This window comes from Dama dama, chromosome 32 (genome assembly GCF_033118175.1).
Source record: "Dama dama isolate Ldn47 chromosome 32, ASM3311817v1, whole genome shotgun sequence".
NCBI classification, from domain to species: domain Eukaryota; kingdom Metazoa; phylum Chordata; class Mammalia; order Artiodactyla; family Cervidae; genus Dama; species Dama dama.
Window position 1 is genome coordinate 30,430,269 of NC_083712.1, and position 144,179 is coordinate 30,574,447.

Here is a 144,179-nt window from a genome sequence, read left to right on the forward strand (position 1 = left end):
AACAAAAAGCCAAATAACTCTGAAAAGGTTAAAGGAGTGACCCAAGAAGAAAATGAAAACCCTCTTTTAGGGACATCTCATGGAGGCCTGTGTAAAATTTACTAACATTGAACCCTCCACTCCAGAAGGTCAATCTCTGCTGTAACAACATGTCACCAGATAATCTGCCCCTGATAATGAGGCAGAAACTCCAAAAGTTACAATTAGGCCCACAAACCCTGATGTCCCAACTGCTAGAGGTGGCCTTTGGGATATTTAATAATCAAGATCAAGCTGAGGAGGAAGAGAGATCCTGACATGAAACAGGCGGGTCAGGGCTCAAGCTATGACCACAGCTATCAGCAATGCCCTGCAACCTAAGGACAACCCAAGTGGGCCAAGGAAGCTTAACCATCACCTGGAGGTAAAACCAGAAAGGGGGAATGCTTCAGATGTAAGTCAACCAGCCCAAAAGTGTGAAAAAGAACCCTCACGTCCATGCCTAGCCTGCAAATGAACAGGTCACTGGAGATGGGATTGTCCCCAGTCCTGAAGACAGGTGGGTTCCTGCTTACAAGGTGGCCATGCTGGACAACTGAGGCAGCCCAGGGATTCTGGTGGCTCCCTGCATGAGATATCCAACTCCATCAAAAGGCCCAAGTGGTCTTTGACATGGCAAGTAAGAATATCAATTTTCAAATTGATAAAGGAGACAATCTGTCCCATCTCTCACCCTGGGCCTCTTTCCTGCAAAAGCTGTACTGTGACTGGTGTCGACGGAAAGCCTCACACTGGTTTCTTCCCTGGGCCTCTCACTTGCCAATCTGAACAGCGTTTGACCATACACGCCTTTTATTGTGCCTGAGTGTCCTACCCAACCACTGGGGAGAGACCGTGTGGTCTCCTTTGGGGCCATATTAAAGTTTGGACCCCCTGAGCTGTGCCTTTTCTTGACTCTAAGACAAATCAGCTGGAAGACCAAGGGCCTGTTCCCAGCCATATTCTTCACACAGTAAACCCTGAAGTTTGGGACAATGGAACCCCTGGGAAGACTATAAACACCCAACATGTAAAAATTAGCCTTAAGCCAGAAGTCACTTACCCTAACAAGAGACAGTACCCCATAAAGTTGGAAGCAAAAACAGGTTTGCAACCCCTCATAGACAAATTCTTAAAACATGGCCTCTTAATGCCCTGTTAGTCTCCACGTAATACCACTATTCTGCCAGTTGCTAAGCCAAATGGGGATACTGAATTGTACATGACCCTAGAGCAGTAAATGATGCAGTGGTCTCTATACATTCCCCTCTTGGCCAAGCCTTATAATATTGGATGGGAGATGCCAAATGGTTTACTGTGCTTGACGTCAAGGACGCTTTCTTTCGCATCTCAGTTCATCCCTCTTTTGAGTGGACTAGCCCCCACTGGGCCAAATGTAATACTACACCTGGACAGCACTGCCTCAGGGGTTTCAGGATAGCCCACATTTGGTCACCCAAGTCCTTGGAAAGGAACTAAGAGAAATACACCTAAAAGAAGGTGGATTCTACAATATGTAGATGACATATTAAAATGCACCCTACCACGGAGGTCTCAGATCAAACTACCATTTAAGTCTTTAATTTCCATGGGGCCCGGGGTAAAATGATCTCCCAGGAAAAAAGCACAGATATCAGAGCAACAAGGTAAATATCTGAGATATAATTCCTGAAAGTACACAGTAATCTCTAAATAAAAAGCATGCTATATTAGGTGTAAGCACCCCAGAGATATTAAAAAAAAAAAAAAAAGTTTGTATTTTCTTAGGCATGACAGGATTTTGCAGAATTTGGATTCCAGGGTTCAGACTAATGTTTAAGCTTCTATCTGAGGCCACCAAAGGCCCAGAACCAGTACTTTGTACTGGAGAACAAGAAAAGGCTTTTAATAATATCTACCAGTCCCTCGCCAGAGGGGTGTAAATTTGGGTGTCCTCAGTTAAAAAAAAAAAAAAATTTACCTTGTAACTGAAAAACAGGAGACAGCTGTCAGGGTTCCTATTCAAAAGCTAGGAGAAGTTCCTCAGCCTTCTAGCTATTTTTCCAGACAACTAGATTTCCAGGCCTGATGTGGTTCTGGCTGTTTCTGGGCCGTAGCTGCCACCGCTTCCTTGGTGGAAGAAGCTAACAAGCTAAGCTTTGGACAGCCACTGGATGTCCAGACCCCTCATCAAGTACAAGGGATTCTGGGGATTAAAGGCCACCACTGGCTAGCTGGAGCCCACCTTACTAAGTACCAGGCTTTGCTCCATCTCCCCAGAGGGAACCTCAACACCCTCAACCTGGCTATACCAATGCTCCTGAAATTTCAGAACAAACACGTTCCTGCCTTGAACCCACTGACCAAGTTTATACCTGGAGGCCTGATCCAACAGACCAGGCCATAGAAAACCCTGAGGAAGAATGGCTTACTGACGGCAGTAGTTTTTAAAGATGGAATCAGGAGGGCATAGGGTTACTACTGTCAGCCTTCATAGTATCACAGAAGCAAAACCTTTGCCACCCAGATGGCTGAGCTAAAAGAAATGGAGCCCCAACATTAGCAGATGGCATCACCGACTTGATGGACATGAGTTTGAGCAAGCTCTGGAAGTTGGTGATGGGCAGGGAAGCCTGGCGTGCTGTAGCCCATGCGGTCACGAAGAGTTGGACACGACTGAGTGACTGAACTGAACTTCAAAGGAAGGAAAAGTTATATATACACATACAGACTCAAAATATGCCTTTCTTGCTTTACATGCCTACGCAGGTATCTGAAAAGAAAAAGGACTTGCCTGGTGGTCCAGTGGATGAGAATCCGCTTGCAATGCAGGACACACGGGTTTGATCCCTGCTCCGAGAATATCCCACATGCCCTGGCCACAACTACTGAGTCTGTGCACTAGAGCCTGTGCTTTGCAACAAGAGAAGCCACCACGATAAGAAGCTGGAACACTGCAACTAGAGAGTAGCCCGCACTTGCTACAACTAGAGAAAGCCTGCAGGCAGCAGCTAAGACCCAGCACCGCCAAAAAAAATAAAATAAATTTTTTAAAACACAAAAAATTCTCCTATAAAATATGGGGCTGAGATATTACACCTCATAGTGGCTCAAAACCCAAAGCTAGTAGCAGTCATTCACTGCTGCAGGCACCAAAAGGAAAATTCTCAAATTACCCCAGGAAACAACAGGGCAAATGGAGAGGCAAAAAAAAAAAAAAAAAAAAAAAAACAGACAAAACAGCCCTGATGCCCAGGTAGAAACCAAAATTAAGAAAATTCAACAAATCACCTGACTTCAGAAGACAGTTAACCACCAATCCTCACTATACAGTACAGGCGGGCAAATTAAAAATTGGTTCTCTAGTTGATTCTCTTGGATCAACTAGGTATACAAAACTCTCTGGCAGGAAGTTTCTATTTTCTCATAACCCTCAGTTCTTCTCAATGATACTGATTTATGCTGTATTTCATCTTGTACTCTGTTGTCTTCCCTATTGTAAATCTCTGACCCATAATTTTTAGCCCAAGAAAGATCTGGGAATCAACAGATCCAGACCTTCTATTCAAAAAACACAGAAACATGTTAAACTTTAATCCTGAGATTAACAAAAACATACACACAAGCAGAATGCCTTCTTATAGCCAAGACATTGCCTCCTCTGTCTGGTCCACTGTTAAGGAAGCTCCCCTCCCACCTCACCTGCCAAAGTTCACCTGGTTCCTTCCCTTTTCAGGCCTTTATCATGGCTTCTTGCTGTTGTTCCTTTTGGCCCTGGTTTAACATTCTGGTTAAGTTCACATCTTCCAGGCCCCAGTAGTTTGAAGTGAGGTTCATGATGGCTCAAGGAATTCAGCCCACCCCAATGGAGACTGGCCCAGGTCCCTACAGGTCCTTGGGACAGTCAGCGAGGGACTGACTTCTACAACTTGAGGATAGGCTAGGGTCCTCAGTGCCTGTCCAGCAGGAACAAGTTTCAGAAGAAGAGACCTTTGGACCATTAGCCCTTAAGAATAAGGGAATAGGGACTGCCCTGATAGTCCAATGGCTAAGACTCTACACTCCCAATGCACAGGGCCTAAGTTCAATCCCTGATCAGGGAACTAGATCCCATATGCTGCAACGAAGATCCTGTGTTCTACAACTATCAGTAAGGCCTAGTGCAGCCAAATAAATAAATGGCAAAACAAAAAAAAAAAAAAAAAAAAGAAGAAGGGTGTAGAGTCTCTCAGGGAGGAATGAGACAAGCTGAGACCTGGGACCCTTCCCTGCAGTGCTGCAATGCTTGTACCTGGACATATCTCTCCTGTCCTCAAGCAAGAAAATACAAAGAATCTGGATGGGACTAAAAATAATCATGTGTATGTACAGTTGGGGCAAATTCTGGACAAAAGTTATAAAAAGACCAGAAGAGCCCAACTGCTACTTCTGAAGTGAAAGTGTAGGTCACTCAGTTGTGTCCAACTCTTTGCAACCCCATGGGCTGTAGTCCACGGAATTCTCTAGGCCAGAGTACTAGAGTGGGTAGCCTTCCCCTTCTCCAGAGGATCTTCCCAACCCAGGGATCAAACCCAGTTCTCCTGCATTGCAGGTGGATTCTTTACGAGCTGAGCCACAAGGGAAGCCACTTCTGAAGAGCCAGAAGCAAAAACTGGGTGTTGGGAGCAAAAGCAAGATACTGCGCATGCCCCCTGCAGGCAGCACCAGCACAGGGATGGGCAAACCACCTAAGCCACCCCTCCAGACCCACCCCGGGCACATCCTACCTCCACCCTCCTACAAGGAACAAGGGTGCTCCCAGCTCAGGGAGCAAGCAAGCAGGGGAACCTATTACTTGTTCTCACTACCCCATGTTGCAGCAGGGACTCCATAAAGCCTTGCCTGAAAAAAAAAAACAAGAAAACAAAGACCCAAGATTCAGTTCTGGGATGTACAAATTGTTCATTTTCCCACAGAAAAATATTCTCGTCTCTTGCCTACTTCTCCTTAGTAGCAGAAGGAGACTATGAAGTCAAAACTGGGGGGGGGGGGGGCGGTGAAAAACTGGTATTAAGACACCCCAGCATTTTATGATGCCCTCCACTCAAGCCAGAGGTCCAGTTGCCCATTTTTTCTCAAACCCTAACCCACTACCCAATGGAAGAAGGATTCATACTGAAGAAGAAATGGACAGAACAGACATGGATGCAATGCACTGGGTATATGGTTGAAAAATATTTCTACAATGACAGGATAGGATGGCTAAGCTTTAAAACCTTAGGCCAGTTAGTCTATTGTGCTGACAAGGATATGACAGGTAGATAAACCACTCTGGGATACTAACTGCCTATACAATCATTCCATACACACACAGTGTATGCTGGGAACTTTGATTTCACCTTTCTCAATCCACTCCTGAAATGAATCCAAGTACTGGGCTAGTTCATTAAAACTCTTCACTGGATTGACTTGGGACTTACCTAGAAATATCCCAGATGGAGATGCCTGTTTCTTTGAGTATGCACTGTTACCATGATGGAGAGTAGCTACCCACCAATGTGTCCTTTGAAACTTGCCTTGCACACTCACCATAGCCAGTGAGACTGCTAAATCCCTTACTAATTTACAGAAATCTCTAGATTCCCTGGCCAAGGTGGTACTTGACAACCAACTGGCCCTGGATTATCTACTGGCAGAACAAGGAGGAATTTGTGCAGTTGCCAATAGTTCTTGTCGCATCTATGTTAACCCCTCTTCCCAGGTAGAAACCAACACTGAAAAAATTCAACAACAAATCACCTTCTCCAGCAGACAATTAACCATCAATCCTTGTTATTCAATATGGACAGAGAAACTGCAAACTGGTTCTCTAGTTTGTTCTCTTGATCCAAGAGAATAAGGTTTCCATTTTCCCATAACCCTCTTGTCTTTTCAATCATATTGATTTATGTTTTACTTCACCTAGTACTTTGTTGTCTTCCATACTATTGTAAATCTGTAACTAAGACCTTTATGCTCAAGAAGGAGGCCTGAGACCAACAGGTTTAGGACCTTCCACTTTAGAAATAAAGAAACACTCTAAATTTTAACCCTCAGTCATGTCTGACTCTTTGCCACCCAATGGACTGCAGCCCACCAGGCTCCTCTCTCCATGGGGATTCTCTAGGCAAGAATACTGGAGTAGGTTGCCATGCCCTCCTCCAGGGGATCTTCCCAACCTAGGGATCGAACACAGGTCTTCCCATTGCAGGCAGGTTCTTTACCGACTGAGCCACCAGAGAAGCCCAAGAAATAGAGAAATATGCTAAGTTTTAATCCTGAAATTAACAAAAATATGCTGACCATGTATACCAGATTCTTATCCCTGCTTGAGTCTCTGATTATAATAGTCTTTTACTAGTCTTTAGCTCATGTTTCTCTAATCTACTTATTTAGTTTGTTTCCTTTAGGGCACAACAGGATAATGGTGCAGCAGGGATTCCAGCCACTCCTCGAAACGGACTCTGGAGTAACAGCAGAAGTCACCCTGGGGCCCCTCAACAAGATAGGGTGAGAGTTCCATGGCTCCAACTAGGTAGGGTCTGCAAGCTCCATGCTAACCTAAAGAAGCTACAGAAGACAGACTTTTACCCTTCATCATCCCAATAAAGATTTCTTGAGGTCCACATTGCTCAACGGGGATTTGAGACAGGAAATAGATGGGCCCCAGGCTGGGCAGCTGGAATCTGTCCCCTGTGAACAGATAGTCCAGGATAAAGATAATGGAAGGAGCAAGGAGGAGCTGCTTGGAGAGAAGATAAAGAGACCACATATTTCTCATTCTTGAGGTCAAGGAGACCTCCCCAAACTACACAAAGACTTCTGCGCAAAAAGACTTCTCAGAGGTCAAAGAACACAGGGAGCACCAGGCCATAATATGTCCTTCCCAGAAACCCTTGCACTGGAATCCATCTTGGCTAAAAGATGTGCATGCACAAGGAGACCCTGAGGTAGACCAAATATGGACTCAGGGCCAGGCAAGCAAGAAGACTGACCAAAGAACTGCCCCATTTAAGTGATGTCAACTATGCCGAGGGCGCAACCCCTTCTCTGAGCCCACCTATATGTGTCCATCCACACATCCTCTTTTTCCCTCTTAACAAACACTTTGCTTCACTACCTCTGTCTCTTTGTCAAAATTCCTTCCTCCAAAGGAGATGACCCAGAGACCTGTAACTACACTTTGGCCCTCCTGGTCTAGGGGTAAGGATTTGCTACTCTCATTTCCACAGTCTGGCTTCAATCTCTGGTTGGGGAATTGAGATCTTGCTTGAAGCCACTGCAGGTCAAAACCACCTGAGATCATCGCCACTTTTGTTCAGCATAGTTTTGGAAGTCCTCACCACTAGGACTTTGGAAGTCCTAGTCAATCAGACAAGAAAAAGAAATAAAAGGAATTTGAGTAGGAAAAGAAGTAAAATTGTCACTGTTTGCAGATCACATGATATTATACATAGAACATCTTAAAGATGCTACCAGAAAACTAGAGCTCAATGAATTCAGCTAAGTTTCAGGATACAAAATTAACACACAAATCTCTTGCAATCCTATACACTAACAATGAAATATCAGAAGGAGAAATTAAGGAAACAATCCTACTGATCATCACATCAAAAAGAATAAAATACTTATGAATAAACCTACTTAAGGAGGCAAAAGACCAGTACTCAGAAAACTATAAGATGTTGATGAAAGAAATCAAAGCTGACACAAACAGATGGAAAGATATACCATGTTCTTGGATTATAAGAATCAATACTGTCAAGATGTCTATACTACCCAAGGCAATCTATAAATTCAGTGCAATCGCTATAAAATTACCAATGGCATTTTTCATAGAACCAGAAGAAAAATCTTTAAATTTGTATGGAGATACAAAAGACCCTGAATAGCCAAAGCAATCCAGAGAAAGAAACATGGAGCTGGAGGAAGCAGACTTCCTATTTCAGACTATACTAACAAAGCTACAGTAATCAAAATAGTATAGTACCTGGAGCCAGATATCCTGGAGTGTGAAGTCAAGTCAGCCTTAGGAAGCATTACTATGAATAAAGCTAGTGGAGGTGATGGAATTCCAGCTGAGTTATTTCAAATCCTAGAAGACAATACTGTTAAAAGTGCTGCACTCAATATGCAGGAAATTTGGAAAACTCAGCAGTGGCCACAGGACAGGAAAAGGTCAGTTTTTCATTTCAATCCCAAAGAAAGGCAATGCCAAAGAAGGTTCAAACTATGACGCAATTGCATTCATTTCACATGCCAGCAAAGTATTGCTCAAAATCCTTCAAGGTAAGCTTTAACAGTACATGGATCAAGAACTTCCTGATGTACAGTAGGCTGGATATAGAAAGGGCAGAGGAAACAGATCAAATTGCCAACATCCACTGGATCATAGAAAAAGTGAGGGAATTCCAGAAAAACATCTACTTCTGCTTTATTGATTACACTAAAGCCTTTAGTTGTGTGGATCACAACAAACTGTGGAAAATTCTTATAGAGATGGGAATACCAGCCCACCTTACCTGTCTCCTGAGAAACCTGTATGCAGGTCAAGAAACAACAGTTAGGACCAGACATGGAACAACAGACTGGTTCATAATTAGGAAAGGAGTATGTCAAGGCTGTATATTATCACTTTGCTTATTTAACTTCTATACAGAGTACATCATGCAAAATGCCAGGCTGGATGAATCATAAGCTGGAATCAAGATTGCCAGGAGAAATATCAACAACCTCAGATATGTAGATGACACCACTTTAATGGCAGAAAGTGAAGAGGAACTAAAAAAAACCTCTTGATGCAAGTGAAAGAGCAGAGTGAAAAAGCTGGCTTAAAACTCAACATTCAGAAAACTAAGATCATGACATCCGGTCCCATCACTTCATGGCAAATAGATGGAGAAACAATGGAAACAATGACAGAACTTATTTTCTTGGGCTCCAAAAATCACTGAAGATGGTGACTGTACCCATAAAATGAAGATGCTTGCTCCTTACAAGAAAAGCTGTGACAAACATAGACAGCAGATTACAAAGGAGAGACATCACTTTACCAACAAAGGTTCATATAGTCAAAGCTATGGTTTTTCCAGTAGTCACATATGGATGTGTGAGATGGACCATAAAGAAGGCTGAATGCTGAAAAATTGATGCTTTTGATCTGTGGTGCTGGAGAAGGCTCTTGAGAGTCCTTTGGACTGCAAGGAGATCCAACCAGTCAATTGTAAAGGAAATCAACCCTGAATATTCATTGGAAGGACTGATATTGAAGCTGAAACTCCAATATTTTGGCCACCTGATGTGAAGAGCTGACTCATTGAAAAAGATCCTGATGCTGGGAAAGATGGAGGGCAGGAAGAGAAGGGGACGACAGAGGATGAAATGGTTGGATGGCATCACCGACTCAATGGACATGAGTTTGAGCAAATTCTGGGAGACAGTGAAGGACAGGAAAGCCTAGCGTGCTGCAGTCCATGGAGTCACAGAGTTGGACATGACTGAGTGACTGAAAACAAAAACTGGCACAAAAATAGAAGTACAGATCAATGGAATAGGATACGAAACCTAGACATAAACCCCACATGCATACATGTCTAAGTTGCTAAGTCGTGTCTGACTCTTCATGACCCTATGGATGGTAGCCCACCAGGCTCCTCTGTCCATGGAATTTCCCAGGCAAGAATACTGGAGCCGGTTGCCTTTCCTTCTCTAGGAGATCTTCCTGACCCAGGGATCAAACTCGCGTTCCTGCATTGGCAGGCGGAATATTTACCACTGAGCCACCTGGGAAGCTGAATAAACCCCACAACCACGGTCAATTAATCTATGACAAAGGAGTCAAGAATAGACAACGGGAAAAAAGACAGTCTCTTCAATAAATGCTGCTGAAAACTCTGAACAGTGTAAAAGAATGAAGTTAGAAAATTCTCTAACATTCTACACAAAAATAAACTCAAAATGGGTTAAAGACCTAAATGTAAGGCCAGATACTATAATCCTTGGAGGGAAGTGTAGACAGAACACTTTCTGACTTGAATCACAGAAAGATATTTTTGGATTCATCCCCTAGAGTAATAAAAATAGACAAAAATAAACAAATGGGACCTAATTAAGCTCAAACGTTTTTGCACAGCAAAGGAAACCATAAATAAAATGAAAAAGACAAACCAAAGAATGGGAGAAAATATTTACAAATGAAGCAACTTTGGACAAGGGATTAACTTTCCAAATAAACAGCTCATGAGGCTTAATACCATCAAAAACAAACTATCCAATCAAAAAATGAGCAAAAGACCTAAATAGACATTTCTCCAAAGAAGACATACAGATGGCCAAGAGGCACATGAAAAGATGTTCAACATCACGAATTATTAGAGAAATGCAAAGCAAAACTACAATGAGATATCACCTCATACCAGTCAAAATCGCCATCAGCAAAAAATCCACAAACAATAAATGCTAGAGAGGGTGTGGAGGACAGGGAACACTCCTTCACTATCAGTAGGAATGTAAATTGGTACAGCCACTGTGAAGAACAGCAAGGAGGTTCCTTAAAAAACTAAAAATAGAGCTATCATATGACCCTGCAATCCCACTCCTGGGCATATATCCAGAGAAAAACAGTCCAAAAGGATACATGCACCCCAGTGTTCATTGTAGCACTATTTACAATAGGCAAGACATGGAAGCAACGTAAATGTCCATCAACAGAGGAATGAATACAGAAAATGTTGTACATGTACACAACAGAACATTATTCTGCCATTAAAAAGAATGAAATAATGCCCCTTACAGCAAGCAACATGAATGGACCTAGAAATTGTTATCTGAGTGAAGTCAGTCAGAGAAAGAGCAATATCATATGACATCCCTTATATACAGAATCTAAAAAGAAATGATACAAATGAACTTATTTACAAAACAAAAACAGACTCACAGACTTACGGAAAAAACAGCTTGTGGTTATAGGGTGAAGAGGGGAAGGAATAGTTAGGGAGTTTGAGATCAACGGGCTTCCCTTGTGGTTCAGAGGGTAAAGTGTCTGCCTGCAATACAGGAGACCTGGGTTCCATCCCTGGGTGGGGAAGATGCCATGGAGAAGGAAATGGCAACCCACTCTGGTACTCTTGCCTGGAAAATCCTATGGAAGGAGAAGCCTGGTAGGCTACAGTCCAGAGTCACAAAGAGTCAGATACGACTGAGCAACTTCACTTCCCTTCACTTTGAGATCAACATGTGCACACTGCTATATTTAAAATGGATAACCAACAAGGACCTACTGTATAGCACAGGGAACTCTGCTCAATGTTATGTGGCAGCCTGGATGGGAAGGGCTTTGGGGCAGCATGGATACATATGTATGTATGGCTGAGTCCCTACATACTACACCTGAAACTATCACAACATTGTTAATTGGCTATGTTCTAATATAAAATAAAAAGCTTACCAAAAAGAAATCCTCTCTAATGCTGTACATAAAAATAAAATGGATTAAAGAACTAAATATAAGACCAGATACTATATAACTTTCACAGGAAAACATAAGCAGAACACCCTTTGACATAAATCACGGCAATATCTTTTTGACTTCTCTTGCTAGAGTAAATAAAGACAAAATAAATACATGAGACCTAGTTAAACTTAAAAGCTTTTGCACAATAAAGAAAACCATAACACAATGAAAAGTCAACCCACAGATCGGGGAAAAAATATTTTTAAACAAAGCCACCAATAAGGAATTAACCTCCAAAATATAAAAACAGGTTTTACAGGCTCAATATTAAAAAAAAAAACAAAAAAAAACAAACAAGCCAATCAAAAATGAACAGAAGATCAAAATAGATTCTTCTCCAAAGTGCACATAAAGGGAGTGTTTCCAGCCGGTCATACCCCCAGGCAGTCAGCACTTGGAGGTCAGGTTTTGTGCTGAGGTCGCCACTAGGATGAAGCTCATGGGATGTTTGATGAAACTGAGTTATGAGAGTGTAACCACCGAATTAAAGAATGGAACACAGGTCCATGGAACAATCACAGATGTAGATGTCAGCATGAAAACACATCTTAAAGCAGTGGAAACGACCCTGAAGAACAGAGAACCTGTACAACTGGAAACACTGAGTGTTTGAGGAAATAACATTTGATATTGTATTCTGCCAATTTACCTCTGGATACACTACTTGTAGATGTGGCACCAAAGATGAAATCTAAGAAAATGGAAGTTGTTGCAGGAAGACCGAGGCAGAGGAAGAGGGAGTCCTAGGTGATAATGTCTCTCAAGACTACTGATTCAAAGTACTAGGGGAAGATGACTGAATATGTGACGGAGGAAGAATATGAGACCAGGCAGAAGAATGTGGAGCTCTAAGCGATAATGTCTCTGGAGGTTACTGTTTCAGAGTGGTAGATGTTCAAGTTGTATTACAGGCTTTGATTGCAGCAGTTTTTATTAAACATAAGCGCATCACAAAGCTCTCTACTGACTATATCATATTGCTTTAATAGTTCATATATATATTCATGGTATCAATATAATAAGAGCTAAGCATTACTACTAAGCAATCCCACAGTAATTTCAATCTTAGATTAGGCTTTCTAAAGAAATTTTTTGAACTAAAATATTTCTTTTATGAATGTATATAGAATATACACCTTTTTATTTCACATGCGCTGACGCGTTTTATTGTTTTAACTTGATTCCATTCTATGGAATCTTACTACAAGTGAAATAAGTTCTTTTTGATATTTTAGAAACTGAAGTCCTATGGAACAAGGTCTGAAATGGATTCTCCTGAGTTTTGCTCATGGAAACTTACTTTCTAAGTATATCATAACTAGACTTATTACAGTGATCATTTTATAGTGTATAAAAATATCAAGAAACTGAAGTCCTATGGAACAAGGTCTGAAATGGGTTCTCCTGAGTTTTGCTCATGGAAACTTACTTTCTAAGTATATCATAACTAGACTTATTACAGTGATCATTTTATAGTGTATAAAAATATCTAATCACTGTTATACACCTGAAACTAATACACTATTATTAAGCCAATTATTCTTCAATCAAAAATTTTAAAATGTTACAAATGAAACAAACAGAATCAGAATCACAAACTTAGAAAATAAACTTATGGTAACCAAAGGGGAAAGGTCAGTGGGGGGTGTATAAATTGGGAGTTTGGCATTGACATATACACATTATTATATTTAAAATGGATGACCAACAGGGACCTACTGTATAGCAGAGGAAACTACTCCATATTCTGTAATAACCTAAATGGGAAAAGAATTTGAAGAAGAATAGATATATGTATAACCAAATCACTTTGCTGTACATCTGAAATTATCACAACATTGTAAATGAACTATACTCCAAAATAAAATAGTTTAAAAATAAAAAATTTAAAAAGTATTTGCTTTTCAGTAAAACAATGACTTTTTAAAAAATTTGAAAATGATCACACATAAAAGTGGTCTGTGTATGCGATATGTCCTATAGTTGATGACACACTTGAACTCTTACCTCTTTGAGAAGATGGACTTAGATCTCGTGGGCTCAGTCGGTCACCTTATAGACACTTCTATGGGTGTCCAGCCAACTGTCGGTGAGGAACTGTCTTTGATCCCCAGAGATCGGTGTTTTTACTATAAGACACTGTCCCAAGGCCCAGGTGTCCCATTCTCCTTTGAGTTCCATTAGAAACCAGTGTATCCTTACAATAAGTTACTAAGCCTACTTACCTTAGCTTCATTTGGACTCTATGACTCATAATCAAATGAGCCTTAATTCGTCCAGCAAGGTGAAATAATAAATTATTTTAACAGCACTAGAATTTCCCTAAGGGATGGAATTTTTTTTTATGAACAACATTATTGTGAAATTACTCATAAAGGTAACCAATAGAAACAACCAAAACATTCATCAACAGGGGACCAGTTGAATAAACTGTGATATATCCACACAAAAGTATACTATGCAATAAACACAACCAAATAGATTCCTACATATGAATACGACACCTACAAGGTGCATTAAGTGGAGAAAGCAAAGTAGAGTATGTCTATTATACTTCCTCTTATGTGAGTGTATTTATATACTTTATTTATAAAGGTATATAAAATCAAACAAAAATTTTAAATTAAAATATGGTTACCCATTGTGATAGAGAAACAGAAAAGAGGGGCTAGGAATGGAAGCAGGATTTTTCTGAATACACCTCATAAAAGCTTTTATTTTTGGTAATGTAATTGTTTTACTATGTTCATAAGATTAATCACTAAGAATTAAAAAAAGCTAAAATAAATGAATGTAACCATATATCACTCTGGTGACATAACTAAGAGAGAAAATAACACATTTCAAATGACTTTCCAATACAATATTTTGATTTTAAATTCTTATGTGGATTACATTTTAAGGGGAAAAAGAGCAAAAAACAAATGATTCAATAGTCTTAATACCAGTAGAAATATCTGTACTACCACTTTGAGATTATTTCACATATACTGTAGGATATAGCAAATGGTTATATAGAATTTGATGGGAAACATGGGTAAAAGTTGCAGTTTTACAAGATGAAAACTTTTCTAGAGATGGATGATGGTGATGGTAGCATTTGTGAATGTATTTGATACCAATGAACTCTACAGTTAAAAATGTGCCAAAACCAAAAAAAAAAAAAAAAATGGGGAAAAAGGTTAAAAAAAAATGGATGGGAAACAATTTTCAGGAAAAGAGAGATTCAAGTATAAAATAAAATATATTGAATAAATTTCTTATAATTTTACAATTTAACTGGTAATATCTACATAAAAAGTAATATTTTCCTCATAAATCTTTTCTAGCTTTTTCTCCTGAAAAGTCTTAGGAGCATGACAAAGGATAGAACTTCTTTTGCCAAAGAAAAACACCTTGACAAATAGCTTAGAATTTATGGTGAAATTCCCAAGGCAGAAGTTGCTGTAGAGAACTGTAGATCCATAAAGAATGAGCAGGAATTTGAAGGTGGAGAGCAGTGCATTGTGTGTTGCTGCAGCTAAGGATAAGAGTAGGTGGGGACATGAAGTACAGATACCCACAAGCTCAACAATTCAACAAAAGTGGAGGGTGCTCCAGAGGGGACCCCAAAACGCTGTAAACCAGGCTCCTCTGGGCAAATCTGGTGGGAACTGTAGGGACACTGAGCTCCCACTGCACAAGAAGTAGATTTAAACCAGTTTTCCTTTGACTGCAAAGGTTAGGCTACTTCCGACACTGGAATTACATTATCAAGACAACCCAGAACTCCCAACATTTTAGAATACCCCCTAAGAGGGTGAAACCAAGAGAACTGTCAAGGAGGCTTGTAGCAATAAGGCCCAGGTGTGGGTGAGCGCACGATCCATAGCACAACACAGCTGGGAGGCTGCTTACCGCACTGCCCGTCCGCCCCACCCGGGCACTCCCGCTCTCCGTTGCAGAGCCAGGCCACAGGAATGCACCTCCCACCACATGCAGCTTGCCTCGTCATGTGACACCGTATTTCATCTGCCTTGGATGACCAAGAAGCAAAGCCATCAGAGTTCCCAGCTCCCTTGGGTCCAGGAGACCTTTTAGTGATAAGCTGCAGTCAAACACTCCTTGAAAGACCTTCCTTCAACTACTACTGAGGGGAAAGCTAGGGGGTTCAGTACCCTAAAAACCCATGAAGGTTCACCACTGATACTGGAGTTTTTGCCTTGGGGACCATTCTTTCTGATGCTGTGGAGTTGCTATTGGAGGTCTGTCATTTACCTCCCCCTTGTCCTGTTAGAGTGGCTCAGACTTGCACTTGTGCTTAAAAAGATACGACTACCCTTCCTCCAGGTCTGATTCGGTCTTAAAGACTCAGAGTATGAAGAGTTGCAAGTCTAGAGGTCTGGGCTCAAAGCACTTGACTTCAGTTTACTTTTAGACATGTGTAGATAGAGCTTCAAGTGAAGTTAGGGTTTGGGGTCCTACATGCCATCTTTATAAGAAAGCCTCTAGCAGCCTGGTTACACATATTTAAGTTTTCAGTTCTTTGCAGGACATTGATTTATATTATCAATTTTATTCAAATCATGAACTTGTGTTTATCAACCCTGAATGATCAATGGTCAAAAATAAGCCTGTTATGGGTGTGGTACTCAGAGGGAAACACCAGGAAGGCTTGACTGTATTTAGTTTACTATTTCATTCCTAACTTTCAAAAAGAAAAAGTCAATCCTTGGTTTTGAGAAAACATAAACTGCCTGGCTTATTTAGTAGAAGTCTCTACAAGATGCAGTGAAGACCCAGCAGTCTTAACCTAGGGACAATGTGTGCACGTGGGATGGAAAGGCACGTGATGGGAATTGACAATGGAAGCCCACCTCGTAGACTACACCTTCTTTGGTAAGGACCAGACCTTACCTGCATAGTGCTTTTAGAAAGTTACTCAATAATTCATTTTAAAATTCTGGCTTATAAATTGCATTATAAATGAAAGACTCAGGAGGTACTGGTTATTAATGAACAGGGAACAACTTTGCCAGTGACCCACGTACCATCCAGGTGATCCCATTTAACTTGATTAAAACCATTCAATTGAAAGCAGCTGAGGTCAACAATCCCAGGCTCAGCTGTAAGGCTACTAGGTTGCAGTTTTGGTTAGACCACATACTAACACATCACCCCGGAGACTTATTGCCTCAGTTCTTGTCTATAAAGTGAGGTTAGTGAATAAGTGGTTCAGGCCAGAATACCGGAGTCAGTAGCCTTTCCCTTCTCCAGGGGATCTTCCCAACCCAGGGATCGAACCCAGGTCTCCCTCATTGCAGGCAGATTCTTTACCAGCTGAGCCACCAGAGAAGCCCGAGAATACTGGAGTGGGTAGCCCTATCCCTTCTCCAGTAGATCTTCCCAACCCAGAAGTCAAACCAGGATCTCCTGCATTGCAGGCAGATTCTATACCAGCTGAGCTACCAGGGAAGCTCCAGTGAATAAGTGTTTCTAAAAGGAACAATTCAAGGATTTAGCGAGTCCAGAGTCACTTGGCATAAACACATCAAATAAATGCTCCTGGACTCTTTTGCCATCTTCTATCAGATTCTTCCACAAGGAGCCCAGTGAGGCCTGCAGTCAACCCTCAGAGACTCACACAGCTAGCCGAGTCCCATCTGGAACACTATTCTACCCTGGGGATTCTCAGTCTGGAGACCCAGTGTGCACATGTATTCTACACACCATCTGTAGATGAGTCTCAAACATTAGTTTTCAGATTCAGGTACATGCTTGCTGTGACTAAATTAAAAATTTACTAACATATCTGGTGACTCAGGCAGTAAAGGATCTGCCTGCAATTCGGGAGACACAGGAGACATGGGTTCGATCCCTGGGTTGGGAAGATACCCTGGAGAAAGGAATGGCAACCCACTCCAGTATTCTTGCCTGGGAAATCCCATGGACAGAGGAGCCTGGTGGGCTACAGTCCATGGGGTCGAAAAAAATCAGACACAACTGAGCAACTAACACTTTAATTTTACATATTAAGTTTACAGTAGCTTTCTCATAGTCTGTCAATATACAAAGCATATTGTGTACAATATACAAAGTAGATCACCCGCTGTTCTACAGCAGACATCATAAAGATGTCTTCCCATCAGAAGGCTTTGGGAAACACTGCTTAGTGAAAAAGACAAGTAACTTTAAATCCCACTTCAGGAGTGGGGCTGTCAGACCACACACAGGTAAGGGCTTCCTGCCAAGCAGAGCAGGTTAGGCAAAAACCCTGAGTGTTAGAATCCCTACTGGAGGACAAACAATTCAGAGATGAAGGGCCATCTCCTCCAAACGAGTTCACAGTACCTTGACCAAGAAAGTGTCTGCGTACTTGAACATATGATTTCAAGCCTGCCTCCATCCTTCAGGGCCAATCAGGAGCACCTGTCAGGAGAGACTCACTCCGGCAGGCCAGGTGGTCTGACAAACGCTGGGCAGCTCCTGCACCAGCTAAGTCACCAGCCACCGACCCTACGGGAGCTGAGGGTGTCTCAGTCACCCTGGGACCCGGCGCAGCTCTCTCTGCCTTGGGGTCCGCCTGCACCTGAGTGGTATTAACAAGTGCTGCTGCAAGTTGCTAGCTAACCGCACTCGGGAACAAACTCCAGGGCTGTTTTGGAGGGAAGCACCCCTTTCCAAGGTCCCAAGCCTCAGGAGAGGCCTGGTTAAACCTGGGCGGCCCATCAGAGACAAAGGCTAGAAAGCCAATCCCACTCCCCTGGACGGTGGGGAATCTAGGAAGAAGCTTGTCGAGGGACGTTCCATTCCCATAGAGGGCCAAAAAGCAAAAGACACACAGTTTGTCCACTGAGCCCACCCACCAGGCAGATTTGCTAAGGAGTTAAGGGCTGAAAAGCCCGGGCCCCTCCAGATGGTCCAGCCTCGCCCTCCCGGATAAAAGGTCACCGCAGGACGGGGGACACGCCGCGCACACCTAGCGAGGACGCCCCAAGCTCTCCCTCCGCCCCGGCCCCGCAGTCTGCTGATGGGGATGCGCGCCCGCTAAGGGCCCCCACTCACCGGTCGGGGAGCCCTCCGAGACCGCCCAGCTCGGCCAGCACGGGCGCCTGGAGCAGGAGCGCCGGGCGTCGCATGGGCGCGAAAAAACACGGTCGCGAGGCGCGTGGACGCAGCCGGCGGGCAGAGTGCACTGGGCGGGCGGCTTTAACGCCTGTTCCCGCCCCGCACGGGAAACGCCGGCGCAGGTGGGCGCGGTGGGCCGCGTGCTCTGGGGTCGGCGCCAAATGATCCCGGGAAGGAGATGGGCTGTTTAAACAATAACAACAACAACAACAACAAAACAATTGGTTTACAATGTTGTGCCGATGTCTGCTGAAAAGCAAAATGATTCAGTTACACACACACATATGCAATCTTTTTAAAATGCTCTTTTCCATTATGGTTTATCCCAGGAGACTGGGTTTAGTTCCCTGTGCTGTAGAGTAGGACCTTGTTGTTTAACCATTCTAAATGTAATAGCTTGCATCTCTCTCCCTCTGCGTGTGTGCTCAGTCACGTCCCACTCTTTGCAACTCCATGGGCTGTAACCTGCCAGGATCCTCTGTCCATGGGATTTTCCAGGCAAGAATACTGGAGGGGGTTATCATTTCCTCCTCCAGAGGATCTTCCCAACCCAGAGACGGAACCCAGGTCCCTTGTGTCTTCTGCATTGGCAGGCAGATATTTTACCACTGCACCACCTGGGAAGCCCACCCCAAACTCCTGCTCAACCTCTTCCCCTCCACTCCTCCGTCCTGAACCATGAGCCTGTTCACCAAGTCTGAGTCTATTTCTGATTTATAGACAGGTTCATTTGTGCCATATTTTAGATTCCACATATAAGTGATATCATATAGTATTTGTCTCTTTCTGACTTACTTCATTTAGTATGATAATCTCTAGTTGCATCCACAGCCCTGCAAATGGCATTATTTTCTTCTTTTTATGGCTGAGTAGTATTTCATTATAAATATGTACCACATCTTCTTTATTCATTCATCTGTTGAAAGGCATTTAGGTTGTTTCCGTGTCTTGGCTATTGTGAACTGTGCTGCCATATTTCTTTTTGAATTGTAGTTTTGTCTGGATATATACTGTTTTTAGCTTTTTGAGGAAAGTCCATACTGTTTTCCATAGTGGCTGTACCAACTTATATTCCCACCATTTTAACAATATTAACTCTTTCAATCTAACAGCATGGGATATATTTCAATTTCTTTGAGTAATCTTCAGTTTCTTTTATCAAAGTTTTGACAGTTCTCAGCCTATAAGTCCTTCACCTCCTTGGTCAGGTTTATTCCTAAGTATTTTATTGGGGGTGTGTGTGATTTTAAAAGGTACCTGTTTTTTGTTTTGTTTTTTTTTACATTCCATTTCTGATATTTCATTGGTGTAAAGAAATGCTACTGATTTCTGTAGGCTAACCTTGTATCCTGCTACCTTGCTGAATTCATTTTCAGTTCTAGTAGTTTTTGTGTGGAGTTTTTAGGATTCTATATATAGTATTATGTCATCTGCGTATAATGACAATTTTACCTCTTCCTTTCTATGGACAGAGATTTGTGACATTGTACAGGAGGCAGTGATCAAAACCATCCCCAAGAAAAAGAAATGCAAAAAGGCAGAATGGTTGTCTAAGGAGACCTTACAAATAGCTGAGAAAAGAAGAGCTGCTAAAGGCAAAGGAGAATAGGAAAGATATAGCTGTTTGAATGCAGAGTTCCCAAGAATAGCAAGGAGAGATTAAAAAAAAAAAAGCCTTCCTCAGTGATCAATGCAAAGAAATAGAGGAAAACAGTAGAATGGGAAAGACTAGAGATCTCTTCAAGAAAGTTAGAGATACTGAGGAAACATTTCATGCAAAGATAGGCACAATAAAGGAAAGAAATGGTATGGACCTAACAAAAGCAGAAGATATTAAGAAGAGATGGCAAGAATACACAGAAGAACTATACAAAAAAGATCTTCATGACCCATATAACCACAATGGTGTGATCACTCACCTAGAGCCAGACATCCTAGAATGTGAAGTCAAGTGGGCCTTAGGAAGAATCACTATGAACAAAGCTAGTGGATGTGATGGAATTCCAGTTGAGCTATTTCAAATCCTAAAAGATGATGCTGTGAAAGTGCTGCACTCAATATGCCAGCAAATTTGGAAAACTCAGCAATGGTCACAGGACTAGAAAAGGTCAGTTTTCATTCCAAGCCTAAAGAAAGGCAATCCCAAAGAATGCTCACATTACGACACAATTGCACTCATCTCACATGCTAGTAAAGTAATGCTCAAAATTCTCCAAGCCAGGCTTCAGCAATATGTGAACCATGAACTTCCAGATGTTTAACCTGAATTTAGAAAGGCAGAGGAACCAGAGATAAATTGCCAACATCCGTTGGATCATAGAAAAGCAAGAGAATTCCAAAAAAATCTACTTCTGCTTTATTCATTACACCAAAGCCTTTGACTGTACAGATCACAACAAACTGTGGCAAATTCTGAAAGAGATGGTAATACCTGACCACCTTACCTGCCTCCTGAGAAACCTGTATGCAGATCAAGAAGCAACAGTTAGAACCGGACATGGAATGGAACAACAGACTGGTTCCAAATTGGGAAAGGAGTACATCAAGCCTATATATCGTCACCCTGCCTATTTAACTTATATGCAGAGTACATCATGCGAAATGCTGGACTGGATGAAGCACAAGCTGGACTCAAGATTGCCGGAGGAAATATCAATAACCTCAGATACGCAGATGACACTACCCTTATGGCAGAAAGTGATGAGGAACTAAAGAGCCTGTTGATGAAAGTGAAAGAGGACAGTGAAAAAACTGGCTTAAAATTCAACATTCAGAAAACAAAGATCATGGCATCCAGTCGCATCACTCCATGACAAGTAGATGGAGAAACAATGGAAACAGTGACAGACTTTATTTTGGGGGGCTCCAAAATCACTGCAGATGGTGACTGCAGCCATGAAATTAAAAGACACTTACTTCTTGGAATAAAAGCTATGACCAGCCTAGACAGCATATTAAAAAGCAGAGACATTACTTTGCCAACAAAGGTCTGTCTAGTCAAAGCTATGGTTTTTCTAGTAGTCATGTATGGATGTGAGAGCTAGACTATAAAGAAAGCTGAGCACCGAAGAACTGATGCTTTTGAACTATTGTTTTGGAGAAGACTCTTGAGAGTCCCTTGGACTGCAAGGAGATCCAACCAGTCCATCCTAAAGGAAATCAGTCCTGAATATTCACTGGAAGGACTGATGTTGAAGCTGAAACTCCAATACTTTGGCCACCTGATGCGAAGAACTGACTCACTGGAAAAGACCCTGATGCTGGGAAATATTGAAGGCAGGAGAAGAAGGGGACGACAGAGGATGAGATGGTTGGATGGCATCACCGACTCAATGGACATGAGTGTTAGCAAGCTCCGGGAGTAGGTTATGGACAGGGAAACCTGGCATGCTGCAGTCCATGGGGTCACAGAGTTGGACACAACTGAGCGACTGAACTGAACTGAACTTCCACTTTGGATGTCTCTTCCCAGGTGGCACAGTGGCCTCCTGCCAATGCAGGAGGCATAAGAGATGCAGGTTTGATCCCTGAGTTGGGAAGATCCTCTGGAAGAGGAAATGGCAACCCATTCCAGTATTCTTGTCTGGAAAATCCCATGGACAGAGGAGCCTGGCAGGTTACAGTCCCAGGGACTGCAAAAAGGCAGACACAGCTGAGCACACACACACACATATTACGTTTAAGTTTTCAATGTAGACAAGCTTCACCCTTGTGCTTCCACCTCACTTCCCCACCTCCACCCCCAGCAAGCACTTAGGTAGTAAGCAAACACTTAGGTAGTAAGCAAGCACTAAGTTGGTTTCAGTCCAACTCAGGCCTCCTGCTCAAAGGCTGCACTAATGACTGGCATGTTCCTGTGGCTGAATCTCAAAAGCAGCAGGCAACAATTTAATTAGCTCCAAGTCAATAAACCTCCATGAACCCAGCAAGGCAGTAAAGCATAAGCCTCACTACTAATTATCAGCAAAAGATTATTCATGTAGAACTATGATGCTTAATATTTGGCAGTATCTAACATAGAATATTTATAATTTTCTGACAATGACTAACAATGAAGAAAGGCATCAGAATGCATTAGAATTAATTCTGCTACAATCCTTAATTTAGAAAGAAAAAAAAAAAACTCCAACAAAAGGATATGACACAGGAAAACCCCCATTGGTATACAGTCAAAGGATAGACAATTTACAACATAATTTCATGGATGCTTTGTAAAATTTTTCCCAAATAAAGTGCCTACATGAATATTTGATGTAGGAATATGTTAATGTTAGTAGGAATGGGCACCCTGTGTCACTCATGTATGTATTAAATATAACTACTCATCATATAATTCCCTCACTTGAATAATTCCTTATATTAAGCAGCCCTTACAATCTGCCTCCAGATCTCATTTTTGCTAAATCTCATTTTGCTAAACACTTTTGGGGTCAAGACATGATTTGGGGGTTCAATTTGAGAATCTGTGAGCATTGCAATTAAAGCAATCTGATGAGATAAGCCAGATGAGCACGTGGACAGTCACCCAGCTTCATCTCCCTCAAGGTACACAAACCAACACCCCCTCCTTTAATCACAGTACAATTCAAATCTGGCAAGTGTACCCCAGTTCTTTAGGGCCAACCCGCTGTCTCCCTATAGAAAGTAGAACTTAGAAATTCTCCCTACAAAGTCATAAAATAACTTCAGAATTTCAAGAGCGGTAGGCTAGTGGAACGTTCTGTTTCCCTCATTCTCACAGGATTGAGTCTTCTCACTGCTTGATCTTTTTAGAGTTTTCACAGCCTAGTCCTTCTGACCTTGCTAGTCGGTATGGATTAGGTTTTGCTGTGAGTGATGGAAAACTCAAACAGCATTTTCCTAAACAAGACAGAAGACTCCAAGTAGGTGGTAAAGGGCTGTGTGATTGTCCATAATGACTGTTGCTCTGCAGGATCTGACAGATTCAGGGCTCCGGAGAAGAGGATTCTAGATGCTGGGGAGGGTCTGCTAGAGAGCATGGGAAGGATTCAGGGAGAATCACATCAAATGCTTTTTACTGGGCTTGAAGTCTACAAATAATTAATCAATATTAACTTGGTGAGAGGGCAGTGAGGGGAAGCTTCTGCAGTTCTAGAGAAACCAAAATAACCAGGGCATTCAACTCAACTCAGGGGCATTTGCCATATAAATCCACTGTGCTCCTTCCCCAGGAATTCCCCACTCTCTGAGCACAGGCCTGGCCAGTGACAGGGACTCTGGGGATGGGACGGAGGAGGAGCCATGACACCTCGTAAGACCTCTAGAAAACCCTGCAGTGTGCTGAGGATCAACATAAGTCATAAATAGACAGCTGCCCATCCCTAAAAGAGGACATCTCAATGGGAAATGCCTGGGTCTCCTTCAGAATCTTTCAGACTGGAGGAAAAACCAGATGTCCACTTGGGCCTTTAAAGCTGTCAAAGGCCAACACTCCATGGCTTCCTGCCCTCAGCTTCCATGAACTGCAAACATCCTGACCACTCTCCACAGGTCCCTGCGACCCCCAGCCCGCCTCCAACAACCAACCTTTGATCCCAATAAGGGCTCCAGTAGCTTATCCACTGTGACAAGAAGAACCTCCTACCACCTTAGAAATGCAAGCTCCCGGCTTCTCCAGAGCCTTCTACCAGGCAAATCTAGGGAGACCCTGTAGGAGAAAGCCTAGTGGGGGTGGGGAGTTGGTGTTAGTTTGAACAATTTATTTGTTTTCATTTCTTGGCTGAGCCACAAAGCATGTGGGATCCTAGTTTCTTAACCAGGGGTCAAACTGGTGCCCCCAGTAGTGGAAGCACAGAGTCTTAACCACTGGACCACCAGGGAAGTCCCAGTTCTGAACAACTTAAGTGCTTCTCGGTGCAGTCAGCCTGACCTCAAAATGCTGCCTCTTTGGGCACAACCTGATACTCTCATTCAGCTCTTCTCTTTTGTTTTTCTAACCCATTTGGAGCCTTACCTTAGTTTCTACTGGTTACTTGCCCCTGGGGTTGCTGACCTAGTTTCGAATGTTGGTTTTGGCTCTTACTTGCATTCCTTCGGGGACTTGACTTTCCGTGTTTACCTGTCTGTGATTGCATCACAACTTTCAGAGACAGAGAAGCCTCATTCCTCTGCCTCATCCCTACTGGAGGACGCAGTTGAGGTATTTGCCAGCCTCGCCCTGAAGGCAATTAGAGAGGAGGGCTCTGGAAGCTTGAAGTTTCATCTCCACTCCTAACCCTCCAGGGAAGAGAGGGGGGGCCAGAAAAACTGGGTTAATAATCAATTACGTTTTCATGATGAAGCCTCCATAAAAACTCCTGATCTGTCGTGTAGGAGGGGCTTCTCTGGTGGCTCAGATGATAAAGAATCCACCTGCAATGCAGGAGACCTGGGTTTGATCCCTGGGTGGGGAAGATCCCCTGGAGAAGGAAAGGGCAACCCACTCCAGTATTCTTGCCTGGAGAATTCCATGGATAGAGGAGTCTGGTGGGTTACAGTCCATGGGGTCACAAAGAGTCAGACACAACTGAGTGACTCATACACACACACACACACACACACACACACACACACAAGCATACTGTGTGGGAGAGCGTCATACATCCTTGTGCTTCACACACCCCAAATCCACAGGGACAGGAGCTCCTGCACTTGGGACCCTTCTGAATCCCACCCTGTGTATCTCTTCATCTGGCTGTTCATTTGTATCCTTTATCAGATCTTTTGTTAGATAATAAACTGGTAATTGTGAGTGTTTCCATGAGTTCTGTGAGATGTTATAGCAAATTACTGAACCTGAGGAGGGGATCGTTGGAACCCCAAATTTGTAGCCAAGTTGACTAGGAGCACGAGTGACCTGGGGACCCACTACTTAGGACGGAAGTCTGAAGTAGGGTCTGTCTTGGGAGACAGGTCCCTTAACCTGTGGCTCTGATTCTGACTCCAGGCAGATGGTGTCAGACCTGAATTGAATTGTAGGTCACCCAGCTGGCGTCAGAGAATTGGTTGATGTGAGGGGAAAGCCACATGTCTGATGTCAGAAGTGCTGTGAGTAGAGAGAAGAGAAGAATAGATTTTTCTCTTTCATTTAGTCAATTGAAGTCATCAGGGACTTTGCCAGGTGATGTCTGGTTATATATACAAACCACATGTGGATCCTTGAGTCAGAGATGAATATGAAATTTTGTGTGGTTTTGGGGACTCTAAGGATATGGAAATATCTGCAATTAATCATTATCCGAACTTCCCACCAAAACTTTACTGAGAAAACCTATCCAGCCCCTAAAGCCCAGAATAGGTGCCTTTGAAATGATCTGCCAGGTCTAGGTCAGTGTTGTAATAACTCCAGATGTTTTTTATAAATCTGATTAATAAAAGGCTTAAATAATCATATTTAACTTCCTAAAATAGATAAGATCTGTATAACTCTTACAACATAAATGGATGTGCTGGTGCTATGGAAGCCAGCAAAGGAAAAGACTTGCTTTAGGGTTTCATTTGGTGTCCAAATGCAAGGACACTGGAACATAACAGACTTGGAAAATTTCCATGAGCCAATGGACCATTTTCCAGTAATAGCTCAGGACTAGTGATAGTGAAGTTGTGTATGAGGCCAGAGGTTTATGTAATATCAGGTTGGTATTAGAATCAATTTGCAAGTTTGTTTCCATTAGATGAGCTTCAAGCGTGAGAGTAAGCATGTGTTGATGGAGGATGTTTATCTTTCTTCCTAGAGTGATATTACTTTTGTTATCTCAAAAAACAAAACAAAACAAAACTGGATAATTTCTGGAACATTTATCTATTTACCACAGCAAAGCCAGGAAATGTCTCTATTGACATTCAAAATAAGAAATATACTTGTAGTTTAAAAAAAACAGTAGAAAAAATGATTCCCCAAACTGGATACCTTTCAACATTTGTAGATTTTTGTTTAATTTGAACCACTGACAATAGTTAGTCAAACAGCACCATACTTTTTATTTTCCGCTTGAGAAGCATAGACAGAAAGGAGCCAAAAGACTGAGAAATTGAAAACTACTATAAAACTACTTTCATTTTTCCTAATTAAAGAGTAGGGTTGTCTGATTCAGAAAAGAGTCTGAATCAGGGAGCACTTCATAAGAAGTGTAATTTATGACAACCCTTGACAGGGACAGAAGAATCAAATTAAAAGACTTAGAGAATATTTTTTAATTTAGTAAAATAAAGACTAATCATTTGTAACTCATTGGCATCTTCATTTTTTGATGCATTTGCTTTAGGACTTAATAGACTAAACACATACATCCCTTCTTTGATTATCTCTGACAGAGTGATCTGTCTGGAATGACACAAAATTTCAGAATAATAGAGTCTAAATTAATGAACCATCTTGACTTGGCCTTTATAATGTCAGTCAGAGGTAGATCAATTGCTGGTTTGGGGGTCAACAAGTTTTTTAACATTCCCAGAAAAGTTACAAAGTGAAAGTCGCTCAGTTGTGTCTGACTCTTTGCAACCCCATGGAATTCTCCAGGCCAGAATACTGGAGAGGGTAACCTTTCCCGTCTCCAGGGGATCTTCCCAACCCAGGGATCGAACCCAAGTCTCCCTCATTGCAGGCGGATTCTTTACCAGCTGAACCACCAGGGAAACTCAGAAAAATTACAGCTATGTGACACAATGACTGTGCATTTCTACTAACAGCCACCAGAGGTCTACTTACCATTGCAAATCCTCTAAGCCTTGCTACAGAAATTGAACCATAGACAAGCAGGGTGGGCAGCCTCGCTGGTAAGCAATACAGAATCTCCAGCCCTCCTCCAGACCTGCTGAATCAGAGTCTGCACTGTAGGTGATTTGTACATTTGACAACTTCTATGCTGATGCTGGGAGGGATTGGGGGCAGGAGGAGAAGGGGACAACAGAGGATGAGATGGTTGGATGGTATCACTTGAGTTGGTGATGGACAGGGAGGCCTGGCGTGCTGCGGTTCATGGGGTCGCAAGGAGTCAGACACGACTGAGCAACTGACTATACAGTCCATGAAATTCTCTAGGCCAGAATACTGGAGTGGGTAGGCTTTCCCTTCTCTAGGGGATCTTCCCAACCCAGGAATCAAACTGGGGTCTCCTGCATTGCAGGCGGATTCTTTACCAACTGAGCTATCAGGTGCAGCCAAATAAATAGATATTTATTTATTTTTAAAAAATGTTTTGTGGAACTCTAAGATCTGCTCTGTCCTACTTGAGTGTGTCAGAATTCCTAAAGGGACATAAAGGTTTGGACAAGCCTTCCCTGCCATAGGTGCTGGGAGAGCTCAGGATGATGAGAGATCAAGGATGCTTCCTCTCCCTGCCTTAGAGGGGGAGCCTCTACAACAGGATCACAGGAAGGGGATCTGGAAGGCTCTTGGCTCTAAAGGTGTCCAGAGGCCAAAGAGGACACAGAGAAAGAACACTCAGATCTTATGCCCAATTGAAAAGAACTGCTGGAGCAGACAAATGGAATCCTAAAAAATAAAATTGAAAAGAGTACTTAAGAACAAAATTATAGGACAACTGATAAAATAAAAAAGATTTCCCAGAGCTTTAAAAATCATTACCAATTTAAGGGATGAATCGAGAAAGTGATGGTAGCTGATAAGGACTGTATTCATGGCCTGGAAGGTCAAGGACCACCAGCACCACAAACCACAGACCAAAACACGCAAAGAGATGGAAATCACGAGGGAAACAGAGAGAGATTTGGAAAGCAGATGCTGGACATCTATCATTTGAATAATACATATTATTGAAAGAAAAAGAAGGAACATGAGAAGTAGAAGAAATCATTTAAAATAACTTAGAAAATTTTCCTAAGCCAAAGAAAAACTTGAGTTTTTAGGGTCAAAAGGTTCAGAATTCTTGGCTGGATTCAGGAGACACACACACTGAGGCATAATCTGCTAAAACAAGTTTCCAGGATTTTCCTTTTTTGACTTTTTTTGGACTTCTTAACTGCAACACTGCAAATCTAAATTTGTACCTTTAGATTTCGGAAGAAACTCCCAAGAATTCTATATCAGGCATTGCAGTTGTTTACCTGTTAAGGTGAAAGAAAGGTATTGAGGACATTCACTAAGTCAGAGAATAAATCACTGAGTTTTCCATCTCAGGTATATAACAGGAAAAGACCTTTCCAAAGACCAAACGTTACTGATATATATGCCTGGCAATCATCTATCCATCTATTCATTGTTGTTGTTTAGTCTCTGAGTTGTGCCCAACTCTTTGCCACCCCATAGACTATAGCCCACCAGACTCCTCTATTCATGGGATTTCCCAGGCAATTATACTGGAGTGGGTAGCCATTTCTTTATCCAGGGGATCTTCCTGACCCAGGGACTGAACCCGCGTCTCCTGCATTGCTGGCAGACTCTTTTACCGCTGAGCCACTGAGGAAGCCCAAATAGACAGGTACTGAACTCAATAAATATCAGTAGGAAAGTCCCTGTCTACTCATACACATATGCTTATGTAGATAGACATCTAGCATTTTTAGGTAAGTTATACTTAGAGGTTTCTGACAAGGTATCTGAATACCTTGTCTGCCATATTTCCAGAAATGGAACTGGTCTGGTCTCTGTGTTTTGTGTGTGAATGTGTGTCAGCTTGCTCAAGGAAATCCAACCCTTCACAGAGCCTTACCTTATTGCAGGAATGTTTCCAGTGTCTCAGCTGGGCTGCCTCAGTCTCACAGCCTCTCTTCTACCCTACCCCGATGCCCTGAAAGCATTCTAAAACAGATTTTTGCTTTGATTGGATTTTTGTTATATCTGGTAGCAAGAATTCAGAGACCATTTTCCAGTGGAAATCCACATGTTTCAGTGGATTTCTGGGCTACCGAATAATTTAGTACTTTATAGATAACTAATAAAAGTCAAGGCTATGGTTTTTCCAGTGGTCACGTATGGATGTGAGAGTTGGACTGTGAAGAAAGCTGAGCGCTGAAGAATTGATGCTTTTGAACTGTGGTTTTGGAGAAGATTCTTGTGAGTCCCTTGGACTGCAAGGAGATCCAACCAGTCCATCCTAAAGGAGATCAGTCCTGGGTGTTCATTGGAAGGATTGATGCTGAAGCTGAAACTCCAATACTTTGGCTACCTCATGCGAAGAGTTGACTCACTGGAAAAGACCCTGATGCTGGGAGGGATTGGGGGCAGGAGGAGAAGGGGATGACAGAGGATGAGATGGCTGGATGGCATCACCGACTTGATGGACATGAGTTTGAGTAAACTCCGGGAGTTTGTGATGGACAGGGAGGCCTGGTGTGCTGTGATTCATGGGGTCGCAAATAGTCAGACACGACTGAGCAACTGAACTGAACTGAACTGACTGAATAAATGCCTGCCAAATACAGAAATAAAGGCATGGAAAGAAGAAATCCCTAGGTCTTGTTGAACACTGCAGTTCTGATCATTGATGACTAATTGTGATTGGTATTATTAGCTAAAGGCTTTTTTTTTTTAACCTTTTTTGAATTTGTTACAATATTGCTTATGTTTTATGTTTTGGTTATTTGGCCGGGAGGCATGTAGGAATCTTAATCAGGGATCGAACCCACACCCCCTGCTTTGAAAGACAAGTCTTAACCACTGGACCGCCAGGGAAGTCCTCAGTATCAGATAACTTTAAATTTACACTCTAGGTAAGATCATTTGATGTAAACTTGAAATAGTGGAAAGTAGCTCCTATCCAGATTAAGGAAATGTTTATCAATCCCTACAAACTCACAGTCAATGTCAATTCCAGTATAATATCAATAGCTCCATCAGTAAAGCAGTTGTTTGAGTTATACTGAAGCCTTCACTCTCCTTTTCTTTTCTCATTTCCTTACTGTTTGTTCTCAGTGCTCTCCTGTTACTTTCTGTTTGAGGCCACCTTGGAGTCTTCTTTTTATCCAAATTGTGTCTTTGACTTAAAAAAGATCATTCTACATGTACAGCTCGGTCTTAATTTCAAGGCAACGTTCATTACATTTCCCCCACTTCCTTGAATCATGGGTTCTTATAATGTGCTTGTCTTCAGATGATTTTTTCCCCCAGAAGACACTCACTGATGTTCAGTATCTCTCTGCTGATTCATTCGTGTTGTGTCATCTATCACATACCTCCTATAATTAATATTCAAACTGAGGAAATTAAGGAAAGTACTTCCAGGGATTAACTGCCTCAAATCAGATGAAGACATTATTGTGGGTAGGTTTGGTTTTCCTAGCTGACGTACTGGATGTGTGGCAGGGTCATTTGCTGAAACATTTCAATGTGTTTCTTCTTTTGGTTTCCCACAGGTATTCCTAGAAGATGAATGCCGACATTGACCTCAGGCCACGTTGGGCAGAGCAGAAAGCAGGAGCTGGTTGGTGCTCACTGAAGTCAATGTGTTCTGTGTCCCAGAGAGAGAGGAGAGAGACACTTTCTATTATTATTGTTTGCTCCTTCCTCCCTCCTTCCCTCTCTCCTTCTCTCCCTTCATTCCTTCCTTGCTTCCTCCCCTCTGTCCTTTCTTCCCTATCTTCCTATAGATTGATCATCCCAAATGTCCTGGAGATCCACACCTCAGCACCTCTGGGAGAGTCTGTCTCATGTAACTAGTTGTCTCAGGCTTTGTGGCAAAAGAGGAAGGAGGTCTTCTCGGGCTGGGTGTGTGGAGCAGCTCCCTTCTGGGGACCACAGGCTCAGAGGACTATGTGATGGAGCACCAGGAGGTGCTGAGAGGCCCATGTGCATCTTCTCCCTTCCGAGTACCACCCAGGCCTCCTGGGCTCTTAGTGTGTTGGCGAGGGGAGGGAGACACTTGTATGGATAGAAGGGGAACTTTCTGCTGGTCCCCTCTGAATGCAAATCCTAAGTTTGGGGCTTCCCTGCCAGCTCAGTGGTAAAGAATCTGTCTGCAGTGCAGGAGACTTGGTAGAAGCCACAGGTTTGATCCCTGGGTCAGAAAGATCCCCTGGAGAAGGAAATGGCAACCCACTCCAGTATTCTTGCCTGGAGAATCCCATGGACAGAGGAGCCTAGTGGGCTATAGTCCATAGGGTCACAAAGACTCAGACATGACTAGAGACTAAATAGCAACAAGAAAATAATTACATTTCTTGGATGTATACATAGATTAAGGTTTGCAAATGCACATTCTCCACAAATATCTATCACAGGATAGCAGTCCAGTACTGGCCCCACTGCCATGATGAAATTTTGATTCTTGAGACTAAGATACCCAAAGGTCATGTCGATTCTACCCACCTGTGAGAAAAAAAATGTATATGAAAATATGTACAAAGTGAAAGTGCTGGAAGCGATTATAATTATGAAACATGTGTCAGGCATTGCTTAAGGGACTTAGAGTGGGATTCTCTATGAAGCAGTACTTGGAAAATTGTTTTCCAGGTTTACAAAACTGGATTTTAACACAAAATATCATAGTAAGTCTTTAAAATAATTTCAGGGCTGCCTATAACAATGCACTCTGAATCTCAAATTGGGCAATTTTCCTGTACTTAATTTTCTTTGTTTGAGTTTGGTTGAACCTAGGAGATGTTGCCATTTTGTAGAACAAAATGTTTGTAGAACAAAACTGCTGACTGGCAATGATTTCATGTAGTTTATTTACCCAGATAAATGAGGGGGCTCATGGTTTCTGGTCATACATGTGAAGAGCATGAAAGTCCTCACTCCTGTCTTCGCAATAAAAGAAAAGCTGAACAAAGTGAAGGGTCACAACTGTTCTTAGATGCTTCAGAGAACTGAGGTCACAGGCCAGCTGTCACCACTAAAACTGGAAAGACAGACAGGTGGAGATAGTAGGTCACAGCCTCCTGGGAACAGAAGCTAGGGAGCAGATGGCTGCAGCCAACACGGGGAAGAATGCTTGAAGGGGTAACTGACAAGTTTCAGGAGGTTCCGTGTGGGTGCCTTCTAACCCAGTGAGGGTTAGAAACTCCCCGTGTCTTAATCATAGGGAAAACCTCCCCACTTTCATGAATTTTACCTCCAGGAGCTCTGCCAGGTTCTCCTGTGAAGACTGGAGAAAAATCCCCCTGTGTTTGTGGCAGGTAGAGGGACAAATATGCATTCTGAAAGATACCAGGACATTCTGTTCTCTTTAACAAGGACTGCCCTCAAGGGAAATGATTTTACCAACGCCTCAATGACCAGAGCGAAGAGAAGTACCCATCTCCAGCCTCCTCTAGTCCTCAACGTGGGGGACAGGAGACACCGAAGGCAGACTCAGTAAAAGACTGAGGCCTAATTATCGGACTATATATATAAGTGCTTCCCCTCCCCCACCCCCTGTGACCACCAGATAGGGCTCCTGGGTAATAACAGGGGAACACAGATTAAGAACTGCAAACCTCAAGTCCATATTTAAGGAGTCTTTGGGGAAATTCACAGACAGCAGGGAAGACAAAAACAACAGCCCTGGAGGAAATTTTAGCCTTGGACACCGCAGCCATAGGAAGCAGAAAACAGAGCCTAACTCCTAGCGGTGCCTGGCTGTGCTCCGTCACTTCACTCGTGTCTGAGTCTGCAGCCCTAGGGACTGCAGCCCACCAGGCTCCTCTGTCCATGGGACTCTCCAGGCGAGGATACTGGAGTGGGCTGCCGTGCCCTCTTCCAGGGGACCTTCCCCACCCAGGGATCGAACTCTACTCTCCTGTGTCTCCAGCATTGCAGGCAGATTCTTTACCGCTAAGCCACCCAGGAAGCCCAGCTCCTAGCCATATAAATGTAAACTCTCATGCCTGGTTTCTCATCCCCAGCTCCTTCTAAGGGTTAAAGAGAGGCATGGATAGCCAGGAAGCACTCAAGGACTCTCAGAGGTGAGGGTGGGGACATACTGAATCATTTCCACGGGCATTTATATACAAGTTACCCCCAGGCTACAGCAGGCACCCAGTGCAACAGCTAAAGAGTCACAAATAAGCATGATCCATCATGAAGGGCTTACCGATTACCAATGCTGAAAGGATTTGTCTAGGGCCGGTTCACGCCTTATTTCACAGATAAGAAAAAGGAGTGCCAAAAACACAATGAGCACTGCCCTGTACAATGTAAATAATGCAAGAGCCACATCTGGAGCCTGGCTTTCCTCACTGCAGGAATATATGTAAAACCAGAAAATATACTGAACAGGCAGGACTCTTGGGATGTTATCTTAGAGCTGAGTTTATTTTTTGTCCCCCACTGTTCGGGGATATTTGTTCCACAGTGGAAGTTCTTCCCTTACCTCTGAAGGAAAAATACATTTACTTTTTAATCAGCAGGTTCTTGATGTAGTAATTTGCAGGGTCCAGACCTACATAATAAGCAGAGCTTCAATCCACCTTAGAGTAAACATCTCATGCCGTCTTTCCTTCCCCTCGCTCGCACACCCAGGCTGGGCCTGCTGAGGTCAGACCCCTTCAAATGGGAAAGGAGGGCGGAGTCATTTCCTCTCTTTTCTGCTCCTCCCGCAGTGGTGTCTGACCTTGTGATGCTGTGGTTTATAATACTAAATATATATTAGGTCTTCATCCCTGGTTCTCGCACAGAGCTCCTAAAACCCTTGAAATTTCCTAAATGATGAGAGTGACAAGGTATGTTTTTGTAATGTTGATCATGTGACTTTTGGATGCATCTAAGAATGAGGGCTGGTTGCCAGGGAACCAGCCATGTGATCAGAGGATGGGCATTCACATTCCTCCCATCTTACCCGACCCCAAGAAAGGGAGAGGGACTAGAGATTGAATTAATTGTCAAAAGCCAATGCTTTAATCAGCCATGCCTGTGTAGTGAAACTTCCATAGAACCCCAAAAGATAGAGCTTCAGGGCTGGTGAACACATAGATATTTGGGGAGAATGGTGCATCTGGAGAGGTCATGGAGGCTCCAAGTCATTTCCTCATGCCTTGTTCTACACATCTCTCCCACCTGGCTATTCCTGAGTTGTATTCTTTTATGTGTGTGTGTGTTAGTCACTCAGCTGTGTCTGACTCCTTGTGACCCCATGGACCTCACCCCACCAGGCTCCCCCGTCCACGGAATTCTCCAGGCAAGAATACTGGAGTGGGTTGCCATTTCCTCCTCCAGGGATACTCTTTTATAAGAAATAGGTAATCTGGTAAGTAAAATATTCCTCTGAGTTCTGTAAGCTATTCTAGTGAATTAACTGAACCCAAGGAGAGGGTTGTTGGAACTTCAGATCTACAGTCAGTGGATCAGAAGCACAGGGGACAAACTGGACTTGCTGTCGGCGCCTGAGACAGGAGGCGGGGAAGCAGTCTTAGGACTGAACCCTCAGACTATGGGATCTGCGACTGTTTCCGAGTGGATAGAGTCAAGGCTGACCTGACCGGTAGGACACCCAACTGGCGATGGAGAATTGCTTGTGGGTCTGGAATGCTCCCCATCCCCACCCCCCCACCTTGGAACTGATGGTCAGAATCATGTAGACTTGGTTAAGTTGATGCAGGGACAGCAAGAAGTAAAGGGCAGTGGAGAGTTTTCACTTGAATCAAAACATTTTAAGGTGGTTTCAATGCTCTCTGAATTCACTCTTTCCCTCCTGAGGCACTTCTGAGAGTTTCTGGGACTCTTTCCCAGGGTTCAGCAAACATGTTCTGTAAAAGGCCAGGTAGCATTAATAAATATATGAGGCTTTGCAGGCCCTGTGGTCTCTCTTGCAACTACTCTGCATTATAACACATCAAAGAGCGGGAGCACCATGTTCCATAAACATACACAGCGGGCCGCAGGCCAAAGGCCTCAGTTTGCCAGTCCCTCATCTCTCCAGCCTCGGGCTGCTCTTGACCATGCCAAACGGACTTTATTTCGTGGCTGTTCATGCCCCTCTCAGGTCTTTGGAAAGAGCAGAGCCCCTCAACGTGTCCTCTCCTGAAGCCCAGGGCTTTCCCAGAGGCTGCCTGAGCAGGTCCTAAGGAAAGCTTTCATTCCTTCTCTTGGTCTAGGTGCACCGGGTCAGGCCCACGGACACACTCGCAAATCAATCCACACCCCTCACCCCAACTGAGCAGCCAGCCCTCATCCTGGCAATCTCTGTGCACGCTGCCATTAAAACAGCTGGCCAGGCAGTTCTGGACCTTAGATTCTTCAGGCATGAGTCAAATCCAAGCCCGGTCTGTCTAGCTAGATGCGGGGGACAGGTGTTCTGAGTGGTCCTTCAAACACCCTCTTCCCTTCCGCCGCTTGAGGTAAAAGGCATGGGTAGAGCTTGTAACACGCTGATAGCCATCTCCAAACAAATTATCTCTACACATGCCATCCATCTCTAACAAAGCGACCTCTTCGACCTTTAGTAGATGAATCATCTGACATGCTTTCAGATTTCCACAGGAGAATCAGTCTCACAACACACCGGGAACATGGCATCTTACCATTTTCACACCTCAGACAAACCAAGACAGGAGATGCCCATTTCACCTTGTGGGAATAAAGCGCCAGCCCAGGACCATGCTCAGTGGCATCAGCCCCTGTGTTTCTCTTCCTTCCATCTGAGCTCCCCAGCGTGCCTCAAAATGGGGTCATCGAGCTCTCTCACATAAACTTAAATTTTTATTGTGATCAGACTCTAAACGGTGTGATGAACACACACCACAAATGAACAAGTGAGTGCTCACAATCTCCCTTTGTCTTCTACAGCACGTGTGAAACGTCGAGGAGGCGCTGCCGGGAGGAAAGAGGACAGATTCGAGTGGAGGGTGAGGAGGAAGAGTGAGGAAGAGTCATGAGAAAATTGGGTGGAGGGGGCAAGAGTGCAGAGCAAGGGACAGAGAGCCTGCTATAGCGGAGACCCTGGGGTGAAGGATGGGGAAGAAGGATTTTAGGATGCTTGGCTGTGTGTGCGATGCACTCATTTATTTTATTTTATTTTTTTGCAATGCACTCATTTAAAACACTGAATCCTTCTCCCAAGAAAAGCCACAAGAAATATCTCTGTGACTGTTTCATCTTCTGGCCCTTAACTGTTATTTCCAGAAGGGCTCCTACCAGGCCACATGGGAAACTCCGCGTGGTCACTACTCTGTCTCCCCTCTCTACCTCCTCCTCTCGGTCAAAACAAAGCTCCCATCACATTCCTTTGTACACACAGATAATTGGTGAGGGACACGAAGACTTTCACAGAAGTATTCAAAACCCAGCCCCATCCTGTCACATATGGACTTGCTAATAAGTAGAACTGTTTGAAAACAGAATCATGTGCCTGGTTAGGTCATGATTTGCCCATAATACTGGGAATATTCAAAATGTAACTGTATCTGACCATTTCCAGGTTATTATAGGAGTCCCTTCACTGGGTGAGAATTTAGATGTCAAGCTTGCTTGCTGGCTTGCTTGCTTCGCTTCAGACATGTCCAGTGCTTTGCGACCCTATGGACTATAGCCTGCCAGGCTCCTGTGTCCATGGGATTTCCAGGCAAGGGTTGGGTGGGTTGCCATTTCATTCTCCAGGGGATCTTCCTGACCCAGGGGTCGAACCCACATCTCTTATGTCTCCTGCATTGGCAGGTGGGTTCTTTACCACTAGTGCCGCCTGGGAGGCCCAGATGTTAAGACCATCAGGATATCTGCAATTCTGGGTTTGCTATTCTAAGATTGTTGCTTACTGCCCATCTACACACTTAGAGATGTGAAAGGAATTCTTTTTTGGGGGGAACTAATCATGGTACATTGATTAGACCATGTTATTTATAAACTAGAAAAAGAGAGTGGATGAAAGATGTCAAAGCAGGAAATTGCCTTGTGGTCCAGTGGTTAGGACTTGGCACTTTCACTGCTGAGGGCCCAAGTTCAATCCCTGGTAGGGGAACTAAGATCCCACAAGTCGCAGGGAATAAAGATATCTAAAAAAGAGATATCTAAGCAGAGTTACCCTTTTGGCTTACATGATTATTCTTCTCCTCTCTTAAATAATACTTTGGTTTGGGACAAGACATTCATTTTGAACTCTTTATACTCTCGGCTTATCTACTTAGACCTGAATGTCCCCTTTGATATCCACATTTTATAACAGAGCAGAGGCTGTCCCAAGGCTGAGGGAGTGATGAATGGACCCTGTCCTGGCGCTGTGGTGTGTTGGACAAGGTGCCGTGTGTCATCACTCAATGCCCCACTTCCCCTTCAAGGAGATGAGGCTGGCAGCTTTTTTATCACTTCCTGGCTTCCCGTCACATACTATTTAATGGGGCAGGATAATTGACAGGATGTATACCGAGTTATGAGTAATACTCTTCCCCTAACAGCACCTAATCTTTTATTTGGTTGCTGTTACCCTATCATTAGCATTTCTCACCAGGACAAGAGGTCTGCCTTGTGAAAGAGCTGACATATTTGTGAGGAAATAAACTTGCAACCAAGGTAACTAATTTCATTTGCAGAAAATTTAGGACTTAGAAGAAGCAAAAGACAAACAAACAAAAAAACCCAAGACAGTCTAAATAGTTTTTAAAAGCTTAGTTACACTCTCACATTTAAAAATACAATGTTACATAAGCTTTGCATATGCAAACCATATGTGATTTTCAAATCCATTCCCTCCTCTGTAAATGAAGCAGTGTATGTGCTCTCTCTCCACCTAACAATTTGATATGAACCCATGCATTATGAACAAACAATTAATTCTAGAAAATGTAACAGTCAATCACTGGCATTTAAGTATTTATGTATACATATATTTGCATTTTATCCTGCAAAAGCAATAAGTCAAATATTAAAAAGCACATTTCCTGTCATAAGGAAATAAACTGGGAAAGTGACTTTGCCTCTGCTGGTGCAGTGACATGAATACCCTTCCAGCTGAGCCAAGTCTGGTCAACTCGTCTTCTGTTGCCTGATGCTCCTCTGTCTTCCTGAACGTTCCCAATTACACTCTCCCATTTTCCACCTTGTTTCTAAGCCTTCTTCTTCAGTTTGTAACTTCACGGGGACACAGTCTGGAATCTTGCAGCTCCTTATACAGTTTTATTATCTCTTGGGAGAAAAGCGACTCCAAAGAGAGAGATGAAACCATACCCTGTAACTTACAAGGCACATTAGGCAGAAACAAAATGATTAACTGAAACCATCAAACCTGCCTCCAAGAGTACCAAGGAAAGCACAGGAGTGCAAACAACTTGCTAAACACCCTTTCAACCGAGCATGGTGCAGGCGCACTGAGGGACTAGACTAACCCACAGTGAACTTCGGATGTCACAGGCTGAAAATCCATAGCATGGAACACATGGAACACCCTCACCCCCACCCCAAAATCGCAAAGACAGTCACACCTGCACAGACAGCTCTTTTTTCCACCAGTCATTTTTCAGCATGCCCACCCTTCTTGCTCCCTACCACCACAATACCCCACGCAAAAGCTGATCAGGGAGACATCTCTGAGCATTGCTCCCCTATCCTAGCTTGGCTACCTTGCAAAACAGCCTTTTCTCTCTCTGAGAATGGTCTTACCGTTGCCTTGGTGCCTGGTCTTTATGCAACCAGCAATGAGCCCACTTGCTCCACTACAGAGAGACAGAGTTATTCCCCCTCGTTCCCTTTACCTTTATTACCAGGGACCTCTTTCTCTTTCTCTATTTCTCTAACCTTGCTGTCTCTTTAAAACACTTAAAATAATTTTATCAAGTCTAAATATATGAGAAAAATGTATCCTTTGGTTTACTACTTATGCAAAAATATTTAATCATTAGTCAGTGGGTAGGACCGAGACTGATAAATACTATCCTGTATTTTTCCTTCTCTGTCGTGCAAGTTTCTGCTACCATTGGGTGCAACACAGGGTATAGTAAAAAGCACTAGAATGGGTCTTAGAAGACCAAATTTGGGATTCTTGTTGAACTCCTATTAACTCATTTCATTTGTGCTATGCAAATTTAAGATAGATGCAAATAAACCTATGTATGCACACATACATGGATATACACACATAAACTTTTACGTGATCAGGTAATCACTACAAACTTCATTCTTTTTGCTTTATTCAGCATAAATCGATAAAGACTTTTCCTGCCAAAACTTTTACACAATGCAAGTTGATTTTTTGAGGGTAAAGTAATACTGTTTTTCATTTGGCTTTCAAATAATCAATATTAGAAATCAGGGGTGTAGGATATGTATAATGATGTGCTGTCTGCAGGGGATGTCAGACGTATGCTAACCCTCTGCTGTGTAAAGAGATCATCTCTAAATCCCCCTGAGTGACTGTTTAGCTCAAGTTTAGAGTCTCTTAAGCTTATATTTGATGCTAAACCAAATAGGCCCTTAGGGAAGAATTAAGAACAAGCCAGACAGTGTAAAACTCTTATTTTGTTAAAGTTGGATAGTATTTGTTGGTTAGGTGTAACCAGGCTGATTACTCTGTATAATCTCTGCACACATAGTGGCTGAAACAGAGTAAAACAGGTACACAGGTGGACTAAAGAGATTAAATGCTTTTATTTTATTATTTGTCATTCAGAGAGCTGCCCTTTCAGAAACCAGAATGTTATTCAGATTAATAGACAAGGTCATGCCTCTAAGACCACAGGAATCAAAATCGGGGGCTGGGGGGAGAGGTGAGGAGCAAATCTTGACCCAAATGCCATGAACTTCCTTTTTGTACTTTCAAGTTTTGGATTTTATCCACAGAAACACTACTATTATTCAAACAATAAGAAATAGAAGAGAGGCATCAGTAAAATAGCAAAAATTTAAGGAAACCAACATCCCCAAACATTGCTAAGAAACATTGTGTAAACACTAACTCTCTTTTAGGTTGGTGTCATGATGACCTAAAATATGTTTCTTCATTTTAGGGAAGCTTTTATTTGTGAACATTTTTTTTTCTGTTAAAACACAGATTTTGCCTAAATTCTAAGTTGCGTGTGCGTGCTCAGTTGTGTTGGACTCTTTGTGACCCCATAGACTGTAACCTGCCAGGCTCTTCTGTCCACGGAGATTCTCCAGACAAGAATACTGGAGTGGTTTGCTATGCCCTCCTCCAGGGGATCTTGCTGACCCAGGGATTGAAACTGCAATTCTTGTGTCTTCTGCATTTGCAGGCAGATTCTTTACCAACTGCACCACCTGGGAAGCTTTAAGTTAAATTAAATTCTAAGTTAAAGCCATGCAAATACTTCTCCATAAGGCTAATTGATTTTTTTTAATTAGAGGTTACAAATTCAGTAATCACTTATACTTATTGCTTTTGTCACATTTTTTTTTTTTTCAGGGATTCTTTGGAGTTTGTTCTTATAATACTTGGGCTTCCCAGGTGGCACAGTGGTAAAGAATTCACCTGCCAATGCCGGAGCCGCAAGAGACACAGTTTCAATCCCTGGGTCGGGAAGTTCCCCTGGAGGAGCACATGGCAACCCACTCCAGTATTCTTGCCTGGAGAATCCCCATGGACAGAGGAGCCTGGTGGGCCACAGTCCATGGGGTTGCAAAGAGTTGGACACGACTGAGTGACAAGCACTTCACTTCTTCTGTTTGGACACAACTGTGCTGGATGCTTCTGTAACTGCCAGGTCTCACCACTGGTTTCAGCTACCACAGTGGGTTTTGTTTGGTACTAGGGTTCTGGTTGGGACCTGCTGCCTCCCCTGGGTGCCAAGCTGTGTGCACTGGGTACCTGGCCATCCTCCTGCTGAGCACTGCCAAGCTGCTGGGTGCTGTGGTCCCGGCCATGCTCTTGTTCCTTGCCAAGCCATGGGTTCCCACCGTCCGCTTCTACCTCCTCCACAAGACACCCTGTGTCCATGGGTCAAAATACTACAAAAAATTTTTTTTCAAAAATTTCCAAAAAGCAAAACTTGAGTTTGCCTCTCACCTCATGGCAACTATATATTTACATAGCATTTCCATTGTATTGGGTATTATAAGTAATGGAAAGATTATTTAAATAAATGGGAGGAGCTATGCAGGTCATATGCAAATACCACATCATTTTATATAAAGGACTTGCACACCCATGGATTTTGGTATCCAAGGGGTGTTCTGGAACCAGTCTCTTGTGGGTACCAAGGATACCGAGGGATGACTGTACTTTAGGCTTAAGCTGGCAAACGCTCTGTATAATGCAACCTTCCCTAGTGACAGCAGGAAGAGCATGACGGGAGAATTTTCCCAAACATCTTAAGTAAACTTACTCATTGTGAACTTCTGTTATAATATATGCAGACTGTTCATTTTTATCCATTGCATGTATCCATTCTTTACTTCTTCACTTCCTTTACTTTTCTGTGCTTCAGTCTCCCCATCTGTAAAATGGGGATAATAATAGCATTCAATGCATAGGGTTTCTCTGAGGTTTAAATGAGTTAATAACTGTTTCATGCTTAAGAAAGGGCTTATATAGAGTGACTGCTATTTAAGTGTTGGCTGTGATTATCTTCCTAGCTTATTGTAATTCATTTGGTCATATCCTGTATTTCATTAGCTAACTGAATGGTTTTCACAGGTGACCTAAGTTTGTTTTTCCCTTTCTCTTTTTTATTTTTGTCTCCCTACTTCCTATGTGAGGATTTTCCTTTGAAACATCCTTCCTGCTTTTGTTTAGTGTTTTTGCTAGGATTCCTTATGTGGCCCATTTCCCACTCACTTAGAGGCTAATGTCATTCAGCTTTTTCCTTCCCTTCCTAGGCAAAAATGGAAGTGTAGGCAGTGCTTAAGAGTCAAATCAAGGATAAGCTGGATTTGTGACAAGTGAGGCAGGATCCAGAAGACAGGACATATGAATAAATTATCCCAGAGATGGAGAGGAGGAGGAGGGGGGATGAGAGGACCGGTATCCTGTACTCCCCACAGCCTCCTCCCAATTCAGGGACTGTATGAGCCTTTCATGACTTGATGGAGAGTCAGGAAGTGAAGTCCCAGCTCTACTGCTACTCACCGGGTCCCCCATCATTTCAGCCAGCTCAGAGCACCCTCAACTGCTATCACTCTTCAAATGTGACATGCTTCTCAAATCCAGGCCTTTGTGCATCCCTTCCTTCTTCCCCAAATAAGGACCACTTCCCTCTTTGGAAAAACCATCCTCCAGCTCCCAAAACACAGCTCACAGTGTGGTCCTAACCAGTCTCTGAGAAGCCTCCCCTTCCCCTTGTCTCCCTCACTGGGGCCCTGTCTGTCTATCCCCACTCTTCCTTCCTGTTGCCACCAGCACAGAACTTACTAGGGTCTTCTTGATGAACTGGGCTTATTTCTCCAATTCAAATACGAGCCCTTGGAAGCCCTGGGACTTTGTATCCACAGGCCTGATCAAAGGCCTGGCACATGGTAACCAAACCAAACCAATGGTGATTCCATGACAGACTGAAGGACAGCAGACAGAGGAGAGAAAAGTTGATAAGAGGTGAGATTGTCCATGTGTAAAGAGTGAGGGGGTTTCGGAAGCAAAGCTCCTTGTAAACCTAGGACAGTAAAGTGCTGCCACATTGTAAGAAATAAGGGAGAATAGTGGGAGCAAGAAATTGTTAGGAAGGATTCAATGTCCACTTCCTGTGAAGGAGGCACTTGATGGGGCTGCACCCCGAACCCCCGTCTATCTAGCTGGTTCAGCTAGGGCTGCTACACCTCACCCTCATGACTGGACAGACCTGAGGTCAGGTTCACGGCTCCCCGTTCACCCTTCCTGACTATGCAACTGGCCATTCCCAGGAGGGTGAGGGGTGCTGAGAATGGGACAGGCTGTAAGCATATCAAGTGCTGTGGGCAGGAAGAGCCAGTTGACCTCGCCTCATTCTGAGGGCTTCTTTCTCCGTCTCTGGACTCTGTCTTTCACGTGCTGCCTGCTCTCATCAGTGGCTTCAGAGCCTTCAGACCCGGGGGACCCAAAGCTCAGTGCTCCTACCTGTGGAGTGCTCCTACCGAAGCTCAGTGCTCCTGCCTGTGGAGTGCTCCTACCAAAGCTCAGTGCTCCTGCCTGTGGAGTGCTCCTACCGAAGCTCAGTGCTCCTGCCTGTGGAGTGCTCCTACCGAAGCTCAGTGCTCCTGCCTGTGGAGTGCTCCTACCGAAGCTCAGTGCTCCTGCCTGTGGAGTGCTCCTACCGAAGCTCAGTGCTCCTGCCTGTGGAGTGCTCCTACCGAAGCTCAGTGCTCCTGCCTGTGGAGTGCTCCTACCGAAGATCAGTGCTCCTGCCTGTGGAGTGCTCCTACCGAAGCTCAGTGCTCCTGCCTGTGGAGTGCTCCTACCGAAGATCAGTGCTCCTGCCTGTGGAGTGCTCCTACCGAAGCTCAGTGCTCCTGCCTGTGGAGTGCTCCTACCGAAGATCAGTGCTCCTGCCTGTGGAGTGCTCCTACCGAAGCTCAGTGCTCCTGCCTGTGGAGTGCTCCTACCGAAGCTCAGTGCTCCTGCCTGTGGAGTGCTCCTACCGAAGCTCAGTGCTCCTGCCTGTGGAGTGCTCCTACCGAAGCTCAGTGCTCCTGCCTGTGGAGTGCTCCTACCGAAGCTCAGTGCTCCTGCCTGTGGAGTGCTCCTACCAAAGCTCAGTGCAGCCTACCCGCCCCAGCTCCAAGTCTCAAGTCGATGCCGGTCCGCCGGCCTCAGTAGGGCCTGTGGAAGCTACTTGATTTACAGTCACAGACTGTGCTCCACAGGTAGACCTCCTCTGCAGCCCCCTCCCAGCTGCCAGATCCCTTCTTTGGAAGTGCTGAGCCCCTGGGTACCTTTTCCAAGTCAGTGAATTACATGAGCCCTGAGTTCCACATTCACTCTGTGGAGAAAATGGGACCCTGTAAGTGCTGAAGGTGGGGAGACTTCTGGAAAGTGGTGCAAGGGCAGACCTCCTACTTTTCAGCCCGGGGAGGAAGCGTGGATGATGGCCTACTATGTGCTGGGACAAGGCACGGCCCCGCCCTGTCCTCAACAGAAAGGTCTCTTCCTTCCTCACGGAGGTGGCTGGAGGAGGCGAGTGGCTTTCTTCCACTCATTCCCAAGGGCCCCAGAAGGGCAAACCCATCCAAGGAGCAATGCAATATTCCATTTGTTCCAGAAGAGAATGCGTGGGACTTGGTGGATGAAACCTGCGCTCAGGGCCGCGCCCCCGCCTCGGGCCCCCGGGCACCGGGAGCGGGTGGGGGGCTCGCTCCGTTTCCTCCTTCCCTTGGCCCTGGGCAGCAGATTGGCTCACCTCTTCAATCTCAGGGTCGGGATCCCTCTGACTCACCTCCTGCTCTGCCCGGGAGGGTGTTACCAGAGCATTCCACCAGCCTGACCTCAGCGGCCACCCGGGACCCGCCCGCTGCCCGGGCACCAGGCGTGGCTTCCCGAGCCTCTCACCTGCCTCCCCGCCCTTGCTGTGAGGAGGCAGCTTTCCTGGGAGCTGGCCGGTCGCGCCTTCCCGAGGCCTCAGCCGGTCCTCACCGAGGAGGGGAGGAGGCGAGACTTTGTACAGAGCCATGGGACCGAGCTCCGGGGAGCATCTCCCGGGAGCCCGGAAGGGGAGACGGCTGGAGCTGCACCTCTGGGGAGCAGGCTTCTGCTCCACAGCGGGGGATCATTTGTGGAGCAAGAGGACGTCTTCTTGGTCCCAGGGCCGCCGCTGGTGCAGAGAGGCTGCCAAGGGACCCTCCTCTTCGGCCAGGCTGGAAGGACACACACCGGAAGGCCGAGGGCGCCAAGGGGAAGAGGTTGGGGGTGGGGATGGGGTGGGGGTGGGGTGTGGGTGCTGTGAATGTTTCTTCTCCATCTTCAGGGGTCCTTGTGGAAAATTCCAGTTCAGGCGTGAAAGAAAAAAAAAAAAAGCCCTCAGCTGGGGGTCATGGAAGAGTAGATTGGCCCAAAAGACATAATGAGAGCTCCTGATTCAGAAGAAACTTTCAAAGAAAGCGGAAGATTTAGGCCTTTGCTGAGTCCACTGTAACCAGGTGATGTGGTGACTTTGAGGCCCTTCAGCTTTCTTTTTTATTTTAAAATTTTAAAATTACTTTTTAAATTCTTGACTTTGCTGTGCATCATGTGGGATCTTAGTTTCCCTTCCAGGAATTGAACCCTCACCCTCTGTGTTGGAAGTTTGGAGTATTAACCATTGGATTACCCTCCTGTTTTAGAATGGAGTTAATGGTATCTCCTGCCATCACTCATAAGACCATAAAGTAACATAAGCACTTAGATGGTGATAACATTATAGTAAAAAAAAATCACTAGCTCATTTATCCCAAAGCAGGGCCTGGCGTACCTGAGAAAGACCAGGCGTGGGGACCAAGTGGAGAAATTCCTATCTGGGTTTTAACTACTGGGTTAGGGTTTCAGATCTGAGCTCTGCTTGAGAAGGTAGACAGACTCAGAAAGGAATTAAATGGTGTCCCCTGAGGGCTGACCACCTCAACAGTAGGGGTGGATCAGCTGGGAGATTCTTTCAGATGGGGTATCTCTCGGGGCAGTATTTTAACAAGTGGCAATGTCTCCCCACTCATGGAAGGTGGAAATCAAGAGAAAGCCAAAGAGGCTCAGAGAGAAATGTAATGTGAGGAGAGGAACTAAGAAAGACCTGATGTCGAGTGTAGAGGGACTCAGTGTGAGGAGAAAGGGAATGTTAAGAGTCCAGTGAGTGTCTCCCTTCAGCCATCCTGAGAAAGCCTTAGCATCTTGGAAAAATACCTCAGCTAAACATAAAGACTGCAGATAAATATTCCAAGGAATGACAGTGAGAAAGAAAACAGGATAGAGGCTCCGATTTATTGACAATCACTGCCAGTAGTGGCTGTAGAGGATCTTACTCATACATTTTAATAACTTTAATCATAAGTTAAAAGAATGGTTCTATCCGGTCATTAACGGCTTATCATGTACCATCTCGTAGTTCCCAAGACAAGGCCCTCAGAGCACCTACAAGGCACAGATAAAGCCGACTCAAATGTTACCCCAGGATCACGAACTGCAGGGAGGGCTCCAGCCCATAACAGCCAGATTCTAATTTCTCATCAGTGTCCTTCTGAAGCCAGGAAGGCTTATCCTTTGTACAGTCCTCAGCTGAGTTTGGCTGGGATTTAAAGACAGTAGTCATGTCTAGTCCCTTTTTCGGTTGAGTGAGCCAGTTGTCCAAGGAGACAAACCCCAATATACTACTGGACTGTGTAAAGGAAGAATCATGGTTAAAATTTGATAGGAAAAATAAATTGGTGAAGTCCCAGTCTAAATGTTCAGGTACTGTGCTGGGCCTGCACTAATAATAAAGTTCCTAACATCTGTGAAAGGACGGAAGCCTTGACTACTTACCAAACAGACGAGGTCATCATTTGTTTATTTAAGGGGAAATAGCCTCCGTGAACCAGAAAACTGGAAAAGACATCACAGATTATCTTCTAAGGCAACCTCTGGGCTAAATTTTTCCCCAAAAGATTTTAAATGGATTATTAAAAATACATATATTTGTAAGTGATTACTAATAGTGAGGTGGTGCTTGAGAAATAGAGAAAGAAAAATTGTAGTGTAAAAAAAATTTTTTTTGGTGTGGGCCAGTTTTAGTCTTTATTGAATTTGTCACAGTATTTTTTTTTTTTCTGTTCTATGTTTTGGTTTATTTTTGCCACGAGGCATGGGGGATCTTAGCTCCCCTGCCAGGGATCCAACCCGTACACCCTGCATTGGAAGGTGAAGTTTTCATAACTGGACCACCAGGAAAGTCCCCCGAAAGCTGTAGTTTTAACCAGGCTGCAAATATAAAGATAGAAAGTAGATTTGGAGTTATCCAGCTCTGGGTGGAACAGAGGCTTCAGAAGTAATGGCTAACATGGGAATATCTTTGAAAGTGAAAGAGGCTCAGTCATGTCTGACTCTTTGCGATCCCATGGACTACACAGTCCATGGAATTCTCCAGGCCAGAATCCTGGAGTGGGTAACCTTTCCCTTCTCCAGGGGATCTTCCCAACCCAGGGATAGAACCCAGGTCTGCATTGCAGGCGGATTCTTTACCAGCTGAGCTAAGAGGGAAGCCCTATGGGAGTATCTTTATGGAATAATAAAAATGTTGTAAAATTGATTGTGGTGATGGCTACAAAATTATGAATTTACTAAAAGTTACCCAGGTGGTGCTGGTGGTAAAGAACCCACCTACCAATGCAGCAGACATTAGAGACATGGGTTCGGTGCCTGGGTAGAGAAGATCCCCTGGAGGAGGGAATGGCAACCCACTCCAGTATTATTGCCTGGGAAATCCCATGGACAGAGGAGCCTGGCAGGCTACAGTCCATGGGGGTCACAAGGAGTCAGAAATGACTGAAGCAACTTAGCATGCACGCACATTTAACTGTACACTATACATGGGTGAATAGTATGGTATGTGAACTATATTTTAATAAAGTTTTTTAAAAGTGAAACATTTGTATGGTAATTATTTTGCTTCAAGACTGGGGATCTAAAGGGCTAAAAGGAGTGCAGCAGCGCTTCCCAAACTTTAACGTGCAAATACATCATGTGGGAATCTTGTTAAAGTGCAGCATCTGATTCAGTAGGTTCTGGGTGGAGCGTGAAATTCTGCATTTGTAGCAAATTCCCAGGAATGCAGATACTGCTGCCTTGTGAGTCACGTTTTGAAGGATATAAGAAATGTAGTGATGTAGGAGACATGGGCTCCATCCCTGGATCAGGAAGATCCTCTTGGAGGAGGGAATGGCAACCTACTCCAGTATTCTTGCCTGGAGAATCCCATGGACAGAGAAGCCTGGTGGGCTACAGTCCATGGGATTGAAAAGAGTGGGACATGACTGAGCACATACATGTGCACAAAAGATATAGAGGACAAAGTCATTCTCCTTGAAGAATTTGAACAAGAAGTAGCCAGACAAGGTGCCTAGAAAACTACTGATTTAAAAAAGATGTGTTTGAAAGAGGTATGCAAACTTTAAGTGCTATGCAATTTTTTATATACACAATTATCCAAGTTCCAGCCCTTTGAATGCTCTAAGAAAATGACCATAACTTTTTTCAAGCCCTGACTCAGTACAAACTTATTTTGCCATCATTGCCTGATCATCCCTATCCTAAGCTCATAATCCTTTCTTGGCTTCTATCAGTCTCAGGGATAAAAGTCATAGGACACGGTCGCGTCTTTGAACTCTGTTTTTTTTTTTTTTCACCCCAAATGGCTACCCAGTTCCTTATAAGAATGCTGGACAGGTGAGTGGGCTTCTCACCTGGATTTAAAAGTGACTTTGGGGAACTTTCTGAGATTATCATAGATTTTAGTAGCTGAGCAGTGCTATACATTTTTATCAATCAAAAAAGCAATGACTTGAGGACATTACTTAGGCTCAGGGCATCCAACGGGGATGGTGTTACAGCTCAGTGATTGACAGGGAGAAAATGTGACTTCCCACCCAGGATTGTGGCAGATAGATCTCGTGCTTCATCGACTTTTTTTTGGGGGGAGGTCACTTTGCACAATTTGCTGGATCTTAGTTCCCCAGCCAGGGATTGAAGCCGTGTCCCCTGCAGTGGAAGCAAAGAGTCCTAACCACTGAACTGCCAGGGAAGTTCCTCATTGACCTTTTTTTAATGCAGACAAATTTCCTGAGGACATCTATGGATGCAAGAGTGAGTTAAATAGGAGATGGATGTGTTTCTACCTCTTGTGCGTTCTTATATATACATATGTATGTATATATAATTTTATTTATTTATTTATTTATTTTTGGCTGAGCTGGGTCTCCTTTGCTTCATGGGCTTTTCTCTAGTTGCCACAAGTGGGGGCTACCCTTTGTTACAGGATTTGGGCTTCTCATTGCAGTGGCTTCTCTTATTGCAGAGCGTGAACTCAGTGGTTGTGGTTCCCAGGCTCCAGAGCACAGGCTCAATAGTTGTGGCACATGAGTTTAGTTGCTCTGTGGCATCTGGGATCGTCCCAGATCAAGGATTGAACCTGGATGTCCTGCATTGGCAGGTGGATTCTTTACCACTGAGCCACCAGGGAAGCCCCATGTGTTCTTTATAAAAAGAAAAAAAAATCTAATTTTAGCATCCTGCAAGATCCTAGATTTTGCCAAGAGCTGGATATTATCAACTCAGAGGCTTTATGATCTTTAAAATGGCACACCCAGGAGCCTCTGTTCACTTTGGAGATCTTCAGTTCTTGTTAGGTCCTTTGTATTGTCTTAAGTTCCTCTGAACTTTCTGGATGATGGGAGCTGGGGAAAGGCATGGCACCCACAAATTCGCCCAGCTACAGCCAGGAAGTGTTTTGCCCTCAGCCCCTGACTCCGGATGCAGAGAAGATAGTCATTCTCAGCCAAAGCAAACACTTCCCCATCTGGGAGACCCACCAAGTGACAAGCAGTGTCTGATGTAGACATCACTCCCCCATGCCGCCTCCCTGAGAGCCATTTGTCTGGAGGCTTTGGGGGGAGAGGGAAGAAGCCTGTCTGCCAAGATGTCATGCTATCACATTTTCACTTCCTGAAATGCGATCCTCATGGGTTTGGGTAGAAGCGATTACCCTGGCACTTTCAAAGGAAAGTTGCTTCTGAAACCAGATTCTTCCTGCCAGAGCCCTGACATGCCCTTATTAAGACCGATGAAATAATCTGCTGAGAATTGAACTCACAGACCTTTCTGACCAGAAATGAACAGAAGCCCAGGCAGAGATCCGAACTCCACTGAGCTTAGCTGTCAGGGATGCCAGGCGAGGTTTGTGAGCGGGCTAGGTTCATGAAGTTTATGGAGTCTTTTTCCCAGAAAGACTGAGAAATTGTTTTGGAAAACTGAATTCCTGTTCTAAGAACATCACACTGAGAAGCAACTCAAAAGGAAGGCACACTTGGGCCATTGCCAAGAAATAGAGTGTGTCTTAAACCTGGTCCAACTTTGGGGAAACCCAAACAGAACACTACATCATGGAAATTTTTGCTCAAGAGTATTCCTTAAAAAAAAAATCACTGATAAACTTTTTTTTTTTTAATTGGAGTATAGCTGTTCTATGGGGATTCCAAAGTGACTCTAGTGGTAAAGAACCTCCCTGCAATGCAGGAGATGTGGGTTCAATCCCTGGGCCAGGAAGATCCCCTGGAGAAGGAAATGGCAACCCATTCCAGTATTATTGCCTGGAGAATCTCACAGACAGAAGAGCCTGGCAAGCTACAGTCCATATGGTTGCAAAGAGTCGGACACAACTGAAGTGATTTAGCACACATGCATACATATCATAATTGTTTTACAATGTTGTGTTCCTGCTATATAGCAAAGTGAATCAGCTATATGTATACATATATCCCCTCTTCCTTGGACTTCCTTACCATTTAGGTCACCACAGAGCATTGAGTAGAGTTCCCTGTGCAATACAGTAGGTTCTCATTAGCTGGCCCTGGGCTATACAGTAGGTTCTCATTAGCTATTTGTTTTATACATAGTAGTGTATATATGCCAGTCCAATGTCCTAGTCCATCCTACTTCCTTCCCTTGGAATCCATAAATTTATTCAGCCACTCTGGAGAACAGTATGGAAGCTCTTTTAAGAACTAAAAATAGAACTACCACAAACAATTAAATGATTTGCAAACTTATGTACACTTATGAATTCAGATGATTCTCATTAAATTTCCTCCTACATTTTCCCTAAGCATTGAAGAACAATGCACCCCACACGCAAGTCCCGTGAAATTCTTTATCACAAGGAACTCGGTGAACGTATTGCCTGGAGTCCTGCTAAGATGCCATGTGTCCGGCCTCGCAGCCCTGAGCCCACTAGGCTGAGTCCCATTTCAGAGGTTCCGTGCTGGGCATATTGGGACAGCCACGTTAGACACCTTCTGCGCCATCGAGCTGGCATCTCAGCGACATTCAGACTCAGCCTTAAAATCTCCCAGTGCAGGGTGAACAACAAGCAGCTTGAGCAGTATGAAAACTCGGGCTTCCTTTCTGCCCACGGAGCCTGGGTTCGGGGCAGGAGATAGAATTTGGTGTTTGGAGCCATCTGGCTGAGAAACCACACTGCTCTCTCTGACCAGTTGTCCCGCCTGGGGCTGGGTGCCAGGGTGACAAGCCCGAGGGAGGAACACAGCTCAGGAGAGGGACTGTGGAGTCACAGTGGTTTCAATGCGAGTATCTGCCCCACGCAGATATGTTCCCCACTGACCCCCTCTCCCCCTCCCTGCCCCGGCCTCAGGGCAGAGGAGGGGTTACAGCTTGGCAAGCAGTCAGGGCTGAGCAGAGGGCTGAGGAGACAAAACGCTCTTCCTCTGGGGGAGCTGTCATTCTGGGAGTGCACCTAAGGTAATTCAATGGAAACCGGTGCTAACAAAACTCGTGTGCATCTGTTACAGCCCACCACATTCCTACACATTTTAGAGGGACAGATAGTGTTGGCGTGACGTGCCTGAGAAACTGTAAAAGGTTCCTTTGAATTCAACTTTGGATATTAGTGGTGGAGCTCACGATAGGCACTGTTGAAGTGGAAAAACAGAAAGACCCTTAGGTGTGAAGGACAGAGGCCTTGGGGGTCCCTGTGTGAATTAGGGTGTGCTCTTTTTCCGGAACTTGGGTGAGAGAAGGCTGGGTCTGACCACAGAAGACGTGGCTCCAGCCTGGGTGCTGTCACTCACCGGCCATAAGGACTCTCCGGTGGCCACCTAGCCTCTCTACGCTTTCTGTGCGCTCTGACCTTGGAGATGCTGAACCACTGGCGAGCGCTGGCATGCGACGAGGCTTGTGAAGGTGCTTTGCCAGCTGTATGGACTTGGATGATGAGTGGGGCATCGTTTTTCATAAGCAGTGGTCCCAATCATCCACTGTAAACCATGCATCATCCTCAATGCCATCAACGCGTTGGTTAAGCATTGACTGTGTACAATATAAGGAACTGGGGTCGTTTCAGACATGATCAGGGTCCTGAGGGGGCTCAGGGTCTACTTAGCGACAATGAATACACTCCGTCATCATTCTTATTATAGCGAGAGAAAAATAGGACCCGCCTCTCCAAGAGGGAGCCAAGAATGAGTCAAGAATATGGGGTCAAGAGTGACCTCCAGATGGAGGGAGGGCAGAGGTGAGACGGAAGCTAGCTTTCAGGGGTGGGATAAAGGCTTGAGCTGAATGTTGAAGGACAACCAGGGTGCTGATGGGTCCCCAGGAAATTTGTGACCACACAATGATGCTTGGTGGAGATGGAAGTTGTGCAGTCTAGATCCCAGTCCTACTTTACCTTTCACCTTATCAATTCACCTTTCCAGACCTTCAGCTGAGTTCAGTTCAGTTGCTCAGTCATGTCCAACTCTTTGCGACCCCACGGACTGCAGCCACCAGGCTTCCCTGTCCATCACCAACTCCTGGAGATGACTCAAACTCATGTCCATTGAGTTGGTGATGCCATCCAACCATCTCATCCTCTGTCATCCGCTTCTCCTCCCCCCGCCTTCAGTCATTCCCAGCATCAGGGTCTTTTTAAATGAGTCAGTTCTTCACATCAGGTGGCCCAAGTATTGAAGTTTCAGCTTTGGCATCAGTCCTTCCATTGAATATTCAGGACTGATCTCCTTTAGGATGGACTAGTTGGATCTCCTTGCAGTCCAAGAGACTCTCAAGAGTCCTCTCCAACACCACAGTTCAAAAACATCAGTTCTTCGGTGCTCAGCTTTCTTTATAGTCCAACTCTCATTTCCATACATGACTACTGGGAAAACCAAAGCTTTGACTAGATGGACCTTTGTTGGCAAAGTAATGTCTCTGCTTTTTAATATGCTGTCTAGGTTGTCATAGCTTTTCTTCCAAGAAGCAAGCATCTTTTAATTTCATGGCTGAACTCACCATCTGTGGTGATTTTGAAGTCCCCAAAAATAAAGTCTCTCACTGTTTCCATTGTTTCCCCATCTATTTGTAATGAAGTGATGGGACCAGATGGAATGCAGAGTTCCAAAGAATAGCAAGGAGAGATAAGAAAGCCTTCCTCAGTGATCAGTGCAAAGAAATACAGGAAAACAATAGAATGGGAAAGACTAGAGATCTATTACAGACCTTGATTTGCTTTTAATATGTAGATTTCCTGTCTTAATTCCTACATATATCACATGAGTGTTGTACCAAAGTAAAATGATATTTCAAACACCCGGACTTGAAGTCTTTTGGAAGAGTGAAATCAGGTAAACAAAGAGACTATTATTATGTCACTCATACTTTTCCAGTATTTTCATTAGACAGCAAACTAGAGACTTCTGTTTATACAACCCAGGGAGTCCACGAATGAAAAGTTGCCTGGATGAAGGCATTCCTTTCTCAGTGCTCAGACCACAGAGGTGTGTGAGTGAAAGCTGGACAAAGAACCTGGATTTCTTGCGCGGTTTCTGTTCACTAAGCCTCATGGTGTCCACTTACGGACAGGCTGATAGCAAGCAGAGCCCCGCGGTAGCGTTCCCAGGGCTTGTGGTCTGCTCGTCACAGCATCACTCCAGGGGTATTAAGCGTCTCTTTTCTTCAGCCTTTCTTTCCCTTCATGGTAGCGTTGGAGGTACTACAGAAGAGAAATTCCAGACTTTCCAGGGCTTGTCCCCTGGGAGGTGATAATCCCTACTCTCCAGCAAACTGCTCCCGGAGAGGAGCTCCTAGAGAAAGCCCCTTTGTGGGAGCACTTGTGAGCTGGATTTGCTCAGCAATGCTTATCCTACCCAAGGGGCAGCAACCCCACGGCACAATGTCCTTGGTTTTCTTCATTCCAATGCTTTCTCTGATGGTCTGTTGCCTTTTCAGAGTTGAAACAGAGGGGGCGCTGCCCAGCGATCACGGATCAGGCAGGGCCCAGCAGCTGGCTCGGGGCCTTCTGCAGGATGAGGGCTGCAAACAAACATGTGATTCATAGCTGAGGGGAGGCTGCCAGCTCCAGCTGCCAGGGTATGGTTGGCACTGGTTGAGAAGGTGCTCTCTGCTCTGTGCCCTTCTGTGCCTTCTGCGCTGGAAACACAGCTCCCCACGACTGAACAGAACAGCCAGGAAAACCCTTCATTCTGTCCATATTCAATCAGGTACTTGAAACAGCACACGACTCATGCTGACTTCAGTCAACACCAATAGCATCAGGCTCCTTTTGTTGAAGTGTTAACTCTAAGTTTTACAAAGAGTTTCCACTAGTGGAGTTCTTGTTGCTTACATGGCACTGTCTACTGTCAGGGAAAAGCCATGGAAAGGCCAAGCCTCAGAGCAGCACCGTCTTTTCCCTCCTTGAACACTCTTTCTGGAAGATCATCCCGGGAGTGTTCTCCTCTGAGACCTGGCTATAGTCAGGCAAGGGATCAAGGCAGAGCTTATCAAAGAAGTGTTGGGTTCTAAGTGCAAGAACCAGCAGTACCACTCCACAGAGTGAGGGCGAAGGATAAAACTCATGGTTAAACTTAGGGGTCTGCTGCCAATGTTGACTGCAGGCGGTCTGGGGCAAACCTCAGGATTTCTATCTGGGACTGAAAACAGTTCATATCTCACCATAGAAATGAAATCGGTTGAACTGAGGAGCTATAGTCCTAAGAGGTCATTAAAACTTTGGGGGATGAACACTCTTCTAGCTGTGCAAATGATGCTTTTAAATACCTGGGTAGAAGGTGATGAAACCCTGTCAATTCTCTGAATCGAGTGAGAGATCAAGTTGCCTCCCCACTTTAAGAAAGCTTCTGGGGGCTTCCCCGGTGGCTCAAGAGTAAAGAATATGCTTGCCAAGCAGGAGATGCAAGTTTGATCCCTGGGTTGGAAGATCCCCTGGAGAAGGAAATGGCAAACCACTCTAGTATTCTTGCCTGGGAAATCCCATGGACAGAGGAGCCTGGTGAGCTACCATCCATAAGGTCACAAAAGAGTCAGACAGGACTTAGCGACTAAACAACAACAATGAAGCCAAGGACTGGGAATCCTTGAAAGACCCTAAGAAGTTTCTATCAGTCTGGGAACACAAGTATTATCCACAGTGTGATGATATAAACATCTGTTGAATATGTGTCTGTAAATATCATGAATAGTAAAACTTCAAAAATTTTCATAAAACAAAGAAAGCTTCTGTAAACACACTGCTAAGAGAGAAAAGCAAAGTACTTTTATATCGCCACTCTACTAACTTATGTATGAGACAAAAGAAATATATTTGCCTCTGCACATCTGTGTTCATGGCACACAGGAAGGATAAAGAGGAAATCATCGAGTTTGGAGACTGCAACAGATGGGTGGGAGCAGGTTAGAAAGGATGGAGAGATGGTGACAGGGGATGGGGAGGTGATACTTCCCTGAGCATATCTTTTTGAATAGTTTGGGCTTTTAGTGCCATGTTATGTATTACATTCTCCAAATAAATAAAACCAGTAAGACTGAGGGGTAGGGAAGAAGGCAATTTCAGCTACTCCTTCGTGCTTAGCCACCCAGTCGTGTCCGATTCTTTGTGACCCCATGGACAGTAGCCCACCAGGCTCCTCTGTCCATGGGGATTCTCCAGGCAAGAATGCTGGAGTGGGTTGCCATGTCCTCCTCCAGGGGATCTTCCCGACCCAGGGGTCAAACCCAGGTCTCCTGCTTTGCAGGTGGATTCTTTACCGTCTGAGCCACCAGGGAAGCCCCCTAGGAAAGCTGAAAAATCATACTAGTGATGGGAGTAGTCAATAAAGAAAGGTCATACATAAAGCGTCTTTTTCTATAAACTCGGAAGTTGAAATCTACACAACCTGAAGTTCTATAGCTTCTTCATAGCTGGAGCTCTTTGAGAACATAGTAGTGACTGTTTGATTCCAGGAAAGGTCTAACAAGTGATGCCGTAGACTGAATGTTTGTGTACCTCCCACTGCCCCCTCCCCCAAACCCATACACTGAAACTCAATCCCCAGTGTGATGGTAATATTAGGTGGTGGGGCGTATGGGAGGAGCTAAGGTCATGAGGTTGGGGGCCTCATGAATGGGACTAGTGGTCTGTTTTTTATAAAAGAGACCCCAGAGAGCTCCTTTGCCCTTTCTGCCATGTGAGGATACAATGAAAATATGGCCATCTGTGAACTAGGGAGTGTGCTCTCATCAGAAATGAAACTGCCAGCACTATGATCTTGGACTCAGCAGCTTCTGTAACTGTGAGAAACAAATTTCTGTTGTCACAACCCACTCAGTTTATGGTATTTTGTTAGCAGCCCCATTGGACTATGACACAACGATATCTTTTGGGGGGTTGTGGGAAGACCTTGGGGCTGGATCCAGGCAAGTGGGAAAACAGATGGTTTGTCTCTGAATCTTGCCTTCTCACTTCCTGCCTTCTCTTCCACCCTTGGAAGAGTTCAGTTCCCATGCCCAGCTCCCCTAACCTGTCTCCATGCCTGATTATCCCTGATAAGGCCCTAAGGCGGGAGCCTGAAGGATGACCTTTAGGTCCTAATACTGTACATAAACATTTTGGGAGTCTAATCACATCCCGTGTTCAGGACAGCATTTTTGTAGGAAATAGCTGTAATCATTTCTGGTAAAGGGTCTGGAAAGATTTGAATCCCGCCTTCAGGATATGTGAAAAGTGTACATGTTCAAATCCCACTGGTATAGTTCAATACAAAGCTGCCTTGCTGGCATGCAGAAAGATCCCAAGTAAACTTGACTTTGCTTCCCTGAGTCCAGAAAAGAAGATTGAGTACCCAAGATTGAGTAAGTTTCCAAACTGACCATGACCCCAGATCCCCCTCAGTCAATGATACTATGTTTGGATTAATCTGGAAGTTGTACCTGAAGGTGACCTCCTTTCCAGGGAATAGGTCCTCCAAAGGCATCTCTGACCTGGAGTAGGTCTCCTGGAGTGTCCTTAACTGCGTTATAATTAGCATTGGAAAAGAGGAGGAAAGAGTAATTTGTCAAGACTTTCATCCTGTAAAACTTGCCCCAGATGTTTTATTCTTGCCTTTTATTTTTAGCAATGACAGCAATTGGTTTAAATTTTGGTTTCTAATAAATCAATTCCATTTACCTCACCCTCTATTAAACATGCCAAGCAGATTTTACATTATAAATCTACTATTTTAATGGGACTTAATAAGCTTACTCTTAGATCTTCAAAGACTTATAGACACTCATCAGAGTGGGAAAGGGCTGCCGCCTTGACTGGTGGTATATTAAAAGAACACATTTCAGAGAAGTCATTAAAGAAACGTGTGTCTTCCCTCTTCAAAATCTTCGTCATTGTTCTGTGCACACGTGTGTCTCACAAGAGGGCTTTCTCCAGCCCCAAGCCTTTGGAAACCAGGATGCCTCACACAGAGTGGTAACTACAGCTGCCCAGAGCCCTGTCTTTTTAGAGCTGAGCCATGTGCTACCATAAATAAATCCTCCCTGAAGTGCTTATCTCGCTTCCGGCAAGGATACAGTAATTTAGACGCCTGCCTTGTAACACCTGCAGAAAAGAATTTAGGAGAAGAAAATGATCCTACATCTGGGCATGGGAAAGGGAAAGGCCCGTTAACAACCCAAAGTATAATGTGGAAAGGATATGTGGGCGACTTGGCCCAGAGTTGGAGGGAAAAGAACCTAGAGTTTAAATACCAGTAGTTGGGTCTAAAGCCAAGAAGAAAGGAGAGGAGATGAACTCACAGATAACAGGACTATTAGATAGCCAGGTGTTCTAAGACTGTCATCATACAAAGGTGGCTGCCTTTTTCTGAACCTCGGTCCCCTGTGGAAGAAACTCTTTGTTTCTGGATTTAAATTTATTCGGTGCTTGAGGTTTCTGTGAAGTAAAGTCATACATCCCAGGTATATGTTGGGGTGATGAAAAAAAAGCTGTATTTGGAATTCTCTGTGCCTGAAGCTGTTTGCCAAACATAATATTTGTAGCCACGTGACTTGTCATTCATGGAAAAGGCTGATTCGCGGAGCTGAGTAAGTGGCAAGTGCTCTGCAGAATCATCTCAATGAAACTAGGCCTGAATGTTCACCCGTGGATTTCACCAATGGTGGATATAAAGGAATTGCCCTATCTAAAAAAAATGGTCTTTTTAATTTGTGTGTGTGTGCTGTTGGGAACATTATTTAATGTCTTTAAACAAGGAAATCCTTGACAAAATCCCTTCAAAACCAAGCACCAGGAAAAGGTTTGTTTCTGCCGATGAACTGTCTCCTGAGATTACCCAAAGAATTACCCCGAAGTAGAGAACACCCGCAGAGAAGGCAATGGCAGCCCACTCCAGTACTCTTGCCTGGAAAATCCCATGGATGGAGGAGCCTGGTAGGCTGCAGTCCATGGGGTCTCGAAGAGTCAGACATGACTGAGCGACTTCACTTTCACTTTTCTGCATTGGAGAAGGAAATAGCAACCCACTCCAGTGTTCTTGCCTGGAGAATCCCAGGGATGGGGTCGCACAGAGTCAGACATGACCGAAGTGACTTAGCAGTAGCAGAGGACACCCGGCTGTTCTCTACTTTTCTTAGGTTGGTGGACCTAAGCTCAGAAATAAGTCTTATGTTTGATCACTACCATTCTTCTTAATTAGAATTTACTGCTATAGTTCCTTCTCTTTCCACCTCTACTTTGGGGTTCATTTTAGTTCTGAAATTCTTTTCTACCATCTCAGTGTTTTTTTTCTCCCTTAAGTGGGAGGCATATAAAAAAGGTGCAATTAATTCAGAGGTTTAAAATGTGCCTCTTGTGACAGTTATTTCCAACAAGCGCTGCATTCCCCCTGGCAGAATATTTGCTTCCTCCCTCTCCATTGTTTATTTATTTGATGTGAGAAAGAACAAGAAAGCAAAAGACAGCAAACTGAGGGTGGAGGGTTTGCCTGGAAAATTCCCAGGAAGAAACAACTGACAAAATAATACCCTCTGAAACAGATGGGTCCTACGGAGAATTATGATTTCCATGTTCAAAACTCTTTCTCTGTACAAACATAGCTGGAAGCTGGTTTTAGCCGGCTCTACCCTCAATGCTCCCTAAGGCCCACTTGACTTCACATTCCAGGATGTCTGGCTCTAGGTCAGTGATCACACCATTGTGATTATCTGGGTCGTGCAAGGAGATCCAACCAGTCCATCCTAAAGGAGATCAGTCCTGGGTGTTCATTGGAAGGACTGATGCTGAAGCTGAAACTCCAGTACTTTGGCCACCTCATGCGAAGAGTTGACTCATTGGAAAAAGACCCTGATGCTGGGAGGGATTGGGGGCAGGAGGAGAAGGGGGCGACAGAGGATGAGATGGCTGGATGGCATCACCGACTCGATGGGCATGAGTTTGAGTAAACTCCGGGAGTTGGTGATGGACAGGGAGGCCTGGCATGCTGCGATTCATGGGGTCACAAAGAGTCAGACACGACTGAGCAACTGAACCGACTGACTGACCCTCAATGCTCAAACAACCACTGAAATGACATATGTGCCTTGAAGCCCCAGGCTTCACCTTGAGATACTTGGAAGTGTGTGTGTGTTTACCTGTAGTCCCAGGTTGGAATGGCTGCAAAAAGAGTGAAATTAATACACAGAAGGAGCACTTGCCCGGTGGCTCAGTGGTGAAGAATCCTCCAGCCAATGCAAGAAGCAGGGGTCTGATCCCTGGTCCGGGAGGGTCCCACATGCCACGGAGCAACTAATCTCATGCGTCACAACTACTGAGCCTGTGCTCTAGAGCCCGGATACTGCAGCTACTGAGCCCATGGGTCCTAGAGCCCAAGCTTTGCAACAAGTGAAGTCATTGCAATGAGAAGCCCACACACTGCAACTTGAGAGTAGCCCCTACTCACTGCAACTAGAGAAATGCCCTCGGGGCAATGAAGACCCAGCACAGCCAATAATAAACCAATAAAATTATTAAAAAAATAAGCAGACGGGGACCTGGGAGATTTTGCCATCCTGGTTGCTGGCCACTTTCCTAGATTCCTAGGACATCCATTAAGACTTTTGAATTTATTTTAAACTTGTCCATTGTTATTTACAAGGTTTGAGAAATTCGTTCACAACTTGAAAGATTACCCTTTTAGGTAGCAATACAAGGCTCTTGGGCTATTCCCCTTCAAATGAGTGTTTATTGATTTTTTTCTGTGTCTAGTTTTGAGGAAGAAAGATCTGGTGCTTCCGAATTCTTTTAAGCACTTTTTAAAGGCATGGTACCAAATGCTGACTATAGTAGGTGCCAATAAATGTGTTAACTGAATGAGTTTTAAAAAATGGAAACCCAAAGGAGTTTTGAACAGCAGGTGGGCGAGTGGTCTGAAAGTAGAAACACTGAGTTCTCTTCTTGCACTGCCCTTATCTAGGACAGCAGTAACAGTGGGCTGTTTTCCACCCCGCACTCCACCCTTTCTTCCCAATCCTGCCCAGGGCAGTCAGTCCTGCCGGCTCTACTGCCCAGGCCCTCTTGCTCCCTGGCGTCTCACTGGTCTTGGCCTGTGGATGACAGGTGGGGAACAGATTGAGTGAACCCTCCCCATTCCAGCCCTTGCTTTTTGTCTCACCATCCGTTGTTTTTCTCTTAATCCTGCCTGCAACCCTTTAAGTGGTCCCCTGCTAAGTTCTCGTCATTTGAACCATCTGGGGTGGCTTCCGCTTTCAGCCAGGCTTCTGATACAAATGATAACCAGCTTTAGCAAACTGGAAATGGATTTCGAGCAGTGGGATTAAATTCTGAAACTCTGGGATCACACCAGCTGTGTCTGGCTTCTTCCTAAGAGGCTGTGAGGTGGAGAGAGCAGCAGGGAAGATGAACTGGTCCCCACAAGCCTGGGCTCTTGTGGCCTGATGCTCCTTCTGATGAGAAGCGGAAGAACAGGGACAGTTCAAGTGGTCTTGAAGCCACTGTTTCAAGGGCTTAAAACGATTTTACCCACCAAAGGTATTAACGCACTTGGGGATAAAAGAGCTTTGCTCATGACTCACCCAGCAATTTTAATTAAAAATGGAGGTGTTTTTTTTTTTTTTTTTAAATAGCCACTTGACAAGAAGGTAAAGAAAGAGACCCCCTAATGGGGTAGTGAGACCAGAGTCCAGGCTTCATTCTGCGGGCGGCAGTGTCCTCACAACCTTGCAAGAAGCTAGAAATGTACATAATTGCAGAGGAAACTGCAAGACTACAGGAGAAAAGGAGGCTGGACCACGGTGGGCAATGACATCCACAGTCTTTCATATTTATATCTTATATATATATATATATATTACATCCAAGTATGACAGTCATTTGTACCATTTCCCACGAGACACGGATGTTTTCAAGGCAAGGCAGGGCACGGGGAAGGGGGTCGGGTGGGGGTCCGGCCCAGAGGACGGGGCCGGGAGCTGCCTCACAGAAGCTGCAGGAGCTTCAGCGACTGTAAGAGGGCTGCGGGCTCGGCCGACGCCAGATACTGGCAGCAGAGCCAGTCCTCCAGTTCCACCCCGCGCCGGCGGTCCACCGCCTTCTCGGCGAACTTCATCATCATCAGGGCTCGCTTCATGTCGATCCAGTTGTGGAGCGTGGCGCACAGCGCCTCCTCCGAGGCGCCGGGCGGCTCCACCAGCTCGCGCCGGGGCCCCCAGAGCAGGCACTGCAGCGCGCGCTTGGCCTCGCCGATGCGGATGCGCTTGATGGGGTCGGCCTCCAGCAGCAGGTGCGCCAGCCGCTGCAGGCCGGGCGAGTAGAGGGACAGCGCGGGCAGCGGCGGCAGGTCCTCCTGCCGGTAGTCCCGCTCCCGGAGCTGCGCGCGCACCTCGAACGGGTTGGGCTGGTGCAGCAGCTCGTAGATGAGGATGCCCGTCTGGAACTCGTCGAACTTGCGGTACTGGGAGGCAGACACGATCTCGGGGGCCAGGCGTGCCTGGCTCTTCTTCTGCTGCAGGTTGGCGGTGCCGCCTGGCTTCTGCTTGGCCTTCAGGAAGTTGCTGATGATGAGCCGGGGCAAGTGCTTCTCACCGGACCCTCCCTGAAAGGCGGGGGCGGCTGGAGGGGTGGGGGTGGCGCCGGGAGGGAGGGCGGCGGATGCGGCGGTGGGCGGGACGCAGGCCGCGGGGGCGGGCTCGGGGGGAGCCTGGGGGGCGCAGTGCGCGAGCAGCAGGTTCTCCAGGCACAGGTCCCGGTGGATGACCCCGTGCTCCTTCAGGTGCTCCAGCCCGTTGCAGAGCTGCAGCAGCAGGAAGCACACCCGCCGCTCGTACACCTCGGGCTCAGACTGGTGGCTGGCGGCCAAGTCCCGCACGAAGTCCGAGGCGGTCTGGTGGGGCACCTCCCGGGTGATGACCACCACGCAGTCCTGCTCCTGGGCGGGGGGATGTGAGGGCAGGGCAGACAGAGGGTCCTTGGGCGCGTCCGGAGAGGTGAGCATGCTGGAGGGCACGGAGGCGACAAAGTGGCCACAGTCCTGCTGGATGTTGAAGTGCACGGGCACTGAAGGGCTGCAGTAGGAGGCTGCTTTGGGCTCGGGGGTCTTGCAGATCTGGGGGAAAGCGGAAGTGAGGTCAAAGCCAGAGCCATCATTCTGTTCGGTAAACAGTGCTGGCACATTTAGACATCCGCAAGCAAATGGTGAACTTACACTCTTACCGCCCACTGCGCACACACCATTTAACTCAAAATGGGTCACAGAGACCTAGGTCACAATGGAGAGGCTTAGGTGTGAGAGCCAAAGCAATGCACACTTTTGAAGAAAACACAGGGCAGAATCTTTGAGGCCTTAGGCTAAGCCAAGATTTCTCAGAGACCACACCTGGACCATGGTCCAAAAAAGAAAACGGCGGACAAACGTGACCTTATCAACTCTTAAAACTTGTGTGGTTCAAAAAGTATTAAGAAAATTGGGGAGACAAGTATTAGAGTGGGAGGAAATATTTGCAAAACACATATCCATCCAGAATGTACCCAGAATTCTTGCAAAGCTGTCGTAAGATAAATTGTCCAATCAAAAAGTCAGCAAAAGATATTCACAGGCATTTCACCCAAGAACTATGTAAATGGCCATAAGCACATGAAACTATATTCAATATCATGAGTCATAAGAGAAAGGCAAGTGAAAAACGCAATGAGAGCCCAGGTGATGCCCACTAGAATGGCTGTAATAAAATGATAATACCAAGCATCTATGAGGATGTGCAGAAATGGGATGTCTCAGGTGTGCTGGTGGGATGTAAAATGGTACCACCCCTTTGGAATACAGATTGTCAATTTCTTAAAAAGTTAAACCTAAAATGATCATACAACCCAGCCAGAATGAGTTCCCTTGATAGGAAGATATCTCTCTGCCCACAACGTGGACTGGACAAATTCTCAGGAAGCCAGATAAGAGCTTCCTCAGGCAATCAGCCTCACTCCCCAGCCACCGCACCTGACTTGGCAGCTACCTGACAGCAGATATATTTGATCGCTAGGATGTTCCCTTCTTGGGGAATCTCAGGGGCAGAGATGCAGGCCCCTGCACCTCTAGGACTTGGTCAAATTCTCTAAGGCTGCCTTGGTTTCTAGATCCAGGTTAATATGCCATGCCTACCAACTGGCGCAACCCATGGGGCTGATTTTAGTGGAGCTGCTAAGTGCAAGTCACTCCTCCAAGGGTGAGTCATAGCAGCTGAAAGAAAACAAAAAGCTCTCCAGGGAATAGGGAAGCCCAAGGGCCCAAAGGTACCCTCTGAACCGAAGATGAAATAAACAAGCGGAGGATCTGAAGCTCTCTGGGGAATCCCTATGCTGTGTCTTTCCTTCCTCTTCTGCATCTTTTTATACTAATGACAGCATCAGCCACCTAAGGATCCTGAGCAACAGGAATCCATCTGGTGGCTGCACAACTGAGAGTCTTGAGTCACACACAATGGCCCCCCATCAGGCCTGATCCCCTCTAATTAATTACACGGAAAGAGACTGTAGATGGTCTGTGGGCACTCCTCTGCAAAGGAGATGGTGCAGCCCCAGCCGTGCTTTGTAGAAGGGTAAGGATCAGTTTGTAATCCTGAGAAGAAAGGCATCTGGCCCCATCTACAAAATATCACCCAGCAAACAATCTCAAAATAACCCTTCTGGCTGCTGCATGGCTACACTTGAATGATCACGGCAGTGTTTATGGAGTGCCACAATGCTTACAGGTGACGTTTTTAGAAGTTCTGTTGCAAGCACCTTTTCAAAGAGATTTATTTATATTGCAGCTCTACAAACCTCAGCATGAAACCTGGCATAAAGGAGCTCAGCTACTAAGAAGACTTTTTAAAAAGATAATTGGAGGGTTGGGGGGCCGGGGGGAGGGAACACATTAATTTAGTGATCTCTCTTATTAGAAAAGTAGAATAGAAATAAAAGGGAAGCTCATTTTATCCCAGACAGTGTTTCCTCTTCCATTAACAAAAGTGATTTCGGGATACATGTCAAAAAGGCACTGCTGTAGGTTCTTTCTTATCTGAGCCAAGCCAGCTGTATTTGGTTTTTAAATGGCAGTTTTCTGGAACAATGTAGGCTGGGGTGGTCCTCAAAAAATAGTCTAGTGTATAAATACCAACAACCACTGTGTATGGACCTGTCTGCTTTGCCATCCATGATATCCATGTGAGAGCTTCTCAACTACGACATACCCAGCAAACTTTCACATGATGCCTATAAAGCATACTTCCTGTAGTGTCTCTTTAAATCTCATTGAACAACTTCATGAGATAGATGTTACTACAAGCAGGAAGCTGAGACTTTAAAAAATTAAGTTATTTGCCCAAGATTATACAGCTGAGAAGTGTTCTGGAGGTGAAGAGTATGAGCCTTAGGGTGAAAAGGACCTTAGTTTAAATATGAACTCTGCAAACACTGGCAAGTTACCCTTGATTCTTGTTCTTTCAGTTGGTCGTTATGTTCTATTAAGTAGTCACAAACACTGAACGCATGAATGCTGAACCACTGCTCCTGGGGAAATACAACGTGACGTTCTTACAAGCCTCTGGTCACAAGATGTTCATCAACTGGCCAATGTATAGCCCGGCTGTATGTGTGTTTCTGTTTAAAGTCGCTTTATTCATAGATACTGTTGAGTATCTCAACTGTGCTAACAGTGACTCATGGCTGACAGCAGTGTAGCTCATGCCTGAAAAGAAGCTGATCTAACACCCTCTCAAAACTGCATCACAGTCTTCCTGACCTTAGGATCATGAGACAGGACTTCATTGCTTGGCATGGCCATTTTAAAGGGTGAAATCACCCTTAAAAAAAGTGTGAAGATGAGGCACTTGTTTACAGGATGAGAGCTGAGAAAGAAGGTGGAGAGTCCCCCTGTAGCGCCTCAGCTAGGGATTTGTGTGTTGGATAACCTGGATCTCCCCAACTCTGCACATGGCTAGGGATGACCACTAAAGCACCCCAAGTATTTATTATTTGGGGTTACAAAAAATTTCAACACCAAATTCACAGATATGAAATCCCCAAATATTGAGAATTGACTGTATTTATCTCAAAGTCTGTTTCTCCTCTGTATCTCAAGGGCAGTATCCCTCCTCACAGGGCCACTAGGAGCATTAAAAGATACAACACAGATGCAGCTTTCAACACAAAGTCTAGACAGGTGAGCACCCATCAGGAAAGGTTGCTATGGTGACTGCCCTTGTGGGTCTGGTAACCTGGCAGTGGAGCCAGGCAATCCAGAGGTGGCTGGCAGGTAATTGTACAAACCCAGAGGGCGCAGCTGCTGGGCCTGGGATGTGTTTCCAAGGATCCTTTTCTCCAGGGTATCAAAGGCCTGAGCCGAGCAAAAACTCTCCTCGGGAGTCCAGGCAGTTTGCACAGAGATGTAAATGAAGGAGCAGAGTAAATGACAACTGGCCTGGATGGGATTCAAAATCAGTGAGCTGGTCCTCTGGCAAGACCTCACTGCCTCGAACAAAAGATGGGGTGCATGTTAACCAGTGGGGGAGCCCTGGGCAGGGCCCCACAAGATTATTCTACAGTGTCAAATTAGGAGTGAAGGTAGAGGAGGTGGGTGAAAGGCTTCTCTTCCACCCCCACCTCCCCTCACCACCTTACAAGATCATTTTCAGGGGTCTGTGCTCAGGTTTTGGCTCAACACCTTCACATAGACTGGTTCAGCTCCAATTTCAAAGGTTTCATTGAGCCAAGTCTTGCTTTAAACTTTGGTGCCTTGGCCTCCTTCGTGGTTGAAAATCTGGGCTAAGTCACGTCTGCGAAATAAAAAAGGCCCAGCCAGCTTAACACAGGTCCCTAATTACTGGAGTTCTGGCTGACTGAGGCACGAAACAGCGTCAACAGCACACGTTAACAAAGGCTTTTCCTCCTCCCTGTATTCGTGGAGCGGGGCTACACGAGCTGGCTTCACTCTCTCACTGCCACAGGAGGCAAAGCCCACAAACAGAGGGACCAATGTGAGCCCAAGCAGGTGCAAGCCTGCAGCCAAAGCTCCTGCATCCCAGACACGGGTGAGACAAGCTCGGCTGCAGACAGGCGGCTCGAGAAGGAGCCTTCTCCCCCTCCTGGGGACCCAGAGGATTCAGATGACTGTATTCCATCCAGAACCAGCACTAATGAAGCGGAACGGCGGCGCGTGCAGGATGCTCTGCGCCCCGCCCCCACCCCATCACCAAGCCAGGCACATCTGCAAATTGATGCTGCTGTTCCCTAGACTCTGAATACTTGAAATTCTTCTTCAAATTTCCTTTTCACAAAATATTGAGCTCCAATATAAAAAAAAAAAAGTTAAAAAAATTTTAAAAAGAAATTTCCTTTTCACACTCTATGGAGATACTTCCTGATCTGCCAAGCCTCCAGCAGAATCACAGAGAACAACTGGACTCTCTTCCTTAACAGGCCCAAGGTCTATCTGCTGGTTTCCTTATTTTTATTTTTTGATATGGACCATTTTTAAAGTTTTACTGACTTGGTTTTAATATTGTTTCTGTTTTGGTTTTTTTGGTTGGGAGGTACGTGGGACCTCACCTTCCTGACCAGGGATCAAACCAGCACCCCCTGCATTGGAAGGCGAAGGCTTAAACACTGGACTGCCAGGGAAGTCCCTCCTTATGGTTTAGATTTCAGATGAAATGAACAACACTGCCTTCTAACGTTCTCTGGGAATGTTGAATTTTCTGCACTGTTCTTCAGAATTGGCTAACTCTACATTATTACAGGAGGTCTTAGAATCCAAGCTGCACATCACAGTCACGAATCTAAAAAACCAAACCCCTTGATCCAGAAGTTCTGATCTAGCGGCAGCCCTTGCGCCAAGTGGCCCCCTTGGGCCACATCACTTTCTACCCCATGGGCAAGAAGGATTAAAAGCCTGTCCCACCACGCTTGTTCCTCCTCAAAATGAAGAGGTCAGCTGTCTCTTGACAGTGAAGGAGCCCCCAGGTCCAGCCCCAGGAGGCAGGGGAGAGTAACTGATATACCTGAACACAAGAAAATGTTCAGAGTGGAAGCAGAGGGATGATTCAAAGATAATTTTCTCAGGTCCACTGGGTCAGCAGTAGCAAAGAACTTCCTAAAGGCACCTCCACCCCTTTGACTTTCAAGGAGCTCAAATTTACATCCCTTCATTGAATGGGTACAGATCCCAGGCTCTGGGCTACCAGTGATGACTAGGCTGACCACATTCAGCTCACTCTTTCCTCCACCGAATACGTGCATACAAATCACACTGCACCACGTCCTGGGCCAGGCAGAGTGAACTCACCGAGCATTTCCAGGAAATGACCCTCCTCTGGGAGGCGGCCGAGGGGACAGGACTTCTCAAGACACTGGGCTGCCAGCCAGGACCGCCGGCCGGCACAGGGCGGGGGAGCGGGAGGCGGGGGTGGGACCTACCTTCACGGCGTAGGTGCTGCCGGGATCCTCAGAGCAGGTGGCACAATAGTAAATGGCATCCCCTGAGTCACAGCAGGGCTTGTTACAAGTCAGCTTGAACAGGGACCAGTTATTCTCACTGAAGTGCAGCTCCTTCTTCTGGCCGCCCATGAAGAGGTCCTCGCACCTGGCCACGAGGCGGACCAGGGACTGGGCGTAGAGCCCCCCCAGCTTGGCGTAGGTGCCCTCCTTGCTGCTGATGCTATTCAGGAGGCTGTGGAGCTGCAGCTGGGTGCTGCCCGCCGAGGCCTGGCTGGACACGCTCAGCTGGGAGGACGAGGCGGAGGAGACCCCTTTGCCCTGCAGGCCTTTGCTGCCCCCCAGCCCCGGGGTGGGGCCCCGGTGGCCACTGCCTTTGGACGTTTTCTCCAGCGGCTCGGAAGCGGCGAAGATGTGCTGGTGGCGGCTGCCGGGGCCTGAGGGGTAGCTAAAGTGGGAGTCCTCATGGACACACACATTAGTCTCCGAGTGGCTGAGGTTCAGCTTGGGACTTGCTGTTCTGGGCTTGGGGGAACCCTGGGTCCAGAAGAAGCCATCCGGGGAAGAGGCCGCCCGACTCACGAGCTTCTTCTGGGGAAGAGGCGGGGGCTGCAGGGGGTCTCCGGGGGACACATCCTCAGTGGAGCCCGAAGGGAAGGGGACAGGGGCGAAGAGCTTCTTCCTGCTGTTGGTGGGCGAGTGAGCTGGCTCAGACGATGGACCTGAGAGAGAGAAACAGAAATTCTCAGGCTAGAAGTCCATGTTGCTCAGTTCCAGGGTCCTGTGGGCTTTTTTTTTTTTTTCCCCAATCAAAATAATTTATTTTATATTGTTTTTATCTATTTCTTAAAGAGACAACACATGCATATGAACAAATTAAAAGTGCAAAAAAGGTATACAATGCCAATGAGTCTTCCTCCTATCTGGTCCCTCAGCATCCAGTCCCTCTGATGTAAAGAAAACCACTGCTGGCAATTTCTTACGCATCCTTCTGGAGATTCGCCAAACAACCAAAATACACACACACGCAACATACACAGGTTTACACAAAGGAGAGCAAATAGTGCCCACTGATCCCAATATTCCTTTTGTTCATTTGCCACTATGGCTTGGAGATAGTCCACATGAGATAATGTCCAGATGTATTTCATTCTTTTTAACAGGTGCCCCACTCTGTATCATCATGCGCAAGTATCGTAATTTATTAACCAGACCCCGCTGGATGGATACTTAGGTCGCTTCTAACATGTAGCAAACAATGTTGCAACAGCGACAAAAACTTGAACATGTGTGGCTTGGCTGGATTTTTTCAAAAAGTCAGTTTATAGAGGCTAGTGTTTAGCTGCAGTATAATGCCTCCTTCTTAGTGTGTAATTCTAAGAGTTTTGACGAACCTCCCTGATGGCCTGGGGGACAGGGCAGGCCCACAGACATTTTAGAAGGCAAACAATGGTGGTGGTGGTTTAGTCATTAAGCTGTGTGCATCTCTTATGACCCCATGGACTGTAGCCTGCCAGGCTCCTCTGTCCATGGAAGTTTCCACGCAAGAATGCTGGAGTGGGTTGCCATTTTCTTCTCTGGGGATCTTCCCAACCCAGGGATTCAACACAAGTCTCCTCCATTGTGGGCAGATTTTTTTTTTTTAACCACTGAGCCACCAGGGAAGCCCAGAGGGCAAAGGAAGGTGATTTTATAAAAGAAGCAGCAGAAAAGTGAGTGGTTCCTAGGCCCCTGAGTTCCCAGAGTGGTGCACATGGATACTGATATGATTCTGGGAAAGTTCCATCACTGCCCCAGGTCTCCACAGTGCACAGGTACGTCCAGAAACATCACAGAAGGTGAGATGGACAGCCAATCTAGACAGAGCGAAGACTGAACTTAGTCTTTGTATCACTGCATGAAATGGAGAGTTCACAATGAAACAAGATTTCAGGTAAAAAAAAAAAACATTTAAGAAAAGATATTGACATTGGAGACAAGAAAGTGCCAAGTGAAATGATACTCATTTATTTCATTCTAAGAACTGATTCAAAGATGTACCCACTATTTTAATAAAAGCTTTTAGGGGGATTAAAAAAAAACCCATTAACTGTATCCATATGTGGTAAAATGCATGCTGTTATCCTGAAGGTTAAAATGTGAAAGAAACAGGGGTCTCAGATTTAAGGAAATGGACAGTTATGATGTGCACCCATCATTTTCAGGGGGCCACCGACCTCTGGGATCTAATGGCTGATGACCTGAGGTGAAGCTGATGTAATAATAATAAAGTGCACAATAAATGTAATTTGCTTGAATCATCCCAAAACCATCTCACCCCCTGCCACCCACAGTCTGTGGAAAAACTGTCTTGCAGGAAACCAGTCCCTGGTGCCAAAAAAGTTGGGGACCACTGTGACTGTGCATGTCACCTAAGGGCAGGGCATGCAGTACCTCTCTGAACCCCTCCCCTCTCAGCAGGACGACGAGAAGGAACGATGTACAACTCAGAGGCCTGAGACAAGCGGAGAGAGGCCCCAAAGAAAGGCCACTGTTAGTTTTGCGTCACTCCACTCAAGGACTTTGTAGGGCTGCTCGTGAATACGTGATCACTGTTCATGCCTGAGTCTCTCTGCTTTCTCCAGCCGAAGTGGGACAGAAGCGGCCAGCAGCAAGCCTGTCACATCCACATGGGCAGGGCGTGGTGTGGGGGTGGTCTCCTCACTTAAGATGCTCCTCCACAGGCAGGAGAGAGCAAAGTGGACGACCAGGTCCTCAGGCGTTGACATCCGTGCCCCAGCCCCACTGACCAGCCTCAGTGAGCAACAGCAGAGCAAGCCCAGTGCGAAGGCCCCAGAAGGACAGAGTGAGTACACACAGCTCGTTGAACCCAGGAGCTGGGAACCAGGTTCAGGCAGAGATGTATTATCAACACGCAGAAGGTAAGGGTGGGAGAGGAGTGGAGTGTGATCAGAATTCTGGTCAATCAGCCCTGAACGTTGACTGGCAGGACTGATGCTGAGGCTGAAGCTCCAATACTCTGGCCACCTGATGCAAAGAGCTGACTCATTGGAAAAGACCCTGATGCTGGGAAAGATTGAGGGCAGGAGGAGAAAGGGATGACAGAGGATGAGATGGTTGGATGGCATCACCGACTCAGTGGACATGAGTTTGTGCAAACCCTGGGAGATGGTGAAGGACAGGGAGGCCTGGTGTGCTGCAGTCACTCCATGGGGTCACAAAGAGTTGGACACGACTGAGCGACTGAACGACAACCAGCAACAGGGACACCCTGCCTATGACTCCTGGCCCAGTTCAACTGGACGGGGAGGCCTGTGACGAATCAGCTTGTGGACCAGCCCCCTCTTTTAGCCTCATGCTTATACCCACCCCCTGTTTGGTGTGCTTTTCTTGCCTTCCTTGTCTGGCTCTCACCACATCCCTTTCTGCCTCTACCCTGATCTGAGGGTGCACAGAGAGATGTCAGCTGTCAATCTTACTCAGCTGAGTTTCCTCATTTAAAACTGACCAGACTGCATCTCCACGAAGGCCCCTTCCAAAACTAATAGTCTACAGTTTCAGCCACTCTTTCCATTTTCAACAGCTCCTCAAGTATATTCTGTCTCAAAGCTGCCCCTGAAAGAAAATACCTCTAGGCTGATGGTTATCTGGCTTCCTCTGTTCCTCTAGCTCTAGCTCTCACAAGCTGTGGCTGGAAAACTTTTCAGTCTTTAAGAATAGCAGGAATCTTAAAAAAAAAAAAAAAATATATATATATATATATATATATATACACATATATATATATATATATAAATCAGCGACACTTCTTATTTCTGGATTACCAAAGAAAACCAAGAGGCTGTGCTTTAGCACAAAAAATAATGTGTCTGTTTCTCCAAAGAAGACATACAGATGGCTAACAAACACATGAAAAGATGCTCAACATCACTCATTATTAGAGAAATGCAAATCAAAACCACAATGAGGTACCATTACACGCCAGTCAGGATGGCTGCTATCCAAAAGTCTACAAGCAATAAATGCTGGAGAGGGTGTGGAGAAAAGGGAACCCTCTTACACTGTTGGTGGGAATGCAAACTAGTACAGCCGCTATGGAAAACAGTGTGGAGATTTCTTAAAAAACTGGACATAGAACTGCCATATGACCCAGCAATCCCACTTCTGGGCATACACACTGAGGAAACCAGATCTGAAAGAGACACGTGCACCCCAATGTTCATCGCAGCACTGTTTATAATAGCCAGGACATGGAAGCAACCTAGATGCCCATCAGCAGATGAATGGATAAGGAAGCTGTGGTACATACACACCATGGAATATTACTCAGCCGTTAAAAAGAATTCATTTGAACCAGTCCTAATGAGATGGATGAAACTGGAGCCCCTTATACAGAGTGAAGTAAGCCAGAAAGATAAAGAACATTACAGCATACTAACACATATATATGGAATTTAGAAAGATGGTAACGATAACCCTATATGCAAAACAGAAAAAGAGGCACAGAAATACAGAACAGACTTTTGAACTCTGTGGGAGAAGGTGAGGGTGGGATATTTCAAAAGAACAGCATGTATACTATCTATGGTGAAACAGATCACCAGCCCAGGTGGGATGCATGAGACAAGTGCTCGGACCTGGTGCACTGGGAAGACCCAGAGGAATCGGGTGGAGGGGGAGGTGGGAGGGGTGATCGGGATGGGGAATATGTGTAAATCTATGGCTGATTCATATCAATGTATGACAAAAATAATAATAATAATAATAATAATAAAATTTAAAAAAAAATGTGTCTGTTCAGGCAGTTGGAAGGAAGTGATTTTTCTCCTTTGCCCTGTAGGTGTTCTCTTGCTTTCTTGTGGGAACTGTGAGTCAGTGGCTTTGATGAGATCTATATCCTGCAACCTCTGAACTAAGTCGAGCCAGGAGTACTGGATATTAGAAGGAGGCATGGCTTCAAGGATTAGCGTGTAGGCTGGTTCCTTTTTATTTCTTAGATGTTAGGTGTTTGTCACCCAACAAGCACCGCCTAAAGCACAGAGCAGTCAGACAACGGCATTGCACAGGAGGCTCCCAGCCAGGCGCCTGCCCGGCAGATGGGAAGGACTACAGGACACAGACCTTACCCAGTGGAGTGAGGCTCATCGGAAATGTTCCCTTTCCCTGTATGACTGGGCATTATATACATTCTCTCTGATGACTCCCAGGCAACACAGGACCGAATTACATCTCAGCTGTTAATATTCTTAGGGCTTCTCAGAAAGAGATGTCCACATGTAACCCTTCTAGATGAAACTTTGTGATTTCTCCACCACAAGACAGGCAGCAGCCGTCTTCTACCCAATCGCAGGCGCCCCCGAAAGCCCACTCTGGCTCGGTCGTGTTCTTGACTCTTCCGTGGGGCACCTCCTCGGAAACACGGCTAGACTCTTACTATGAGTAGCAGCTGCCATCCTCTGCATTTAGAAGAGCCAGAAAAAAGAGGGAACAAACATGCCTTGACACCTAAAATAGTCTCAAAACTCACAGGCAAGCCACTGGTTTAGAAAAATGTGCCTAAAAAAATCATGAAACACTTTGGCCAACAGCCCATATTCTCAGGACTTGGATCCAAGGGCGCACGAGACAGAGTCAGATATATCCTGGGGTTTTAGGCCGGTGTTAGGTCACTATGTTTCCAAATTCTGGCTTATAATTAAGGGTATAAAAAGGGTAAGAATGGAAAATACTTTCCTGGGAAGTCTGCCTACATCACAGTTACATCATTGGTAGTTTTTTTAAAATGACTTTGCGTACTAATAGGGCCAGAGAGCTACAAACCCCATTTCCTAAGTTTTCCCTCCAATTTTCAATTCTGCATATCAAGCCGGTAACTAGCTATACAGCAGAACAGCCCTGCATCTCGTTAGTGGCTGTGCTTCAGAGAAAAGTCTTTCCTCGGACGAAACAAACTATCACATGGTGCATGGGGTGGGATCTTAGAACAACCGACGGGAAGGTGAACTCATTTGGTGCCATCCTATTTAGAAAGCAGAGAAGAGGAACCAGGATTTCAACGGTCCAGAAAAAGAGCTTAACTCCTATGCAGAAACACAGGCCAAAAGTTCAACCCCAGCACTGTGAGGTTTTCTTATTACAGAGTCCTCTCTTCTGGCTGGGTTTTAATAGGTACTTTCATTGTTCTCTACAGCCAAAATGAGAGCTGGGCTTCAGGAGGAAGTGGTCAGTCCAGTTTTGAAATGTATAAATAAGCTGGTGTGGCTCCCTCGGCGCCCGGCTCTGCCTTCTGACAGCAGATGTAAAGGACGAAATGACACAGACCCTGACAGCAGGGAGGCCAGAGCAAATGTGGGGACAAAGGGCCGGGTCCCAGCTCAGAGGCCCCCAGCCCAGCTCCAAACTTTAACTTTGGCATCTGACTGCTCTCCACCCTTTAAAGGAAAGTAAATGGAATTTTCTTTTGTTTGAAACACTTAAGTGTTTTGTGGATCTTTTTTTAAAATGAGGGTAAGAGGAAACGACTGGCTGGCTGGAAATGACTGTATAGATTAATCCATTCATTCACTCAGTATTTCTTGAGCACCTACTACAGGCAAGGCAGAGGGAACAGAGTAGATGGAGAAAACCTTGTCTGCACTATGGCCTGCCTCAATCCCTACATGTTCAGGGTGAAAAAACTGAAGCCATCGGTGGAGGCCAGCATCACACAGGAAGTGGTAGTCTTGAAGATTTTGGCCAAAACCCCTTCCCCGCCCACCCCCCCCACCCCCCCACCCCCACCCCCCCCAGAAAATGTTAAGGGTGGAGGATATGTTTTAGACTCACAGAGAGTAACTTTTTCCTCCAAAGGAAAACTGTACAAGCTCTTGTTTGGTTCCACAATCAAAATAGACTAAGCTCTATTTTTTTTTTTTTTGTTAAAGGAAGGCACATGACATTCCTTCAAGACGAATGCTTACTTTTTCAAGAAGGCAAACACGGTCTGAAAATGGAAGCATATTATTAGCATTTTACAATTATATGGAAAATGCGGCATTTGTGAGATGCCTCTCTGGACTGCTTAAGCATCCCAGTGATCAAGATGGGCAGGCCATTGACACGCAAAATGGGGAAGCACTGTCTCAGTTTGGAAAACAGGCTCATGTAAAATATTTCACGTCTACAGCCTGTGTGTGCTTCCAGAATCATGATTCTTCCCATTATAACACAATCATTAAGGGTTTGCTTCCAAATTAACAGTAGAATGTTCAAGGCACTTTTGCGTGCCACTGATGGAAGCATAAATTGACATTTTTAGAGGTTAATTTGGTAACATCTATTTTAAAATGCATATATGTTTTGACATATCAATTCCACTTCTAAGAAGTTATCTTACAGATACGCTCACCAAATTATCTCAGTGTATGTCCCAGGATGTTACTGTAGACTTGTAAAGAAAGGAACCTACATATGCATTGACAAGAGAAGGGTTTAACTAGTTCATACAATGAAAAAATATGCAGCATGAAAAGAAAATGAAGTTGACCTAGAGGTTCTGATTTGAAGGACTTCAAGATACAGTAAGTACAAAAGTGTGTAGAACTAAAGCTTATGATATTTGGAATATGGATACAAATTTGTGAGATCATATAGAAAAAATGTTCCAAGTGGAGGTGGGAGCTGGGGTGGGAGTGTCTGAAGACTGGTTTTCATTTTATATTTTTCTTCATTGTTTAGATTGTATCACAGACATGTATAGACTTTACTGAAATAATAATATATATATGTTTTTAAATTTAGTTTAAAGGGAATGGCTCAATCTAAGGTGAAGCTTTAAGTCTGGTGATATTGTGAGGGCTCAGGCCACACTTGCACTTAAAAATCAGTATCTTTTCTTTAGGATAATTTCTCCCACCTTTAGTAATAGATTTTCCAGAACAGAACCCATGACTCAGTCTGTCTCCATGGAGGGTTGGGAAGAGAGATACAGTGTTAGAGCAAAACATGGATGGAATATATTAGACTGAAGCCATCCATTTAGGATCAAGTGTTCTAACAAGCCTGCTTTAATTAATTGAAAACACACTATTTTTGGCTTGAAAGTTTTAGATGTCTTTTTCAGGACCACCTTTTTTTTTTTTTTTGATTGCTTCATGTAGCTTGCAGGATCTCAGTTCCCTGAAGCAGGGATTAAACCCAGGCCACAGCAAAGCCTAGAATCCTACCTACTAGGCCACCGGGGAACTCCCAGGATCACCTTTTTGAAAATATTGTTTCTTCTTACAGAGGCTCAGATAATAGCCTGAGTGGGTTGAGCAAGGACTCAGTGAGGGTCGGGCTGACGTCTGCTCTTTGTGGACTTTCTCTCTCCCCTTGACAGGTGCGCCCCGCCCCCTTCCCGCATGACTTTTCCCGATAGCACTTATTGCCATGTGATACACTGGCGACCTGAGTTCTTCATCTTCCTCACTGTCCATGTCTCCTCACTAGAATGTGAGCTCTATGAAAGAAGGGACATGCCACTTTCTGTCCCTGCTGTGTCTTCAACATCTAAAATTGTATTCAATCCATAGTAGTGTGGGACTTCCCAGGTGGCTCAATGGTAAAGAATCTGCCTGTCAATGCAAGAGATGCAGGGGACCCAGGTTAGATCCCTGGGTCAGGAAGATCCCCCTGCGGAAGGAAATGGCAACCCTCCTCCAGTATTCTTGCCTGGGAAATCCCGTGGACAGAGGAGCTGGGCAGGCTACAGTCCATGGGGTCGCAGAGTCTGACGCAACTGAGCACATCGTTTGTATTCAATGAATACCTATCAAACTAATGACTGCATTAACGTCTATATTTTAAAAATTCTCTCGGCATTATCACTGAGAAATACAAGCTCACTACTGTCAAGATAGTTAATGAACTTTCTATGCCTCTGGTTTGCCAGCGACAAAAATCAGAACAGAAACACTGCCTGGGTATATTTCTTCATGGGAGTTTATAGTCACTACTGTCTAATTATTTAGACCTCTCATCTATCCCTTGTGACCACATTTTCAGTTCAATGGGAGATGGGAGCCTGACTTCCATGATGTTTGTTTAACTGTGGAACTCTTAATTGAAATGTTATCCTACATCAAAAGGGAAAATGATCTTAATGCAATTATGAGGTTTGCAATATTTAAAAGTAACCATTTAAAAGCACACGAGTCTCCTGATGACCATTCCTCCCACCCCCATCCAACCATTCACTCCAGATGACCTTCCCCTTGGCAGCATTCATAGATCTGTCCTTACACATGCAGTTTGTCCCTCCCTAACCAAGCATAAACCTGACAACTGCTTAGATGGATTTTTCCTTTCACCGAGCTGACCCACTGTTCAATGGAACTGCCCACATGGACAAATGGGATAACAGATGTGCTCAGAGGAGTACGAAATGTGACACAAGCACAAAGAGCTGAATTAACATTGATACAAAAGTATTTTGTCAAGTTTAGACAAACTCTTTTTTTTTAAAAAAATGCAACAAAGTTACAGCTTGCAATTATGTTTATTTTGCTTATAAAATTAAAAACTTTTGCAGGGGGTGGGCCACAAAACCTGGATAGAAGAAAACTTTCACCATGAACCCAGATGAGTTTCCAAGAAGTTTCTAAAAACTACTATGCTACATGCCCTGGAATGACTTTGTCCTCAACTCACTCAGGCTTGCTCATACCGCAGACTCGCAGACTCGGAGTCCACAAAATGTGTCATTTTCATGAGTGAATTCTTACTGACAAAATCAGTAATCAAATGGTCTCTTTTGATTTGATCTATAATATTAAAGAGGTCAATGCTACATTCTTGAATTAACTCTACCTGTCCTATCTTGGTTCCCTGTCTCAGCTTCAGCACTAGATGCCAAATAGTAACAAAAGGCACGATGGGTAAGTATTTCTGCTCCAAGGTAAAAGTGAGTAAGGATCCATGAGACGAAAAGCTCACTGTTCAACAACAGATTGAAGCCAGCTGCCTTGGCTAATAATGAGTGGCTAAATGAAGGGTTTCTTACATTTCATGACTGGCGGTTCTGGATAGCCTCCAGATTAATGTTTAAGAGACATTAAAAAGGAGAAAAGAGAGCATTCCTGTGGTCTCTTGCCAGTTTCAAAGCAGGGTTCTCGGTACAGAGCCATACGTAGGAGCAGCAGATAGAAACTGGTTTGCTCTGACGAGCCAGAGTCTGGTTAAGAAGGTATTGGGTTGCCCAAAAAGTTTGTTTGGGTTTTTCCATAACGTGTTACAGAAAAACGTGAATGAACTTTTCGGCCAGTGCAATATATACCTTTTTGTTATTCCAGGAATCTAGATTTTGAGGGGCATTTCCATTGAATAGCTCACAGTAAAAGGATAACCATGAAAATGTATCCTTTTTAAAAAAAATCAAAGCATAGCTGGTTTACAATGTCATCTCAGTGTCACATGGACAAGTGTTCATTTTAATTCTAAAAGTCTGGGTTAGGGGTCACCAATGTACTCATAAACCCCCAAGTAGCTCCCTACTTCCAAACTCCACAGACTGGTGTGGAGAGCTCTGCACCAGCCCGCCCCCGGCCGCCCGCCCCCGTGTAGACTAGCGCCCCTCATTCGCTTCCACTCAAGTGTGTCAGGCTGGTCTCACCATTTCGCCCTGTGCCTTGCTAACCTGTGCCTTTTTTCCTCCTGAACTGATTCCGTAACCTGAAAAACCCCCTCTTCCTCCCACCACCTCCTCAAGTTTAACCACTCTTGACACAAGAGTCCCATCTCTTCAGGAAGCCTTCTCTGAACCCTCCACCCGCCCTCACTGATTCCTCTCTCTCTGGACGCTTTCATAAGCACTCTTGTTCTGAGCAGCCCAATTTGCTTGCTTACTCCATCCACCCATGGGTCAGGAATTTTAATCTTACCTTCCTGGCTAGACGGTAAGAGCCCAAGAGCAAAATCATTATTTGCTGGTTCCAAGAAGAAAAGTGCTGGAGCAATTTAGTCCAGTTCTCACCAACGCGAGCTGGTGGGTGGCAGATGGAAGACCCTCCCACAGAATGGCTCACAATCCTGAAAGGGCAGGTCCCCGCGGACCAGCACAGGGTTTAATGGTTCATGTGCCCAGCCCAGCCCTCCACAAAAATGTGCTTTGTAGAAATTTCTGCACAATCCAAGGGGGAAAGGAAAAAGATAGACGCCCAGGACAACCTGCAGAGAAAGAAAATGTTCTTTTGCCACATCCCACCCAAATCAAGGCTAAGATATTTCCTGTTTTTAAGTCAGATCTATCGGAAGTTTCCCATCAGAACACACCACAGACTGACTTCTATGCTTCTGTCTGAGTGGCACTAATCTTTTAGATAGAAAAATGTTGGTGACAGTAAATTCACACCGGAACTTTCTACTCTAAAAACGCCAACAGAGAAGAAATATTTCCTTAGGACTGAGAGGGTCATGATAGCACACGTTCAAACCTATCGTGCTAGGGCAAGTCGATGAGAAATACAGGAGTCAACACACACACACACTCACACAAATGTTAAAGGCTGAAGGTTCTAATACTACCCATCAAAACTACAGGAAATCGAGAGTTCTTTTTTTTAGGAATACAGTCATCCCTCATTATCCCTGGGGGAACTGGCTCCAGGAATCCCCTGGGATGCCAAAATCCATAGATGTTCAAGTGCCTTATACAAAGCAGCAGCAGAGTACCGTCAGCCTGCTGTATCCGCAGGTTCTGCATCCATTGATTTAACCAAAGATTTAACCTTGGGAACCTGTTCGGAATCTGTGAATTCAGAGCCTGCAGATATGGGTGGGGGCGGGCAGGGGGAGGCAACTGTATACCCAACCAGGACATGTGTACATGTGTGATAAATTGCTTCCGACTCTTTGCGACCCTAGGGACTGCAGCCCGCCAGGCTCCTCTGTCCATGGGATTCTCCAGGTAAGAACACTGGAGTGGGTTGCTTTGCCCTCCTCCAAGGGATCTTCCCGACCTAGGGATCGAACCCACATCTCTTGCTTCTTGTGCACTGGCAGGTGGGTTCTTTTACCACTAGTGTCACCTGGGAAGCCCAATCAGGACACACCCACATATGAAGCCTTGGAGCTTTATCCAAAATCTCTGGGATTGGTGGTGGTCTGATGAAGCCTCCATGCTTTAATTCAACAAACACCGATACAAAAACCTGCTATGTATCCAAGTAAGTGTGTGCATATGTGTGTGTGCATGCCTGTGAAAGAAAAGGAGAGACAGAGGGTGGAGGGAGAGGGAAGTTGGGATTGCCACTGTGAACCAATCCTGAGGAGAGAAATCAAGTGCAGACCTACATATATAATGACTCATTACCCAGGGGTCAGGAGTCTTTCGATAAGCTTCCAACCTCCCACCGTATTGCCATGTGGAGGTACTATGTGTAACTGGAGAGGGAGATACGGGGTGAAGCACCTTGCCATAAATTCAACAGGGAATAAGAACTTTTCTGGTGGTCCAGTGGTTAAGACTCCACCTTCCAATGCGGGGGTGTGGGTTCCATTCCTGGTTGAGGAATTAAGATCCCACATGCCATGCAGTGGGCTTCCCTGGTAGCTCAGCTGGTAAAGAATCCACCTGCAATGCAGGAGACCCTAGTTCGATTCCTAGATCAGGAAGACCCCATGGAGAAGGGATAGGCTACCCACTCCAGTATTCTTGGACTGCCCTAGTGGCTGAGACAGTAAAAAAAAATCTGCCTGCAATGCAGGAGACCTAGGTTGGGAAGATCCCCTGGAGGAGGGCATGGCAACCCAGTCCAGTATTCTTGCCTGGAGAATCCCCATAGACAGAGGAGCCTGGTGGGCTACAGTCCACGGGGTTGCAGAGTTGGACACGACTGAGTGAATAAGCATAGCATAGCACGTGCTGTGCAGTGCAGCAAAACAAATAAATAAATAAAAATAAAGAGAACTCTTAAAAAAAAAAACTCCTCGTTAGAGTCTATTTTGTGGGGAAAGTGGGACCGAGACAGTAGGTCTAGCTCAATGCTTCCGAATCTTGGCAATTAACCCAGGCCTGGCCTTCCAGGCTCAGGAGAATCTAAGCCTCACCATCAAGGTCAAGTGTGTTACCTCCATCGCTGCAGGTCCTGGAGTCGGAGGCCAGGCTGTCCGTGGAGCCTGTGGTGAAGCTGACGTGGACGCCCCTGAAGGACGGGCTGAGGCTCTCAGCGGAGCCCTGGCTCACTTTCTCCAAATCAGAGCTGCTCTTGTTCATTTTTAAAAGGTGCCTGGAAAATGTAGAAACAAATGATAAAAATAATTAATTTGGTCTCTGTTCCAAAAAAACCAGCCAATGGAGTATGAACCTACTATGTTCTTGAAGCCTGACCAGTGCTGCCAAGTTCTGAAAAAATGATTTGGGGGAAGACAGAACAGGGGATCTTCTGAAACCTTATACACACGAATGGCAGGTGATTTCTTGAGTGTGATTAAAGACAAGTGAGTCTATTAAATTTGGAAAAGCCCCCAAATCATGATTTGGGAGGAACTGCCTTCATACTCTGGAGAAGGCAATGGCGCCCCACTCCAGTATTCTTGCCTGGAAAATCCCATGGACGGAGGAGCCTGGTAGGCTGCAGTCGATGGGGTCGCTATGAGTCGGGCACGACTGAGCAACCTCACTTTCACTTTTCACTGTCATGCATTGGAGAAGGTAATGGCAACCCACTCCAGTGTTCTTGCCTGGAGAATCCCAGGGACCGGGGAGCCTGGTGGGCTGCCGTCTATGGGGTTGCACAGAGTTGGACATGACTGAAGTGACTTAGCGGCAGCAGCAGCAGCAGCCCTCATACTCTGGCCCCCTCTGCCAAAACATGTATGTCAGCTATTATACTATGTGTCATCTCTACAAAGAAAAATTGAACATTATCACACAAGCCAATGTACAGAGATATACAGAGATTGTGGAGGTTTTGCAAGATCACAGGACAAGTGAACTGTGGACCAAAAACAAAAGATTTCTTCTGTGCTTGGTACTCTCTCGATATAGCTTCAAAGGGTCTAGCTTGTTCCATGGAATTAAAGGAAACATTATTTCAATTTTAACTAGACGTGTAGTGCAATGCTTAGATAGAACCATATTAAACCTTATACCAAAACTAAGGAATGAATCTGCCCTTAGGCTTTCTATGAAATCTTTGATTGTGTCTCTAAGATAGAATGACTGATGCATTGGGGACAGGAATATCAAGTTCAAGAAAAGGGCCTCGCCTTGGAGAAAACAGTTCCCTTATTAAGTAGAAGGTTTAGCTGATTGATTTCCCTCTTTCTGAGGACCACATGAATATTCACTCTGACCTGACATTTTCCCCACGCAGTGGGACAGACCACAATCAATCCCCTCTCCCTGTTGGTGGTAACCTAGATTTGTCCGGACTGATATCTCCTGATGACACCCCTCTCCCACCACGGTGGATCTATATCTCAATATCTGCTGTAGGAAATACACAAAACAGTATTGATTTGGTATCAGAACTGCCTTATTTAATGCATATGACCTTACAGCCAAGAATGTATTGATTGTTCTTTGTGTTCAGCATTGCCCAGCCCTGTGTGGTCCTCACAGGCAGTGGAATCTCTTGTTCATTAACAGAAAAGTTTAGAGAAAGTTTGCTTCCATGAAACATGTTCTCCAGAGATATGTCTCTCTCCCTACCTCCCACCCTTAGGACTGCATTTTTAAAAGTTTTAAAGCTATTACACCTAAATATGACAGTGATGGCAATGTTACAACTAATAATATTCTTTACATTCCAATGTCACTCTAGGGGCCTTGGGGATATCAAATCTTAGGAAGTTCTGTGGTAGTAGATTGTCTTTATTTTACCCTCTGCCAAAATATCATCATAGAAGGTTTCATAAAAATTTTTTATTTTATGATTTTTATTTTATGATCCAACAACAGATGCAACAACAATGGCTTTTGCAGATGAGGCCAAGATATGAAGTTGTGAATAATGACAAGTCCTCAGTCTAGGTAAAAAAATAAAAGCTAGGTCTCTCTGGCAATGCAACCACATCAGAGTGGCCCTGCAGTCTCCTGGTCTACAGGCTCAGAAAACTGCCATGGGAGAAATTCCAGCACCACAGCTGCTGAGCTGATGCAGAAAAACACCAGAAGAAATGTATATAAATAGAGAAAACAAAACAAAAAGTAAATGTGGTATGTGTGAGAACATACACATGATTATTTAGTATAAAGTGAAGCATTAAAAGAAAGAAAAATGTTCAGTTGCCATATGCAAAAGGAACAAAGATATTAAATGACTGGTAGTGAATGAATGGCCAGCTCAATGTGTGTCAAGGCAGTTTAACAAAATAGAATAGACCAGAAATAAAAATGAAAAGAGTAAGTGTTTGTGAAACTTCTGTTTCAGAGGGGTGTGTGTGTGTGTGTGTGTGTGTGTATTGGATCACAGTATTAAATATATTTCTTAAAATATATTTTAGAAACTTAGTTTTAAAAAGGTTAAAAGTCATCACTCTAGAATAGGGATAGACAAACCTTTCCTTAAAGGACAGGTGGTAAATATTTTAGGCTCATGGATCATATAGTCTCTGTTGCAAGTATCAGCTCTGCTTTTGTAGCAGGGAAGGAGCCACTGACAATACGTAAACAAATGGACATGTTTTCTGGTAAAACTTTTTTTACAACACAGATAGCTGACCTGTGGGTGGTAGATGATGACTCCCAATCTAGAACAGTCTTGTTCAATAGAAATATAATGCAAGTCATGTACATATATACAAAATTAAAAAAATTTAGTAGCTAAATTAAAGGTAAAATTAATTTTTACAATGTATTTTACTTCACAAAATACATAAAATATTGTCATTTCACTATGCAACAAATATAAAATTAATGAGATATTTTATAGTTTTTTCATTCCAAGTCTTCAAAATCTGGTTTATATTTTATATTTATAGCACATTGCAATTTAGGCTCCCACATTTTAGCTAGTGGCTACTGCACTGTGTAGGGCAGATCTAGAGAAACTCACATATGGGGAAGACTATTCACAGTGTTACTAACAGCAGAAACAAAATCATAGGCAGTCCAGTGGCCATCAGTAAAGGAATGGAAGACTATACACTGTGGTATATAGTCTTGTATCAGAGTACCATATAGCATTCAAAAATAAATAAACTTGATTTAAATGTACTAGTATGAAAAGAATTCTTAAAATGCTAACTGTTAAAAGTAGCTTGCAAAAGGCTCAAGTGTGACACCATTTATATACAATTATAAGACACATTACAATTCTATGGATTTTTGACATATTTTACCACATACACGTGGTAAAATGGAAATGACACTCAACTTCAAGACAGTGATGACTCTGGGTAGCAAGGAGAAATTGAAATGGAAATTGTGTAGGGAGGGATATTCCACGGTATCCGTAATATTCCCTTAAAAAAAAAACAACCCAAAACAGAGAACAAAATGGTAATTATTTGAAAAACCTTGGACATGTGTGTGTGTGAAAGTCACTCAGTTTTGTCTGACTCTTTGTGACCCCATGGACTATATAGTCCATGGAATCCTCCAGGCCAGAATACTGGAGTGGGAAGCCTTTCCCTTCTCCAGGGGAACCTTCCTAAGCCAAGGATCAAACCCAGGTCTCCCTCATTAGAGGTGAATTCTTTACCAGCTGAGCCACAAGGGAAGCCCCTGGACACGTGAAAGTTTCTGTACCAAAAAACCCTCAAGAAGCCCAGGTTCCTGACCAGTAACTAAAACCCCACAGGCAATTAGGATGCTTAGATGTAAATAAGGAGGAAAGGGGTGACCCTTTTATAAAATCTTTCATATGAACTGCATCAAATCTCATCCACCTTGGAAACCTATATGATCTGTTGTCTTAGAGAATGGCGAGTTCAATTATCGAAGGAACACAACCACACCAGACTTGAAAATGAAAAGGGGGAAGCTGGCCATCAAAGCGGGGACAGACAATCACGTTGTTTTTGTGTCTCCAGTCTGTGTGTGCAATAGATTTCTCAAGAATCCTTGCAAAAGGCTTAAGATTCCAAAGGTGACTTTTCTGGGCCCTAATAGATTGTTCCATCAGATGCGAGGCCGGATGAGAATCCAAAGGCACTCAGCAATACACAGCCAGACTGTACTTATTCTCTTTTCAAGGCTCTTTTCCTTCATTAATGATAGTTTGACTTGCCTTTCATAAAACTGGTGCAAACCATCTATGCGGTGAACTCTGATGTCATGTGATTTAAGGAAGTGGCTTCATGAGGCCAAAGCCACATGCTCTAGTCTTTCCTCTCTGGGTGGCGAATAACACTCTTATCAGCTGCAGTGAGGAGCAGTGCCTGCACAGATGTCATTGCTCGGCACTGTGATAAATGACTTGTTCTTGCTCAGACTTCCTTCCCTACCTCCCCCCATGATTAGACACGGTCACAGGAGAGCAGCGTGAGATACACAGCCAGTGGCACAGCGTCCTTAGAGATCTGAACCCTGCAGCTGCTGCCCAGTGTTTGCAGAATGGCTTTTCCCCCCATTGTCCTTAGAGAAAGAAGCCTTGCCAGAGTTTTCTCCCTACCGTATTGGTAGAAAGCTGCAGAAAAATAATAATAATCCAGCCGGAAGAGCCATCTGCCAGACTTCCTCATTCGTAGGAAAAAAAAAAAAACCAAGTCTAAAAATAGCCCCAAGTTTTCAGAATGCCCAAAATTCTGAACAGATACCAGACCCTAGTCGGGGCAGAGACTGTATCTCAGACACGGCGGCTAGAATCCTCATACGCAGCACAACTGAAAGTGTGACCGAGGCGAATGTTCATTCTCAAAGCTCTGAGTCTGGGTTAGTTCACATCTATTTGGTTGAGAAATGTTTGCCCCTGGAGCGAAAGGTAAGAGAAGCCGCACAGTACCAGTGTGCGGTTTTACACTAGCTCTCCAGACCCCTGGACACAGTTATCCCACCCAGTCTTTGGATGGGTCAAGTTCGCTGCTGTGTCTAATGTTTTGGGGAAGCCCTTTCAGGTAGCTCAGAAAGCACAAACATGTTGGAAAACTCATTTAAACCTTGTTGAAGTTACCAAGAAGGGGAAATAAACTGGCTTAGATGCAACTAAATCAAGTCATGCCTTAATCAAAGAATGAGAGCCTCTTACCATCCCAGACTCCAGCCCTCGGTGCTGTGATCATCCGCATGGCCTCCCAGAGCCCGGGGGTGTGCTGGGCCGGTGACGGCGGGGCCCCGCGGAGCAGCCCTGAGGATGAAGGGCCAGCTTCAAAGGCGGCCGAGTGTGCCCTGTCCGCCTGCTGTGAGTTCACCAGCTCAGAGCTCTCCGTTTCCCCTCAGTTCCTCTCTGACTTTTCTATAAAATGCACTTCCTGCGAAAGAACAGGAAAGTAGGGACGGCTCTGCCTCTGTGACCTGCGGCTTTCAATCTCCAATTGTCCTGTTGGGCTGCATCATCAGAAGCAATTCAAATACCCTCTCAAATACACTCAATTTCACCCTATTTCATTCTCTACTATTTGGCCAGATCCTAAAGTCAGAATCATTCAATGATTGGAGCTGAAACACTGGGTTTGCTTGGTGAATACAAGCACCCCATTTTTATTTATCTTATGCCTATATGACCAGGAGTGCATTCCCCAATCCTGTCTTTTTTGAATACCATTCTCAGAATTTCCAGTAAATAAATACTGTCTGTCTGCTTTGTGCCAGGCACCGTGTCAGGTTTTGTGGCTACAACAGCGAGGAGAGGTGACACCATCCTTGCTTCAACAACCTGGGAGATAAATATTGATCAATCTCCTCTAAAAAAGTATGCCGAGGGTTCAAGCCATGGTCGTCAGAAAACATCTGCAGACTTGGTCATTCTGACTCTAAATCTCTCCAAAATTCTTCTCTCATAATGATGGTCAACCTTCAAGAACCCTACACAGAGCCCGTGCAAGTATTCTTGACCTCTGCCACCAAACTGAATCAGCTCTGGTCTCGCATGGTAAGAGAAACACACCTCCAGATTTTCTTTGATTTCAAATATCCCCCTCACCCCACCCCCATACTGTGTATACATTAGAACACATGCCTAGCATTCTGTTTGGAAAAAAAATTATCACCATTTTGGTTAATCGATATCCACTACTTCTGCTCATATATACTCTGCTCCAGTGGGGCTAGCCTCTCATTGTCCCCAAAGCACCCTGCATTCCTGTCCCTGCCCCACCTCGGCAGAGAGGGAAACATTCTCTCTCCCCTTCAAACCTTCTGCGTACCCAAGACCTAGCAGCAGAAGCATCACTTACCTACAAACCCTTCCCCAGCCATCTGTCTCCTCTGACTGGTCTGTCCGCTCTGGAACTCATACCAAACCGAGTCTGATTCACATCACTGAGCATTTGGTTATAATCCTGGTTAGATGATTCTGTTTCATGTGAAATAGGCTTGTTACCACCACAATTATAAACTGTTTTGAGGAGCTGTGTCCTAGTCAGGACATGCTGGAACACAGAGTCATTATTAAATACTTCTTGATTAAGTTTATCTGCCTCTGTTTCAATAACTGGGAGGCATCTAGGAAGATAAATGTTTCCTTTAAGAAAAGACTCACACTTGCCCGGCTACACTTGCCCAGCAAAACTTGCAAAAGGCAGGAACGCTGAGTAAACAACAGTCCTCCGGAAAGCTGGACTCAATAGCTGAGGCTTTTTCATATCTACAAAATACCACAGTTCCCAAATATCCTGAATTTATACAATCTAACAATCTTATAGTTTAAAAAAAAAAATTTTTTTTTTCAAGAGATGGGATGAAAAAAAAAAAAAAAAGAGATGGGATGAGAAAGTTATACAGCTAAGCTGGAAAGGTTTTTATTGTTTTTATCCTTAGTGCTCTTTGAAGAAGATGCTATGGGAGTTATTCTGCAAAGTGTCTAAGTGCCAAATGAAGGAACTAATGGATCCAGTCTGCTCTGGTGGCAGGCTTCCCCACTGACTTATTAGCACATATAAAGATAGGAAATCAGTTTCATTTTGGGTCAGATGACCTTTACAGTCCCCATGGTGCAGGCTTTTTAATTTGCATTTGCAGTTAATTCACTGGTGACTGCTGGGGCACCTCAAGTTGAAAAAACCCTTTGGTTTAAGCCCAAAACGAGAGCACTTTGCATTCAGTGGAAACCATTTAAAAACAGGAATAAGGACATGCTTATTTTTAAAGACAGCAGTATGCGCATGCATGCACGCACACCTGCACCTACATACACATCTTTCGGTTACTAGTTATCTGGTATAAAAATGGATAAAAACATTTCAAATGGGAATTTGCAGCCATTTGTCCTAACTACACACAGATGCACTTTGGCACTGAGAGATACAAATGGCTTTAAAGATGACCTTTGCTGTCTCAGAAAATTAAAGTCTCTTATTTGTGGCCCCCAGTCTGCATGGCTATGTCCTTTCCCAAAGAATTTCTGGTGCAAGAGAGAGGAAGGCAGCAACTACCTAGTGTGGGAAGGTTTAAGCCCAGGTTGAGGACAGGAGACCAGCTATGGAAAGCAGGTAAGAGGGTGCAGAGCAACTCAGGGGCTGGACCCCATCACCTGGTCCACTACACTTGCATCTCCAATAATGAATCTCCAACTCCTGGCCTGTTAAGGAAGAAACGCTACATGTTCAAGAGCTTGATCATCTGTTCACACAGAGGCAGATGGGAAGAGAAGGTGAAAAGAAGGCAATGAATGACCAATGGAAAGTAAAGCCTGAACAACTACAATCCACAGACGGGGCCCTCCCACCAGCTGCCCTGCCCACAGGTCAGCGCAATGTGGAAGGAACTTCTGGAGCCTTTGGGAACAATAGCAACAAACACATTTGAAAAGCTTCCCACATGAGTTTCACTCTTACGAGCATCGACCCTGGGGCTTCCCATGCACAAAATGGAGACAATACTACTACTTACCTCACTGGGGGTGGGGGTGGGGTGCGGGGCGGTGGTTAGGAAGAGTTGATGAGTTACTATTTAATAAGTGCTAAAAATAGTACCAGCTACAAAGAAAGTACTAGTTATACAGAAAGATGGGTGGATGGATGATGGATAGATGGGGACAGACAGACAGAAGACTTCAGCAGCCTCCAGCAAATCCAGTATTTTGCTATGTGGACAGAAAATACCTAGATATTTTTTAATAGATAGGCTAGAGATTTTACTTTCATATTTTAAAGAGACCCAAAGATGAAACAAACATCTCCTATCTGACTCCTGTGGTAGGTAGCCCAGTGCTTCTCTAGAAAAGCAAACAGCCATGCAGGCTGGTACCACGATGAACTCAAACTTCCTGACCGCTAGCTCTTGTGGCTCCCTGGCCATCCTTTCACGGGACCTCGCATTCTCCAAAGCAGCTATTCCAACCTTTCATCCCATTATTTGGTATTCTGAGCCACTATCTTCACCTCTCTCAAGTAAGCCTGGGTTTGCGCCAACTCCCAGCTACTACAAACAATACTGTACTGATCTTCATTGTGTTTTACTCGAAGGCATCACTCAGGAATGGAGCAGGAACAGCATATTCTTATATTTTATTTTCCTGGGTAATTCATTTTAGCTTCCCTTATACCTAGACCTCAACAGTTAGCGATTAAATGACTGTCACAAGCAGGAGGAAAGGCAGATCAGTGTTGAAGGAGGCAAAGGAAAAGGACCGAGGGGCGGGATTTGGGATTTACTATTTACTGTGCAGACAATCCCCTGTGTCAAGCTCTGGAGAGGACACAAATATCAAGGAGGCATTTTGAAAGATCTGAAGGGAAGTCACCAAGTAAATGTAACAGATCAGCAAATATTCCTGTCTGGGTTTTCTTCTACTTTCTCCCAGGGAGATGCATTCCGTCCTCATGTTGAATATTTTCATAAAAACAGACGCCCTCACTTACCTCCAGAAAAAGGACTTGGAAAAATTACATGTAAGTAATTATGAAAACAATAGTTTTCAATTTCTAAAGTATAAATTTATATCATAATATTTAATATTAATTTATATAATATTGATATTATATAAATATTTAATATTTCCCATTTCAAACTACTCCTCTGAAAGATTCTGACATACCTCCTGTCTCGACCCCCTTACCCCACCACCTGGGGCACAGAAAGTCAGTGCTACAAGTTAAAGAGGGTGAGGCTAACATTCCTTGTTTAACATGGTTTAAGGACTGAAAACATATATTTAAGGTTTTTAAAGAGAAATAATACCTTATATATTGGATACTAGAATTAATGGTAACTATTGTTTACTAAAATACAAACTTCCAAAAGTTCATGGAATATTTATAATCACTTTCACAAAATATTCAGTCACTCATTAAAAGTCAGAAAATATTCATAATCACTCATTAAAAGGAAACAAAACATTTTGGCACAACAGTCTGAAGGTGGAGATTGTAATCAGAAGACCCTCTTCTGCAAACACTTCGCTTAGGGCTACATGGGCTAGACAGCCCACAGATTCTCTCCCAGGTGTGGAACTTTCAAATTAGTATAGTGAAGTGTTAAGTCGCTCAGTAGTGTCCAACTCTTTGTGACCCCATGGACTGTAGCCCGCTAGGCTACTCTGTCCATGGGATTTCCCAGGCAAGAATATTGGAGTGGGTTGCCATTTCTTCCTCCAGGGGATCTTCCCAGGTATCGAACCTGAGTCTCCTGCATTGTAGGCAGATTCTTTCCATTCTTTACCATCTGATAGGAAACAGTTATTGGTCCCCAATGATTCTGCAATTACTGATGGTAAATTTTGGATGCTTAAGCTGGATTGGCAAACAGCTGGCATCTGTGGCTGTACACCGTTCCCCCCCCTCCCATAACCTGCAGACAGTATTGATGGAGTTTGGCAAGCTCTCAGTTTTCCATGTGACACTCCAGACTGCTACTCCAACTGACTATAGCTGGTGTGGAGGATGCAAGCTAATTGCCCTAATTGGTGGTGCAAGAACGTGCACTCACAAAACCCTCCTTTTGATCACACATTCATAAGTATTATTTTAAGTGACCTCCCCATTATGACTGATTTTAAAATTCCAAAGATTCTTCTTCCCTTTCTTCTTAATCTTCAAAGTCTTATTACTACTTAATGTGTCAATTTACCTCAACTATTCTTGTCTTTATCCAGGGTATCTGAATTTTCATTCATTTTGAATGTCTACAGAGCTCCTGGAATCAGAAGCCATTGTGAAGGGACATACAGTGGAAACATTGCCAATCATTTGCCTAAAAGACAAGTTTTAAACTTTGGGGAAATTTTTTATAGCACATGTATAAATGGGCATGAAATGGCTAAAACAAAACTGCCAGGAAGTCAGGGGGATCATCTGGTAGAGATAGATATTAAAATTAACTGGAGAGCAAAATATCTGAGTAAGAAGGGAAGGGTTTTTCGCTTTTTTTTTTTTTTTAAAGCAGTCTTTAATCTGGAAGTTCCCCTTTTCCCCCAGCGGAGGACACTTGTTTACATAAGTCTGCCTATTAGAAAAGTACAGAGAATAAATGTCCAGAGTACCAGACAAAAGCTGATGGAAGCAGAGGATTTTACAGAGCTGTATGGGGACAGAACAAACACCCTTTAATGCCCAACATTTTTAGGGACCTGCCCAAAAGTCAATAGAAAGAAACAAGTGAGCGATTTTAGCACAGAGGCTGAAGATGTCGATCTTAAAGTGAAAATTATTAGTTGGAGAAATGGTTGCTAATGATTCTTTGTAGTTGGTCTATCTACCCTGATAAAGGGAAATGCAAGTCTTGTGAGCACATTGATAACCAAACAGCAGATTTCCCGCACTACAAATAGAGAAAATGTCTCAGCAGTTGGTTAGTTCCACACCTCAAAGGTAGGCTGGCTATTCTAGGAACAAAGTGCTTTTGATCATGTGATGGCAGAGGGGGCTTGATCATGCGGCCCATGCCTGTATCTCCCAGCCCACCTCAGAAAGCATGGAAAGTCTATTCTCAGAAAAATGAAACCACACCCTAGAATTCCTTGCAATTTATGGGTGGGGAAAAAAGTCCTTAGGTGATTACTGCCTGAAAAGAACATTCTTGTGGCAAGAGGGCTGGGCTCCAAACACCTGCTCAGCTTAAAAAAAAAAAAGCAAATGCACAATCGTTGGAGAGTAATTAATCCATGAAAGGGTGCATTGTGCTCTCATAGTGTTTGCCCACCTTGAAGCATTAATAGCATTAATAATTATTAACTTCAGTTTCTTTAACTCAAGCCACAGAATTATAATGGGGTGCCCAGTGAAAAATAAGGCCAAGATCTGTAGTTCCTTCTGGCCTTTTTCCCCCCCTAATTCAATAATCTTTTAATGAATACCTACTGTCTTAAGGCATCCTATGGAAAAGTCAAAGAAAAGTATATAAAATGTTTCCTGTACTCTCAAGAGTTTACAAGCTCTTAGAAAGATATGACTTATGAATGGAGTTTAATTCAAAATACTGTGTTAACTGCCAAAAGAGAGGCAAGAACAGAGCACGGGGGCAATCTGAAACTTGGGTATCAGACACTTTGATACAAGTATTTAATGATGCTACTTGCCCCTTTCTCAGTATTTCTTCGTGTGCAAAACATAGAGTTAGGTGCTTCTGGCCAAAATGGAATAGGGTAGGGTCTCTGCCTACTACTGTCTACTGAATTAAAGTTTCTTGAGCATCTACATATGCCAGGCATTAAACAGGATATTTTGAAATCATAGATGGCTAAGCATGTCTTTTCCCACTCCAGTGTTCTTGCCTTGAGAATCCCAGGGACAGGGGAGCCTGGCGGGCTGCCGTCTATGGGGTCGCACAGAGCCGGACATGACTGAAGCGACTTAGCAGCAGCAGCAGCATGTCTTTTACCTTCAAGGAACTTTTTTTTAATTTAAATAGATGGCTATCTATATGCATGTACTAAGTGTGACTTGTATTAGGTCAAAAGACCTTAAATGGGAGGATTGTTTATTTCACTACTCCTGGACACCAAGCTGAGCTTACCTTGGCTTTACTGGGCAGAACAAGAAATTCAGTGAGAATCCAGATGCTGTGATAACCAGTCTCAACAAAAGCAATCAAAGCAGGGGTGAACTTTTGGCAGTCCTTTTGCACATCTGCTAATTCCTACCAAGTCAACCCTCACGGGCCTTAATGGGTGGAACCCCGGTAACTGGCTTTTTTTAGCACCTTGCACAGAAATTAGGCAATTAGTAGGTATCTGATGAATTAAAGAATCTCTAACCCCTAAGCCTTCACCATGGATGCCTTCTCAAAAATGGAGAGAATACCGTAAATACTTTATATATGCAACTGTTACAATTAGTGATTCTTTTTTAAAAAAAATTATAGAATAAGAAGATAGGAATCAATGTTAGTTCTCCCTGCTTCAGCATTACTAGATGTCCCATGTCAGATTCTATCCACTAACTCATGCGAAGAGGCCAACTATAAATTTCCTGGCACGGAGCAGGATATAAAACTGTAGTGTTGATATGTGTGCTTTATTCTGTTTGCCAAACTGTGTGTGTGTATGTGGGAGGGGGTGGATTTCTCCCCTGAAGTATGCCCAGTATTCAGTCTTCACCAAACTGACTCCATCTCCAGCCGACTTACTCCAGTTTTGTCAAAAAGGTAAACATAAAGAGAAGATTCCTGAAGTGCGTATAATGCTTTCTGATACAAACTGTGATTTTCAAAATGCCACTGAGAAAAGCATGTTATACATGAAGACTGTGGGATTTCCTGGTCAATTGTTGCCATCCCATCACAATCCACTACAGTAAGAGGTGCCTCAAGAATAGAGCATTTGAAAGGTGTTTTTCCCTTTTTTTCTTTTTTTTCATGGGGACCATTTTTAAAGTCTTTATTGAATTTGTTACAGTATTGCTTCTGTTTAATGTTTTGGCCTTTTGGCCACAAGGCATGTGGGATCTTAGCTCCCCGACCAGGGATTGAACCTGCAGCCCCTGCTTTGGAAGGGGAAATTGTAACCACTGGACCACCAAGGAAGTCCCTAGAGATTTAACAGATTAGGATATAGGATCTAGAGACAGTGACCCATCTCACTCATCCAATTCCAATCCTCGAAGTCATGCTAAGAGAGCGTATGATTGAGAGATCGTACAATGAAGTTCTTTTGTTTCCTCTGGGGAGCAATGTGGCCACTTCTGTGTGCAGAAAAGACCTCCATCTCTGACACCATCACCAACTGTCTGCTGAGAAGCCATGTGAGAAGGATGAGAATTAAGAATGAACAAAAGCTTAGGACAGACTCAATCTCTGCTCCCCAGAATCCTTGCAGATGAAGAGGAGAACTTAGTATAAGTATTGGGTTAAAATTATAAGCATGAGTGATAAATTTAAAACAAAGTCATCCCTTGCTTTTCTTGGGGAAATGTTTCTTTCTTTTTGATTAGTCTCATCTGGGGCCAGATCATCTGGAAACTAAAACCATATAAACCTGTCTTATTTCTCATTCACCTGTTGTCCTCTAATTCTACCCCTGAGTTCAGGTCTACCAGTCTAATTCCTATTTTGGGGTTTCTTTGTGAAATGCCTGTTTGGCACTAATCAGATGATTTTCCCTTAATTGACCTTGTCACTGAAAAACCGTAAGTCATTTAAAACCAGGTTTGCATCTGTGAGGAAATAAAAGGCAGAAATAAATTTTATTTTTTTCACACCTTAATTACTCCCCCAGGCACTGGCTGCTGTCACTGAACTGCCTTAAGTCTCGAATGTGACATTTAAACTAAGAAGTGCACATCTCTTTCCTGTAGGTTTTTGTTTTCTAACCAGCAGTATGTGTTGTTCCTTACCTTCTAAATCTGCCCTAAATTGGAGCAGGGGTGATCCAGAGACTCAGTGGGACTGGTCAGGTTGAGCAGGTGTGAGCTTACACAGGTAGGAGGCTGCCTTGGCAGCAGCAGGTAAAGGACCTCCTCACCTGCCTGGGAGGAAGGCTGAACATGGAATTGAATACCTCTACATGGCTTTCAGGCATAAAATGAGTATTGAGAATCTTCATCCTACATGGTATTGCAGCAAGAGTTTTCTCAGGAACCCTGATGGGAGTTTGCAGAGGACAGTATCTCAGAAAACAGAAAAGCTACTGCCAAACATTCAAAACAAGACCACAGGAAAGCCAGGTCACTCTCAACATCTATTTTTTTCCCCTCCGAGTTGGTCAGTTTTGTAAAATGGGACCATTGGAAATCCAGCATATGATTTCTTTGTTCTATAGTGGCCTGAGAAAGCACTCACTCACCTGCTTAAGTGCCTGTTAGTAAAAAGTAACACTACCCTGCATGGAAGAACAGCCCCTCTCTCTGGAGTCCTGAGTGGACCTCATACCCATCATGACAGTTGTTATCTTTGTTCATAGGTGAGGCTGAGCTTCAGAAACAAAACCCATTGAAGAGACGACCCATGTGAAGAAATAGTTAACCTTGGATGCTGCTCAAAGACCTTCCAACATTTTCCCATCTTGGAAAACTGACATCAGCTTGTCACAGCCACCTGTGCGGTGCTGGATGAACCGTGGGCTATTACTGTGGTCAATACTCTGATTTACCATCACCCAGACTGACTAGGTTTGAAGGCTGTGGGTTCCTGGCACCCACCTCAGTAAATACAGTACCAAGTTCTACAATTAAAAGTCAGTTTATGGTCACATATGGATGTGAGAGTTGGACTACAAAGAAAGCTGAGCACCAAAAAATTGATGGTTTTGAACTGTGATGTTGGAGAAGACTCTTGAGAGTCCCTTGGACTGCAAGGAGATCCAACCAGTCCATCCTAAAGGATGGAAGGACTGATGTTGAAGCTGAAACTCCAATACTTTGGTCACCTGATGCAAAGAGCTGACTCATTTGAAAAGACCCTGATGCTGGGAAAGGTTGAAGGCAGGAGAAGAAGAGGACAACAGAGGGTGAGATGGTTGGATGGCATCTTCGACTCAATGGACATGAGTTTGAGTAAACTCAGGGAGCTGGTGATGGACAGGGAGGCCTGGCATGCTGCAGTCCATGGGGTCGCAAAGAGTCGGACACGACTGAGCGACTGAACTGAACTTATGGTCCTGAGCCTGCCCTCTTATATACTCGTGGGAGATGTGCAATGATTCAAAAGAGAATGCTGGTAATGCTTGAAAAAGTCTTCCCCAAATGAATATATATATATATACATATATATACTAGTTCAATTTATTTTAAATAGTACCAGATGCTCTTTCCTTTTTTTCTGTGTTCTCTTAAGCTAGTTAATTTTATTTCCTAGATTTTTCTCCCCAAAATTCTGAAAATAACTTTTTAAAAAATGTTTTTAAAGAGCTGGCACCTAGAACCTCTGAGCTTCCCACCTGGTGTGAATTGTATATAATTCAATGGTTTTGTTTTTTAATAAACTGGCCTCCAAAACTCTGATCCCACCCTAGATGCTAGCGAAGATTCTACTTGAGTCACATTGCTATGGTGACTGGTGTTATTCCAAACCCTGTGATTCTTATCCAAGAAAGTTTTAGTTCCTTCTCCAAGGCTCAGGTGGTGTTCCTCGGATCAGGCCAGTTCCATTTCTATAGGGTGTGGGTATTCCTGCTACTACTGACAGCTCGGGGTGGCTTTTGCCTACAGAACTAATCTCTGCATTAGATTCTGTTCATCTATTTGAGCCTTTCAACAACAGGGTGTTACAAATGTATTGTTATTATTAGCCCATTTTGGAGAGTAACTTGAAGTTGCTCTGTCACAATGAGTGGCTTGCTCAAGATCACTTAACATGTAGGTGAGACAGACGCAACATGAACTCAGTTTTCTGGCTCCAAAGCCCAGGCTTCCCACTAAGCCCTCCAGGTCTGAGGCAGACAGACATGATGCCCATGATTTATTTGAATGCCCTGCCCACTCCTCCATACACTGATGTGTCTAAGGTGTTTGGAAGCACAAACTTTGGAGGCAGACTGCCAAGTATGCCATGTGATCCTGGCACAGGTTACTCAGTTCTCTCTCTGTTTTGTCATCTGTAACTGGGGATGGTAATTCCTACTTCCTAGATCTGCTCTGAGCATCAAATGAGTTAATATGTCTAAGTCCCTCAGCTCCATGCCTGGCCCATAGTTAGTGCCATATAAAGTGGGAGCTCTTCTGAGCTGTGGAACCCCCCATTCAGTCAGCGAGCGAAAACAGAAAACTCTGTAGCCCAGAGTCTATGCTCATCCAAAGATCTGGAGGATGGCTGTCTACTACACATGGCAGGAGGCCAACTGAACACCAGAACAAAGCAGTGCTCCCAGAAAAAGCCCACGTTAGGACGCGTCATAGCCTGAGACGCCTTGATGTTCAAAGTCAAGTGTCACAGTCGCTCCCCTCTGTGGTCAATTCCCTGCTTCTGACATCAACCTGGAGGCACATGAGCTGAAACAGAACCAGTGGAGATGGCACGACTAAAGAAAGTGTTCGGAAGGGCTGTCATCTTTGGAAAAACAGCAGGCTGTTCCTTTCCCTGAGAGGAATCAGTTTTGCTCTAATTGAGGGCCATTTCCCCCCTCCCCCCTCCCCGCCTCAGAATCTGAATTCCATGCACAACTCAATACTTCAAAAAAAAAAAAAAAAAGCATTTATTTTTCTCAAGCCTTTGAGAGGAACTTTAAACTGGCAGGAGAAAACAGTGAGAAAGCTGTGAGTTTCAGCACGCTACCATGAAACTATATATCTGTATTTATTTTCTTTTAAAACCCACATCTGAGAGTTCTAAAGCATGTGCAGCGCCTCCTACAACCTGCTTTTGCCCCCAAAGTCTAATCGCCATCACGGCTACAATTTATGGAGCGCACTGGTATTGCTCCTTTGCCTGCCCCTCTCTTTGCCTCGTGAGATTCTGTAGCATAGGCTCCTAGAGCCTTCTTCTGCATGTTTAAATGAGGAACTTCAGGATTTGGATGGAGTGGTGAAAGCCTGCTGAAGACACTTCAGAGAAATGGAGAAAACAAAAGGCACCCTATTGTAAGAGGATGGGCACCAGCCAAGAGGGACAGCCTCTCAGTGCTTCTCAGAAAGATGCCTTCCTCATAGCCAGTCCCAGGCAGGGCACTGCTTGTGTTTGTGTGCTGAGCACCAAGCAGAAGTTTACACAAAGGCACAAGTGCCTGCAGGCCGACACAGGTGGCCCTCATTAGGACACCAAACCTTGGCCTGATGTCTCGGTGGAGGCAGCAAAGACCTAGGTTTCTGGACGACGCCTCCATCTTGCTGGACGAACACCCCCTCCAGGGCCACCCCAACACCAGGTTGCATGCACACACAGTCGTACTTACCGTGACTTTGGAGGTGGCGGGGGAGGCGAGAACGCCTCAATCCCGCTTCTGTCCTTGGGGAACTCGAAGGCAAATGAGGCAGACTTGCTCATCCCAGTCCCAGCTTTGCTGTTCTGCCCAGAGGAGCCGTCTGTAGGGCGGAGACGGTGCCAGGCGGAGGAGCTGGCCGAGTCCGAGGGGCCATTTTCCACCTCTCTCCCCCAACTTTGACTCAGCAAGTCCTGCTCCACCTCATCCTCCTCCTCGATCCGGCACTGGCGACTCCAGGCACCGGCCTGGGGCCGGGGCCGCCTCTGCTCCAAGGCTGACGTGCTGGAGGCAGGCAGGGAACCCCTGGCAGAGTCGCTGGTGGGGACGCCGTTGGCCCGGCAGGAAGAAGCAGGGTCAGCGGGGCCTCTGGATGGAGGCTGGGGTCCTGGGACGCCCGAGTTCCCTTCACTGAGGTCGGATAGCGGGGAGGTGGAGGGGGACACTGGGGACCCCCCAGGGCTGCTCCTGGACATCTTGGGGGGGATGGCAGGTCTCCCCTTGGCCGTGGTCTCGCTGGCACCACGATGGCAGCTTTCCCTGGAGCCGAGCCCCTGCCCAGCTGAAGGCTCCTCTCCGCTTGCCTCAGGAGCCTGCTGGCTCGGGGCCCCCCGTGGCCACTGTACCCCCACCGAGGAGTCAGGGCTGCTCAGGTAGATTGTCCGGTGGTCTTCTTCTGGGTGGGCCGCCATGACTGTGATGGTGGCCGCCATCTGGGGGGCCACATCCAGGCCTTCCCTGTCCTGGCCCCAGGCAGAGGCGGTTTTCTGAGCCCAGGTGTTAACTGTCCGCACCTGGGCCTGGCCCGGGGTGCCTGCCCCCTGTTCCGCCTTGGCCTGTGGCCTGGAAGGCACTGGAACAGCCTTCTTCCTCTTGGTACTCTCAGCATAGATGGGTTCAGGCTGTGCAGCCTCCCTGGAGTGGGCTGGGGGCTGGGGTTCCCCAGTCTGCCCAAGGCACCTGCTGGAGGCCACCCCGTGGCAGCCGGAGTCCTGCTGCTTCCCCGGGCCAGGCTCCTTCCGGAGGGAGCAGTAACTGCTCTCAAGATGGGGGGCCAGGGGGCTGCTGGCACGGCTGTTGGCGCTCCCGCAGGAGAGGCCATCCGAAGAGCTGGCAGCCTCTGAAGCGAGGGGCTGTTTCTTGGGGCCCAGGCGGGGCGGGCTCTCGGTCGGGCCCTGGCCGCAGCAGTCCCTGGGGAAACTCAAAGCCCGCTTCTCCTCCTCAGGCGGCCTCGCACACACCCGCGGCTCCCAGCAGGCGGCCGAGCAGTCCCCACCGCCCTGTCTGTGTCGGGAACCCCCGGCCCGGGCTGCGTCCTCCGGACCTGGGCTCCCGGGGCAGCAGTCCAGGATGGAGCAGTATTCTCCCCCTTCGCTGTCCCCCGAGGGCGAGCACCTTTGATCGCTGTCATCCTCCGAGGGCAGGGATTCCCGCAGGGGCTGAGCAGATGGGTAGGGCCCCGGGCCCTTGTGGCAGCCAGAAGTCATCCCGGAGAAGGCGGCCAGCTTCTGGCGGAAGCTCTCCTGCGGGGAGTTTAGCTCTTGGTAGGGGATCACTGGTTTATCCTCTCGTCCAAGCTTCTCGTCTGGGAAGCTCACTGGGTGGAAGGCGGCACTCCGGTCCCCACGGGGCTCTAGGCTGTGCAGGCCAACCATGGCATAGGTGGGGGGGCTACGGGGGTGACCCCCATCTGTGGGACCCGAGGGCCCGGCAGGCTTCTGGATGCCTCGGAAGCTGCCCAGATAAACTATTGGCACGTCTTCCTGCTTCGGGAGGGGGAGCTTGCCGGGGGCTCGTCTCCAGATGACCTACACAGCCCCAAGGTTAAAAGACTTACATTAGACCTTGCCAGAGAAAAAAGGGAGAGAGAGAAAGTGAGAGGGCAGGGCCATGACACTGGAAACCGTCTTCCGAGCCACAGTGAAGGAGCCAGGCTGCCCGCCTACCCTCTGATCTCCCCATGGCCTTCTCATCATCACGGGGGCCCCCTGGAGCCATTGGTCTTCCCAGACACTGCGCTTCCCGCCCATGTCTGTTATTCTTTTGGCTGAGCGGAAAAAACACTAAAGAAGAACATTTTGCCTTTTCCCTCAAAACTGCCGGATGAGATGAATTCTCCCATGAGCTTTGAAAATAAGAGTTTGAATTTTTGCTTAGTGTTCATTAGTCTTTCCATAACGGTTTCAGGGCAGGAAGAAAACAAAGTCACAAGGCTTTTAAAAACACCTTGGGGGGCGGGGGGCAGTTAGAGGGCAGAAGGGTGAGGGGCCCCTTCTGAGCTGGGCCCTGGTTCCCTCGCATCACTCACTCTGAGCTACAATCCTTCTCCCAGTGACAGGCAGTGACCTCAGCCCAAACCTGCATAAGTGGCTGGACTAGTTGAGCCTGAGACAGTAACGTAGGCTAGTCACTCCCATCACTGAAATCACAGTCCCCTTCTCCTTCCCTTCTAAAATCTCCCCTACCCCCACTTTCAAAGAAGCCTCGAGGCAGGGCTGGCCTCTGGCTCCTTTCCAAGATGATCCAAACTAGAAAGAGTTCCTGGTTTACATATGTGAAGGTTGAAGGTACCAAGAAAAGCCTGGGGAATGAGTGTAACCAGCTTCTGGAAAATGGAGCAGCTTTGCAGGGGACTTGAAGCTGAGAGCAACCCCAGGAGGTGGCTTGCCTCATTCAAGCCTCCCTTGATTTAAAACTGACTTTTGATTTCACATAAGCTCACAAAGCCTTCCTGACCCACTCACCGTGACAGTTTAAGAAAACGAGAACGGGTAAAGAGGAGAAGTCCTAAGAATATGTTTTAGACATGCAGCTTCTTAGAAGACATGTCTAGGGGCAGCAGGCTTCACATGCCCTCTAAATAGACCTTGGTCAGGGTCAACAGCGGGGGTAGGGCGTAGGGGGGTTGGGCAAGGGATGAGCAGAATGGTCTACTCTCTAAGGATGTAATTGTCTTTAGTAATCCCAGATCAAAGGTGGAAAAATCCAAGCTTCCAAATTAGAAATATGAACACTGGCTGGGAATTGGAGGATATACAGAATTACTGTTGACATTTTTAAGTGTGATAATGATATTTTGTATAAAGACTTAATTTTTTTAAGGAGGTACTATCATGATGCAATACCTGGGGTTCGCTTTAGGGGAAAAGAGGGGAAGGGAGGGCGGGGGCGGGGATAAAAATGGAAGGAGAGTGATCATGATTTGATGACTGTTCCAGCTCTTGAGGCAGGGTGGTGGATGCATGGGGTTTGTTAGGCAGTTCTTCCTAGTTTTGTATATACTTAAGATGATCTCTAAAAACAAAATTTTTTCTTAAACTTTTTAGAAAAACGCTTCATTTTGGTGGGTGTGTCCTGATACAATCTCCAAATAAACTTGGAGGGACTGCATTCATGGTTCTTAGCCTGAAGGGACCCAGAGAAAGGAGTGCAGAGAGAGAAGAGAGGGCAGCAGTCAGGAGGGAGCAGTCTAGGGCGAGCTGCCCGGGAAGCCGTCCCGCAGGAGTCCTGCCGGGACAGCTCGCCCTGGCTGCCCGCCAGTCACCACGGCCTTACAACAGGAGCAGCCCCTGTAAAAATGCCGCGGGGCTGAGTCAGCCTCACCTGCGCGACGTCGGCACTCACGCCGGCACTCCCAGCGGCCTCTGTCCACCCATCCGAGGCCTCGGAGCTCATCATGGTGGGCTTCACGGCGATGGTGGGCTTGGAGTAGGGCGAGCCGCTCAGGCCGTCATCTTCCGGGCGGCCGCTCTCGGGCCTGGGTGGCAGGCGAGGCGGAGGGGGCAGGCAGCCAACTCGGGGCTGGGGGCGGCCGGGCACCAGCTGGTGGTCGCTGCGCAGGCAGAAGCAGTTTTTGCAGGACCCGGGCTTCCAGATGTGCTCCACAAAGTCGCTGCACGCAGACATCTTCGGGCTCTCGGGGTTCAGTGGGATGGTCTCGAGCATCTTGAGCAGCGGACGGGGTGCTGGTTCATCTTGCACTCGGCTTGCTGGTGTGGTCTCCGGAAAGACAGAAGGGGCTCCACGGGCGACTTCCTGGAAAAGCAGAACACTTGCCTGATCAGTGATCTTCCCTGCCAGAGGATCGCTTAGTGTATGCTCAGTCCTATCTGACTCTTTGCGACCCCATAAACTGTAGCCTGCCACGCTCCTCTGTCCATGGGATTTTTCAGGCAAGAATACTGGGGTGGGTTGCCACTTCCTATTCCAGGGGATCTTCTCCATCCAGGGATCAAATGCCTGTCTCCTGGGTCTCCTGCATTGCAGGCAGATTCTTTAACCACTGAGCCCCGGGGGAAGATGGGGCATGATCAATCAGAGTCTGATGATATGACTACGGAGCAGAAGGGAAAGAAGAAAAGAGGTGAAGATGACTATTTTATTTATTCCAAGGCCCTCACCCACTTGTGATGAGGATCTTAACCCCTTTCTAGTGGGGTGGTCTTAAAAAGCTGTAAAATCTAAACACAGCTCTGTTGCATGTGTGTGTGTGTGTGTGTGTGTGTGTGTGTGAGTTGCTCAGCTGTGTCTAACCCTTTGTGACTCCATGGACTGTAGCCCACCAGGCTCCTCTATCCATGAGATTCTTTAGACAAGAGCACTGGAGTGGGGTTCCATTTTCTTCTCCAGGGGATCTTCCTGACCCAGGGGTTGAACCTTGGTCTCCCACATTGCAGGAAGATTCTATATCACCTGAACCACCAGGGAAGCCCCTGATGCATGAGTAGAGAGTGCAAAAGATACTTCAGTCCCCTAAAATCCTGAGCACCAGGAGGTTCTGCGGGCAGGTCACGGGAAGAAATCACACAGGGCTGGAGATGAGAAGCTTGTGGCTGATCTGTGCATCCCCTGCTGCTATGGGGTCTAGAGCCTGGGACTCGGCCTCAGAGAAATGAGAACTTCCAAATAGGACAGCAGGTAGAAATCGTGGCTTCTGGAAAATAAGCCACAATTTTTAACCAAGAATGATATGAGTGGAGAGGCAAGCCTGGGCTCAGAGATCAGCACTGCAACCCATACTTGTCAGAAGGTGGAGACAGAAGGGGTGAGAAAGTGGAGAGATGTGATCTTAGCTGCTCCCCAGGGGGTCCTGGTTGGGAGGTCTGGCATTTTGGAATTCTCCAACCCTTCTACTTAATATGCCTTATTCAACCCAGGGCTTAGTGAGATCAATAGACCTAGAGCTTCAGGCCTGGGGGAAACAGAAAGAGAGATTCATGGTCATGTCAGCCCTGTGGTCTGGTCTGGATAGACCATGCTAGAAGAAGTAGTTGTACAGTAGGCTGTACTAGAAGAGTCATGGCTCACAATGATTTTCCCCATGAGAACCCTAAGGAATCCTAAAGGAAATTAGTCCTGAATATTCACTGGATGGACTGACGCTGGAGCTGAAGCTCTAATACTTTGGCTACCTGATACAAAGAACCGACTCACTAGAGAAGACCCTGATGCTGGGAAAGATTGAAGGCAGGAGGAGAAGGGGATGACACAGGACGAGATGGTTGGACGGCATCACTGACTCAATGGACATGAGTTTGAGCAAATTCCGGGAGCTGGTGATGGACAGGGAAGCCTGGCGTGCTGCAGTCCATGGGGTCGCAAAGAGTAGGACACGAGGGAACAACAAGAACCCTGGAGGGGAGGCAGTCAGCTTGCTGAAAGAGTTTATTTCCTCTGAGAGTAAAACTGAAGGTGGAGAGTTTGCACCACAGAATTCACTCAGTAAGTTCACCACTGAGGGGGAAAACTCGAAGGACTGCAGACTTTAACCAGTTCACCCGAATAAGACCCATCAGGTAGCTGTCACCTCCATCTTACAAATGGGAAAACAAAGCCAAGAACATAAACTGAGACATGTCCATAGGCACGGAGCGCTCAGGGGTTCCTCAGAAAGAAGCCAACTTTGCTGGTAGCCCCTCACGTCACCTCGCACGTTACACTGAGTCGATTGCTGCTTCTTACTCTCCTTTCCTCACTTAAATGAACTGACTTCTCAGAAGGACAGTGTTCAGGAGAAAATCATCCTGAAGAATCTACAGTGAACAGACTCATTAAATAGAGAGGGTTTGGCCCCAGGGTCTGCTTTCCGCTTTCCTCCCGTGAGAACTGGCTCTGAGGTTGCTGCTCTCCCACCATCAACAGGACTAACCAGGTGGAATGAGCCAGGAGCCCCAAAGATCATTCCAGAATCTCTGTGGGAAGAGCTCTCTTTCTGATCTCCCACACTCCCAGACTGGGGTGCCTATTCAATGAGAGCTGAAGCTACATTGAGCCTCTTTTTTCCTCCAAAGTTAACCAGGAAGCCCACTGCATCTTTAAGCTAAATGAACTCTCTGAAATAAAGACAAGTATCTGTCTTTCGTGACCATTGTTAGGATCTTCTTCATCAACATGATTACAAGTTGGGTTCTTCTACTCCTATAAATATACCCAAGTGGCAGGTTTGTTCCTTGCCAAGTTCCCCAGAAGAGGTCACTAAGCTTCAACAAGCAGAGGATGAAAGCAAAGGTTTTTCTTTCTCTCACAATCCCATGCCAGGGAGGATTTTGGAAAGAGGAAAAAGTAGAGGGGGTATTTTGTTGTTCAATAAGGCAAAGCTCCATACCCTTGCCCTGAGGCGGGGAGAGGTCCTTTCCTGGGAATCCTGGCCTCCTCTACTGCAGGCAGAGGCTTTTGCACCCCAGACGGGATGGAGGGAGAGGGCTGGGGAATCGCTTCTGAGTGGGCTCACCTCCTTCCTGCAGCTCCTTACAGGGCTGGGCTGCCTGAGGAGTGAGGCATCCACAGAGGGGGGCAAAGAAAGCCACGCGGGGTGGCCACACCTCATTTCCTGCTCAGATAACCGACCCAAACGTGTCACGGTTGCTTGGTGCCAAAGGTCCCCTCCTGTGCGCAGATGGCCCACTCCAGCCCTGGGACTTCTGGTCGGATTACCAACATTCACCAGTTCCTGAACACCCTCCTCGCTCCCATCCTCAGCTCTGAAATTCTCCGACGGTGGGTACAACTTTCACCATGTCAACCGCTCAGAGACTGGAAAAGGTTTTTCGGGGAAAAAGAATGAAGACGGGAACAGAATGAAGCCCTGGGCTCCTTACCATCACTGACTCACTACACATCCTGTTAAAACTGGTTCCTCAGTCACAGCAAACAGAATTTATCACTACATCAAGCCAGAAAGGATTCTCTCTGTCTAGAGAGGTTCTGGGCTTGGAACTATCTATTTATTTTAAGTCAAAAGACAGTGGAAAAACTCAAGTGGCGCTCACCAAGCATGAGCGTTGCCTGCCTCGCAGTGCCAGCTCTCCACCGCCTGGGAATGGCACCTTCCCAGCCCACATTCCTTACCTCCGAGGGCAGGCAGCCCTCAGAATTATGCAAATTCCCCCATTTCAGTGGGAGGCAGCAGTGTAAGATTAGAAAAAGATCTCAGCATTCTTTCTGATCCAAGTCATGATAAAATATCTTTGCCTCTGCAAACTTCTGCACCAGAGTTGTGGCTAAAATGTGCAAGACTGAAGCTGTCAGATACACACCCACCTCATAGGAAAAAGAATCCAAACAATGGTGACCAGATCCACAAAATCAAACCTCTGGGCTCCAAATGCCCTTCACACTTGCAGTGAAAGTTGCTCATGCCTTACCCTGAAGTGAGAGAATTCCAGAAAACAGTCATCTAAAAAAATTTATCTATTTTTTACAATTAAATACAATTAAATGAATGCAAAAGAGGTATATTTATGGAAATTTGTCTGGATTTCAACACTCCATTGACAGGGGTTGCCCAGGCAGAAAGGAGAAAGTAAGCCTAACCTCCTGCCTCCCCCCACCACCCACACGCACAGAGGGTAAGTCATGCTACTCACCCAACTTTTTATGTTCTTTTTTCCTTCTCCAGCGCTATGTAATCTAATCTCAGCAGCAGGAATGTGGTTTTTGTGGGTTAGACCCACTACAATCTAAACCAGTAAGGAAGATACCCGCATTCCACAAGACCCCAAGATAGTGAAATAACCGCATAATTCCCCAGTGCTTCCTGTCAAATTTCCGGCTCAAAAGGGGAAGGGGCTTTTCAGGCCAGTGATCAACAGGGCCTTCCCAACCTGACTCTGGGCTGGATGCCCTGCAAAACTCCTCCCTTCTAGACCTTTGGGCTTTGCTGTGGGCTCTGCAAAGCCATGTGCTCACTGGCTGAGCTTCACCTGAGAGAAATAGAGAGTCAGCCGGCCCTGCCTCCTCGCGTTCTCACTGAGGACCGGAAAGTGGAGAGATTCTATTTTCTGTGTGTGTGTGTGAGATTCTATTTGTGTGTGTGTGTGTGTGTGTGTGTGTGTGTGTGTGTGTGTGTGTGTGTGTGTGTGTGGCGGGGGAGGAGGAGGCAACACAAGCAAAGGTTAACAGCGTGCTCACGATAGCCTCTCAGAGGGCTCCGCCACCGCTCAGGAAGAAGGTATCGTCTAGTTCCCCCTGGAGACCCCCAGGCTGGCATCCAACTGCGGGCTGCCCAACAGGCAGCAACTAACCTGGCGTCCCAAAGCATCACGCCCGGGGTCCCGATCCGAGCCACCGAGCGGTCTCTCCCTCTCTGTTCCTGTGACAATCCTGCGGCCGCGGAACGGCAGTCTCCACAATAGCAATCCCCAAAGCGCTCCGGTCTCCTGCCCCAAATCCAGCAGCCAGACCAGCGAGACCAGCGAGACCAGAGCAATCGGTTCCGCTGCCGGAACTCGAGGAAAGTTTCCCCTTCCCAAAGAGCGCGATTCTCGAATGAATCGAAAACATACCTCTGGCTCCCCGGTCCTCCCCCTCACCCCCCACCCCCCAGCCCGGGCTCTGCGCTTCCACCTCGGGCGCAACCCGGGGCGCACGCGGTCCGAACGCTCCACCCTCCTCCAGCGACCGCCTGTCACCCCCAGGGGACGCCGACGGGGGTCGCCTGCTCTGCAATCGCCGCGCTCCCCCGGAGCTCCCCTCTGCGGCCACGTTTGCTAGACAAAAAAAGAGGCCGACTTGGGAGAAGGCGCCGCGGGCTCACCTCGGGGCCGCGCTCCCCCGGCCTCGCCGCGGGTCTCCGAGCCGCCAGCCGCCCCGCCGGGCGCCTCGGAGCATTGTTTGGAGAGTGTGCGCGCGGTGCGTGCCCGGCCGCGGGCGGCGTCTTCTGCCCGGGCCCGGCGGCCGGGTAGCAGCTGCCAGCGCGGCTCCGCCCCCTCCCGCCTCCGGTGGCGCCGCCCGCCGGCCCCGCCGCACCTCCGCGGTCCCGGCCGCCGCCCCGCGCCCCCCGCCGGCAGGCTCGCTCTCCTGCCCCCGACGCCTCCCGGCGATCCTCGCCCCGCCCCTCCCTGCGGCTCCGACGGAGGCTCCGCCCCCAGCCCGAGACTTGGCGCCGTCCGACCCGGGAGCGAGCGCCCCTTTGCACCCTTCTCCAAGGATGGCCCCGCGGGGCTCTGCAGGGGCGAGTTTCGGTTTCCCATAACGTGCGCGTAGGTAGGTATGTGGGTGTCCTGGATCCCTTCGTCCAGCCTGCTCTGCGAGACCCGGGGAGGACGAGGGAGAGGCGATGGAGGGTACGGCCCCAGATCTGGGGGTGCGCAGGGGGATGATAAGATCAGGACCCAGACGCGTACCGAAAGTTGCGTGGGCCCCGAGATTGTCAGTGACTTGTTGCGGGTAGAACGAGACTGACGCACCACCCAGCCTAACTGGGAGTCCTCAGTCCCTCGACTGAGGCCTCAGGCACCTGGCGTAGCCCCTTGAACTCAAGTTCTCTGAAAGTGGAAGGCAAGGGTTGTTGCAGGAAGAGCTGGTCTTCCTCCAAGCTCGGAGAGCCAGTATTGCACCTGTGTTTACACCGTTTCCGGTAAGTGACTCATTCACTGAGATAGAATGAGTTCGAGATAGTCCTCGGGCTAGAAATCGTTTAACAGAGAGTATGACAGCCTATGACCCAGTCAGTCCTCTCCCTTCCTCCTGCCGCCTGCAACAGGCTTGAACCTTGACCTGGGTGTTTCTTCAGGGAACTAGCATCCAGGTCACCACCTTGTGCCTGCCTGCTAGGGAGAAAATGGGAAATGGAATAGGAAGAAAAGACCTCGAAGAACACCTGTGGCTTTCTGGGTGCTCCTTCCTCCTCCCCAGAGAGGCAGTGAGTCCAGTAACTCCAGCAGGTCCTCCTCCTCCAGGGAGCCCATCAGAATTCGCCCGTGAGCCTCCACCCAGCCCAGCACAGAGAAGGAGGCTGGTTCTCCTTGAGATTCCTGGGCTCACCTAGTTGACATGGCAGGACTGGGCAGGTGGGGTGAGGGTGGGGAGAAGACATGTGTTTGAGATTTGCCTTCTGTGTGAGAAATGGAGAATGTTAACAGGGATATTAAAAAATAAATAAACAAAGCCTTCCTTTGCTCCAATGTCACTAATTTCTCCTGAGTATGAATAGAACTGGGGGTTTAAGGTTTAGTGAAGTAGAACTAACATTTGTCAAATACCTACCCTATGCCAAGCAACCCCATGAGAGGGACATCATCCCCATTTCACAGAGAAGACTAAGGTGCACAGGGCCACGTAATTTGCCAGGACCCGTGGGCTGACAGGTCTTGGTCCTGGGATTTGAGCCAAGGGCAGTCTGGCTCCTCTGATGGGCAGTTCCACTCTGCCACACCACCCTCCCCTGGTACTGGTCATCCAGCTCTGGTTTTCTTTCTTCTCGAAATGATGGGAAACCATTTGAACAAACATGGAAGGAAAACTCAGTTTAGGCTCCAGCAGCAGCCAGCAAAATTGAAGGGTCAGTCCCACTCGTTTACAGAGAAACCAGGAGGGGAAGGTGTTGAAAAGCAGGTAGGGACAAAGTGGTCATCGCTGGAGAAATATAAAAATGACATCAGGAGGTGCCTGCAGTTCTGTTAGAAGGTGTGCATGTGTGCATGCTCAGTCGTGTCTGACTCTGCAACCCCATGGACTACAGCCCACCAGGCTCCTCAGTCCATGGGATTTCCCAGACAAGAATACTGGAGTGGGTTGCCATTTTCTACTCCAGGGGCCCTTCTCCACCCAGCGATCAAACTCACATCTCTTGAATCTCCTGCATTGGCAGGTGGATTCTTTACCACTGTGCCATCTGGGAAGCTTCCATTCTGTTAAAATGGAAGAGGGAAAACCCCTGTGTTTGAGAAGTTCCTAGTCCCCATGATTCAGGTTGGATATTTCCTCTGTAATGTAAAGGTTTTACATTCTTCCTCTGTAAAGCCCCATTGAGGACACCCACCCCAAGAAGGGAACACACAGGAGGACCTCTTGTTCCCCCTTATTCCTTCTCTTTACTTAATTTGTCTCTGGTATATTAACAGGTTAAAATACGTAATTATAAGAAGTAAAGGCTTCCCTGATAGTTCAGTTAGTAAAGAATCCGCCTGCAATGCAGAAGACCCCAGTTCAATTCCTGGATCAGGAAGGTCCGTTGGAGAAGGGATAGGCTACCCACTCCCATATTCTTGGGCTTCCCTTATAGCTCAGCTGGCAAAGAATTCGCCTGCAATGTGGGAAACCTGGCTTTGAACCCTGGGTTAGGAAGATCCCCTGGAGAAGTAAACAGCTACCCACTCCAGTATTCTGACCTGGAAAATTCCATGTACTGTATAGTCCATGGGGTTGCAAAGAGTTGAACATGACTGAGTGACTTTCAGTTCACTGCAAGGGTTATATAGTATGGCAGAATTGGCAGTTCTGTGGCATGGGACAGCAAGTGAAGGATTAATTCAGTCTCTCTGCAAAATAAACTGTGTTTTCAAGCCTCTTGCTGTGCTCACACGAAGTAAATGCTCTAGTTGCTGATGTATAATGTGCCTCTTTTAATGCCAGTGACATGGCCTTAAAGCTGGCTTCTTCTAGCCTAATGAAAAGAATTGAAAAAATACTTCAAGAGTTGCTTAGATCCACACAAAATACCCATTCTCTTATGCAATGCTCCACCAGTAACTGTTGAGTATGTTATCGCCTTCTCAGTGAAGCTACGGTAAGCTCATGCATTTTAATAAACAATTCTTGCTTGAACTTCCAAACTGCGCTCTGTAGTGCAGTGGAATTTGTGTATACTCAGCATTTTGCTTCTAGCTACTTATCAGTTCGTTTTCACGACATTTTTAACTGCAGGGTTTGGCTTCCCTGATACACATCAGACCTCAAAGAAGAGCGATTCCCTTCAGGGCTTTCATCCTGGAGCACCAGTCTGCACAAGAGAGCAGTTAAATTTGGGGAGATTAGGACAAAGGCTGGGGCAGGTGGTGTGCTTTGGGGTGGATAAGGTAAAGTAATTTGGAATTAGAAAGGTGAAAAGGTAAGATGAGGAAAATAATACTAGCAGGGGTACTGGAGGGTTTAGTGTCAAGATTGGACCAAAGCAATCCAAACCTGTATCTCCCCAACTGGAGAAGTGACCTCAAATATTAGAAACATTTACTGAGTGCCTTCTCCTTATGTAGCACAGGATGAGGGCATATAGGGGAAAAAAGAAAGATGAAAGAGAAACAAATAAAAGCGCTATGGGAGGAAGATAAGCTAGGGGCGGTGAGAATTCAAAGGAGGAAAAGACCAAAACACAAAGTGGCTTCAGGGAGGAAGGGGCTTTGCAGGATGAGAAGGATTCCAATTTGTGGACAGTGGGGACTTTCCAGACTGAGAGAATGGTATCTGCAAAGGAATGGATGTGGGCGAGGCAGAAGACTTTGAGAGATTTCTTATCCAATCTGACTGGAGCATAATTATTGGAGACAAGCCTGGAGATGGCGTGGGGCACTGGACAGGAAAGACTTGCTTTTCAAATAAACCCGCGGGAGAGGATTGACATTTCTGAACAGCTGAATGACGCTATCCAAGTTAATTTTTCATTAGCTCTATCTGGATCTTGTATCTCAAGTGGATCAGAAGTGGAAGAAGAAATTGGAGACAAGGAAACAGGCTTAGAGTGTCTAACCGTGGTCCAGGTGGGAGGTCAGGGCTTGATAAGGGATGTGGCAGGGGGAATGGAAAGTGCGGATGTAGGATGGATGGTTTGGAAAGACATTGAGAGGGAGATACGGGGACTGGACGCTTCCTGATCAGTGCTGTTGCTGAAGGGGAGCAGGGAAAGCAAAGAAAACCAACAGAACTTCTGCCTCAAGAGACTGGTAGAAGGTTGGTGTCATTAGTACAAATAAGGAAGTCAAAGGACTTCATTTGTGGTCTCTGGAGTCTGAAGCGTGGGATAGTCAGCTGATGAATGAAGTTCTCCTGGTGGAGTGGTGTCTGGAGCCATAGGAGAAATGAAAGAGCTTGGAGGGGCGTGGTGAGGAAGGAGCAAAGATGAGACAAAGAGGGGAAAGATTGGAAACATGGTGGTCTAGGGGAGGCCATGAAACTGAGGAACTCTCTTCCAGACCGTGTGTAACCCAGAGCCATGTGAAAAGAGGTCTCTTGGAGGGAAGGGAGAAGCATTATCAAGAGAATTCCAGGTTTCTGCTAATTGCACATGGTGGGGCATTGCACGTGGGGCATTGCATTGCATATTTGAGACCAGCTTAAACTCTTCATTAATTTGCTTCTAACAGCAGAAGTTTCCAGCGGATCCCACGGAAGAACTAAATCAAATGGGAGCATAGATGGGGTGGGAAAGATAGGCTTATAGGGGTGCGGGGAGGGAAAAGGTGAATTTAAAAGGGGGAGGAGGGTGATGGCCGGTGAGACAGGATGAAATTCCTGAAAGCCATGGGCTGTGCTGGGTCTGCCTGGGAGGCAGCTGGAGTCCCCAAGCCCTCATGGAGGGGACTGCGAGTGTAAGGAGAGAAGGGAAAAAGGTCTTTTGAAAGTCCTCTGTGAGGAGCCCTTCTGGATTCTCTCTGTCCCTCTGCTAGAAGATGATACTCTCCACAAGCCAATTAAGGTTCACTCTGGCAAATGAACCCGGCCCCACACCTGTCTTTCTTTACTCCTGAGTGATAATCAGCTCTTTCAATTGCCAACGTGACATTCTCTCTTCCTTCTTGAAGGTGTGGAAATTCAAGTTAATCCCCGTCCTATGATTATGGAATCACATCCATGCGTCCCAACTTTTAAAAAAAACCATTCCCAACATCCCATTCTTCCCTGTCTTTAGTCCTAGGAAGCACTACTCAGGATAAACCATGTTAAATAATTAACAGTATTTTATCCCAGGCACTGAATAGATCCTCTCCCTCCCCAGACTGAAGACAGTTGTTTAAATGACTGCAGATGTCAGAATCTCAACCCACATGGGACTGAGAGTCAAGGGCTCAGGATTGTTATGTTTCTTTGTGCTCAAGTGCTATAGAACTCATGTCAGGTGTTGAAGAAGAAAAACACTTTCCCCCCCTTTTATAATATAATTACAGTTAGATGTGCTTTCAGTGACAGAGACCTTATTGTAAACCTTCTTTTTTCCCCAATTGTTACTGTTATGAGTTGAACTTGTTTCCTTACTGACCCCCACCCCCCACAAAATATGTTGAAATCTTAACCCCCAGTACTTCAGATGTGAGCTTATTTGGAAGTAGGCTCTTTACAGACGTGACCAAATTTAAATGAGGGCGTTAGGGTGGGTCCTGATGGCGTCACTGACTCAATGGACATGAGTTTGAACAAGTTCCTGGAGACAGTGAAGGACAGGGAAGCCTGGTGCAGCTGCAGTCTGTGGGGCTGCAGAGAGTCGGACACGACTGAACAGCAGCAGCACCCCAAGATGACTGGTGTCCTTTTACAAGGGGGAAATTTGGACCAAGAGACAGACTCACAGAGGGCAGACAGTGTGAAGACACAAGGGGAGAAAGGCCATGTAAGTCAAGTGATGCATTTACTAGTCAGGGAAGGCCAAGCATTGCCAGTGCGTGCCAGGAGTTTTAAGACAGGAGGGAAGATCCTTCCCTGGAGCTGTCAGAGAGAGCATGTTCCCTGCAATGCCTGATTTGGGGCTTACAGTCTCCAGCACTGTGAGATGATAAATTTCTGTTGTTTCAAGCTACCCAGTTTTTGGTACAGCCAACCTTCTGTTTCCAGGACTTTCTATCTACAGTTTGGTTGAATCCAAGGATATGAAACCTAGGGATACAGAGGGCCAAATGTATTCATTGAACTATGTCATTTTATAAGGGACTTGAGCATCCGTGGGTTTGAGTATGTGGGGCACTCCTGGAACCAGCCCCCCTAAGAATGACTGTACTTTATTAGAGCAGCCCTAGGAAATTAATACAGTTCCTAAGATACACATGTTCCAATGAGTAATATACGCTACCACTTCCAGACAGACGATCAAGATTTTTAAAAGTCAACTCAAAAGAAACATGACCTCAGAGGCATGTTAATTAATGTCCACCATGCATGTTATGTTGGGCAGTTCACTGGAATAAGAAGGTCATGGTGTCGCTTCATTTAGCTCGCCTTAGGAAGAGAAGGGTCATTCTTTCATCTATTGCTCCTTGTTTCTCCAATTTTAGGGTCCACAGTTAGGGGAAAGTCCCAGTTCCCTTACTGAGTTTGCATATGCATGGTTGAGAAACTCTTCACCTCCACACCCAGGCAGTGTAAACTAAGTATCTCAAAGCCAACAAAGGATTGTTGTGGGTTGGTAGATACCTCCCTAGTTGCCATTAATGGACATTAGAAATCATCTTGGTCTCATCTTCTCTGACAAGTGGGACCCTGAGGCCCTAAATGACCAACATAACTTGCCAGAGGTCTCATAGAATGTTTTATAACTCTTCTTCTGAGCTTTAAAGGTTGTTTAGTTTTAATGTGAACTTAGCTGTGAGTTAAGGATGTGAAAATGAGAACTATTTGAAGAATTAATTCATCCTGCCCACTGCTTGACTTTCTGACTGAGCTGGGGTCAGAGTTGAAAAGCAGCAGAATATTTTACATTGGGAAGGGTCACAAAATAAAAACAAACCCATTGGAAAGATCTGTTTAGTTACCCTAAAGAAAACCTCCTATTGGCACATCCACTTTGGAAGACAGTAGACAATTTCTTAAAACGTTAACTGTAAATTTGTCATAAGGCCCAGCAAATCCATTTCCAGATATCTAACCAGGAGGATTGAAAGTATGTCCATACAACAACTTGCACACCAATATTCATACAACATTATTTGTAATAGTGAAAAGGTGGAAACAACCCAAATATCCATTAGCAGGTCAATGGATAAATAATAGGTGACATATCCATACAATGGAATACTGTTCAGTAATAAAAAAGAGTGAAATACCGATACATATGGCAACATGGATGGACATTATGCAAAGTGTTCAGTGAAAGAAGCCAGACACAAAAGAAGACTAAATGTATGATTCCAGATATATGAAATGTCCAAAGAAGGCAACTTTTCAGAGACAGAAAGTAGTGATTGCCCATGGTGGAAAGTGAAAAAAGATTTTAGAGTGAGGATGTACATGGGCAGGGAGATGATCTTACTGAGATGATGAAAATGTTCTAAAACTGGATTGTGATGATGATTGGACAACTTGATAAATTTACTAAAAAGTAACTGAATCACATAAAGTTCAAAATGGTTGAACTTTATGCTCAGTAAATTATACTCAATAAAGCTGTTTATAAAAAGAGAAAGATGAAATAATATTTAGTCTTTGAAAGGAAGGAAATTCTGATACATGCTACCTCAAGGGCATTATGCCAAGTAAAGTAAGCCAGTCAATAAAGGACAGTTGCTATATGATTTCACCTACACGAGGTACCTAAAGTAGTCAGATTCATAGGGACAGAAACGAGAATGGTGGTTGCCAGGGCATTTGGGAAGGGGGAGTGGGGAATTATTGTTCAATGGGTACAGTTTCAGTTTGGGAAGATGAAGTTCTGGAGATGGATGGTGGTGTTGGATGTACAGCAATGTGAATGTGCTTAATGCCACAGAACTGCACACTAAAAAAAGTTAAAACAGTCAATTTTATGTTATATATATTTTATCACACTTAGAGAGATCACCTGTGTCACTTTGAGAGAACTGCCAGTGTGTGAAAGATGAAGCAGGTCTGAGAAATCTCATGTATCTTTAGGTCAGTGAGCTTAGTCATTCAAAAGGCCATCGGTTTTTAAACTCCCGTAGGAGGTACATGGATCCATAATTCTATAACATCACAGAAACTCCAGGCTGTTTGCTGCCAGATAAATCAGGGTTGAGAAAACATCGCGTGCTTTACTGTGGTTCAATAGCCCCATCACTGCGACTTTCCCCTCGTCTTCCCCAAGGCAGATTCAGTTTCGGTTTCACTAGGTCAGTAGACTTCTGAGTGTCTGACCTCTGTGGTGCTGACTTTTACAGAAAGCCTTCTGTGGAACGTTACCTCTGAAACCTAGTTATCAGTTGCCAAAACCCAACCATAAGGATGTCATCCCATGAACCATATCTTAGAGGTTTTTACTTACAAGGTAAGCCAGTGCTCTAAATCAAGTTTCCCTGAGTATTTTTCAATGATAGGGGGAAAAAGAGGGGGAAAAGGGGTTTTCCATTTATTTAAAAAGAACATGACATATGCCATCTAAACCTGTTGAAAAAGTGTTTCCTTCGCATATTCACCCCTGAAGTGAGGTGGACTTGTTCCTTGTCCCTTTTCCTTTTTTTTTTTTTTTTTCCATTTTTCTTAGATTCTCATAGGAAATATATCACAAAAGGATCTCAGGACAATTATCTGGGTACAAAGCACTTTACCAATAACCAGCTTTGGCACTTTGCAGGAGTAAAATCCTGTTTTGATACAACACAAGGGACTCTGAGGAGAGGTCTTATTTCTCTCCTTGGTACACCACATGGTGAAACTGAAAAAAAAAAAACCAACCACAAACCTAACTTGCTTCCTCCTTTCAGGTTTCTGAGTGCATGCACTGAGTCAAGAGACAGATGTTGCTTGATTTCTGCATGGGGTGGTATGGGGTGATGTGGGGGAGTAAATAAACCTTCCCATCTAGGGCCTTCAGGTTGCCTGCAGCTTCCTTCTATTTCAGGTCCAGAGTATGTAATTGACACAGAGTATCTGTCTATGCTAACCTTGCACCTTCTACAAACACTGAATCTTACTAGTAAATTACTTCTTCCCAAGTCATAATGTCACAGAATGAACATTCTCATTTTGCATCTCAGTCAAGTAGTGGGGGAAAGACTTGCCTTGGCAGACCAGTTAATAATCAAGTATGGAAGACTGGAGGGAAAAAAAAAAAAACACAACTTATTTGTCTTCCAGATCCTTGGTATTAAAACTACCAGTTAGCGTCACACACAGTGTCACCAGTGCTGCATTTGATGGAGTCAGGATGACCTGTGTGTGGATTTACATTCCTGATTGGGGCTGGCATATAAGAGTGGTGGCCATGAGGCTCCTGGAGGGACACTGGTGGAGTGCCCAGGGACCACAGAATGTAGCAGTCAACAAGCTTTGCGGTGACTAGTGACTGAGGGAAGGGGGACCCCATGGCTAGAAGAGACAGCAGAGCAAAAGCTTGAACTAGTTTTCTAGAAAGCCCCAGGCCTTGTTAAGGAGTCTTTAAGATAATACCTCTTTTGACTGGCCATTGGTTTTTTCCCTTTTAGAAGCAGCAGCGGTGGTTGGCTGGGAGAGATGTGGAGAGAGCAGGGTAGGAAGGGGGTCAGAAGACACGTGATGGCGCTGATTACAAGTGGGCTTTGTGAGCCATGGCCAGGGACACCTGCGGCTCTCCCAGACATGCCTGCCCAGTAGGGGTGGTTTGAATGAGAAAACAGCTTCCAAAAAGATGTAACACAAGAGCATAAAAGGAAAAGAAAACTGTGCATTTGTGAGATGAGGGAATTGTAGAGTTTTATCTCTGATTCCCCTTTAAATAAACCTTTTATTATCTCATATTCTCACTCATAGGTCAGGGCTCACCAGATGACAAGAGAGAGAGAGGACTCATTACCAGGGCTCCAAGCTGGTGTTTTGCTCAAAAAGGAATTTGCTTTGAAACAGACATGTATTCACTAATCTCTTTTCTTTAAAAAAAAATAAATAAATAAATAAAACACAAAATCTCTTCCAACTCAGCTGACTAAGTCTGAGTGGGGATGACAGCAGCATTCACTGGTGTGATCCTGCAGAGCAAGTGTCCAGAATGAAAATAAATGTGACTTTTCATATCAGGACATAGTGTTGCTTTGTTTGTAATTCAATTAAAGAACAGGCATTACAATGCTCTTGTATGATAGAGGAGATAATAAAGAGATTCCACGTCTTCCAGGCGGAAATTCAGCTAAACCTGTACTTGACAGGTTGGAATCAGTTATCTTAAGAGAGCCAGAGCGGACAGTCCTTGGTGTCCAAAGAGCTATACTTTGGGGAGTAAGGAGAAGCAAAAGAAAAAAATCCCCATGCCTTATATGGTCAACCAGCTTAGCCCAGATCTATTCCAGATGGTTATTTCTCATATTTGTTGACATTTTCCATAGCTAATTGAGCCTTGATAAATACCAATTGTGTGATCATATATGTGAGATATCACTCATCTGTCAATCTATCTGTCTCTCCCTATTAAAATGCTCAGTCATCCAATAAGGTCATCCACTTAAAACTGATTTTAGCAGGACTTGGAAGGAATTAAGTCAGGTGTCATCACTGTCATTTTTGGAAAAACCTTCCCTGACTGTGGAAGCTGAGTTGGATTGTCCCTTCTTGGCTTCAATTTCCTTATCTGTAAAACACAATTAGTGATATCTTCCCTGGAAGGTTGTTTTGAAAATTAAATAAGCTAAGTTATGTGAAATGCCTAGCTGAGAACCTGGTGTCTCAGTCCATTCAGGTTGTTGTCACAAAGTACCATAGACCAGTGACTTGTAAATATTTCTCACTGTTCTGAAGACTGGGAAATCCATGAGCAAGACACCAGCAGATCCACAGTCTGGTGAGAGCCCACTTCCTGGGTCACAGAAGGCTGTGTCTTTGCTGTAGCCTCACATGGTGGAAGGGGTTAAGGAGCTCTCTGGGGTTCTGTTTTATAAAGGCAATAATTCCTGCTCATGAGGGCTCCACCTTCATGACCTAACTGTCCCCTCAAAGCCCCCATCTCCTGCACTATCACTCTGTGGCTTAGGTTTTAACACACTAATTTGGGGGGGACCCAAACAATCAACCTATAGCACCTGGCATACACTCTCAGTAATTGATGGGTAATATTACAGCCTGTACGTGCGTGTGTGTGAAATTGCTTCAGTTGTATCTGACTCTTTGCAACCCTATGGACCATAGCCCACAGGGCTCCTCTGTCCATGGGTTTCTCCAGGCAAGGATACTGGAGTGGGTTACCATGCCCTTCTCCAGAGGATCTTCCCAACCCAGGGACTGAACCTGCGTCTCTTGTGTCTCCTACATTGACAGGTAGGTTCTTTGCCACTAGTGCCACCTGGGAAGTCCATCAGAAGCTAAATCCATTCATTTATCCATTTGGCACTTTGTTTGAGGACACCCCCTATGCTAAACTCTTAAGCGAGGCCTTGATGATGCAGTGTTGAGCCAAACAGATCTGCTTCCTGACTTTCTGAATCAGACAGTATAAATGGAGGGGAGGTGGGGAGGTGATGACAGAGCGAAACAGGATCATGTACTTATATTGTGACAGGTACTCCAAAGGGACCATGCTTTGTAAGTCCCCAGTGCAGGAAAATGCTATCATCTAGGAAGTAAAACAAGTCTTCCTTTTGAATTGACATTGTTACTGAGTTTGCAAGGATAAATGTGGATATGGGAGGTGGGATGTGAGACAGAAGCAGGATGTGGGAAAGGATGTCTGTTCTGTTGTGGTTTAATTTCACACTCTTGGAGGAACAGGAGATGTGCTGGTGTGAACTTAGCAGAGTAAGTTCCTCCAGTGCCTTTTCTGGCATCAGTTGCCATCCTCTGGTGACTCAGGGATGGGTATGGAGGGAACACAGACAATGCAAGGGAGAGATGGTTTAGGGGTCTGTGGGGAAGCCATGTGGGTGGGGATTATGGAGGCAAATAGGAAGGAACCAAGGCGATCGTGGAGCTAACACAAAGAGCCGCAGACTAAGAGGCCGTGCAGCTCCGTCTTGGCCCCAGCTAGCAGTCCTAGTTTACAGATGAGGAAACTGGACTTCAAGAATGTTGTGTATTTACCCAGGAAATAACACCTGGTAGGCGGTAAAGTGAAGTGACAGTTGCTCAGTCATGTCCAGCTCTATGCAACCCCATAGACTGGAGCCCATCAGGCTCCTCTGTCCCTGTGGTTTTCCAGGCAAGAGTACTGGAGTGGATAGCCATTCCCTTCTCCGGATCTTCCCAACCCGGGGATCAAACCCTGGTCTCCCACACTGTAGGCAGATTCTTTACTGTCTGAGCCACTAAGACTTAGACTAAAATCCAGACCTTTTTATTCCAGGTCTCTTGCCTATACCACAAATGGAAGGATTTGAGAAAATAATTGCTGAGGTCCCTTCCATATCTTAATTTCACTATTATGAATGATCCTCACAGTGCCTCTTTAATGATAAAAAGGAAAAGAAAGAAAAGAAGGAAAGGTAAGGTATATAAGGATTGAAGGAAGGAGAGAGAGAGAAGCAATAAAGGCACACAGAGATAGAAAGAAAAAAGAAAAAGAGAGAGGATAAGAGAAAAGAAAAAAAATTGTAAATTTTATCTGCAACTTTTCTACTTTGGAGTATGTCCAACTTAATCATTTATAGAGCCGTTAAAATCCACATCAGAGCGCTCACCAGTTGAATATTCTATCTCCAGCCCTCTGTCAGGGCACTCACTAGGAGAGAAGCTAGAGTCCCTGCTGTATTATCCTAATGGTTATTCCAGCCAGTGCTTCATTATCAGTGCCAAATGCGGGGCAAGCCATGGAGGCACAAACCCCTGAGAGAGTTCATCACGGTTCTGAGTCATTACCTCCAATATCCTCGAAGCTCCAAAAGCAGCCAGGGTGGAGGTTTCTGCTGTGTTTCATTTCATTAACCGCTTCTGTGCTATTGTGTTGAGCCTGTAGGTTCAGAAATGAAACATAACACATGGCAAAGAAACAGTTTACTTTGCACTGGGGCAGGTAGCAAGTTAATCACCTGGCCAATATTAGCGTCTTGAGTGTAGGTGATGCCTTGTCCTTTTTTTTTTTTTATTTTAATTGGAGGATAATTACTTTATGTTGGGATAGTTTCTGCCATACATCAATATGAATCGGTCATAGGTATACATGTCCTATGTTGTTTATTTCTGTTTCTCTGTTAGAAGAAAGGAATCATGATAAAAATTGTACTTTATGGTTCTAATGGAATTTAAGTATTTTTTAAAATGTCATGCCAGTTATTATATATATGTCCATAGGTATACATGTGTCCCCTCCATTCTGAACACCCCTCCCACGTCCCTCCCCACCCTCTTTGTCCTTTTATTTTTGGCAGCAAACCTCCTTTTGGCTACTTTTGGTAGAAGGCAAATATGCTTCTCCTCAAAACCTTTTCGGCATTTCCCTTTTCCCAAAGCCACGGCTACCAGACACTGCTCTTCAGGCCTGTGTCTGCCTCACTGCCCTCCCCTGTCACCCACACACATACTTTTCCGTTTATACTTTTGTAAAAAATTTGAATGTGTTGCCCGTTAAATAAAAAATCAAGGGCCCCAAGTTGTTTATTTCTGTTTCTCTGTTAGAAGAAAGGAGTCATGATAAAAATTGTGCTTTGCGGTTGTAATGGAATTTAAATATTTTTTTGAATGTTATGCCAGCTGTTCTATCCTGTTTATTATTTATTTTTCGGCTGTGCTGCACGACACTTGGGTCTTAGTTTCCCGACCAGGGACTGAACCCATGCCCCTGCGGTGGAAGCACTGGACTGCCAGGGAAGTCCGAATTTAAATATTTTTTAAACAAAATGTTGAGAAGAGGCGTCTATCTCTTCCTCACCAAAAAAAAAAAAAAAACCAAAACAAAACAAAACAAAAAAACCCCTCATTTTATAAAACAAATGTTTAAAAAAGTTGAATCTGTGTTTTTTTTTTTTTTTCCCTGGGTATAGAGACTCAGGAATGACATTGAAACTTGTTGTTTGTAATACATAGCAACAGCTCCCAGGCTCTCTGTGGTGTAGAAAGAGCAAGCTAATAACTAAAATTGAGATATTCTGACATGATACTACATCCAAAAATAAATTGTCTCTAAAAACAGCATATTAATAGTGCACTTATTTTTAACTAAAGTTACAGTAAAACAGAAGCATCTTCTCAACACTTATCCCAAATTCCATCATTTAAGTTTTTCCAAGTGCTGGAGGAATATCTAGAAATGTACAGATCAGAAAGTATAGTGGGTTTATAAGACAGTTAAGAGAGAAAACAAGGTCAGTTCTTACTAGAATACCAACTACTTCAAAGGAAACTGAACGTCTTTTAAGAAGCAGGAGACTGCTTCTCTTCTTAGGTTATTAGAATATGGTTCTATTCAGAAATGTCATCTGTGTCATGGAATCCCTAGTCTAAGATATGACTCAAGACTGGGTACATTGGGTCATGTCGGTTATGTTGGTGGGGAGTAACCTCCTTTACTTTAGAAAAGATACTGTTTTAAGAAGAGGCATTACTGCCATTTGCGATGCTAACCCCTTGTTCAGAATACAGACACATCCTTAGTTCCTCTTAATAACCTATGATGTGTGTATAGACTGTGCATTTAGATTCACATTTTTGAATATATATATATATATATACACACACACCCACATACACATAGTCTGTGTCCTTCAAGGTTAGCAAATTCTGTACAGTTTCCAACTACTTTGCGAAGTAAAATTTTATTTTACTTTCTCCAGATGCTGGCATTTTCTGTCTCCAAAGGGTGAGCATAGGTCCCCTTTGGGCTCCAGGGGTGCTGTTGATATTCTTTCACTACTCTTGGAAGTTTTCCTTAAATCTCTCTTTGTCTCCCCCTAAGATTCAGTACACCAATTTATCTTAGACATACTCCCTTAAATCTGTCATCATTGACAGAATGGTGTTTACCCTTCCAACGAATTTTTCCTTCCATATTTTCTTTTCTAATCAATTCTACCTATAAAGCTCTTTCTCACCCCATCCCCACCATCTACATTCTATTCATTCTCCAGGTTAATTTTTAGGTCATTCCCCTACTCCCCCCACCACGTCCTTTCTCTCTTAATCCAATCCACATGCAGCTTCTATACCATTCCTATAGTTCCCCTTTCATGCCCCTTCATTGTTCTTAATTATTTTAGGGTTTTCTCTCTTGCTGTTGCCACAACAGTGAGAGACTAAAACCCAGATACCCTGATTTACACTTGCTCTGTACCCTCTCTTAACCTGTAGGAGTGAGCTTTGCATCTAAGAAGAGCCATAAACCATATTTTAGAGTCTTTGATGGTTTCCCTGTCAATGTCTGTCAAAAAATATTTAGTCTGTCTGTCCTCTTACCTAGTTTATTCTCCACCTGGATTACTTTTGTTACATCTATTCACACAAGGGCACGTATTATAACTGTGGACACTGGTTATCTCAATATGGAAAAATGGAAATGGGATTCAGGGGATTCAGTGGATTATCATGCTGGTGGACGAAGACCATGCAGCATCTACAGACTTCATGCAGGTGTTTGACTAAAAATATTATGGTCTTTTTGGGTGAAAGAAGGGAAGTAAATTGTGTTGAATCTGAGCCATATCTGGATCCTAGAAGCAGTTGTTACTCATTCTGAATTAACTCACTGGCCTCCTGGGTTTTATATACTATACAGTCTCACAAGCTTGTCCTGTCACAAGCAACAGGACTGATCTCCATGGTGCTGATGGGGTCTGAGTTCTCTGCCCTGGTCAAACCCACCATGCATACCCATGTCTCAGCACCACTTTTCTAAGTCAGGGACATCATCTTTTCCTTATGCAATTTCTGTCATTACAAGCTGAAGGGAAGCCAACAACAAGGTGATGTGTTACCAAAAAAAGTCAGTACAGTCATAGCCTCATTGCAACTTTGGGTGATGGCATGCTGGGCAGAGCTAAGTTCTAGCAGAGCCAAGAGCCTGGACACAGTTGATAAGAAACAGCTTAAAAGACTGGAAGCTGTATCACCCAGAAAAGAGGATGTGATGCAGAGAGGGAGCAACAGGATTCTATTTTTATTTATGCGAATTGGGAGGTGATGTGGAAGTGGGGCTTTGCTTGTATGAAAGCTATGACTAGTGAGGTTAACTTATAGGGAGGCTCCCTGCATTTAAAAATGGAAGGAATTGCTTTGTAACTGGTGAGCACACTCTTAACACTTGTCAGATTTAAGGACTTGTGTTCAGATGATTAATCGAGTTATAATGAAAGAGATGCCTGCATTACATGGAAGTAAGAGACACAAATCAATTGCAACTCCAGTATTCTTTTAATCTATGATGGTTTCCAATTTACTTAAGACTTTCAAGAGATATAGCACCCAAAAAACAAGTAAGATTCTGGTTTCAGATGTACAGATGAAAAGGTTTTATGCAAGGGAAGGGTTGGGAGGGGTAGAATGGAAAGGGGGAAGGTTTGTTCAATATCAATCTGGATGGTATCGTTTTAGTAGGTCTAACTTGTAAACATCTGTGTCTTTCACAAGGCAGTACTAGTTTTGTTCCCTTCTTCACAACTGGTACACAACTCAGCACATTCCCCCTTCACTATTGGGATTGATTCCAGGACCCCCACAGATAGGAAAATCCACAGAGGCTCAAGTCTTCTTTGTAAAACCCAGTAGTACTGTCAGCGTTCTGTATCCATGTGTTCTGCCTTTGTGAATTCAGCCAGCCTTGGTTGAATTTTGACTATAAGTACACCAGGATTTCAGGCATTCTAAAACCTTCAAAAGTTTGAAAAATGATGTTTGGTTGTTTTTTCATGTTAATTGACAATGACTTGGAATACCAAATAATTATGTCTCTAGCCTTATCTGAACAATGGGAGTGCTAACAGTACCTTCCTCATAGGGCTGTTTTTAACAGAAAATGAAATAATACTTGGAAAGCACCCAGCACAGTGTGGCCATGGTGAGTTTCAGCCATTGCAGGGAATATACAGCTGGCCCTGAATGTACAAGTTTAAACAACACTGGTCCACTTTTAGGTGAACTTTCTTCGATAAACATATAGGAAAAATTTTTGGAGTTTGCAACAACTTGAAAAAACTTGTAGATGAACCATGTAGCCTAGAAATAGCGATAAATATGATACAGTATTGTAATCACTGTATATAAACACTCTTCCTTATGAGGAATTTTCTTAACATTTCAAGATATAATAGTTCCATCACTCCCAGAAGTTCTCTGATGCCCCTTTGTGGCCATTCTGTCATCTCTAGCCCCTGGCAGTCACTGGTCTAATTTCTGTCCCTATCATGTTGCCTTTTCCAGAAAATTATATTGGACTCAAATTGGGGCTTCCCTTGTAGCTCAGTTGGTAAAGAATCTGCCTGCAATGCAGGAGACCCAGGTTCGATCCCTGAGTTGGGAAGATCCCCTGGAGAAGGAAATGACAACCCACTCCAGTATTCTTGCCTGGAGAATCTCATGGACAGAGGAGCCTGGTGGGCTACAGTCCATGGGTTTGCAAGAGTTAGACACGACTTAACAACTAAACCACCACCACCATAAAAGATGTCACGTTTTGAATCTGGCTTCTTTCGTCTAGCATAATGCTTTTGATATTCATCCATGTTGCTCCATATAGTTATATGTTCTTTTTTATTGCTGAATAGTATTCCATTATATGGATATACCACATTTGATGACCCACTCATCAATTGATGGACATTTCATTTCTTTCTGAGTTTTGGTGATTTTGAATAAAAATTCACTTTGAAAGGTTTTTTTTTTTTAAACCTTTAATCATCTCCAGTATTTAGTTATCCAAGCTATTGATTGATTGATTGATTTTTAGCCATGCCACATGGCATGTGGGTTCTGACCAGGAATCAAACCCACACCCCCTGCATTGGAACCCCTGAGTTGAAACCACCAGATAACCAGGGAAGTCCTCTGTACTTTTAATTTGATTTGATATTAAGGGATTATCTTTTGCCTTATCAACTGAAGCATTCATTCTGAAATATAATGGTAACTAGGGCAGGCTGGCCATGGCAACTTAGCATAGATGCTCCAAAAGGTAGCCTTTTTCCTGTACTTGTCATTCCAGGCCTTTGACTTGCCATGTGGAGAAAACACCACTTCTCTGTATCTGAACAGGCGAGTACCCTGTTCTCAGAATGAAGGGACTCAGAAGGTCATGGCTGTAGCTGCCTGAGATCCAATAGTTCCCCTTTTGCAATAAGGTTATGATGTAAATAATCATATGTGAATGGGTTTTCAACATTACCCATGGGAAATTAGGAGCTGAACTTCAATTCTTCAAACTCTGTTCCATTTTGAAAATTACTTATCTGAGGAGTAAAAAAGAAAAAGTACATATAAAGACATCAAGGTTCTAAGATAGGTGAGTGCTGATATATTATACAGTATATTCACTTAAAACGGAATTTGTCTTTTAGATTCATTTGCCTCAGGCATCACAGTGTTGCAACACGCCATGGCATCACATTGCAAAACTCTGACTGTTAAAACGTCTCTTTCTTTCTCAACTTCTCTTCCCAGACAAATAGGAGAAGGGGGGAGGAGGAGATGAAGGAGGGAAAAGGGGGTAAGGGATGAGAAGAAGGAAGTAGAAACCTTGGGTAATTATATAGCACCTTTGATGTTAGAATTTCAGAAGTTGTTTCCAAAATCAAGTCACTTGACACTACCTGACTGTCAGGATCAGGGAAACCAGGCAGGAACTGGAATGGGTTTTTGCAGAGAACCTCTGGGCAATGGTGAATTTCATGTGTCAACTTGGCTGGGCCATGGGCACCCAGATATTTGGTTCAACCTTATTCTGGATGTTTCTGGTGAAAGTGTTTTTTAGAGGAGATAGACATTTAAATCTGTAAATTTGAGTAAGCAGATTATTTCCATAATAGGAGTGGGCCTCATCTAGTCAGTTGAAGGGCTGAATAGAATAAATATTTGACCTCTGGAGCAAGAGGGAATTCTGCCAGTCCACTGCCTTGGGACTTGAATTTCAATTCTTCATTGGGTCTCCAGACAGCCTACCCTGCCAACTTGGGATTTATCAAGTGTCCATGATTACATGAACCAATTTTTAAAAATAAATAGATACAGATATATAGATACACTCACACATCCTCTTGATTCTATTTCTCCAAAGAACCTTTAAGATTTATACAAGTCAGTGGCAGAATGAGAACAGTCATCTGGATGGAGACAGGAGAGTCCAGTGGGTTAATGGTGGAGGCCCTGGAGCCAATTAACCAACTTCAAATCAAGGCTCTGCCAATCATTAACTGGGCTTCTCAGTGGAGCTAGTGGTAAAGAACCCACATGCCAATGCAAGAAATATAAGAGACCCGAGTTCAATCCCTGGGTTGGGAAGATCGCCTGAAGGAGGGCATGGCAACCCACTCGACTATTCTTGCCTGGAGAATCTGCATGGACAGAGGAGCCTGGCGGGCAACAGTCCATAGGTTCACAAAGAGTCAGACATGACTAAAGCAACTGAGCACGCATGCAGGCAATCATTAGCTGTTTGCTCAGTCTCCTTATCTGGGGAGCAATTCTGCCTACCATAGCTCTGACTATGAAGGAGTCAGGGCTCTGGAAACTCAGCTGCAATTATCATTTCAATTAATATCTGAGTCCTTCTGGCACCTGGTTTCTAGATCTGCTTCCTTATTCCAGTGGCAGAGTTGAATAAGATACTGTATGGCCTGCAAAGCTGAAAATGTTTACTATCCTGCCCATTCTTGAAAAAGTGTGCTGACCTCTGAAGTATGATATGGGAAAATCTGACAGAAATACTTCACAAGTAATTTGACTAGATAATGTTCTTTTTAATTAGGAACCACATATCTTGAAGCTGGTCTTTTTATATTTGATTTAAAAAAAAATCTTAGAGGCATCAGACAATCTTGTTAAGTCTGTGCCATGCAGTTTATCATGTTTGAGCAGAAATTAGTCATCCTTATGTTTTCTTGAGTAGGCTCCTTCTGAATCTGTTAAAAGTGCCAATATCATGAGTAACAGACTTCTCAAAGATCTCATTTTTGATTAGTTTGGGAATTAGTAATTTGGCCTAACCACCTTAGAGAAAAGGACAGAAATAATTACTTTAAAACGTGGAACATTAGCTGGGTTTGAGAGTGACAAGGTAAGGGATTCTGTTGGGATTATCTCATCTGAATGAGTGTCAGTCAAGGCATGTCAAGAACATTTCTCTTAAGAGCAAAAGGATAGCTGTCTAGGGTGACTGGTACACTCATTTACTAAATGATGGATAGCTATAGATATAGACATGCATCCACACATATGTCACAAATACACACAAGCACATGTATGTGTTTCAGGCACACCAATCTTCTTCCTGTTGGGATTTATTTTGTTATAATTTTTCTATTGCTTCCAAGAGACAGAGGTAGCCCTGTGTTCATTCTGTGCCTCTTTTGGTCCTAGACTGACTGTGTTAGACTGACTGCCATGGTGACCACACTGGTGATGTCAAAATAGGTTGCATTCAGCCTTGCAGGTCCTCTTCACGGACAATTTCCCATCACCCTTCATTATCACTATGGTCACTTCTCTTTAAATTTCTTCCCAGGGCAAATGCCTAAGCAGTGACTGGGAGAATCTTGCACTGCTTGGAGAATGACATCATAAGGAAGAGTCAGGGGGTACCCATCCACCCAAGAAGGGTACCAGCCACAGGTTGTGATGAGAACAGTGTGATAGGGATGGTGAAAACTAGTTATCCTGACGTAAGGGGTGTTTCCTGGCAGATGTGATTTCTGATTAGAATCTTAAAAGGTGAGCAATGGCTATTCCAAGAAAGTAAAGAAGAACATCAGGGAAGAGAAGGAAAGAGTTTGAGCCAAAGGGTGCAAATGGTCAGAAGTCCCCGGCAGGCACTGGTCATCGGCTCTATAAAACATAGCCTCCCCCCGTTTAAACTCCTGCCTCTGTCTACTGCTCACTGCCACCCTGGATGTTTCCAGGGGAAAATGAATGAAATCAACCCTGTAATTGAGGAAGTGAGTGCCTTCTGACCTCTGGTCTCTGTTAAACCCTAACTTCTCTCTGTTTTTCCCTCTGTAATAGTCTCATGGTAGGAAGCACCACTACCAGTTCACTTCTCCACATGCCTTGCATGGCATTGCATGGCAGGCTTGCTTCCATTGTAGCTTTTCCATGTGGTGTGGTATGGTGGAGTTGCTCAGTCATGTCTGACTCTTTGCAACCCCATGGGCTGTAGCCCACCAAGCTCCTCCATCCATGGGATTTTCCAGGCAAGAGTACTGGAGTGGGCTGCCATTTCCTTCTCCAGGGGATCTTCCCGACCCAGGGATTGAACCCGGGTCTCCCACATTGTAGACAGATGCTTTACCGTCTGAGCCACCAGGGAGAATACTCTTTATCTGGATTAGATGAAAGGCTTGATCTGCTAGGGGCTTCCCTGGTGGCTCAGAGGGTAAAGTGTCTGCCTGCAATGCAGGAGACCCGGGTTTGATCCCTGCCTGGGTCAGGAAGATCCGCTGGAGAAGGAAATGGCAACCCACTCCAGATTCCTGGTGGCTCAGACGGTAAAGCGTCTGTCCACAATGCTGGAGACCCGGGTTCATTCCCTGGGGCAGAAGATCCCCTGGAGAAGGAAATAGCAACCCACTCCAGTACTCTTGCCTAGAAAATTCCATGGATGGAGGAGCCTGGTGGGCTACCGTCCATGGGGTCGCAAAGAGTCGGACACGACTGAGTGATTTCACTTCACTTCCAGTACTCTTGCCTGGAAAATCCCATGGATGGAGAAGCCTGATAGACTACAGTCCATGGTGTCGCAAAGAGTTGGACATGACTGAGCAATTTCACTTTCACTTTTGATCTGCCAGTAATGCTGTTTAACCAAAGAACTACCTTCAGGACTTTCCTTATTTACTGAAACTATTGTTGACTAACCAAAAATGCATGCAGAGTCACACCCATGGTTTATTCAAGCCAGGTAGTATGCTAAGTGCATTGTGTAAGTAACAGATTCTTTCTTGACAGAAGTCGTGGGCTCAGATGTCAGTCTGGTGGGTTTTATAAACATCTTCTGTTAAGATTCAGTGTTAGTAAAGTGTCTGCAGGATCTGCTTTAAACTTTCAATGAAACACAGTAGGGCTTGTGAAATTTACATGTTTAATTCTTTACTGAATTTTTTCCTCTAATGTTCACAAATGTAGACATATCTCTTTTCTGAATTAAATAGTAAGACTTTTAATAAAGCGCTCCCTGAATAAAAACTTTAGAAAATCTACTGCTGACTTTAATGGTTGGAAGATGGAGCTGGTATGTCAGTGTTGATATTTGCTGGTGGTCCGTGTCTTGCCTACATAATATGGTTTTATGTAGTGATGTGGGCACTGCCTTATACAGTAATATGACATGATCCTTGATATCCAGCACATTTTGGAGAAAAAGCGTGACACTAAGACCCTTCAGACAGGCTGCCACTTTGCCCTGTGCAACATTACAATGGGGACATTCTTTTTCCAAGACAGTCACTGAGACCAGCACTATCAGATTATGCTTTGATAGCTATTTATCACTTTGGTTTGATGTAGAAACCACGAATCCCTAATTACTCACAACTTAAAAAGACCAAAATGTTATCAGAAAAGAAAGTTTTGAAGAAATATTTTAAACATTAAGTCACAAACTTTCCAAACCCTTAAAGAAATCTGAGTTTCCATGCAAATATTTAAATAATACACAAAGCAGTTAAATTTGATCACTTTTTAAAGTGACCCCTTCTATTTTATATATTTAATGTGAAGAGGACTGGAGGACAGAAAGAATTTCGTGGCTCCTTCTAGGATTTAATCACAAACACCTTGTTTTTTACTTCTAGGAGGCATTATAAAGACAAGTTGGGACATGATAAGAAGGGCCTGGCTGATACCATTACGGCTGATGCATTTGTCAATTGATTGAAAAGATCAGATTTCAGAAGTACCTAGGACATAGGAAGCAATTTCCTGAAACTGATAGCCTAGTGCTGGGTGAGGGAGGGGTTTTGCACAGACAGGCCTTCCCCCAACCCACATCTGAGTAACAGCCTTCTGCTCTCTGTTCCCATCACAAGCATCCTTTGCACATGCCTAGTCTAATATTTATATCAGGAAGTCTCACGATATGCCCATTCATCTGCTGTTACTGGACTGTGAGCCCCCTTGCTACCACGCATATGTTCTTTATATTGTTTTCCTAAATCCTGGGCAGAGTAGATGCTCAATGAGCATTTTGGATGAAAGAAAGGAAGGAAAGTAGGAAGTGAGGGAGAGAGGGAGGAAGAGGCAAAAGTTTATCTATAATGTTTACAAAGATATTGAACAAAGTAGAACATGTACTTAATTTGATGAATCATTTTACTAATAATAAAGTATGATTTATTTAAGATTCAAATACAAGTTATAATTTAACAGGTACTCTGGGCCTGACATAATGAAAAATAAGTGCAATACATTTTAAAAAGCTTTCAAGTCCTAAATATAAACTGAACGGATGAGATTTTTCATCCTCAAGAATTACCTGGATATTAGCTTTGGAAAGTGTAAAAGGCAAAAAGAAAGAGGGAAAATACTGAAATGAGGTTAGGTGGATTCTTGGCCTAAATATGTACAGTCGCTATAAACTTCCAAAGGAATTTAAAAAGCACCTAAGGAAATATTGCTAAAAGAAAGTAGCTCAACTTATTGTCTGTACATCTTAAATCAAAATATTTTAGTAAGTCCTACTGATAAGTGGTTGATTTAATTCTTTGTATATAAAGTCTTTTTTTTTTTTTAACCTGGGTAATGTAAATATGTTGGTTAATCATTGGAGGACTGCCAGTCTTCTTCTTTATTCTACTTCTTAAACCACCAGCAGATTGTAAATCCTTGAAGTTTCCTTGGAGTTATCTTAGGTAAAGTCCAAAGTTTAAGGTAGTGTTCAACAAACCATAAACCTCACCACCAAAGTCCCATAATGCAGAGAAGGGCCGAAGGACACTCAGCATTCTGGCTTAGTCCTTACAGCCTGCCTTCAACCTGTTTCTCTAAAGATTCATCATACTTGGCCTTTCACTCATGACTTACCCAGATTTTCTTTAAAATAAACTTTTTTATTTTAGAACAGTTCTGATTTATAGAAAAATCACAATAGTATGGAGAATTCCCATATATTCTGTATCAAATTTCCCCTATTATTAGCGTCTTACATTAGTAAGTTACACTTGTTACAATTAATGAACCAATATTGACACATTCTTATTTATTATCACCATAGTTTATGCAGATTTCCTTAGTTTTAACCTAATATTCTTTTTCTGTTCCAGGATCCTGTCCTGGGTACCACCTTTCTTTTTGCTGTCAAGTTTTCTCAGGCTCCTCTTGACTGTAACAGTTATCCGACTTGCCATGTCTTTGATGAAGTTGACAGTTTTGAAGAACTTATTATTTTTCAGTCGCTAAGTCATGTCCAGTCCTTTAGGACCCCATGGACTACAGCATGCCAGGCTTTCCTGTCTTTTACTGTTTCTTGGAGTTTACTCAAACTCATGTCCATTGAGTCAGTGATGATGTCCAACCATCTCATCCTCTGTTGCCCTCTTCTCTTTCTGTGCTCAATCTTTCCCAGCATCAGGGTCTTTTCCAATGAGTTGAATGAGTTGGCTCTTCACATCAGGTGGCTAATTGTTCGGACTAGTAGTTAGGTATTTTGTAGAATGCCCCTCAGTTGGGGTGTTTTTCTCACAATTAGACTGGGGTTATAGGTTTTTGGGAGGAAGACCCCACATGAAGGGCACCTCTCATCCCATCATATCTAGAGAACATACTAACAGTGTGACCTGTCACTGATGGTGTTGATCTTGAGCTCCTGGCTGAGGTAGTATCTGTCAGTTTTCCCTACGGCAGAGTCACTCCTCTTCTCCTAGTTCCATAGGAGGAAGGAAGTCACTAGACACAACCCACACATTAAGAAGTGGAGGGTAATCCCGTTTCAGTTGCTTTGTTTGCAAGTATTTTCTCTGATTCTGAAGGTTGTCTTCTAGCTTTGTTTATGGTTTCTTTTGCTGTGCAAATCTTTTAAGTTTAATTAGGTCCCATTTGTTTATTTTTATTTTTATATTTTCATTACTCTAGGATCAAAAAAGATCTTGCTGTGATTTATGTCAAAACGTGTTCTGCCTGTTTTCCTCCAAAAGTTTTATAGTATTCAGCCTTAGATTTAGGTCTTTAATCCATTATGAGTTCATTTTTTAGTATGGTGTCAGGGAGTGTTCTCATTTCATTCTTTTACATGTAGCTATCTATGTTTGGAAAAGAATCTAAAAAAGAATGGATATATGTATATGTATAACTGATTCACTTTGCTGTGTGAAACTAACACAATGTTGTAAATCAACTATACTCCAATACCAATTTTTACAAAAGAAGTGGACAGTTATCCTCACCTCCTGGAGGGCAGAGTACAGAAATTATTTGGAATTTTTCTGCACAAGCACTTTGTCTCTCCTTTGCCATTTATTTATTTATTCAGTCACTTATTTATATACACACAGACTTGTGGATATTTATTTTTACTTTCAAATAGCATCACCAATTCAATGGACATGAATTTGAGCAAACTCTGGGAGTTAGTGGAGGACAGAGGAGCCTGGGGAACAGTCCATGGGGTCACAAAGAGTCACAAAGAGTCAGACACGACTTAGTGATTGAACAACAACAACAATAATCTAATTCTACTTTTTTTTTTTTTTTGCTCAAATTGTTCCAGTTTTGTCTATTAGGAGCTCTTTTATTTGACTCTCGAATCCCTTTGATATACTTCAGTCATTGTGGAGTTTTCTTTCTCTTTTTTTAAAGCCACTAAAAAAGAAAAAAACTTTCTGGCACTGTAAGATACTCCAGACTCAACTTGGGTGTTTCCTGCCCCAGTTCTAGAATCAGCCATATCTCCAATTGTCCTGGTTCCTTTTATTGGAGGGTGCTATAAGAAACCTCAGATGGTAAAGCATCTGCCTGCAATGTGGGAGACCCAGGTTCAATCCCTGGGTCGGGAAGATCCCCTGGAGAAGGAAATGACAACCCACTCCAGTACTCTTTCCTGGAAAATTCCATGGATGGAGGAGCCTGGTAGGCTACAGTCCATGGGGTTGCAAAGAGTCAGACATGACTGAGAGACTTCACTTCTTCATAAGAAACCAAGATCTGAGGCCTAGGTATGTTTGGTGTTCTTGCCTCCAGGTCCTGACACAGCAAGGAAATTCACCTGTGTATATTAACTTATATTTCTTTGCATGTTCATAAATATTCATATATGTAACCAAAGTGTATACAGATGCATAGATACTGATATTCAGCTAAACATACAATGTTCCCAATGTGGATTCATTAACACATGGCTCATTCTAGCCTTCTCCCTTTGCTTATCTGTAAATTCTCACACCAACGATAGGAGATCTGACTCCCACTGTTGGTCATTCATTTATTTTAGCATAAAGGTATAGCAAATCTAAGTTTTTTCATCTGTATCCCCGTTAGAAACAACTTTATCAACTCAAGCACAAAGCTTGCTTATGGTTTCTTTTTGTTTTTTTAACCCATTCCTCCTTCTCACAGCTGATGGATCTGTACCATCACCTCTGCTCATACCCACACATACATCTTCTCAAGGGAAAACATGTATAAATATTGCTTACAGTTTCTTTTGTCTTTGGCCTTACAGACTCCACTCATTTCCAAAGTTACCAGGCTCAACACCAATTTTCCCCAAGCCCCCAAAACCCCTTGATAGATTGTTTAATTCATTAACGATATGGTTAACTTGTTTCACCACATCCTCATTCCATCCCTGGGATCACAAATCTCCTAGATGATTTTTATTTCAATTTGTATACATCAAGGTTCATGCTTTAATAATAATGTTTTAAATTATTTAACATCTAGCAAAACTAGTAAACTATGGCCTACCTTGAGTCAGGCCCCATAACAATGTCATTCTGTGGGGTTTTATCTTGTAGTTTTCTTGGAACAGCCTTGGTATGTCCCTACTTAATCAAGCCGTATGCATCCCAGTTTCAGAAGCACAGACTACAGAAACTGACTTGTGATACTTATGGCCCTATCTCTAAAATTCTGGAATTCTTTAGATTTGTGTAACCATATCTCTCTTAATGATTTCAAAATCTGCAAAACATGATCTATTTGGAGAACTGCATTTGCATAAGGTTAGAATTGTTTTTTTTTTTTTCTTCCCCTTACTGCTTTTTTGCTCTTAGTAAAAAAAAGTAAACTGCAGGGGAGAATAATAACTACTAAAGTCAATACTATCTTTTGTCTAGAACAAATGCCATCATCACAACTTAAATACAATCCCCTTTGTCAATCAGGGTTTGCTTAAAACAACAATTAAGTTGCTCGACACCAGCAAGTGATCTGCTATGTTGTTTTTTTACGGGCTTTATTTGTTGCACCAACCACATTATCTGAACAGCTAGTGAAATCACAGTGCAAAATCAAGCCAGTAAAGGAAGGAAAGGCAATGGTTGTTTGTTGCTGTTATTGTTGGATGTGGGTGGGGGAAAGGACTGGCTGGAATTAGCAAATAAACAAATAAATTCTCTTCCTTAAGGACATTTGTGCTTTGTAAATCTTTCCAACTTCATTTTGCGTAACTCCCAGGATGATCACCTACCACATGGTAATATAAGGTAGTCCCCAGTGGGGACTATTTATTTCTACTGCTGCCATGACAGGTTGACAGGTGGGAGTTATGCTCTGGAGTTGTATGAGTTGAGAAGTTTAAGAAAAATATACTTAAAATCATAACATTTATGTAATAAGACACTGGACTGCATCTTTTGATGTGCAAAATACTGCCACATTGACAGATGCAAGCATCCCTGGGGGTGGGATACTACCCACCTGTGGTAGGGGGTACTGCTGGGTGGGACTTTTCTGAATGTTAGTTATAGAGCAAACAGTCACCCCTTGTGCAAAGGGAAACCTGGAACCCAGAGAAGGAACCCAGGACCAGATGCTTCAGGTTGAGTTGTCCTTTGACGCTTAGTGATGTTGACCAGGTGTAATAACAGAACTGCCTGTTTGAAGAGACAGAACATGATTTTCCCCCAAGTTTTCCAGAATGTTATTTTTGATCATGGGAGGTAGGCGTAGTGTGTCATACAAACATTTGCTTTTGAATAATTGAGAGGAAGAACCAGCTTTTTCAGAAATGACAAGATTACTTGAACTTCTGTTCCCATCAGGCTGCAGGAAGCGCTGAGAAAAGGAATGGCTGGGCTGGGTCATGCAGCCTGGACTGTTGCCACTGCCCCCACGAGCGGTGATGGCAGGTGAAATGTGCCAGGCTTTGGGAGTTCTCAGGACTCCTGTGCCTGCCGTGCCTGAGCTCTGAGGGTCAAACTATTATCATCTTAAGAGAAGGGTGGGATTTCACCCAAAGGGAAGACATAGTGATCACTTATCCCAGGGAAAGGGCTTCCCTGATGGCTCAGATGGTAATTCAGGGTCTGCCTGTAATTCAGGAGATCCAGATTCAATCCCTGGGTCAGGAAGATCCCCTGGAGAAGGGAATGGCTACCCACCGCACTATTCTTGCCTGGAGAATTCCATGGACGGAAGAGCCTGGCAGGCTCGCAAAGAATTGGACTCAACTGAGTGACTAACACTTATCCCAGGGGAGGAGGAGGCTGGGTTTGAACCAGGCTGGAAGGATTCTTCACTTTTTTTCTGGGAACTGAGTTGGGCTTGGACTCTGAAGTGTGGGGAGCCCCATGGAACCTAGACCTGGATGCAGAGGTTGGGTCTGAGCCTGAAATCCTGAGTATCCAACCCTAAAAGCAGTTGTGAATTTCACTTAGTTTATGACCCTGTCTTCTGTAAAGTTTTATGGAAAGCCTGATCTCAGATGTGCTATATGCCAGTGTACTTTGGGGGTTAATGAAAACCAGGGCCTTTCTTGGATGCTGGAGAAAAAGATGCTTATGACAACAGAGATGCCTAGCCCAGTAGAACTATACTCTGATATAAGAAGGAGCAGCAGCAGTAACAAAGGCTGCAGTTCAAAAAAGCAAGAATAAAAGCCAACCCCCCAAAACTTGCCCCTGAGAACATATGTGATGACACCTTGAAAAACCTCAGATTATCTGAGAGGCATGGGGTGAAGGTGTATGTGAATGTTGGGATGTGAGGGCCACATCCGATTAACTAATCCAGGAGGGGCTCATGCAAAAATATCTTGGGAGAGCAAAGATGATAACCTAATTTCAGTTGAGGGTCACAGCTTGGAAACACCAGGGACACAGAAGTCATACTCAGTCTTCTTCAGCTCCTAAGCTTGTGTCTATGAATTTTCTACCATGAAAGGAATGCTACTGCACATCAGAAACAAATTCAGTATCTAATTTGAAAAACAGACATTTAAAAATAGAACAATGTAGGAGTCACGCTGCCCGCTGTCTCTTCCCGTATCCCAGGATGTATGTTCTTTCCTATGCACACAAGTTCACTCTTCTCTCTCAAGCATCCTCAGTGCAAGTGGAGGATTTAATGCTCTTTACAATCTTAAAACCTTCGATTATAACCCACACTAAAATAACAAAGGTAATAAAATGTGGAAGCTTGCCAAACACTTGTATAGTACCATGCCATTCACAAAGAACTTCAAAAAAATTATTCTCGTTGGAACAACACTTTCTTGCCAGTGTAGCTGTGTAGGTGTCTTTTATTTTCTTTCAGTTCATTTTTTTTTTTAAGCAACACCTCATTTTTAAAGACTGAGCAGACAGAAGCTCCCACTAGCTTTCTAGATTCACCACACAGGAGAACAGTTCAGTTTCCTTTTTTTTGTTGGTATCACATCCCTGATTTCTAAACAAATACATGAAGTGGGTCTCTAAATTCTGAATGGAAGTAAGCTAATCATTGACATTCCAGACACTTTACTACTTGACACTCTTAAGCAAAAAATGCTCAGCCACTCTGCAAACTAAGTTTCTATTCTTGTGAAGCATTTTCCCCTTAAGGGGCCCACACAGCCCCTGCTGACGTTCCTGGTAGACTGTGACCTGTCTGCTTTTTTTTTTGGCACCCTCATAGTGCTCCACTCAGAGCTGGGCACAAAGGGCGTGGGTACCATTATTGAACAGAAAAAAATAAGATAATTGCCACCAAGGGAACGCTCCTTCAGTCCCAGGCATTTGCTAACAAATGACAGATTGAATCCTCTTAACTACCGTGTGATGTATTGATTATAATCCTATTTCACAGGTTAAAAAAAAAATGAGGCTGTGATATTGTTATATAATAAGAAATATAGATTTGGTCTTTGTCCTCAATTATCACAATCCTTGCAATTTCTTGAGAAATAGGGTAAAGGTAATAAAAGCATCTTTTGTTATCATATGTGTTCTTAGTCCTTGGTTCCTGACACAGAAGCTTCTAAACATTTGGGATCTCTGGAGTGTAAGAATGTCGTTCTGTATGCTAATGAGTTGATTGGAGGCTAGGGTCCCCTAGAGAGCTCAGGGTAGGGGCTGGTCACCAGAAAGTCCATGATTAGAGGCTAGGAAATTTCATCCCCACCCCCTGACTGCTGGGTGGAGGGGAGGAAGTAGAGATTGAGGTAATCACCAATGACTATGATTTAATCACTCATGCCTACGTAATGAAACTGCCATAACATGCCCTAAACGATGGCAGGGGGTGGTTGGGAGTAATTTAAAGAGCTTCCTGGTTGGTAAACACATCAAGGTGCTGGGAGATGGTATGCCCACATACCTAGCCCTGAGTATCCCTTCTACTGGCTATTCCTGAGATGTATCCTTTATAAGAAGCTGATAATACTAAATAAAGTGTCTTCCTGAGTTCTGTGAGTTGATCTAGCAAATTAGCAAATCCCTGATTTATAGTCAGTAGGTCAGAAGTATGAGAGGTCCAGAACCTACACTGGGTGTCTGAAGCAGGGGCAGTTTTGTGAGATCAAACCTCAACTTGTGGAGTCTGATGCTAACTCTGGGAAGCCAGTGTCATAACTGAGTTAAGTTGTAGGACACAGTTGGTGTCCAGAGAGTTGGAGAATTGCTTGGGTGGAAAACCCACACTTGGTATCACAAACTGTTATGAGTAAAAATGGTTTATAGAGACTCTGAGAGACTAACTTGTCTAACTTCACACATCCTAAGAATGTGAGAGCTGGGATTCGAACTGAATTCCCCAGATTTTAATTCTGTAATACTGGGTTGTCTATTGTTTTGTCTGGTTAACTTCTGGAGCATTCTTATTAATCCTGGTGCTGATAAAAAATAAATGTATTTCATGAGAAACCCACAGTGGCACTTGAAAATGAACTTGAAATGATTTTTTAATCTTTACAAGAAAAAAACAAAGCATAAATACACCACTGAATGTCACAGTGAGTGACTGAAGGGCTGTGATTTGGAAATTAAGTCTCTGGTTCCAAGTTTACTATAGATTGAAAATAATTCTGATACAATAAATGGTCTCTCACTTTCTTCTACTCTTTCAAAACATAAGCAACTCAGTTATCTGTGTTTTTGCTTACGAGTTAATATGAAACTTCAGGAAACCATGTTATTCATTCAGTGCAGCCACTTGGGGAAAAGGTGTGATAAAAATGAGAGGATCACTCCCACTAATCATAATTCCACCACCAGCAGCAAAACCAACAACATAATCATCACCACCACCCCACCAGCAAGATCACCACCACTGTAACCATCCCCTCCATCACCAGATTTTCTTAGGGCAGAAGGGGTAGATTTCTCCTCCTCATGTGAATATCATATTTGTTATTTTCCTTTCACTGAAGAGCTATAACCCATCACCATCCAAGCCTTTTCAGACCTCAAACATTTAAACATGGCTTTGGCAGGATACAGACTTTTATTCAGTAAAAGCAAATATTCAATCTGCATTGATGGCAGAGGTAGTTTACAAATTTCTCTCTTTGATCAAATTCTTCTCATCATTTATTGGGAAGCGGTCAGCATTCAAAAATGTCTTTGAAGTAAGTTTGAATATATGCTTTTCCTGACTCATTCTCCTCACACATCCCAACACACACACACACACACACACACACACACACACACACACACACACACTCATGTAATTCTATAATAATATTTCGTTCTTCCTTATGAACTTGTGTTATACAAATATGAATGTCCCTCTCACCACCTGTCTTTTGAGGTCCTAGATTAACACACTTCATGACTAATAAACTGGGAATTAGACTTTGTTCTCTGTACATGTAGCCTCTAATCTATAGTGACCTGTGTTATGAGCAGAATCCCTGTTTAAAAACTATAACAAGTAGATAAGACTAAGGTTAATTTTCTTAATCAACCAATTAGATATTGTGTACACAAACAGATATCGTCCTTTTCTAGATGTCAAATCTGTTAAGAATCCATCTGAAACTGCTGTCAAAATCTGTGACATCTCTTATTTTATGATAGCAAATTCTCCCTGTTCAAAATGGATTTGAATTTTGAAAAAGGCCTCATTCAGAGGCAAGCTGTTGAATAAAGGGAATAATCACACTGGGTATGACAGATTGTGTTTTGTTTTTGGTTAAAAACAAGCTTTTACTAAAATGTAATACAGTGATTCTGAGTGCGTAAGTAAAAATTCTGGGGATGGTGATTTTTATGAAAAAAAAAAAAATAGAAAAAGGAAGTCATGATTTCATTAAGTAAACAACAAAAATAAATTTTAACTTAAACATTCTTGAATAGCATGATCAGTGTAATGGGGTTTAGGACAAAGAATAGCTAACAGTCTTCAAAATTTTTATTCATATGTCCAAAAAGATGTATGAAAAGTTTAAAAATGCTGTAATAGGACTTCTTTTGTGTGGTTTCCAACTTGACTTCAAAAACAATTCACAAAATAGGACACCAAAATATTTTGAGAAATAGCCTCTGCACTGAAATACAGGTATAGCCTTCTTTGGCTGAATTTTGAAGGTTAATGATATTTTAATAAAGTTCTAGTAAGCTCACTTAAAAATTAGATTAATGCCTGATAATCATCTTTCTTATTCATCTGTCTCCCCCAAGAGTTGAAGGGCTTTGCAGATTTGAGACACAATTTTCCACAATCCTTATGAAAAAATAGAAAATTATATAATGTCTCTTTATATAGGTTCTCAGATTCTGTGAAATTTCAAGTTTCAGAGAAATACCAAATGTAATTTACCACAGTTTAGCTGCTTTTTTTAACTGTACATGACCAGTAGTCATGAACGGATGTGAGAGTTGGACTATAAAGAAAGCTGAGTGCCGAAGAATTGATGCTTTTGAACTGTGGTATTGGAGAAGACTCTTGAGAGTCCCTTGGACTGCAAGGAGATCCAGCCAGTCCATCCTAAAATAAATCAGTCCTGAATATTCATTGGAAGGACTGATGCTGAAGCTGAAACTACAATACTTTGGCCACCTGATGCAAAGAACTGACTCATTGGAAAAGACCCTGATACTGGAAAGATTGAAGGCAGGAGGAGACAGGGACGACAGAGGATGAGATGGTTGGATGGCATCACCAACTCAATTGACATGAGTTTGAGTAAACTCCGGGAGTTGGTGATGGACAGGGAGGCCTGACTTGCTGCAGTCGATGGAGTTGCGAAGAGCTGGATACGACTGAGTGACTGAACTGAACTGAACTGAACTGCTTTTAGTATTTTTAGCCAATATATGGTCCCAGGCGCTATAAGACTGTGATTCTGGAACTTCTAGTGACATATCTAAGTGAGCTCATGATTTCTTCTCTCGGAACCCCTCCTGCAGGCTTTTCCTGCTCTGATGGAATCAGCTAGTGTTATCAACCACACTAAAGAACATTGCAATAGAATGTGGATAGAGAAAGACACATCTGCCAACTCCTACTCTGTAGTTTTTCTACTGTCTAATCTGAGAGGCAGGATGGGCACCCAAGTGTGATGTGTTACCACGCCCCAAACAGAAAGAGCAATTTTTTTCTGCCCAGTACACCACTGCTGTTCTGGAATACAGATTTCACCAATGTCCAATTTCTTAGACAAGAAAATAGCGGGTCCAATGTAGGGTAACGAGTGGCCAGTGTTTCTAAAAATCTAAGACCCTTTGTTTCAGCCCTGAGTGGCAGTTTTGCATCCCCCAGGCAGCTGTGCATTCATGGGAATCCATTGAAGTCATTTGTCGGGAAGGAATTCCCTGATAGGGCTCGGATCATGATTCGGCTATTTTTAGGGTTTCAGCTGGTGTTCTACCAAGTTCCATGTGATTTAGGCTTCACGTCCTTCTATTGAGATCATTTGGGAGATGAGTATTAGGTAGAATTTCAATCTCTGCATCTATCATTATTGCTGCTTTAAAATAAACAAGTTCTTAGAATTCATTCCACCAATCAGAGAAAATCTGGTTGCTGCCTCAAGTTTGAGCAGCTTAGGAAATTATGGGAAAAATCAGCTACAGTGAGTTGAGAATCTTGGGCTTCTATCACCACTTTGTAAGTGAGTCAAAGACGGCGCCTCACTCGGGAGAGACTCGCCAAGTAGTTTTCACACTGGTCTCTGCTGAGCATCTCTGTAAAGGATGAGGGATTGTGAGATATAGTAGGGCAGGTCACAGCCTCTACATGCCCTGGGGTGCTTGTTAAGATTTAAACTCTCAGACTCCACCCAGATCTTCTGATCAGACTCTTCAGGAGTTAGATCCAATAACCTGCATATTTTATGAACTCCAAGGTGACTCTTAAACACATGCAAAAGCTTGAGAACCACTGCCGACTAAGAGTTCATAGATTTAAGAGCCGGAAATTGGGGTCCTGGGCGGCCCCACCCCTATTTCTCATCCATCTACTTTAAGCACTGGAAGTAACACTTCTGTGGCCAAAAATTTTTTAAGTTAGAAGCAACTATTTCAGCATGAACTTCTGAAAAAGACTTTCTCATGGCTTATCTTCACTAATGATTTCTTTCTAGTGAGAATACAAATGAATGCATAAAAAAGTGATTTTGTCCAGATAACTTCAGGATATAGAAAGCCATTTACTTTGTCTACCAAGAGGACCCAATTCTGCATCTCCAGCTGCAACTGATCTGTAAGATTTGGAAGACTCCCAGGAGTGTTGACTGGGGTATCTGGGATTAATGGTTGACCCCCATTACACATCCAGAACCCTACTCCCCCATCCACTTCTCAGATTTGGCCTTCAGCCCAAGAGCTCCTCATTGCAAAGTTTAAGAATGTGACATATACAAACATGATCACAGAATGCATTCCATATGCTGGCTTTTGGGTCACACAGAATGGAGATGTTAAGAACATGTTAATATGGTTGCTTTTAAGACAATTTTGTATTGTGGGTTTTGCTTTCCTAAATGCCTGAAGTCTTTCTTATTGTGCCAAATTTAGCAAGAAATCTAGAAAGTGAAAAGAGGTAGTGGAACTGAAACATTCAAATTTTAACTCATATAATATACCATTGATTTTCACATGTTATAAAAACTTATTAATATGATTCAGATAAGTCTAATAGTGTCAAAACCTTCAAATCCATAAAATACAGTACATAGTAACTCAGATGTTTATTAAGCATCTACTCTATACAAAGCTCCATTCTATGTATTTTGTGAGAACTACAAAGGGAATAATATATTGATTCAGGCCTTCAAGGAGTGTACAATTGAACTGGGTATAAAGAGGAGGAGGAATGCTCATATAAGACTGTAGTGAATGCAAGGATTAGAGCTCTGTTATTACATATGAGAGAAGGAAAAGTCTGAGTGCTTCTTTGAAGCTGTTTTACTCTCACAAAGGTGAGGTATATTTTTTAAATATGGTACATTTTGCCATGGGTTCCTTGCTATATTTGTGTATTTATGTGTGTGTGCCTTCTTCTTAGTATTTGTTTCTATGGTTTGATTATAATGTGTATAGTTATATATTTTTAAAACTTTAATCTTTGAATGTATCGATCTTTCAGATAAGATAATTTGAGTGTTTTGGCAGTAACAGAAAATTCTTAGCCATTTTCAATTTGAATATTGCCTCTTCTCTATTCTCTTTATTGCATCCCTCATAAAACCTGGTTGTGATTTGCGAATTCTGAAATTCACTCTATACAACAAGATTCTTAATGTCTTACTAATTTTTTGCATTTCATTTTCTCTCTATGTTACATTGCTGGTAATTTCTGCCTAAGCATTCTTTATTTCAGTAAATCAAGTCTTAAACTGTGCCTGTTGTATAGCCTGAATATTGAGCTTTGACTTTCAATCATTGTATTTTTGTTTTGGGCATCCTTTTGGGTTCTTTTTTGAATGTTCTTGATTGATTTTATAATCTCGCATTCATGATGTGTTTTGTTTATGTGTTTGTTGTAATATTTACTGTGGACTC

General features: G+C 44.5%; 1 protein-coding gene and 2 long non-coding RNA genes across 5 annotated transcripts; 1 reads left to right on the forward strand and 2 right to left on the reverse strand.

Annotated features, from left to right (window-relative positions):
* Positions 1-17,555: 17,555 nt before the first annotated feature.
* Positions 17,556-45,198, reverse strand: LOC133050462 (uncharacterized). The gene is made up of 3 exons (XR_009691624.1): positions 44,905-45,198; positions 41,774-41,884; positions 17,556-18,817 (listed from the first exon to the last, which is right to left on the reverse strand). It is a non-coding gene; the product is annotated as an uncharacterized LOC133050462 (long non-coding RNA).
* Positions 45,199-61,645: 16,447 nt separating this feature from the next.
* PRAG1 (PEAK1 related, kinase-activating pseudokinase 1) lies at positions 61,646-107,795 on the reverse strand. 3 transcript variants are annotated; one of them, XM_061134916.1, is made up of 6 exons: positions 107,672-107,795; positions 102,241-102,672; positions 98,611-100,445; positions 81,377-81,534; positions 68,273-69,012; positions 61,646-62,933 (listed from the first exon to the last, which is right to left on the reverse strand). In XM_061134916.1, exons 2-6 carry the CDS (start codon positions 102,580-102,582, stop codon positions 61,806-61,808), a joined length of 4,203 nt encoding a protein of 1,400 aa, XP_060990899.1. In that variant the 5' UTR covers positions 102,583-102,672; positions 107,672-107,795; the 3' UTR covers positions 61,646-61,805. The 3 variants fall into 3 exon arrangements, with proteins under 3 accessions (XP_060990899.1, XP_060990900.1, XP_060990898.1); XM_061134917.1 differs by lacking the exon at positions 107,672-107,795 and adding an exon at positions 106,503-106,732; XM_061134915.1 differs by lacking the exon at positions 107,672-107,795 and having other exon boundaries at positions 98,611-100,160.
* Positions 107,796-107,988: 193 nt separating this feature from the next.
* On the forward strand, positions 107,989-109,023 carry LOC133050463 (uncharacterized). Its single transcript, XR_009691625.1, has 2 exons — positions 107,989-108,120; positions 108,650-109,023. It is a non-coding gene; the product is annotated as an uncharacterized LOC133050463 (long non-coding RNA).
* The last annotated feature ends 35,156 nt before the right edge of the window (positions 109,024-144,179 follow it).

Coding starts and splice junctions, on each gene's coding strand:
- PRAG1 (XM_061134916.1), bottom strand. CDS start 102,582: ATGCTCGAGACCATCCCACTGAACCCCGAGAGCCCGAAGATGTCTGCG. Junction 81,535..98,610: donor CCGCCACCTCCAAAGTCACG/GTAAGTACGACT, acceptor TACATTTTCCAG/GCACCTTTTAAAAATGAACA. Junction 62,934..68,272: donor GCAGCACCTACGCCGTGAAG/GTAGGTCCCACC, acceptor GCTTTCCCCCAG/ATCTGCAAGACCCCCGAGCC.